We start from the raw sequence: 108,699 nt of genomic DNA, 5'->3' as shown, positions 1-108,699 counted from the left end.
ACTCTGATCTGTTCTTAGTTGCTTTTTGCCTGTCTTTGGTCAACAGCGTTGTGTCCCTGTTTCCCTCTTCACGAGTAATCACCACAAGCCCTTCACAAACTCGTCTCATTCGGATGGCTTCTGTCTTTAGACACACTGAACATGAGGAGTTGTCTCTATCCTTGCAGCAGAGTTGGGTTTCTGAGGCTGCACAGGCCTGTCCGTAGCCTACCTGTTAGTGCTGATGCATGCAGTGGAGTTTGTCCACACCAGAAATCATAGTTTTAGTAAAGTCACACTAAATTTTATTTCCCTCTGGGGACAGTCACTGGTGGGTCAAACAGTAGCACCAAATCCATCATGACACATCAGATAAGAAAATACACTGCATCTGACAGAAGACAGATCCAACAGCTACCAAGCATTAGGGCCATCTGCTACATTGTGTTAGATATTACAGGAAATACTTTATGATAACCACTATGCTATCAGAATGTAAGTAATAGCACGGCATGTATGAGTACCTAGTATAAGTAGTTTAGACTACTTCAGCTTCAGTTGTGCAAAGCAGAAGTTATAGGGTTAGAAAGTACCTGAGATACATGAAATATGAGTCAGAGCTTTCCATGATAAAAGGTTAGAATAAATATTTTGAGTGCCAAGTAGCCAATAAGCTTCATTTTCATGTTTTTCAGGTTGAGATAAGGTGCTGTGATCATATCCTGTTACCTTACATCTGGACACTTTGTACTACTCGTCAAGACAATGAAAGAAGGGCCTGGTACGCTGGTGTTCCATCCTTCAACCTGCCTTTTTTCTGGAGCTTCCCAGCTACAGACGTTCAAAGCATTCTTCAAATAGAGTTGCTGATTAGACTTCTGAACTGCCTGCCCTAGGGAAAAAAGAGCGCCCTGAAATAATCTTTACTCCTGAATGTACTAACCTGCTTGTCTTCCTTTTTATTTATATACAGTATCACGTGGTCACCACTTAGAATCATAGAATCATAGAATTGCTCAGGCTGGAAAAGATCTTGAAGATCATCAAGTCTCATTGCAACCTAACCATACTACCCTAACTCTAACAACCCTCTGCTAAATCATGTTCCTGAGCACCACATCCAAACAGTTTTTAAACATAGTAAGGGATGGTATTTCCAGCATATCACAGAAATTAGTTGTTGTTCTTTCTTTATTCTCCATGTTGCAGGAATAGATGGTGAAGTAAAGCCCTTGTTACCTGTAACTATGAAAACCTTAGTCCCTTTGGCTGTGTTCACTGAATACTCATTATTTTTCAGCTGAAGTCTAGTGGTCCACCTGTCTCCTTGCGCTCTGCTCCTACACCCAAGAGAAATAGTTCTTGTGCTGAAAAAATGATTAAAAGGGATGGTAACCTCTGTAGGCACCAGTATTTCAAAAAATCAAAGAAGATGAAATAGGAATTGTTGACAGACTTTTAGGAAAACTGTTTGTGCTCAGACAAATGTCTTTGGATCCTCAGGGCAACCCCTTTGCAAGTCATCTAATAACACGCTTGCAAATGCGACTGCTGCGTATGGACATGATTAGATAATAAGCAGTAAACAACGAAAGCTATGTAGTAACTGGAAGAACTATAGGCTATATGATCCTACAGTTTAATAAAGCAGTTTCTTTCCCTGGTGAAAGCGGTCTAAAAATCAATGCATTAATTAAAATCACAGTATTTTAGAATCAAAATTGTGTTGTGAATATCACATTGTGTGTTTGCAGGGAAACTGCAGCCCAGTTTTCTTAAGCCTCATTTCTTCTCTATAGAAATGAATTCCCTACTGCACACTGTAGAACTGGACTCTGGAATAGAACACAATGGCAGAGTTGAACTGGAGCGCAATGTATCGTTTCAGAAATAAAATACTTCTACCTCGTTCAGAATTTTTCACCAAATGTAGAACTTTTAAAATGGAGCCACACACTTTCATTTGAGTAGAACGTTTCTGTTGTTTTTAAATTGTTACTAATACCAGTCTCTTTTCAAAGACAAATTACAGACTCGATTAGTATTTTCAAGGTGATCCAGTAAGCTAAATGGATGTTTTATTTCATAAGACTAGAAGGTTACTGAACAAAAGCACTGAACTCTCTCACCCTTCTATCAAGGGTATGCACTTGGACTGGATTTAGAATCTTAAAATATTAGGAAAAAAACCATATTTTCTGCAAAATTTTATTTTTACAGCATAGCAATAGAACAAAACAGTGGTTATAAGAGTAGAACATCATGGGACTTGCATTTACACTGTATCAGAATTCCTCATCAAAATTTCTCCTATACAAAGTGGAAGTAACATGGGAGCACTGAGGATAACTTCAAATTCGTGAGATGTGTCACTTCACACAGAAATATATATTAAAAAAATACAAGGAATTCACCTACTACTTCAACCTCACTAGTGCAATGAAGAACCAAGTTTGATTCCATTACAGTAATATCAAGTGGGCTTGGTTTTTTTCCCCCACATTTTCCGAATTTTTCCTTCACCAGAAATTGAACAAAACATAGCTCTGTTAACTCATCACAAATCCAAAGAAATCAGTGTTGGTAGCCAAGCCTGTATACGTGAACCAAGACTGCTCTTTTGAAGATTCTAGGCTCAGGATTTTTAGTTCCCACAATGACATGGTGGTGCATCTTGTCAAAACTTCAGCATGAGCAACAATTGGCTGTGTCATCAGCTTGCTTCCAGAAACAGTACTGACTTGTCCTCTTCTACTCATAGATTGTTTTGGTAACAGAATTTGCACTTCAGGGTTGTGATAATAGAAAATACGTTAGATAAGGAACAACAACAAACTGAAGTTAGAGATAAAGAAACTGAAGTTCTGTGTTTTTTAGGAACTTCTCTCCTTCCTGTATCAGAACCTCAAGTTCTTTGTTGGAGAGGCTAGAGAGGCCACAACAGTCTGTAACAGTGAGTTTGGACTCATTTGAGCTATTTTAAATTGGAGTCTTGTATTAATAAAAAATATTTTCCTCAGAAATCTATTCTCTAAGTAGTGGTGTTGCCTTTATTTCCTGCTGCACACATTTCCTAGGACTACATTTTTATTCTTTGGCATGACTTCTCTTTATCTTTCTGTGCCAAGGACATGCAATTTTCTTGCCCTGCGGGCAGCGCCATGAAATGCACGCCACCAGCTGCAGTGGGGCTAACCACAGAAAGCACTTCAGGGCATTTCCCAAGTGGGCAGCAATGTCTCTTGAGCAGCCCACAATGGCACAGAGCTGACCATGCAGTTAGAAACCAGAGTAGTACAGAAATACTGTTTGTCACCAGCTCTATCACCAACATTGCTGATGTGAAAATTACAGGGTATAGCCCCAGAAAGGAAGTTGCACGTAGGTTAAAAAGCAAGGAGGTTGGCAGCTCTCTGTCACCTGTCCTGTTTATCTTCCTCACTGACCTATATTTCTTTCTTCCAGTTCCTGCCCTAATCTCTTAATACCTTGCTGTGTTTTATGTGCACCCACATTCCCACTGATAGGAATATGCATTCTCATTTAGGAGTGGAGGTCACAAGCATGACTCAAGGCACATTTAATACCCATAACAGGTTAGGTTTTCACCACCTACGTTGTCATGCAGACTGTCTGCTGTGGTACGCAGAAATCACCTCTGATCTAGGGTATTTCCTTGGTCCTCCTCCAAATACTGATTGATTGTAGGAGATAAAGAGACATCAGTCACACAGGTAGGCAGGCCTCCTCATCAGGTTGCACGTACCCATACTCCAGAAGTCTGTGTAGTATACTTTAATATTCATATACATATCATGCCAAAAGTAAACTTTCTGCTCTCCTGACTGAAGAAAGGCCTAGTTTCTGATGGTGTTTTGCAGGGAACAGGTAGTGGGGAAAGAAGACACAATAGGTGACCAATGCATAGTTGATGGTGTAGATGCCATGCTAGCGAGGACCCCAGGAGCCACACAGGGCACAGTGCCAAGCAGTGGGACCCATCTCCTGTGGTGGGCAGGTCACTGCAGCTGCGTCTGCTGGATCACAACCACCAGTTTGATGTCTGCATTGTGACAGAGGAGGTGATAGGGAAGAATACAGGCCAGGGCCTGTAAACATGCTTTTTTTTTTTTTTCCTGATACCTGTGACTGTCACCTGTGGTTCTGGTGAAGTTAATAAACTGTAGTACAGAATTTGCTAGCCTGACAACACGGAATGAGACCCAGGTTACTTAGTGCTACCCCACCAGCTTGGAGATCCCAGCTAACTCGTTTTACTGGGAGCTCTTGTATCTTCCATGCTACTTAAGAAGCTGCTAAGTGTCCCTGAGTGTAGGATCTTGATGGAGCCTCTGGTACAAACTGCTAACAATTCTGAAAGGCAAGCTCAGTTCAGCATGGCTTAAATCACATCATCTGTGTTGATACATGTGTTCAGGCCCTTTGTTCGATCAAGGCTTTAATGTTTCAGTCTTCACATTTTCATTAGCTGGAAAGAAACAGTTGAAAGGATGGCACTGTCTGTCATGTGCCTGCAAATGCATATCTTCCTTGATATTAAATTTCAGGTGCAGGTTTCCTGAGGGTGTGTTGTGCCAGGCAAATAATGCCAGGCTTTTCAAAGCATTCAGCCCATTGTGTCAGTGGTGAAACAGATTTCCCCAGTGGAAACATGTCATTAAGTGTAATTACACCTCCTAGCTTCAAAGAACAGGCCTTCATTTTAATGCAACAGGAGGCACATGCTCCACTCTAACTCACAGCCAAAAGCACTCTCAGCTACAGTAACCCGCTCAATCTTTGAGTGACAGTACTCATATTTTTGCTTGTTCCACACATATCTCAAACACATTCCTGTATGACAAGTATTTGTATCAGTCTCAGACATTCTTGTTGTGGTACCACCAGGCAAGTTACGTGCTTGTGCTTTGAAAAGCCTTTCTTTCCGTAGAGAATGTTGCATAAAAGTGCTCCTGGAATAGGCACAGGTGGCCCCTCCCTTCTAGGGTCATTTCTTTCTCATATGCCAAAGCCAAGCTGTTTGTCTCAGATGAGGAATTGGAAACACTTCTGGGGAAAAGGAGGGAGACCATTTCCTTTTTGAGCCTCTGCCCTAGACTGTTCTACTCTTGGGTAACTTCCCAAACTGATGGGTGTAGAAGCCAGAGATGCCCTCTTGGGGCTATGCAAAGGCCTGGATTGCCAAGTCTTCTCTTTGACAGCTGATCTGAAAACAAACAGAAACTTAAAATAGTATTTCTACCATTGCATTGGCTTCAAGTTTTCAGCCCTGAGTTGAACTGGACCAGGAAAAAGGGGCAGAATGAGCAGTACTAAAATGAGAGTTGTGCCTTCTTTGTCCTCCATTTTACTCCTTTGTCCACAGTTTCTATTTATTATTTCCTCTCATCTTCCTTTTGCCCCTTTCTTGACTTTTTTGCTCTGCCCTTCCTCTCATTGCATACTTGGGCTGGAGTTCTCTCAAGATGATGTTAACTTCCTTCTTGTGACCACTCGAATTGCCAGACAAGGATTGAGAGACTGGGAAAATAAAATGGGAAGAATAATGGAAAGGACCAAAAATGGTGTGCAAAATCAATACAGAGAGCATGCATTTTCAGAATCTCTCTGTGATCTCCCATCACTGCACTTCTACCAGCAGGTTTCTGCACACAGTCATACCTTTCTCCTTAACACCACCAGCAATAAAAGCTCTTCCCACACGCTCCAAATATTCCACACATGCCAAATATCACCCACCAACTCCAAGGCTGTCTTTACATTCTCTTCCACAGTGCTCTTTCTGCCACAACCATAAAAGCCCACTCTCACTATGCGCACGGTGGCTGCTATCGAACATGTAATTCTTTACATATGCAGTTACTGTTTTCTTAAAAAAAAAAAAAAAAAGAGAGAGAGAAAGAAAGAAAAGAAAAAGATAAGAAAAGAAAAATGCTGGCATTATTCAAGATAAAAGAACCTATTTTCAAGTGAGCCTGAGAAAAGAGCAGTCAGGCTCAGCTTGTTTTCCAAGTGTAGAAGGAAGGCTTAATGAATGTTTTCTGATGGGGGCATTGGGTAGACTCTAGTGAGGAATAGTTTCTGAGGTGATTGTGAGAGGATTTTCTTCAGTACTTACCAAAATCAAGTTCTCACCTAGCAGTGGTCAAGGGGACCACTTGGGATCCATGTCCTCACATACGCATGAACGGTTGTCTTTCTCTCTTCACAAGGCAACCTCAAACAAAACTGTGAGAAGACAGCTTATCTGGCCCTACCTGCATTGAAGCCTCCAGCAAAGCACCAGTCAGCTTGACTGGAAACGGGACCAGCCTGAAAATTGCTTACGTCTTGCCTTACATTTTTGTTCTGGATTATGAAGGACACTTCTTCCAGTTAGGAAATGATGTGGCACAACAGGCAGAATTTAAAGTGTCAGAGCATATTGCCCTAGATGACAAGATTGTATCACCTCTGATATAATCCTGTGCCTAGGCTGCAAACTGAGCTGACTGTCAGAGGAGCACTGTTTGGGGCAAGCTGAATGGGAAGAAAATCCTGACCACTTTTAGTATAATGGGCTTGGATATAGGATTTTTTAATGTAATCATAAGTTGGACTTTTGAAAGGAAGAGCTCTCTCCTGGTCCCGTGTTCCCAGTTAGTGATCTCACTCCAGTTTTAGTGAAAAGAAAAAAAAAAAAAAGAAAGAAAGAAATGAGTATATTTTCATTTTTGTCTGTTTCGGAGGGAACAGTTTCTGCTCTTGGGAATTCCAGATTTGAATGCTGTGTCTGTGGCACTGTTATTAATAAAGTCTGCTTATTTAATCTGTTCACGGGTATGTCTGGGACTTTCCATTCCTCTAAGATTGGTGAAGCGTTCAGTTTTCTATTTGTTTGATTTAATGCATCTTGTAAGAATTGTCTGAGGAAAAAAAGGGCCATCTCCTGGAGATTCCTGGAGACTGGAGCTGCCTTAAATATTTACAAAAGCAAATGTATGCCTTTGTGCCTGCAGCTCCCCTTCGTGGGAGCTGAAAGAGCACACAAGGCTTCTCATAGCCCTGCATCCCACCTCTGCAGGGACAGCAGGTGTGGGCACTGCCAGCACAAGATGGGAACTGCAGCAAATACCTCCTGTCTGACTTTGCTTACAAAAAGAAAATGATGTTGGTGATGTTGGTTTGCTTATTGCTTTTAAATAATGCAATCAAGCACTCAACTGTCTCTGAGTCTTTTTAATTAATTGAGAGTACAATTGAATGTATATAAGCAACCTAAAAGGGTTTTGCTATTTCTTTCAAAATTCAGAGATCAAATGCACCAAAATGAAACTCAAGATCTTTTTTTTCTTTTTTTTTTTCCCCCCCCAATTCTCATTTTTAGAGACTGATGGTAAGATTATATTTATATTTATATACTTTAAAAACTCCCATTGGCTTTTCCTGAGGGCTGCATGAATGCAGGTGGTAAGGCCATGCTTTGCCCTTACTGACAGGAGATTGCCCAGGAGGTGCTGGGAAAGGCAGTGCCCAGCATTTCCTCACAGCAGGCATATTGAGCCCCGCTGGCTGCTCTCAGGGGCAGTATGCGTTGTACAGGATATGACTGGCCGCACTTTTCAGCATGGCACCTCCTCACGTCTGGGCAGGAAGAAGGGCTTTCTTGCTTCCTGCTTCACGGGTCGGTGCTGAGCATTTCTCCTGTCTTTTCCATGCTGGAGACATGGAACATCCTCTCAGCCACTCCGACTTTGCAGAGCCTTTCTTCCTGGGGCCCAGGGAGGACTGTACCTTTCACTTGAGTGAATGAATCCATTTTTTTCCTTCCACAGCCACAGCATGTCATGCTGGCACCGCACTTCAAGCACACTACGCTTCCTTGTTTCTGCTGGCTTAGCCTTGTCTGTTATGGGACAGATCCCCCAGTCCAAAACAACCACCAGCAGAGCACCCAGCATGGTGACACAGCCCTCAGGACTGTGGATTCCTCCCAGCCAACTCCAATGCTCCTGGACACACACTACCATCATTTACTTTCTCAGAATCTGATGCAAGGACATGGCTGCGCCTCTTGGACAGGCACTGGCAGCAGGCCAAGACAGGTCCAAAGCACAGTCTTCATTTCCCTCACAGCTTTTGTCCTGTGAAGCTACCATTGCCTTCCTGTTGCTGTAGCTATGTCTGATTGAAGTGTGTGCTCTCCAGGTCAAGTAAGCTGATCCTTCAGGAGAAAACAGCAGGAGCAAGGGGCAAAGCCCAGGCTGGTCCCATGCAGGCGCTCTGCTGATGGAGGAAACATGAGCTTTCCCTGCATTTCTTTCTCTTTATCATCTCCAGAGAGGTCTGGGTGAAAGAGTCTCTTTACTTTGGAGCCTACCTAAAGAGCGAGTGTAAGTGAGATGTGCTAAGTCTGACTTATTGAAGAGCAAATAATGGAAAGGTTTCCTTCTGAAAGGGAAGATGTGGAAGGATCACACAGTGCACAGCCCCGTGTGTGTAAAGCAAAGTCCAACAGGGCAAACAGAAGAGAAGTGGCTGGAGGGAGGACGGTGCCTTTCTCGCTTCCCCAGTGCCTCTTGATGCTGTGTTAGTGCACAAGGTGAACAGGAGGGCTCTGGCATTGAAAGGCATTTGCAAAGCAAAGCAGAGACATCAACAGAAATTGTATTCATTCTCCATCAAGACTCAGTTCTGCTGACTTTTGTGAATATTTTCAGTTGCTACAATTAGCACCAAAGCGCACCAGAAATTTCCTTCTTTCAAGTAAATCTTTTTCTCTTTTCCTAAGGAAACAAATTTTACAATTTACTGGCACAAGCCAGTAACACAGTTGAGCTTACACAGATCTGCGAACTTCCCTCTCCCATTTTCTGTTGGATATTGAGAATAACTGAAATCAGCATACCATAACTGAATGATTCTGTGCTGCACACCCAGCTTGATCCTGGAGACAAATTACAGCAAAGATCAAAACTTACATGGAAAATGTAGTTCCTCATCCTGCAAAGTGCTGAATGGTATTGGCTGTTCTTACCATGAAAGCAATTAAGAGATGCTTAGTGCTTGGTAGAATGTTGGTTTTTTGTTTTTTGTTTTTTCAAAGTCTGTGTAAATATGAGCAAACTACACTAGACAGCAAAGAATGCAAAATCAGATGAGACCGTTATGTATTTATCCCTGGGTATATGTACATATTAAAATAATGCATTAATTATCATTTTAACACTGGTGACAAATCATTGTGCTTTATGGCTTTCTGTGCTCCATAAAACGACAAACTTTTGGATTACATAAACATGGCTGTAGAAAACTGTTGTGACTTTTCCTTTGATGGCAGTTATAATATTATCAGACTGGTTTTCATTAATAGTACATGGTAGCTGACTAAATGTGTGGCAGTATAGATAATTTGCTAGCATTTTCACATTTGCTGGGTTCTTATCACAAAAGAAGTGTTCTTTATTGTCTCAGGGCTGTGGGTTATTAATACCTATCCACAGAAGTAAGATCAGTAGGTCCACATCATACTTTTTTTTTAGTACTTATTTGTTTGCAAGCGCTGCTATTTAAATGGGAATATCTGCTGTGCGAATCAGCTCAGTACTGTCAGCCTGGGCATTTATGCAATTTGCAGAATTTTATTTCTAACCTTTGCAGCAGCCCTCTCTAATGAGTAGATTTTTCTCTGCAAGGAACTATTTTTACTTTCCCCCTTTCATGCTTGAGATGAGATCTTTGTAACCCAGCTGCAACAAGGAACTGGGAATCACTCAGTACAATATTTGTAACAGAATATGCAGAAGAGAATGCATATCAGCTTTAGCTCTGACGTGTTCAATAAACCTGTCTCTCCTTTGGTGAAGTGATTTAATTTACATAATATTCACAGACTGTATCTGTTCTCTTCCTAATGCATGGGACTCATAAGAAATTAATTTATTTACAGTCACTCTAAATTATAATACCTAGGAACCTAAAAATTATCTGGCATGTTTCCACTAGCTGCAGTAATGCAAACTGATGGCAGAATATTAATTCCCCTCCTGCTCACAGAAAAGAGCTGGTGTTTCAGAGAACATCACAACAGAGTCACTTAATCACATTGTACCTCATTAGCAGATGATTAGCAAAGCCTAACAAGATCAAATCCAATGCCTGGAAGACGGCACATTGTTTCTGAAGGCATATTTGCCATTTAGTGCTTCCCATGGCATGTTGGGATTAGGTGGTACTGTTATCATTCTCTGATTTCTTTGTTTCAAGATGAAGAGGAGGAGACCTACTGCTTTTCATTAAATCATAGAATCATACAATGGTCTGGGTTGAAAAGGACCACAGTGATCCTCTAGCTGCAACCCCCTGCAATGTGCAGAGTTGCCAACCACTAGGCCAGGCTGCCCAGAGCCACATCCAGCCTGACCTTGAATGCCTCCAGGGATGGGGCATCCACAAAACCTCCTTGGGCAACCTGTTCCAGTGCATCACCACCCTCTATGTGAAGAACTTCTCCTAATATCTAACCGGAACCTCCCCTGTCTCAGTTTAAATCCATTCCCCCTTGTCCTATCACTATCCACCCTCGTAAACAGCCGGTCCCCCTCCTGTTTATAATCTCCCTTCAAGTACTGGAAGGCTTTTGTCCTAATACTGTCCACCGAGTTTGTCATTCTTTCCAGCTGTCTTGTGCTATACAGGCTCACTCCAGTGGACCTGCAGTCACCTGTTCAGAAGAATTTCGCAGCTATCGCTACTCATTGCTAGGCGTAGTTTTCTTTCCACTGGGGACAACACCGGACAGTCTTCAATACAGAGCAATGTCTGCACACCCTGCTCCCACGTGGAGCCTCTCAGCCTGTGGGTGTGCTGCTTTCCTGATCACCAGTGGGATAAAGCACTTCACCAACTGAAGGTCTACCAAGCTCTGCTCTCTGAGGGCTCTGGGATAAGCAGTGCAACAGCTACCTCCTATTTTTACCCACTCCTCATGGTTCTCTCCAATCGGATCTTGTTCTCTGCAGCCCAAATGGACCTGCCACAACAGAGGCCCCAGATAAGGTTTTACATCACACATCATCGTCACCATCATGGCATTCCTCATCTTTGCCATGTCCATAAGACTCAAAAGCATTTTGGAATTTGGGACTTCTAAATCAGTGTTGTTCAGACTGGTTTACACTTCTGCCTTGTCCAACCCTATTAGCAGCATTGCAAATACTTTGGTCTGCCTCTGTGTGAGGGATGGAGTAGGTTGAGGTCTAGGAGCCAGTTCTGACAGCAGTACGGAGAGTCCTGAGAGATGAAGCAGAGACGGCCATTTGAGAACAGCAGCAGAGTCAGGACTGAGTGGGAAACCCAGGTCTTCAGGCACGAGGTGGGTGTGCATTTCTGACTTCTCAGGACTATAAAGACAGTGAGTCACTATGCAAGATTGTCTGGGAAAACTTCTGGAGCACGGAGCAAAGCGACGGCCTCGCTCCAGGGGCTGGGCAGTACAGTGGGAGCACCCACCAGCTGCATCTCCCAGGAAGGAGGCAAGGAGCAGCAGGAGGAGGACAGATCTCCAGCTGGGCTTGGGGAGGCCAAAGTGCAAAGCCCATCTTGGGCTGCAAAGTCTCTGAGGGTAACCATGGAAAAAAACACCTATGTGCTCTAACCAGAAAGACCTGTCCAAAAGCTGGACCACAGAAACTAAGCATAGTGCTAAAGGGTGGGAAGGACAGAGAGCAGCAGGAAAGAAGCCCTGCCCCTGGCTGCAGGCTGCCCACTCCTCTTGGGTGCTGTGCCAGCCCTCGGGCCTGTCTGCTCAAAGGGGCCTTGTGCTGGTGTGGCACCTTTTATCTGGTGCAGATCAGAGCTAAAAGCTGCCTATGGGACTAGGGAAGAGCTCCAGCTGCCTTTCTGTCCCCCATCGGCATGCTTTTCAGCTGTACTAATCATAGAATCATAGAATGGCTTGGGTTGGAGGGGTCCCCAAGTATCATAAAATTCCAACCTCTCTGCCACTGGCAGGGTTCTAACTGCTAGATCGAGTACTTGATCAGATTGCCCAGGGCCCCATCCAACCTGGCCTCAAACATGTCCAGGGATGAGGCATCCACAGCCTCTCTGGGCAACCTGTTCCAGCACCCTAGTATTCTTTCAGTAAAGCTTCCCGCTGACATCTAGCCTAAATCTCTCTTCCTTAGTTTAAAACCATTTCCCTTTGTCCTCTCACTATCTACCACTGTAAAAAGTTGATTTCCCTCATGTTTATTAACACCCTTTAAATACTGGAAGGCCACAGTGAGGTCCCACAGAATCACGGAATATCAGGGATTGGAATGGCCTCAACAGATCACCCAGTCCAGTCCCCCCTCTGGAACAGGAACACCTACATCAGGTCACACACAAACACGTCCAGGCAGGTTTTGAATGTCTTCAGAGAAAGAAACCCCACAACCTCTCCCTGTAGCCTTATCTTTTCCAGGCCGATCAAGCCCCAGCTCCTTCAGCCTATCTTCACAGGTGAGATGTTCCAGCCCTTGAATTATCTTTGTGGCCCTGCTCTGGACCCTCTCCAAAAGTTTCACGTATTTCCTGCGTGGGGGGATGTAACACTTGGATGCAGTACTCCAGCTGGGGCCTCGCGAGGGGCAGAGTAGAGAGGGACGATCACCTCCCTCACCCTGCTGGCCATCCCTCTTCTGATGGAGACCAGGATACCGTTAGCCTTCTGGCCATGATACACCCAGGATATTCATCAAACTATGAAGCATAAGCATCCCCACTCCATTGTGATGCCCCCAGATGCAGACACCCCTCACTGAGCCCCACACATATCCTGTGGCATCAATTCCCATGACCCAGCAGCCCCATTGGAGCAATGACATCAAGCAGCTCCATCCCACATCCCAGGGGACGGGTAAGTCTCAAGTGTTGTAGGCAGCTGTGGGAGCTTGTGAGTTTGCAAATCCTTTTCTTTATGTGGGAACAACTACCTCTGCTGAAGGTGTTTCAGGCACAGAACGAATCAGTTCTATCAGGTAAGCAAATGTTGCATGTCCAGTTATGCTGGCTGTGAGTAGTTTTTTAAACAATGGGAAATTATAGCCAGCATGACCTTTGGTAATCAAAAGCTTTTTTTTGGAGGCAAAGCAGAAATTTCTAGCAGTGTCTTTTACAGCAAATCTAGAACAAGCCACAGCTGCATCCGATCACTAGTGCCAAGTCTTCTGAAACAAATAAAATATTCTGCATTAGTTCCAAGTACAGAATGAAGAGTTAATGATGATTCTTCCACTGATTTCAATGCTTAGAAATTCAGATGAACCTCAGGTGTGTCAGTGGTATTACTATTTGGAATTGCCACTGAAACCACGAGCCACAAGTTTGCTTCTTCCATTTATGGCACAATAGATTGTTTTCTTTTTTGCATAATTGAAGACTATTTGGGAGTTGGGCTCTTTTTTTCATAAGCCCTGCTATCAGTACAAGCAGGGGGATCCAAGTATGGAGCACAGCCCTGCTGAAAAGGAACCAGGAGTACTGGTGGATGGCCATGAGCCAGCAATGTGCTCTTTCAGCCCAGAAAGCCAACCATAGCCTGGGCTGTATCAAAAGAAGCATGGCCAGCAGGTTGAGGGAGGTGATTCTGCCCACTGCTCTGCGTTGGTGAGACCTCATCTGGAGTACTGCATCCAGATATGGAGCTCTCGGTACAGGAGAGGTGTGGACCTGTAGGAGAACATCAAGAGGAGGGCCACAAAAATGATCCAAGGAATGGAACTTCTCCTCTCCTCTACATCTCTTCTGGGGCTCTTCAGCCTCAGAAGAGAAGGCTCTGGGGAGACCTGATGGTATTTCTTTTAATGTGAGAATGCTGAACTCCTCTGCTGCCAGACTTCCATTCTAGGAGTTTGGCAGCAGAAAATGCCCTGAGAGGATACCCAGTGGAACAGAGACATTAACTCAGAAAATAAAAGGTACCTAATCATGAACATTTAACAAAAAGGAAGCGTATCAAAAATCAAGTTGTTCTTAGAAACAGATAAATTCTGACCTGAAATGCTCCATTTGCAAGGTTAGATATTTATCAGAGATCTTTACAATTGTTTCACTGGCTGTTGAAATTCTTCTTTCCAGATTTACAAGCTAAAGTAAAACCTCCTAATGGTGCTGAGGTTCACAATAACTTCTATTAGGGACTTCGCTGTGGTTTCAGCACTGACTTCAGGAGGCAGCAGGTTTGATTTCTGAGCTGACAGCCCTTAGAGCAACTTGAGGTGCACCTCTTGAGTGCTGGAATGACAAGGCAGGTTGCATCACCTCAAATTAGTTTCATAAGGAAAAGTGCCTGCACTCCCTGTAGAAGGCATACAGGAATGTGCACCACAAGAATTACTTCCAATACTTCTAACTTTGGTTAGTAACAATTTCCTGGCCTAGAGAAAAAACGACAGCTGAGGTCAGAATGGCCATGTTGGCATGCTCAGGGAGATTGATCTAGAGCTACTCAGAAAAAATTGAAAATCATTTCCCACAGCTAAAATTTGCTGCTCTGATTTGTCAGTCTGGCCCCCAGCTAAACCGTTTCATGGGAATTGACTGCTAGTACATCTAACTGATGTCTTCAAAAGGCTCTGAGTGAGTGACCCTGGGTTATTACAGTCTGGCAACTTGTTTCTGAAAGTCCTCCCCCAAGGGAGATCAGAATATATTCAACCTGTCCACATTTCTTATGTATAAAAGCTGAATACAAATTTAGCTGACACGTAGTAGGAGTATCTAGTGGATCTACAGTGTTTTATGTTCTCCCAACTCTAATGCAGGAAAGCCAAGCCTTGATTTGCTACAATATTTTACTTCAGGAGGCATGTCTGTGCCTTGGAGGAGGGGAAAGCATTGTTGGACCTAAGGGCTCTTTCTCAAAAAGAGGTGAGAGAATCTCTGCTTTACTCAGAATTGAAGCTTGTTTCTGTAGAGGATGAACTGAGAGAGAAATCAGTAGTGCTAGGAGCTGATTTGCTGTTTGTCTGTGTGTCATTTGGAAAAGGAAGCAGGAGAAAGGAAGCCAAATTTAAAACAGCACGATCGATTTTTCGTTACTTAAAGTGCATGCTCTCTTAAAAACTGCAGGGCTTCTCAGAGGTAATGGCTTCTATAACATCACACTCCCTAGACTGTAAAGATGAAAAGCAAGAGGCTTTATCTCCCCCACATTTAAATAGCTAGCTGAAAGTGAGAACTTTCCCAAACCACACAGTTCAGAGCCTATGCTTTCCTTAATACAAGGGTATCTCTAGTGATGCTAAAAGACAAGAATGACAGAATAAACAGGGAGATGCTTGTGCTGTTATTTAAAGGAACGCTGTGACAGAAAACCCCACTACTGCAGGGGTTAAAAAAAAAAAGTCAGATCCGTTACTTGCCTGGCTGGGAGCTATCTTATGAAATGAGAGCTGCAAACCACATGTTCTGCTGAGATCAGGAACCACAGCTCTTTTCTCCAGCACATCAGCAGAGCAGCTAACCATTAGTAGCAGAGTGCCAAGCACACCGCAATACTGTCGTTGCTGTAAGGTCCTCCACAGCAATAAGCATTTCAGAGTAAGCTAAATGCAGATTCTATATATTATCTGACTACAGACACCGTTAAATTAGGTGCTGAGCAATGAAATCTAAAGACCATTATGTGGACATCACGGATCAGCAGGTTGTTTTTAAGAAGGAAAATTGTTTTAAAAAAAAAGTTCTTAAGCTTGCAGTCCCTGGGCTGACAAACACAGCAGCTGTATCAGAGCAACTGATCAACAATGCACCTTGTGGTATCTTTGGATAAAGGAGCACTCACATGCTGAGCACTAGAAGCAAATGCAAATCGATGCCAACTCACCTGACCTGTGTATATTCTACAAATTGGAAGTCAATAAATTCCCTTTAGCTGTGATTAGCTTCAGCTCTATCGCTGAAATACACGACTCTCACAGCACTGCAAGTCATTTTATATTCTCCATAATACTTCATGAGCCTCCAGAGTGGTTTCTGCCCGTTTCCAATTGGTAAACAGTGACATTTCCCCTGCTTTACAACTGCCGTTAAAAATAGTCTCGTTCATTTCATAACTTCCAGAACTTCAGCACAAAAGTGTTCTATGCAGCAGAGCAAGCACTGAGAACAAACTGGCTTATGAATAACTGCAAAGCACCACTAGAAAAATCCAAGTAAATCAGTCATAAAAGCACAATCTGCACCTCTGTGCTTTGAACAGATTACAAAGGAACACAAGCTGGACCCAATACATCCTCTTCAAAAACACTTTTCCACAAAGGCAATTACAAACACTATTCTTTTTGCTCATACTTTATTGAATGTAATGAAAATGAAACAAAACAAACATTAAAAAAAAAAGAAAAAGAAAAAGAAAAAAGGATCTGTTCCTCAGAGCTCATCTGAGAGAGTCATTTATGGTGAACGGGAAGGAGATGCTCCAAGCACAAAGGCCAACAGAGACCAAAGTGCCACAATACCAGAGACTCTAAAGGGGAAGAATGATAAAATACTGTTAATTTTGCTCTTGTTCAAAACTGACTCTTTTCCAGACTGTGTCAGGCCATAAATGCACCACTGACAAGCACTGCTGTCACTGCCTCTCCAGAGAGACATACTTTGAATCTAGAATTCTCTCCTACTACTGAGTTTTCAACTCTTCTGTAGAAAGAAACACAGCCATCCCACACTTGGAGACTCTGCCTCCTCCTCCCAGGCCTGGAGCTGGCACTGCAGCTTATCAAGGTCATCCTGTCTGTTACCATAGCACATAGTTTTGTGCTATCCGTGGGGAAATGTTCCTTAGTTAATGAAGATCAAGATCACTCCTGCTGCCCAGGAGTGAAAGTTCACAAGCACCAACCCACAGTCAGCACAGGAGCCTGCTTCTGGATCCCCTGTTCTCTGGGACATGGCCAGAGAACAGCACACTGCTCCTGTGACGGGGCCGAGGCACTGAAAGAAATGCCTTTCTTCCCTCCTCCCCATTCATGTGATTTCCGTAACTCACTTTAACAGGCAGTTCACATGAGGAGAGTGCCTCCAGTGGCGATAGACAGAGATCTGCAGCTTAGGGTGATTTTTGTAGTCACGCAGAACACGAATGACACTGTAAGGAGAAGAGATGTCATTAACCATGACTCCCAGGCTGCTCATGAAATCTCACACATCAGAGCAGGAATCTCTCTGTCTAAATAGAGTGATACAGGAGAGAGTGGGAGAGAACTTGGATGAGAGGATTAAGGTAACAGAAAGTTAGGATTTTCTGGTTACTTACTGCTTAAATCTATTGGAGAGCAAAATGAATTGATTCTCTGAAAGCCGTCTAATATCAAAGCGACAAAGAGGCTGCAACTCCTGGTAGATCTGCCTTTCATCCAGCCGTGGCCAACCTCGAACACAGACAACCAAGGGAGGGGGGTATTGGCAGGAAGCATCTTCCCCAGAAAAGTTCTGGAAAATGTGCAATACTGAGACATATCTGCACCCAGCAACACTGCAGAAATACCACTAACAGAAAACATGCAAAATGCAACACAAAAATAAGACAGTCCTCTGTACAATACAGCTGATGGTGTGAAGTTATGTTTCTTCTGCCCAAGGATTTTTTCTAAATGTGAGTCATAAAAGCAACCTCACAATTATCGTGTAGAAAAATAAAACAGAGAAACAGCAAGCTCTCTGCCAGGGCACAGCAAGTCAGCGCAGCATTAAGGGACTAATGCCATCTTACAGGATAACAACAGTAACAAACTCCGTAAGGCAGAACTTGAACTCAGTGACGTTTTGAAAGGTCATTTGTATCACCCGCACGGAGACAGCTTCTGCCAAGGTGGGCCCAGGCAAGGTGAATTGTTCTCTAATGAATGCATCAGCTGAGCTACGGACCTACATATCCCACCACCTGGTTACAGACCTGCAATTCATACGCACAATGCTTGAGACGCCACCTCGGATGACATTCACCTTGTTCAAATACTCTGCTAACATGGTGAGATATTGAGAGAAAGAAGAATTGGCCTTCGCTGCATCGCTATGTCAGAAAACAAAACGGAAGAATGTTTTGTGAGAAAATGGGTTTTTTTTGAACCTTAGCATCATCTACAGAAGCCAAAAAGCTGCAAGCAGAGGGAAAGGGTTTTTGAACAGTGGCTTAACTGAAGTCACCGAATCACGGAGATTTCAGAAGTGGAAACTAATGGAAAATGAACTGACCCTTAACCAAGTGAACTGACCCTGAGAGAGCTGATCCAAGGATAAAGGATTCACTGTGCCATTTCCCAACCTCTGAGCAATTTCATGGCCCCCAATTCCATTTTTCTAAATGTCAGCTTTGACATAAAGCTACTACTTTCAGATTTATAAGATAACAATCTAATTAGAACGGTGACATTTTCAATAACGCTCTTTTACCCAAAAGGAAGGCCTGACTACAAAACATCAGCCAGAACCAACTCATGACTTGTATTCCGTAAAATCCATCTACGTAACAATTCTTAATAAACCCTTAAGCTCCACTCACTCTGTCAAGCTGCACAACAGCAAATGAGCTGACTTCAGAAGAACTAGAAAGAGGAACAACGGGGTGCCATTAGAACAAAAACTGTAGAAACACAACTAATGGAAATTACTTTAAGCACAAAACTCACTGAAGTGCTAAGTTACTAACAGCAACATTATATAAACAAATGCTTCTTATCACTAAATAAACAGAGCCACAGAGCAGGGAAGGCATTGTCACATTCGAACAAAAAGAGATGAAGAAGCATTTTACCTGAACCACAGAGAAATGCATCATACGCTGCCTCATGAGGAGCCGCCTTCTCAGCTGAAGCGTCCAACAAAATCAAAAAGAAACAAACACCTCTAGCACACTGTGGAAAATGCTTGGCCACAGAACCTTAATGTCTGTAAGATCCATTCTGCTGTTTATTCCTCCACTGCTCAGCTGTTCCCTCCCTCCCCTTAAAGCCCTTACAACCTATGGCACATCTATGATTCTACCGAGCATTTTAAAATGACCCCAACAAAAAGGCAGCACTTATACCAATGTCTGAAGAGTTTAGTGAGATGCACATAAGAACAAAATTAACTTTCACGAAGACCTGAACCAAATTGTGTTTTACGCTACCGATGGCATGGGAACTGTGTACCAGCAGCTCGATGTAAAGTCAGCAGTCCTACTCACACTCACTGATGCTGTGCCTGTGGACATCCACAGAGTAAAACAAAACTCCCAACTTGGAAGGTGTGCTTAAAGACTGTACCGTATCGCACAGAGTCACTTGCAAGAGCAATCACTGGACACGATGGATCCATGGGATTTAAGTCGCTGCTGAAGACAAATGGACATGTAAGATTTTTGTCCTTCCTCGGTATGTTAGAGACAAAGTTACACGCCTGTTCTCTAGTAACCTGTGGCTTCATTTTAGAAAAAGCTACTGAACATGTTAGAAGCAACTTTTAAACTACTGCATGAGAAGGGTGAGGTACTTTGCTGAAAGTCTTCCAGTCTTTCTGAAAACTTAACTCCTAAATACTACTTCAGTCTCTTCTTCCATTCAAACCTGCAAAGGAGCATATTTGTTCTAACTGCACACAAAAATGTGAATTAAACTGAAAAACAACAGGCCAGATTAAATTGAAACCCATGGAATGGCTGAAACAAAGGAACAAAAAAAGCACAGGACCTCTGAGAACCTACAGTCTGAAACAGCTAAAAACAATAACAACACCCACCACAGAATAATGCTGTTTTTATAAGCTCTAATTTTGTATCTGATTTTTGGGAGTGAGGGTGAGGGGAAATTTTGATTTTCCTACCAAGTATTTACAACACACACAAGCAATTTATCCACAGAACAAGTGTAGAAAAGGTTAAGTGTTCTAACACACCATGGCTAAGCTGATGAAATACAGGATCTACTGATGCTCCATTAGATTACTGTACTTAGTTCCTGCTTTCAGCTAAGAGAAGCTTTTTCCTGAGAGCAGGTATTTCAAATCAGTGTTTTCACTGAGAATTTAAATTCACTCATTTCATCACATGCCACAAGCTGTGCAGCTGTGTATAAGGCTACTTGCAAGCAAACCTCGAGACCAATGAAATATAGGTGGAAAGCTGTTACAAAGCTATGAAGTCCTGTTGGTATTTTGGAATACAGGCATCTCTATAACCACATAACTAGAAGCATAGAATAGTTCAAGTTAGCAGGAGCCCACAAGGAACATCGAGTCCAGCCCCTGGCTCCACATAGAACCATACAGAATTCAAACCCTCTGTCTGAGAGCTGTGTCCAACCGCACCTTGAGTTCCAGCACTTGAGGCTATGCCCCCTGCCCTGGACAGCCTGAACCAGGCCCACCGCCCTGATACTCTGCAGTTACACAGTAGAAACTACAATACATCTCAACGTCTCATGGACTGTAGTCCCATTGTGCTAGATGAAAATTGACTTAAAAAAAAAAAATAAAATTTCACAATTACTTTATAACAAATACAAGCAAAGCTTTTGCTCTTAAATTTAGGAAGACAAGAAACAAGCTTGAAAACTTTTGGGAGGAGGAAAACTGTGAACAAACAAAATATTTTTCCCATGAAAACAAGATGGACTACAGAAGTTTTATAGCCCACCACTGACCTGCACAAAACCTCATACACCTCCAGAAGATTAGATACTCGAGGAAACTGATAGTTCTGTAAAACAAATCTAGGTTAGAAAACCACGTGAGTTCATTCACTGATCCTGCTGCCTCATTAAATGGAATCTGAAATCAGACCGTTTCAAGGCAACACTTAGAACTGATCACAGCTGTGTGACCATCACACGTTCTTTACTGGATGAAAGAGATGTACGTCCGCATAGAAAGATCTTTCCATCTCACCTTCCAGATGGATTTTGTTACAGTCTTGGTGTCTATGAGGACAGGAAACAGGTGGTGAATGTTCTTTTTAAATTCCTCATAGCTTTCTGAAAGCAAAGCACTCAAAGACATTACAAAAATGAGAAGCCAACGGTCTTTCAAACAATTAAGAAAAGGAAGTGTACTCAGAGGAATGATGCCCTGTTCCAGCAGGGCACAGTAGAGATAGGTGATCAGCACTGTTGCTTGCTCAGCTTTGTGGGTGGCTGGGGTGGTGAAGGGCCACCAGCTCTCACCCTCTCGCCCCTGCTGCAAGGACAGTTACTGAGGGCACAGATCCTGGGACAGCAGATATGCACAGCATTACCTGGCAGGGGGTTGTAGAACTTGTCATGGAGATGACAGAGGTCCATCAGCATGTTGTGTCCCACCAGAGGCTATTGGAAGAACAAACATAACAACAGCCTGTTGAAGCACAGTTTTGCAGAAGGACTCAGACGTAACCAACCTCAGGCCTGCTCAACAGCTGTAATGCTTTCCTCCCAAAAGTAATTCAGGTTGCATGAGTTATATCAAGACTAGTATTTTTAGGAAATCAGACTTATGGGCTCTCTGAAGAGGGTATTTTTCAGTAGAACTCTATTTTGAGTAGATTGAAGGAACTATGGGGCAGATTCCTGTTCAGCTGAGCAGTGATAGTATCTTCCAGTGATCAGATTTACAGTCCTACTCAGAAGGGGAAGGACATCACCTCCTTATCACCCATAAAGCCCTCTGAAGCTGAAATTCATTCAATAATCTGGATACAGAACACAAGAATTGTCATCTATAATCACAACAAAGGTGTGCATGATCCAAGAAACAGGTCTGCCACATGCTAGAAATCTTAACTTGTTCAAAACAAAAATCTGCTCAGCTTTCTTAGATGGTGATTCATGCTGTAACAAGGATTCAGCATTGCAGACTCTTGTGTTTACTCAAGTAGACAACTGACAACTGAACAGGATGATCACACTGAACGAGCTGAGTCATTTAACACAAGCTACTTTATCTCTTATCACACTTTTACATCCAGAACAGCAAGTTAAATAAAAGATTAAAAAATAAATAAATGAGAATAGTGACGGGTCATTTTACCTTTTTAGCTTTAACAATTATCTGGAAAAGGTTGGTAAAGCCCCGGGCAGATGTGAGAATGAGCTCCTTCTGGCAGGAGTCATGAGAAGAGCTTTCCAGAAGGCGACGATGCTGCGGACTCACTTTTTTCACCATTACCTGAAAAAAAAAAACAGTGGGTATCAGCCTTCCACATTACCTGTGTGTACTGAATGCTGAGGATTCAAGATCCACTTCTAGTATGAAAAATGAAGAAAAAAAGATGAGAGAATGTGCATCTCTGAGACCTCAGAACAGCCAGGCTCACTTTCCTTCCCTTTTGAGGTCAGTGCTCCACTAATACAAGACCTCTTCTGATGGTGCCTTATTAATGCTTTTCTTTTTAAGAGGATGGCTCCTATCACAGATAGTTTGGACCACAAATAAACATAATTAACTTTATGCCAATACTATAAGTTTATGGAACTGAAAAACAAACAAACAAAAGCATTGCACAGATTGAATCCCCACAGGCTGTGCTTCAGGTGAGCAGGCTGGGTAAGCCTGTCACTCTACTGATAATGGCTATCAAGCCAAAACAGAACTAAAGCAAGGAAAAAAAAATAAGAACAAAAAAACCCCCTCCATAATCCACTTCTAAGCAACTGACTGTTACCACTACTGTGCCATGTTCTAAAATGTCTGCAGCCATTGGTTTAATTCAGAAAATACTGCATCGAATGGAAAATACCAGCGTAAACAAAGGCATATCCCACTAAAGCAAGACATACAAAAGTGAAAATCTTCAAAGCAACTGTATGGCAAAAGACAGCAAAGAAAAAACACAAAAGGCTGACAACTGCTATTTCTTGCAAAGGTATTAAAGGAGAGATTTTTCAAAGGCAGCGGGAGAGTTTCTGCAGAACTGCCCCAAGGACAAGTGCTTCTCACTCAAGGTATTTTGTGGTCACAGGGGAAACAGTTCCACTTGGGAACTGTTCCAATAACCAAAGTTATTCAATTTTGTGAGATCCCAAGAAAAGGGATTCAGAATTGACACTTCTCTTTGTCACTGCTTTCTCCTCTTGGACTCATTATTAAAAGGCAACACTTCAGAATCACTGTGGGAATGTCAGTCCTACCTACCAAGGTGGAAACTCTCTTACAGCTCACCTCATCGGCTCCGAGAGGCTCTGTCCAAACGTTTGGGAGAGCTTGTCGCAGAACCAGTTGAACATCAAGCATCTGAGAATCTAAGACAGAAATGAATTAGTAAAAACTTTAGAGGTGCAAATAATTCTGTTTAGCCAAACACTTTTTTTCTAGACAGAGGGACTAACCAGATGGTTCTACTCCAGGGTACAAAAAACAGTCCTGAATGATACGATCTTAATACATTCCTGCACATGTGGTGACAGCAAAAAAAAGTCACATGGAGAATTTCAGTCAAATAAGCTTTTGGGAGGACACAAAGTAAAGGAAAAGACCAACTGAAAATGAGTGGAGAGAGAAAGACATTCCTGAGAGCTCTGGAGGGGAAAAAAAAAAGGCTGCATTTACAGAAGAGCAACATGGGTTGCAAGTGGGCTTCTATGCCTACTAGCATGAGGTGCCCCGTGGCTTGGTGGGCCTTTCCTGTTGCTGCACAAGGGTGGTAATATACTTTGGATGAAGTCCCATCTTCTTCTAAATCCCCCTGTACTGGAAACAAGCCCACTGCAGACAAATCCAAAGCTTTCCTGTTTCAGAGCAACTATGAATTTTCCAGCTGCTACTCTGAAGCACACAATGGAAACCAGCGACTGCAAAGCAAGCTCCTCTGGTCCAAGCACCCAGACATCCATCTCTGCCACGGGAAAACCCAATGCCACAACAACACAGAAAAGCAGAGCTCAGAGAGAAATTCCTGACAAGAACAGAGACATAGATAGAAGGAGGAAACAACAAGCAGCCCCAGATGTTGAGAAGTGACAAAGCCACTCAGAGCCCACAGGAAGGCACCCTGCTTCATACCACTCAGATCCTGCAGAATTATTGAGTCCCCTTCCTTGGCTGCTGCTATCCAACAGGTCACTTCATCAATAGCCTTCTTCACCACATTCATGTTCAGAGCACTAAAGCAGGATCAGGGATGAAGAAGGAATGGGGGAAATTGTTTTGTCTGTTTCCCTAGAGGGAGACTCACACCCCGCTCTGGGAATGCAGAATTTCCCAATTATCCAGCCAAATCCAGATTGCATTGTATGATTTTTTCCACCAAAGTATCAGGAAGCACTTCTTGACTGTGCAAGTGAAGAAGCACTGGAACAGGTTGCCCAGAGAGACTGTGTAAAGTTTTTCAAGCTCTCCCTTCCTCTTCGGAGATCTTTAAAAGCCACCTGGACATGGTCCTGAGCAAGTAGCTCTTGGTGTCCCTGCTTGAGCAGGGGTTGGAGCAGATTACTTCCAGAGGGCCCTGCTAGCCTCAGCAATTCTGTGATCTCAGTACTTCTCAGGACAAACCACAGTATGTGGAAAAGGTTGGCAGCAAGGCATTCAGATCAACAGGTTTTATAAAACATGATTTGAGAAAAGATAGCTGTCAGCAGTGACATTACAGGAGCCATCTCTCTAAGTAACACTCACCTGCAAACTTCCCAGCTACCCTGTAAGAGACGCTGGCTAAGGATCTTCTCCTGTAACTCATTCATGTACGGGATTCCATCTTTCAGGAACTGAGGGGGAAAAAATGCCAGATTGATTATTTGCCCCTGGACTTTCTTGCATCAGATGAGATAACAGCATGGCCAGATTCAAACCTGGCATGTATTAAGGAGATAAGGGTGTGTCTCATTTTAAAAACAGCCTCTTGGAAAATACCAACTGATGGTAATTCAAAATACATATTTACATAAAGGAGGACACATGTTTTTGCTGTGCTTTCACCTTTCCTTTAAGGAAATAAGATAATTCATGTGTCAAGATAAAAATCACACCATGTTACCTGCTTAGAATTGCTAAACAGTGCTCTTACGTAACAACATAGCCTCAGTTTTATTGGAAATCTGGCAATAGAAAAGATGCAGGTAAACTGAGAGCTTCCCACCATTACAGCTAACAAAGACACCCTCTGGAGTCTCTACTGACTTGTATGCTCACTAGAGATGCCTCTTGTTCTTCAGTGATGGGGAAATGTGCCAAAGGCACATAGACACATAGACAAAGACATGCTGACTGACTTTAAGGCACTTCAGAAAACCACTGTTCCTTCTCCCCGTTGATAATAAACCACACTATGTATTCATACATTAGCAAACAGCTTTTTACCCCAAGTGTGTGGACATTGACACTAAGTTCTCCTGTAATTGCACGGATTTCCTCTGTTCTAGATTCCCAGCACAAAGACTACCTACCTTATTATAGTCAAAGCCATAGTGAGACAGGAATTGAATGCTAGATGCAGAAAGGGTGAATTCAGCATCCATAACTCCCAAAGTTGACGGAAAGAGAAAGAAATTGTATGAATGCACCACATACCTACAACGAAAAGGAAAACTCCACTAGAAGATAACAACAAGATATTGCATAACCCTTCCCAAGAGATTTCTGCATAGCAGTACAACCACACTGCCTTCATTTTGAAAGGTAATTGCAAGGCCATGTGGAAAAGACACTTTTTACCTACTTGTTTGAATTTTCTTCTGAAAATATTGCTAGCCCTGCAAGAGAGATAAACGTTAATTGAAATGGTGATGTTGGGCTGATATCTACAAATGCTGTGACAATTAATAATGTGATGCAATGACCCTGAGGGAACGCACCTTTCTCATTCACTAACAACTTTAGACCAGTGAGAAGTATACGACCCACAAGACTTCAAGTTATTTACGTTAGAAAACTGATCCTATTAAACTTCAGAGAATCTCATGCAACCAACCAAAGCAAATCAATGGCCCAGTGCACAGAACACAAACACAACAATCTGCAGGGCTCAGCAGGGGGCTGGAAATCATAGAATGGCCTGGGTTGAAAAGGACCACAATAATCATCTAGTTTCAACCCTCCTGCTATGTGCAACCACCAGACCAGGCGGCCCAGAGCCTGGCCTTGAATGCCTCCAGGGATGGTGCATCCACAACCTCCTTGGGCAACCTGTTGTTCCAATACCATATAAATTGGTGATCACATTCTGGGAAGCTATTCTGAATTTTACCGTGTATGCTTGACAGACCACACAACTAGTCCTCATATTCTATAAAGATCAGTACCTATGGCTTGGCTCAGAGGAAGAAAACACCAATCCCCTGAAGGCTGCTTTCTGCCAGCATGGCACTCACCCAGCTGCGTGATGGTGAAGCGCTGCACACTCTGCCTGACCTTCTGGTACCGCTCAGCTGGGGAGTCAAACAAGCTGATAGATAACAAGGAGGGTGGGGAAAGGGATGTGGGTAAGAAGAGCTGCAATGCTCACTTCCACAACACCTGAGCAGCAGCTTTCCCCTGCATGTGAAGCCCAACAGCCTTACCTGGGCTGGTTATTTTGTGGGAAAACTGAATGTAAGCCAGTAAACTCCATGTCCAGGCCTGTTAAAGAGAAGGAACTCCAAAACAACAAATAAAAACACCGGATAATGGAAGCATGCATTTCACCAGCATCAGGGCAAGGACCTCTCCTCAAACCCACGAAGAGCAAGCTCCAAAAAAAATGGACTGACTGCTACAAAAGCGTGCCTGCATGAGGGCAGCTGCCACATGGGGAGCTGGCAGCAGAGCACAGTGCTGCTCTGAGCCAGAACTGATATGGTTCACAATATACTAGAGCAGCATCCTCTGCCCTCCTGTCTGCCATGGCGTCTTTATGGACAACAAGCTGCTGAAGCGCCTCTCGGTGCATTCCCTCATTTACACACAGCTTTACAAGGCTGAAGTTTCAGAGGCGCAGCACTCCGACCAGGAGCAGGCCCGAAGGCGGCGTGGCCGGCAGCGGCCACACAGCAGAGCCCACCCGAGCGCGCAGCGCTCACCCAGGAAAGCGGCGCGGCCGACGCGGTCCCGCAGGCTGGGCAGGCAGCGCGCGAATTCCGCCGCCCCCACGTCCATGGCTGCCGGCGGGCAGCAACCTTCGCGCAGGTGAGGCAGCGCCGCGCCCCGTCCCACCCCGCCCCGCCCCTCCCGCTCTGCCCGCGGGGCTGCCAGGCCGGGGCAGGCGCACGCAGGCCGCATGGCCGCGCAGCTGTGCTCCTCGGCCCGCGCAGAGCTGCAGCGGGATGCAAGAGGACTACAAGGCACGGTTGGGGGAACGTAAATTTTTCGGTTTTCTTTTTCACGAAGTACTGCACAAAACTAAATTACTGTTCTAAATTTTTTCTTGAGTCAGACGCGCAGGGACCGAAGTGATAAAGATGAATGTTTCATTCCAGTATAAAGAAAAGTGTTGGAAATTTCATAATCAGGAATTCAACGCTTCTATTTATTTATAAATATTTTATTATTAGATGCCATGTTCCAACTCCTTCCATTTCCAGTCCCTCGTTGTGGCTGGACCCACACCTCAGGAAGCGAGTGATGTTCCTTGGAAGTTGTCCCAGTGGTCTCCATTTTATTGGTAGATTCTCCGCGGCTCCCGCAGAACAACACCACCCTCCGTCATTGCTTTTTCAAATTCCTGGATCTTGTTGGAAAGACAGAGATGTGAATAGAGAGGAAGCAGTCAGCACCCAAACATCACTGTGGACACAGAGTGTGTAGCCTGTCAAGGTTACCCTTTGGACTGTTGCAAATAGAAACAGTCAAACCAGATAAGGAAACTACTGGTGCAAAAACACAAATCAATGTTTAGAAAGGGGAAAAAAAAAAAGAAAAGGCAAATCAAGTTTAAGGTACTTGCCGAATCACAACGACGTTCCCAAGGAATAACAGCTTTAAAGTTCACAAAGTTGATTCCCGCTTCCAAGCAGCGCTGTGCCATAACACGGCCAAGGTTTCTGCAGGCTGTAACGCCCTTAGGACTGTACAGGTGCCTCTTTATAGCCCACTCTCGAGTAGAGGCAGATAACACAACGTTGCCATTACTGCGCTCCACAAAGGCTTCTACGTAATGCTGTGTCCGCTCCAGCCGTAACCTGGGGAAGGGAAAAATGCAACATGGAGTATGATGTCTTTCCCAGATCTAAAGAGAGAACACACTGATATACAGTCAGTAACTGAAGTTATTTGCTTTATGAGATAACACTGAGTGCACTGGAACTATTAATATAATGATTTCTTCTTAATATTGCTTTTATTAATTTGGCAGACTTTATTTCTTACTTTATTTGGACATAAAATAGGACTCCTTTTACCAGTTAAAGAGACTGAAGTTCCAAGAGTGACTTTTCAGCAATCACGTGCCTGGCCCTATAGTGCCTATATATGCACTCACCCCAAAAACAAGCACTGTGCATCTGTACAATGATGTACTGCTGTCTGTGTGAGGGAACTGCTCTGACTGAAAAGCAACTCTAGGGTTGTCATACAGCCTCTTAAAGTCTTTTTCTCTACAGCTGAGAGCAACTGGTCAGGTTTGGCAAGTGGCCAAAGAGTATTGCTAAGACCTTATCAACTACAGTCTGTTAACAGCACAGTATTTCCTATTGCACTATCAGGAAGAAAAAAAAAAAATCAGATTTCCAGATTTGAATGAACTGTACATAGTTCTTCTCTCAAGAAGAAAATAATGATATTGATTCCCCAGCTTAAGATGTACTTGTTTTCCACAAGGCAAGCAATCAACGTTTTCTTACAAAATAAAAAAACCAATCAAGTACCTCAAGTAAGACAATATTGCATGGTCAGCACAAGACTATCAAAATCCTAAGTTAAACTGCAGTTGTTTAATCAATATTACTATCTTAAAGACAGAAAGATCTTAAACATATGCCGCCTTTCATGCAATGACAATCTATTACTCTCTGAACATAAAAGGTATCTGCCAATTAAGAATAGCTGAAGGGTTAACTGATTCAATAACCCAAAAAGTACATTTTATGGAAATTCCATATAGTATATATTTCTTAATTCTTATTTATTTTGGATTTTCACCTCCCCTAGTGGTCTTCTGACTCACCTGTGCCAGAATTCACGCTTTGGCCATGTTGTCTTCCAGCCACGCTCCTTCCTAGCAAGTGCCAACTGCTCAAGGTTCCGAGGGTTCCTGTTAGTGAACTCTGGGGAAACAACCTCATTCTCCCTCGTGTCTATTTCACTCTCAGATTTCAGGCTAGCTGTAGTTGAAGCATAACAGAAACCTTAAAGGAAAGCAGGAAAAAAAAAAAAAAAAAGAAAGGAAAACAAAATTAAAAAAAGGTTAGGAATTATATATAACACAAGCAGTAGATCAAATACAAAATAACGTATCAAATCTCAGCCTCTTTCTTCAACTTATGAGATAGAGCATAAGATATAAACTGAAAGTACGTGTAACTTCAACTATGTTTTAAGATGTGTGCATATAACACAAATTGAAGAATAATTACAAGATTTCTATAATCAGGGCTCTAGGAAATACTGACACTGAACTGCACAAGGAACCAAGAACTGCAGTACCAAATTAGTTAAAACCCATCTATCTATCTATCTATCTATCCCACCTACCTAATCACCAATCACGCTATCACACTTGCAAACTCACTCCGCTACGCTCTTTTTTACTTCCGGAACAGCAGCGGAAACCCCTCCACCGGGCTAAGGCTCAAGGCCCTGCTTGCCAGCCCCCAGCCAATCCTACAGCAGCCGTTACCGGCGGCAGCAGGGGCCCGCGCAGGACGGAGCAGCTGCACCGAGACAACCGATCTGGAAGCACAGGGGGCGCGACGCCTCCTACCGGACAAAGCTGGTTTGGAGTGTGACAGAGCAGTCGATCTTACCCGCTCGACGCGCCCGGAGCCGGCCAGCCACCAGCAACGTGCAGCCGCGACCGCCCAGCGCCATGGAGAGCCGGCGCCCGCCACGACCTCAGGCGACAGTCACCTCCCAGGCGCTCAGAGACCCCTGGGCGCCGCCATCTTGGGTGAGGCCGGCACCTCCCTCCGGAAGCTGGGGGGGGCACATCCGCCCAGGTGGTTGTGTCACGTGGGAGCAGTGGGCGGGCTGCTGCGCGCGCAGAGCACGTATTTTACGGATGGGCCGCGTGGCGGCTGCGCGGTAATGGAGGTTGTCCCGGGAGGCGGAGTGACTTTGAGTACTGGCCTTTCTCTATGGCCAGAAAAGAAAGTAGGGCCTGAGACAATAAAAATCTTGGTTTTACGACTAGGAGGATAATTAATTCCCTTAAAAAGTGGAGTAACACTTTATAATATGATAAGCAAAAGTGTGGAAATGCCACACCACAAAACTGGCGTTAGATTTGGGCTCTTTTCCAGCCACCATCCATGGAATAGTACCACAATGCAGCTACAGGCATCCCCAGCTCCTACAAGCTCCACCCTGCCTACTGACCGCCCGCCGACTCGCAGCAGGCAGTCAGCACGCATGCTCAAAGCAGCCGCGCGCCACCCCAGTTTCTAGAACCTCCTAGAAGCGCTGCCGCCTCTCATTCGGTTCAGTGGCTTTGTTCAACGCCAAGGACCAATCACGGTTCGAGACCGGGCTGCACCGCGCCCCCGGATTGGGCAGGCGGCCGTGGCTCCGCCCCTTCACCGCCCCGCCTTCCCGCGCCCGTCTCAGGCGGAGTTCCCGGCATTCCATAGCGGGCTGTTGGCCGTTCTGTGGCTCGGCTGTGTGTCTGCCTCTCGCGCCACGGCCCGGCGGGAAGATGGCGGCGATGGAGGGGCCCCTGGCTGTGTTCGGCGAGCGGACCAGCGGCGACACCATCCGCACGCAGAACGGTAACGGCCGCGTGCTGCTGGCGGAGCCCGCTAAGCGGGGAGGGAGCGCGGAGGAGGTAACATGGCGTAGCCATGTGCTTCCCCGCCCCGGGCCGGCCGCCGCCTCGGCTCGATCTTGTGGGCGGGCGGCTGCCGGCCACGATGGGTGGGGACCGCCCCCAACTTGTAGGGCCTGCAGGGTGCCGGGTGGGGAGGTGGCTGCTGGGGAAAGCGGCCCCGTCCGAATTACGTTTCTCACAAACGGCACGTGGGGAATTGCTGCGCATCCCGGGAGTATCTGCATTTCTGAGAAGGTGAACGAGAAAAGAAGCTGAGGAGTCGCCTTCTGGTGATTGTGAGGGTTGTACACTTCCGATGTACGCTTAAGATCCAGATTGCCTTAATTTGGCTGAGGTGTTCGGTAATGGCAGCTTCTTTCAAAAAGCTGCTCTAAGGGGCAGTAGTTACACCGTTGGAAACTCAGAGTGACGGCCTGCGTTGCAGTGCTTCCCATTATACTACCACTTTTTCAATCTCCAGAGGAAGTGGCTATGCTTGTGGGATAGAGGAAAAACTTGCCACGGTCTGAAGGAAAAGGTTGATTGTATCTTTTTCCTACATGAAGTTGGCAGAACATCACGTGGACAAGCTGCTACGTTAGATGCTCCATTATCATTTAAGTGCCTGGAGGCCCCTCACTTTGGATTTTCATGACTTTAAATATTTTGTGTTAGTTATAGACCTAATTGAGGCAAAAAGATATGCTATCAGTTGTTACACGTCCTATGTTACGTGGTTGTACCATGGGTCTGTATCCACCTTGGTACATGCTGCTTGTATTTTGTACTGCTTAATACCTGCAAACCAGACTGAAATGTCATCCTGAGTTAGTTTATCTAAAGTTTCTGAAGCACAGGTTTCTCGTGCTTTTTGGTTTTTAAAATCTTTTTTTGTTTTCGTTTATGTAGTTACTGCTGCATCCGCTATTGCCAACATCGTGAAAAGTTCCCTGGGGCCAGTTGGGCTGGATAAGATGTTGGTGGATGATATTGGGGTAAGTAGGCTTTATCTAAGTGGAAAATGCTAGGAAGTTTTTTATCGTTGTAGAAGTGCTTCCGCCTAGTGTGCTTCCTAGGTCTCATGTTCATGTACCTGATTTTGTGTTGTGTGGAGAGAGAGTGGGAGGAGGAGCATTTCAGTGAAACAGTATGTTCAGGTGGTTCATGCTGTATCACTTGCATCAATAGCTTCTGTATCACAGTTGATCTTTTTCTCTGTGTAAAAGTCATTACTTGAAAAAATTACTTGAACTCAAATGAGTAAAGTCAGACTAAATGCTAAAGTCAAGAATGATGTTGACTTGTATACCCTGATCTCTTCCCTTTGAAGAAAAGCAGTGTGAAAGTGATTTCAAGTAACTCTTAAAATTGTTAAGATCTGTATTTTGCATTTAAAATTATTTGAAATTTTCCTGGTATAAGACCATAATAAAATACTGTATTGGAGGTGATTCACTGCTGTGTTGTTAGCATGATACGTGCAAAACATTTTGTACCTAACAGGTGTTTCTGATGAAAATGAGGTACCAGCTGTCCCTGATAACTATGGGTCACTTGGTTACAAAGAAGCAATAAGAATTTTGTACAAATAGCCGTTTCATGAAAATTTACAAAGAAAAATTAATGTTCTGCTTCATGAACATTGCGGAACGTGACAGGAAAAACAACAGACATATATTTTGTACTGATATTCAATTTCTAAAAACTAGGATGTGACCATTACTAATGATGGTGCAACCATTCTGAAACTGCTGGAAGTTGAACATCCTGCTGCAAAAGTTCTTTGTGAGCTGGCGGACCTACAAGACAAAGAAGTTGGTGATGGAACAACCTCAGTGGTATGCAAAAAGTTTTATAGGCAGATGCAACAAATGTCAGTGTTTCCTGGTCTCAGTTGTTTTTTTTTTAAAGTGGGCTGCAGAAGAACGAAATCAGATTTGTGTGTTTGTGTTTCATAGATGCTTGTTTCTGTATGCAGTTGGTATGCTGGAATGGAATTCACTCACTGCTGTTTGTTCGCTATTTTTTCCTTTGTTGAAGTCAAGGATAGTTTCTGAATTGACATTCTTTCTAACCACTGGGAAAGTAAAAGGCTAAGGCTAATTGGTAAGAATGGTGAGTGTTGTAAAAAGTTTCAGGGGATTGAAAACTTCTTTTCTGTTTAAAATTGGATGGCTTTTCCTCCAAGGTCAGAAAGTATGGTTTAAGGTGTTGTTTCTGCTGGGCAGATAATGAACCATTGGGGATTCTATTTCTCTGCTGAATGGTAGGAAGAAGTTGTTTTGGTTATATGAAAAGGGTATATTTGGTGTTTGTATTTCAAACAGGTAATCATTGCTGCAGAACTTCTAAAAAATGCTGATGAGCTTGTCAAACAGAAAATCCATCCTACCTCCATTATTGGTGGATACCGACTTGCTTGCAAGTAAGAAACTGATACAGTTGAAGTATATTGCATTTTCCAGGTACAATAAGTGCATGCTTTTTGTTTATTTCTGGTTTTATAGCTGCATTAATGAAGATTTCCTTGTGCAAAATGGATACTCTGGTTTCATTGTAATTTTAATTCTGTATTTGTATATTGTCAGATAAAAATGTCGTTTTACTGTCTGAGAAGAATAATTGATTTAATTTCTGCGTAGCATTTAGCAGGGCTGAAGGCATGAGATTTTTGTCTTTTGTAAGGGTGGCATTCTTCATTGGTATTTTGTCTTTATTCTACAGGGAAGCAGTTCGCTACATCAATGAAAACCTTATTATTAACACAGACGAGTTAGGCAGGGAATGCCTGATTAATGCTGCTAAAACATCCATGTCCTCGAAAATTATAGGAATGTATCCTTTAACTTGTTTCAGTTATTTATATGTTCGGAGAGCTTAATCAGTTAGGCTAGTTTCCTTTACAGCAGTAGTGAAATGAAGTATTCTCCCATTCGTAACAAAGGTAGAGAAAACATTCCAGTGGTATTGTGATACTCAGTGATATCTGCCATGGGAAAGCATGTTCAGACCTTTCCCAAGAATTTGAACCTGGATAAGGACACCATAATAGATAGAACTGTATTAATTTTTTTTCTTACAGTGTGTGTCTATGTGAAAGAACTGCTTGAATGGAAAAAATGGAAGTTGGGTATCTAGGGGAGTGAAATAGCAGGAAAGAAAGCTGTGCTTTACTTGATAGTCACAGAAACGCCTGTATTCTCGATCTTTGTGCTAATAGGAGGATGCATGCTGTGATCATAGGGTAGATGTTTTGTTCTGTTAAAGAACAAAAAGGAGGGTCAAAACAAGCTTTGCAACAGTAGTTTTCATTTCAGTTTTAACCTTAACAGCATTTTAGTGATGGTGATTTCTTTGCAAATATGGTGGTGGATGCTGCAATGGCAGTTAAATACACAGACCAGAAGGGGCAGGCCCGGTATCCAATCAACTCTGTTAATGTTTTGAAGGCACATGGCCGCAGCCAAAAAGAGAGCATTCTTGTGAATGGTTACGCTCTGAACTGCGTGGTGGGCTCACAGGGTAAGAAAACACTGTTTTATAGAGCTTTTGTGTGAATTTGGTACTCTCATTCTTTGTGCATGGATCTTCCTACTGATTGCACTAGTTGTGGAACTTCTGGTTTTTCAGTTCAGTAGAATGATTAAATAAGAAAAAAAGCAAAAAAACTTAGCACTTCATCCTTGTTTGTAGACTAGGGTTTGAGAGGCCTAGTAGGGCACTCTGAATATTTGTAACTGCTTATTTTACTGGGTATTGACATGGTAACGCTGCAGGCTTTGAGAATACAAGTACCTCCCTTTTTGAGAGCCAGTGTCAGCTTTTACAGAGATGTTAAGTTTAACAGAGTTGTCTTGTGATTAAATAACTTAAAAGTATGTGAGAGTGATGGGTTGGTTCTTGTGGATGTTCACATATCCAGAATAGGGATCTGTTGAAAGGAAACAGAAGTTATACCAGGGACTTAAAAATGTATTTCTGTCACTGAAGTTTCTGTTAGTATTTTTCTGTTAGTATCTTGGGCAGGACTGGAGATTGAAAAAACAAGTTGAATAGATACCTGAAACGTAAAGCAGCATTATTTTCTAATGTAAACTTGAGGATCTGTTAAGTCAGTTTGACAGCAGCCTTTTTTCTTACTCCCTTCTCTATCCTCAGGTATGACGAAGAGAATAGTTAATGCAAAGATTGCGTGCCTTGACTTCAGCCTGCAGAAAGCCAAAATGAAGCTTGGTGTTCAGGTTGTTATCACAGACCCAGAGAAGCTGGACCAGATAAGGCAAAGGTGTGTGGAAGGTTGACGAACAGCCAGTGGGGTTGCAGTGGATGATTTGATCAATTCTGGTGGGCTTGATGTAATTTTGGCTGAATACAAGAGACAGAAGTGTTTAGAAAGCTGATGTCTCCCAACAAATAACAAATACTAATTGGGGGGGGGGGGGGGGGAAAAAATTATTTCCGAAGGTGGAACTTTAGTAGTAAGTCCACTTCAAAGAAATCCACGTACACTTGTGCAGTGGTTCCTTCTTGCAGAGCTCTGCATGATTTCAAGACATTGGTTAACGGAACTTAATTGCAAGCTTCTAATAGCGTCTGTAATTTTTTCGTTGTCCTTGTAGAGAATCAGATATTACAAAAGAAAGGATCCAGAAGATTTTGGCCACAGGTGCCAATGTTATTCTAACCACTGGAGGTATTGATGACATGTGTCTGAAATACTTTGTTGATGCTGGTGCCATGGCAGTACGAAGAGTTGTGAAGAAGGATCTTAAGCGGATTGCGAAGGCGTCGGGAGGTACGTGTGTATGAAGGTGCTTTTTCAAGTAGAAACTGGTGTAACTAATCTTCGGAGTATGGCTTCTTAGCATGTAGGCCATGCAAGGAGAGAGAGCATGAAGAAAGCTGAACCACTCTTGTTATGTTTTAATTTCACTGTTCTTTTTAAGCGAGCATTCTGTCAGAATAGATGGTTTGAAGGGATTGGCCGAGGAAGGTTTACAGTGTGAAAAAAATCAATGCTGCTTTATGCTGGGGAAAAGTACTCTGTATAGATAGTTGGCCCTGCTAGGCAGGGGGGTTGGAACTACATGATCCTTGAGGTCCCTTCCAACCCGGGTGATTCTGTGATTCTGTGATAGTTCAAGACAAATGAAGAATTGCTGCAGCATTTAATGAATACTTAACAACTAGAAAAAAATTCTGGCCCTGTCAGTTCATAAATGTTTAAGAAAGTATTTTCATTATGGTAAAGCAGGGGAACTTCTGGTTCTAAGAAAAACAAGTGCTGTAAAAATGGAGCAGAACTAGCAACTCTGATGACAAACTGCAGAAAATCTCATTGCTGTGTGAAAATTAATTAACTTTGCTACATTAGTGCTGTTAATTTAATTAAATTTTGCTCATTCTGCTTGTATTTATGTTTCTGATGTTCTTTCCATGTGCTGCTTCGGGAAGTTGGCAAAGAATGTATTGGAACTGAATGCTAATTTCACATCTTGTTTGTTTTTTAAAGCGACCATATGTTCAACCCTTGCAAACCTTGAAGGTGAGGAGAGCTTTGAGGCATTAATGCTGGGACAGGCAGAAGAGGTGATTCAAGAGAGAATCTGTGATGATGAACTGATCTTAATCAAGAAGTAAGGACCTGCTTTAGAGTGTTCTTTTTTGTGCATGGTTTTCTGTTGGATTTGAGATAAAATCCCATTTGTTTGCTTCCATGCTGTCTCAGTGGCATGAGTAGTTATACGCATGGGAAAGAGTATACAAGTCTGCTGCAAATGAGAGGTGAAATTAACAGTATTTCATCTTGTCTGTTGGGGCTGGACAACTCGTATATCAAACGTGGTGTATCAGTCAGATTGCTAGATAGGCTGTACTTAAAAACGTGGTTTGTCGTAGTTTCTTTAACAAGAACATACTTGACTATTCACTTCTGATCTCAGTATCAAACTTTTGTCTCTTTTTGTAGCTGTTTCTGAGGGAATCGAATATTCTCTTGACTGTGGCATTTAAGCAATTATGTGACTGCATTTATTGTACTGCTGGCAGTCATGATCTCACTTAATGGCTATGTAGAGGAGAGCTCTGCTTATTCCTGTATTCTCCCTCCAATTCCACAACTGTCCTGACACCAAAAACACTACGTTGGTTGAAGTGTCTGTTTTTTGTGTATCTTTCTCTGAAAGACTGCATCTCAATATAGGTTTCTTACCTACTGGAACTTAAACTAAATACCAACTTACTATGTCACAATATACATACCCTGCAGGGAAGCATAATAGTAGTAAGATAGAACTTCTAAATGCTGAAAAAAATGTGGCTCCACTGAGCTTGTTTCTGTAAGAAAAACATTTAGCAAGAGGAGTTGTAATTTGCATTTCTTTTTCAATTAAGCTGTCTTCTGCTTCCTTTATTCCACAGCACAAAGGCTCGTACTTCAGCATCCATCATTTTACGAGGAGCTAATGACTTCATGTGTGATGAAATGGAACGATCTATACATGATGCTCTCTGTGTTGTTAAAAGAGTATTGGAATCCAAGTCCGTTGTTCCAGGTGGTGGTGCTGTAGAGGCAGCGCTTTCGATATATCTTGAAAATTATGCTACAAGTATGGTGAGTCTTAACACAGATAAGTAACAGTGCACGTGTGCTTTGTTAGGACAGTATGAGTTTTCTTTATTCTCCCAGAAGTCAGCTCTGTGGTTCTTGAAAGCATAATCACTTTACACAATCATAAGATGCTTCTTCCAAACTGGAAACATGAATTACTTTTCCTGATAATTAAATGTGAAAGATGTTCTGTGTGGTTTGACCTGTTGTCTTAATTCTGGCTGTGCTTTTTTCTAATTCCTCCAACAACAGTAAGTTCTAAAACTTTTGTTCTCTTTTTAGGGATCACGTGAACAACTTGCAATAGCAGAATTTGCAAGATCCCTCTTAATAATTCCAAATACATTGGCAGTAAATGCTGCTCAAGATGCTACAGATCTTGTTGCAAAGTTAAGAGCATTCCATAATGAGGCTCAAGTTAACCCTGATCGCAAAAACCTGAAATGGCAAGTATCCCCAGGGCTGGGCGAGGCGGATGGGAAATTGTTCTGGCAGTTTAGGGAGCCAAAATTTGCCTGCAAGAAGGTGCAGGTTATTACTGAAATTCTTTTCCCTCTGATCTTCAGTTCTACGTATGTGTCACCAGGACCTTGTATTAATGAAATTATATACTCCCAGTTATTTCTACTTTTCCTGCCTCTCCAGCTGATGATAGTTGTTCTTTCCAGGATCGGTCTTGACTTGGTCAACGGAAAGCCTCGTGATAATAAGCAAGCTGGTGTCTTTGAACCAACCATGGTCAAAACTAAGAGCCTGAAGTTTGCCACAGAAGCTGCAATTACTATTCTTCGAATTGATGATCTTATCAAACTGCACCCTGAACCTAAAGAGGACAGAGGGTGCTATGAAGATGCAGTTCACTCTGGAGCACTTGAAGAATAATTAGGCTTTATTTATGTTTATCTAACGTACACTTCCCACTCTTGTAACCGAAATGTTAATAAAACAAGTGGTTGAATGCTGCTATTTCTTTGTGGAAAAATTTATTTTCAGAAGCAAAAATTATTGTGTAACTATTAATCTTAATTGACAAGGCAACAACAAAGGAGCACAAAGAGCATTGTAGTAAGCCTCTGTAATGGTAGGGGAAACAAAAACATGCATGATTAGAAGGTTGCTATTAAACTCTAAGGCAGTTATTCATCTCTCAATGCACATAGCTATTCCCATTCCTCCTCCTATGCAGAGAGCAGCAAGACCACGTTTTCCACCTGTTCTTTCCAGTGCGTGCAGCAGAGTCACAAGGATGCGGCAACCAGAGGCACCCAGAGGGTGGCCAAGAGCAATTGCTCCACCTTGGGTGTTGATCTGAGGGGGAGGAAAGAACATAAGGTCAGGTTCATCTGGCTTGCTGGAGTTTTGACAGTAATGACATCACTGGGTATAGTCTCCAAAAGTGACTAAGCTAATGTGCTACATACACTACAGGGAAAACTAGATCCTGTGTGTAGAAGCTGTTACAAATTAGCATTTCTTCCCCCAAGGAGCCCATCTAATCACTTTTATTTGCTACAGCTGTTAATGATGGTGTAGCTAGGGATGAATTTGAGGAGAGAGCAATAACTGAAATTCTTACCACTGCTGGAAAAAAACTGACATCTATTTCAGGCTTAGCTGCTTAGCTACACAACATAGAGTTGTGTACACATCTACCAGAAGAAAGCTGTAGCCTGGTCTAGTAGGAAACAATTTGTCTGCTAGCAAAGCAGGCCTACAGCTGAGTAGCTGAAGGAAATGCCTAATGTGGTATTGCCTATACCAATAGGGCTGCTTCACTTCAACTCTGAATACAATCCAAATAGAATCAAGGAAACGAGACTTGATACATTCATTACCTTTTCTGGATTTACTTTCAATTCTCTTGCTATCGCAATTGATAGTGATGCAAAGGCTTCATTAATTTCAAACAAGTCAACTTGGTCTAGAGTCCAGCTGGCTTTCTCAATCTGAGAGAAGAAAACAGAAACTTAATAGAAGCTTTTTTATGTTTTCCTCAGCACCTGAGGAAGCTGTTAATGAGACTCGTACCAGTGATATGAATTCACTATTAAAAAGCTGAAGGAAAAAAAAGTTTTTTTCATAGCTGTGGTTCTCTTGAGGACAACTGACATCATATCATGGTGCCAGCAAAAAAAAAAAAAATAAAAAGCCTCAACATGCTCACTGCTGGTATAACATCCAGGTTAATGTTTCACAGCTATTGGTGCAGTTAACAATTGCAGGGAGTCAAACTGCACATGGGGCCCATAGCAGAACAAATAACATAAATAACATTTTCAAATGTAGGTTTTAGCTGATTAAGTTTTTACAAACAAGCCTGATTTCAATAGAGATTTTGAATGCTTAACAGTTTTCGAGTACAGGTGTTTCATTCCCAAAATGTCCACTAGTGATGGGTGTCAGTGGTAACTGCTCCGCTCTCCTGCCTTTATTGAGAAGCTGCTACTCAAAGCTTCCACGGTGCCACTGTAGAAGACAGTTTGATTAATGCTTTCACACAAGAAACTTGTGGTGTAATTGTCTGTATAGGCTCAGGCATGTTCTCTGTATTTAAATATTTACTTCCACTGGCTGTTTGTAACAGCAATGCTTTATCAGCAGAATCATTTGCAACAATGATGTTTTGCAACCAGACTGACACATCTCTCCTGAGTCAAGGATGAGTGCCCCTTTGTACTAGATATACAGTGGGTAAGAGCCAACCTCCTGAGAAAGTGGTATCTGTAAGAATTACTACATTGCAGCACTAAAAAGCATGGCTTAGTCACTCTACAGAGAAACTGGTACTAAGAAGTTCTGAAGCAAACACATTGGGAGGGCGTGAAGTATTTGGTAACACAAAGTTCATATTAAGAAGTGCCCTTTTTCAGAGTACCTATAGGATTTTAGGTAGAGCTAAATACCTGTCTGTGGTTGTCTATCCTACAGTTTAAACTGTGTATCATGTGTACAATAGAAACAGCATTTATGGCACTGATTTAGAAGGATGGGTCAGAATAAAAAATGCTTCAGCTTTATGACCATAACTTTCCCATTAAAAGCCACAGAGGCTATGTGACCAGACTAGTCTTCTGCGTTACCAGGACATTTCAAAGACTAACAAAATAAGGTCTGCACAGCATAAATAAAACTAGGAAAGAATACTAAAGCAGAGATAGCCTTATCAGCTGTAGGAGAGCTCTCCTCATGCTTGACTTCAATAGCAGTTGGAGTAAATAATCAGCTAGGGTTGCCATGGGCTACATCTGTATTAGCAAGCAGCATGGTGCCGCAGGAGGTTCTCATAATAGAAGCAGTCAGAGGACTGGGCACAGGGTGCCTCAATGGAGGCAATACTGCCTCAAGCACATCAGATGTGGTTCTGGGAAGCACCTTCTTGATTAGTTTCATCTGAAAGGAAATTGAGCTTTCACAGAGCAGCACTTCGGCAGGGCAAACCAAAGCACAAAGGGCATAATCATATTCGTGAAAGCAGATGCACTCACTGCTCATCCTTCAGCACGTAGTACTGCAAACACAACTAGGCAATGGTATGAACATTAACCTGGCCAGACAAAGAATCAGAACTATGCTGTGGCAGAACCAATTCACTTCTGAATTAGGTCAGTATACACTTCCATTAAATCTGATCTTAACGCTCCTAGGTGATCAAGGAGGCCTATAAACTTGACTACATTACGTTCCAAATGCTACACTTACATCTATGAATTATTTTTCAGTGAGTAGGCATCTCTAGAAAATGAAAAGAGATTACAAGATATGGATAGACAGATAAGCAATTACTTACAGCTTTCCTTATTGCTGAAATGGGCCCTACTCCCATTATAGATGGATCTATGCCTGTCTGAGCCCAAGATACGATCCGGGCCATAGGCATAAGACCCCTCCTAGCAGCTTCAGATTTCTTCATTAGAATCACAGCTGCAGCTCCATCATTTAAACCTGTGGAATGACAAACAGGTGCTGTATGTTTGCTGGCTAACTGCAATCAAGCATTGCTATCATTGTCCAAATACTTGTGTTACTTCACAGAAAACAACCAAACAAAAGATATCTCAGGAAAGAAGTCCTTCTCCACAGTTACATTTGAGTTCTACGTATATTGTCAAACACTGCCACTTCCTTTAAAGCATATCTAATAGTGACCACACCGTAGCCACATTTCTTCCATGCCCTTCCTTGGGCTACACACAGCTATTACAGTTTTCCATTTCAGTTTTAGCCTGACTGACCTGAAGCATTAGCTGCTGTTACCGTCCCGGTTCCATCTGTCAGAAAACAGGGTTTTAACTTTGCCATTGCTTCCAAGTTGCTCCCATGTCGAGGGTATTCATCTGTTTTAACTTCTATAGGACCTGCAAAGCAGAGTGTTAGGCTCATAGGAGACCCTGGTCACACGTACACATACCTTAAACACAGAGCTGACAGAACCAACAGGATGATTAGGAATTTATGCCATATTCCTCTTTACCGACAAATCAGTGCACATTAAAGCTCTCTCCAGCTGCTTCTGGCAGGACAGGCAGCTGGGTTTCATGAAATGAATGCTAACAAGCAAAATACTGTCTAGCTGTGTAAAAGCATACATTGTTCTGGCTCTTCCTAATAGAGCCACTTCTCTTCCAAGGTGGCAGCAATTGTAGGAATATCATTGGAAAGGACAGTCAAGTAACATGAAGTAATATCTAAACTGGTTTCAAGAAAGTCCTGAAGGCCTAATGTCAGAACTTTTCTCACAGGAACTATTCAGTTGATTCATCATTTCTCCCTGAAAACTTCAGGTTTTGCATCCTCGTCACAAAAGGGCTGGGGGAATCATCCTATTAGACCTTTGGCTCGTGTGCCATAAGAGGTCTGCTTAAATCCTAAGCAAACCTAAAGAGAAACACACCTCATATCCATAACTGCACCTAGTTAATTAACTAGTATTTCTAACTACTGTTTACTGTATTTTACTAGATTGTCAAGACTTGCCATATCAACATGTCTGATTTAAGTTTTGTCTAATAACATGAAAATACTGATTTTAATACAGCATCCAAAGTCGAGAACCTGTGTTAAGCATGACGTGGCCCTGGACTGTAATTCCTTCTCCAATAAAATAGGTAGCAGTATTTGCATAGAGCTACATTTGGGTATTCCACATTTGCATTGTTTCTCTCTTATTTCAAAAAAAAAGGGCTGGAAACTGGAAAAGAGAGCAACAGGTTACAGACTTGTGGAACCACTTACATAACAGGCTGCATAACTGGAAAACAATTGATTAGAAGAGACAGAGTAGAACATGTTTTTTTCTTTAAAATTAACTGTAGTTATCCGTTTAACACCTACCTTTTTTGGAAGGTACAAGAACAGGAACAATTTCTTTTACAAAATAGCCAGCTTTCTGTGCTGCCTCTGTCCTGTTTTGTGACTGTAAAGCAAGTTGGTCTTGTTCCCCTCTGCTAACTTGCCACTGATTGGCCACATTCTCAGCTGAAATTAGAATAAAATGCAAATTACTGACAGTACCTCCCATAGCTGTAAGCTTTAAAGTTGAAAGCACACAGGTAGTCATTAATATTTGCTGTAGCGAGCAGCTAAACTCATTGAACCTTTTCACTCTGATTTCTTGTTTTGGTTGCTCATGATTCTCTGCTATGCTTCATTCTGTGGGTGTATATTTCTGTGCAGGATCTCCTCCCAGGTTGTAAATCTAACTAAATACAAATGCCAACAAGCTTTGCTAATTGCTTATCTGGATCAGATCAGATCTCTCAACAAGCAGTTAGCTAACTATGCCATCTAGGATGCAATAACCTAAGGTTGCAAAACTACATGCATCCACCGTACATTTCACCTAATTCCTCCCCACCGCAAATCTGTGCAGCTGAATACTTCAGTTAGGAAGTATTTGGACACTTATCCTGAAGTTAATTTAAATTGCTCAGAAGCAAAAGAGGTGCACTGAAATGTGGTACCCACAGGCGTAAGCCAGGGAGTCTGAATATATACTCTTCCAAGCCAACATTTTATTAGCTCCAATATAAAAAAAAGGGTGTTATATTTGCAAAGCAAAAAATGTCTTCAACACTTCTCAGTATTGGGGTTTTTCCCTTTTTCATGACTACAACTTAAGGAAAGCTTGGAATTTCTTCACTAACATAAATTTTTGAAATTTACTAAGAGTGAATTCTCCTCCCACCTTCCCATTTGAAGATGATCAGGGGACTGGAGCACTTCCCCTATGAAGAAAGGCTGAGGGAGCTGGGCTTGTTCAGCCTGGAGAAAAGAAGGCTGCAGGGTGACCTCAGTGCAGCCTTTCAATACCTAAAGGGAGCCTACAGACAGGAGGGGAGTCAACTCTTTGAAAGGGTTGATAACTGCAGGACAAAGGGAAATGGTTTTGAGGGAGGGGAGATTTAGGTTGGATGTCAGGGGGAAATTCTTTACAGAGAGAGTGGTGAGGTACTGGAACAGCTGCCCAGAGAGGCTGTGGATGCCCCATCCCTGGAGGTGTTCAAGGCCAGATTGGAAGGGGCCCTGGGCAGCCTGGTCTAGTATTAAATGGGCAGGTTGGTGGCCCTGCATGTGTCAAGGGTTTTGGAGATTCACAATCCTTGAGGTCCCTTCTGTGATTCTACTATTTGATTTTCAGAACTGTCACCACTTACCAGTTATACCCATATGATACTGATAAAAAGCATCTGTAAGGCCATCCCGGATTATAGTATCCTGCAAGGAAGCCTCTCCCATTTTCACCCCAGCTCGCATGTGAATTGCATGAGGAGCCTGCAGGAAGGTATTTCAGAAGGAGTTAGTTCTATCAGTGGTATGCAATGAAGCCAAAATAGCAGGACAGGCAGAGACAGATTCCCACCTTGGGACTACGGGTAGCAATCCCAGCTCACCTTTCCTTCTTACAGTCTCCCCTATACACATACCCCTCCTGCCCCTAAAACCACCCACTTTAAGTCTTTTTCTCACACTGCAGGATAGAATGAAAAATAAGGGGAAAATTAGGATTTTTGGCCAGTCAAAACACGGGGCTCCTCTGTCTCTCCTTCCAAGATCTGATAGCTGACATGGTGCTTGACCTGTGCATTTCCCAGGCAGCAGATCACCAACCAGTAAGTGTTTTCTCAGCACAGACAGAATCACACAGTATTGTGGGGCAAGACAGCCCATGTGTTCCTCTAAATGCTTCCCATCGTACTCTGCTACCATGAAGCACCAATATCACCCTCAGCACGAGGCAGCCAGTGGACCTTTGCATCAGATCACTTTCCAAGCACCAGTCCATGACACAGCCTCGGGCTGAGAACCTTAAAATGAAAGCATTTGCTTCCTTCCCAAGCTCAAATTACTTACTGACTGATTGGTCTGTAAGAGAATAACATTTCCAGTTATTCATTCTTTGAGCCTCTTGCAGCACAGAAATGCTCTCTCATTGCCAGCTATTGCAAGCAAATACATCACTACATCGCTAGATGGCAATTAAAATAGAATTTTAAATGCAGTGTGTGTTTGCATGGCAACTTTTCCGTAACTACAATATTATTAAATAAAAAAAAAGTTACCAAGTCCTTTTTTGTGTGTGCGTAACTTCACTTTCAAGTGCAGGAACTGCCTCCAAAGCATTAACCTTGGAACACCTGGTTTCAACATCACTTACTGCTGTCCTCAGTAAGCCAGAAAATGAGAGTGAAATCTCTTGCTTTACCTTGCTCATGCTTTCCATGCCTCCTGCGACCACAATACTGGAGTCTCCCGTCATTATGGACTGTGCCCCCAGACAGACAGCCTTCAGGCCAGACCCACAGATCATCTGACAGCTCCATGCCGGCACTGAGTATGGGATTCCTGCTCCAACACTCGCCTGCCGAGCTGGGTTCTGGCCAGCACCTGTAAGTACAGACAGGAGTTGTCCTCGCACACTGTTTAAATGAAACACGGGTCTTGCCACTTCTTATGATTGTACTCCAATTCCCCCCAAATAGCTGAGCTTGCTCCTACTATTAGTTGGTAGATAAAGCTTCTGGCAGCAATCTGCAGCTCAGTTATCTCTCATTTAATTGGCCATTTACTACTGATATTTTATATTTGCAAACTTGATTCTGACTGTGGGTGAGATGAAGCACCAATTATTCAACTCAAATCAGCACCAACCTGTTGTACATGTATAAGACATGCATTCACTTTAACTGCTGCTAGCAGAAAGGTTTCTTTCAGACGTCTTCTGCATGTTATGAATAGACAGCTTTTCCTATAAACTCCCTTGAAAACTGAAAGCACATTTATGCAAGGTCAGTCACAAAAGCTTCCATTCTTGCTTGCAACTTCGAGAACAGGAGCACTACATTGATCTATACATCCTCCAGGCCAAAGTGGCGCCAGCTCTTTTGCATGCAAAGGACTGGATAAAGAGAGCGCCCCGTGCAGTGTGCTAACAACATACAGAAATCCAAATCAGCTTTAAACGTGATGTTCAACTACCTATTTCTTTTATTCTCTTCCTCTTGTTTGAAGCACAACCTGCTCGGTGATCCTACCGCTTAAACATCACCCCACAAAGAGGCGACCACACCTAAACGACCAATTTCCTGCCTGCTGCAGTTCCACGAAATCAAGAGACCCATCCGCAAGCAAGCAGGGGATGCTGCAGGTGGGTCCCGGGCGGCCTTTGTCCCGCAGCGGCGGAGCCGTTGCCACCCACACCGTCACACCCACGACAAGCGACGCCCGAGGTGAGAGCGGGAGCCCTACCTGCGGTTAGCACCTGGCCCAGCACCACCTCCGACACCTCCTCGGGGCCCAGCTCGGCCCGCCGCAGCGCCTCGCGGATGACGGCGGCGCCCAACTCGTGCGCGGGCAGCGCAGACAGCGCGCCGTTGAAGGAACCTGGCGAGGAGAGAGGGGAAAGCCGTCACCGCCCGCAGCCCCAGCCACGCCGCGCCCACTGGACACCCGCGCCCTTGGGCACCCGGCCTCGGAGGAGCACCCGTAGCCCGGCCCCTCACCGATGGCCGTCCGGACGGCCGCGACGAACACAACGGGGTCGGCGCTCATGGCGGCGGCAAAGCGGAGACTGCGAGCGCCGGCCAGAGCCTGCACGGAGACGGGACCGGAGCCGCCCCTCGCGTGTTGCTGGCGCCGCCCCTCGCCTGCTGTCAGGCGGGCCGAGCAGCGAGCGGGAGGCGGTGGGGGCCGGGCCCCGCTGGAGCGAGCCGGGTTAGAATGGAGGGAGGAGCCGACATCGCCGCTCAGTGCAGGCAGCCGAGGTCTAAGAAAAAAAGGATGGGTGGGCTGAAAACAACGGCCTGTTTCACAGCTGAGCTCTCCAGTCCTTATTCCTTCCCATGCTGAGTCACGGCCGCTCCTTTGCAGAGCAGTTCCCAGCGCAAGGACACCGACCATAACTTCTGGTACAGGCACGAAGGGAGCTGACGAGGAACGTGTCCTTCTGGATTAGTTGCTTGTAAACAGGGAGGGTCCCGTGGGTGAAGAGGCTGTCGGCAGCCATCTTGGCCAAAGGGACCACCATCAAGTAGCCGAGTTGGAAGTTTTCGGTGATAGGAGAAGTCACCAGCATTTCACCTGGATGTGGGGAGAGCAGGCTTCAGGCTTCAGGGAACTGTTTGGCAAGGTGCCCTGGGAAACTGCTTTTGAAGGCTTTGGGATCCACCAGCGCCAGTAAGCTTTCAAGCAACACCTCCTAAGAGCACAGGAACAGGCAGTTCCAAAATGTTAGAGATCATGCAGGTGGAGCAGAAGGTTGGCTTGGTTGAGCAGGGATCTTCCAAGCTTAGGTAGAAAAATAAAATACATGGCCGCCTGATGCAAGATGGGGTGACACAGGAGGACAACAGCATGGGAAGACTACAGAGAGCTGCTCACCACTGTGGGGAGCAAATTTGTTTGGACGGGGCTCAGTTGAAGCTGGCCAGTAATGTGGAGGACAACAAAAAGGACTTTTAAAATACCCCACCTAATTAGAATAATTGAATCACAGAATATCCTGAGTTGGAAGGGACCCACAAGATCATCAAGTCCAACTCCTGGCTCCACACAGAAGCGCCCAAAATTCAAATGCTCTGAGGGTTATCCAAAAGCTCCTCGAACTCTGGCAGCTTGGGGCTGCAACCACTGCCTTGGGCAGTTCCAGGGCCCGACCACCTCTGGTGCAGAACTTGTTCCTACCACCCACCCCTCCCCTGACGCAGCTCCATGCCCTTCCCTTGGAACGCTGTCACAGGGAGCGGAGCTCAGCGCTGCCCCTCCGCTCCCTGTGAGGGGCTGCATCTGCCTTGAGGGCTCCCCTCAGCCCCTCTGCTCTGAGCTGTGCAAACCAAGGGACCTTGCCACTTCTCATATAGCTTGCCCTCTAGACTTTTCTCCGTCTTCATACCTATAACTAGATGGGTATCTTTATCATAAAAGGAGACTAAGATAATTAAAGTTAGTTGACCATAGGAAGCCAGCTGATGTAATCCTGTAGGATTTCAGCAAAGCTTTTGATACTATTTCTCATGGTATCCTTCTGGACAAAATGTCCAGCTTACAGCTAGGCAAAAACATAATGTGATGGGTAAATAATAGGCATTTAGTAGAGAGTGACTAATACTGGTGTACAAAGGCAGCACTAAGATCTTGTTTATCAGCTGTCCCATATGCCAATAACGTCATCATTCTTCATGCAATATTTGACTGATTACAATTTGAGGTCATCAGTGCAAACAAAAAATCAACAATGTAAAATGACACAGATTAACATTACATGTCAGCAGGTGTACAAAGTCCAAATACGCTAATACATCTAAAGTGAGCCTTACAGGATTCCTTTGCACTTAAAGCTTTGCAAGTATCAGCATAAATACTGAACAGAACATAAAATATAGATTCAGCTCCTTTTCTCCCCACATTTGATCTTTACCTGCTATTAGACAAAGGAGTTTGAATTTGGAGGCTGAGTGATCTCTTGACAGCTGATTTGCTTCAATTTTGTTCTCAACCACAAACAGCAGAACTGTTTTCCAACTCAGGAGGAGTGGGAGACAGGGCTGTAATAATGGGCCAACTTGAAATCAGTAAGTGATATCCTGTCTTTTGTTTGTTTGTTTTCCTGTTTGTCTTCCACCATCCTATTTATCTCTGCTTGGACATAGTATCCAGGATTGAGATTCAAATGCATTAAAGGAATGCTTAAAGGAAACAAACCAACAGAACAGAAACCCCAACAACACTGCAATTGCACAAATAATACAGACCATAATCTGTATGGTACAGACAAAAGTTATTTAAACAATAACAGAAAAGATGACTAACCATTAACAAGCAGCTGTGCTTTGAATTCAGTGTAGTTAATGAGCAGCATAATATCCAATAACAACCTATTGCCCAATATTGGTACATTTTCACATTTCTTGGAAATCTAGGCTCTGTGAAATTCAGTCAGTAAGAATTGGGACATCACCTCAGAATAGTGAATTTACTAGCTATCATTCAAGAAGCAAGGCTATGTTGTGCAAAGTTTATCTTCCTGTGAACACAATGAAATGGACTTGTGCTTCGTGTGAAACACTGAAAATAATCAAAGTTGGCAGTTCCTTTTGGTTTTGGGTACTTCAGTCTTATTAGGAATAGGTTAAAAGGTGAAAGATTTCAGTGTTCACTAATTTACTCTGCCAAAAAATGCTCTCTAAATTTAGCCTATGCAGATATAATTGTTACCAAATAACACTTTTTACTATATTTATATAATATCCCCAACTATATTTATGTTGGGGATATGAGTTTGACAAAAACTAAGTTCCATTTTCTGTAGGCCAAAAAGGAAAAAGAATAAAAAAAAAAAAAATAAGTGCAAGCAACTGTGAATTTAAATTTCAAAACTGGGATAGATAATTCTATAAATCTCAAAACAACTCTTCATTTTATAACTTTAACACAAAGATTTCTAGCACTTAATATCTCCTACCAAATGGTACAGATCTGTATTTTATGAAAATGTATCTTTGCAGTGGTGTATGATGTTTGTGGTATTTAAATTTGAGATAAAATAACTGGCCTACATTTGGGGCTTCTGTTACTAACAATGATCATGCTATCCTGCTTTTCTGTTTTGTTTTTTTTTTTAATTTTTCTTTCCCAGCAGCATGAGACACATTTGACTATTTTAGTACAATGCGCATTAAAACAAGCATCTTCAAAGGTAAGAGTCAAACACTGCTCAGGTTTGCCACAATAATTATATAGCACTTCATAATACTTGATACTTGTAAGGCCCTTAGCTATCATATGAGTAAAGAGGCATATACTCTGCACTTGATCTGTATTTGAAATTACTTTTATTCCTGCTAGGGAGCAGGAATTGTTCTTTGGTTGGTTTCAGCAAAAAGGCAGTTTTTTACAGACAAAAAGACAGCAGTGTCATGTTTTTTTCCTTCTTATACAATACATCAGCAACCAAAACAAGTTCGCATGACAACTATCGCTATTTCATGAAAATCAGATTTTCCCAAATCTTTCTGTGATTTGGGAAGACCTGAGAAAGCTTTTTCCTCTCTCCACATACTTTGGCATTGTGCTGGGATAATACAGGACATTCAGACTTGCTGAGCACCTTTAGTATCTTGAGGTCCTTTCTGAGGTCTAGAAAGAATATTCTCTTTCTAGGTTTTCTCATTAGAGAACTGACATTGTTTATGGATAGGTCCAGCATATAAGTTATACTTCAAAGAAGAGACTGAAAATTCAATTTACATTTTCTAACACGCCTAAACCTCAAATTCCAATATGATTAGTTAGGTCCTTGGAAGTCAAGATTCTGATAAGCAAAACATGCTTTTGGCTGTGTTAAGAACAATCTGTTCTCCTCTCTTCTTTTTTGTCAGGAAAAGATCAATCTAATCAGTATTTACTAAAAAATACCGTCTTCCCCTCAGAGAGAAACAATGTTGTGATATTAAAACCATAATGACTTTAAAATGGGTGTAGTCAATATCCAGCTTTATATCCTTAGTTAACTACCTAAATACACATCTGTACTTCAAATGCAAGCATTACAATGTCTAGTCATCCCAAACCGGAGCTTAACTGAGTCACCATTTGGCGGTAACTGTAGCTTAATTGATTGATTGCTGTTTAGATGATGTCTTGAGGAAACCCTCTGCAACTTACAGGTGAATATATTCCTGACCACTGTATTGCATCCAGCAACTCACAGGTGTGCATTGGTATCACAAGTATTGCAGTCAAGCATTAAATCAGCTCCACAGACAGTAGAGTTATAAAATCATATGTAGAATATTAACATTGCTGTTGTGCTGTCCAAACGTTACTTTTTCACTGCTGTTTGCAGAGCTTTGTATGCTTGCTTACGTTAGGACTAGCAGTGCTGCTGGGAGTTACCACAGTACCTAGGAAACAAGGAAAAAGCTACTGCAGCTACTGTGAACACAACTTGGCGTGACTATTAGCATGCTTATAACAGGAGCATGAAACAAAGCCCCAAAATGCATTACATGCATTGTTAGCATTGTAGTGTTTAAATTTGTGCATGAAGAAATTGGGTCAGTTTGGTTAAGGTCCATAGTTAAGGCCTGTTCCAGTATTTAACACCTGTGACCGCTTCATCTGTTCATCTTCAGCATTTAAAGCAAACACCTGCAAAGGATTTCTGGAGGAAGTGGGGCAGGAAATCCCAAAGCAATCACAGTCCCTGTTTTCTAGTTGAGAACTAAGATTAGGCTTTAGAAAAACTCAAGCCTTCTGCTGCTGGCGTCAACATTCACACCAAACTTGCTTCGTGTAAGCACACAAAATTTCTGTATGCATGCCTTGGCCTTCAGGATCTTTTGGTTGCTAACTTAGAAGCATTTGTTTCCCTATACAAATACAGACGTAGGGAGTACGTATGCTGGAATTCCTCCTACAACGTTTTGCTACCATGAGCACAGCCACGAGGCTGGATTTCTATCACACCTTCAGCAGGCAGTCAGCGAGGCGCACAGAACCCGCTTTAGCGGGGGACTGACGACTTCCAGAAGCCCCTTCCAGCCCTTGCAGTTCTATGATTCTGTGACGCTAACGAGCACAACCAGCGAAAGCTTTCCCTCCCAGACCTGGCAGCGGGAGAGAATCCCGAGCTCGCAGCGCGCAGCGCTCATCCCGCCAGGCGTCCGATGGAGCACGGCAGCTCAGAACCGGTAAGGCGGCACGTGAAGGCGCAGCGCCCTCACAGGGCGACCCTCCAGCCCGCGGTATCCTTCCGCCCGCCCCATGATGCCCCGCGCGCCCCACCCCTCCGCCCGTTTAACTGACAGCTTTTAAACCCACGTTTCGACAACCAAGGCAACGGCTGCAGCAACACAGCGAGCCCAGCCCGCCACCGCCTTCTACGAGAGAGGCGAGTTCCTAGAGGAGCCCCTACAGCACTCGGGTCGGACCCGCAAGGGGCCGTGTCGCCGACGTGGGCGGCGTTGCTGTAGCCGTCACTGCGGTGGCTCCCGCCGCGCCGCGCGGGTTGCGCGCGCAGCCGCCGCCCTGTGGCGTGGGGCGGGCGCTGGGCGGGGCGGCCGGACGCTCATTTCCTCCTTGGGCGCCATTTTGTAGCGCAGAGAATCCGCAAATAAAGAGCGGGCGGGAGCGGCGCGCGGGGACGCGGTGGCTGGGGGGGACGCGGCGGCGACCCCGGCTGCGGAGCGGCAGGGCACGGCTGCGGGCGCGGGCGGCGGCGTTCGGCCCTCCATGTGACGGGTGCGGCCCAGGCAATCGAGCGCGCTGCCGAGAGAGCGGGCCTCCGCACCGCCGGCGGGAGGTAAGTGGACGAGCGAGGGCCGCTCGCCGCGTCCGGCGGCGGGGTCCGGCGAACGGCGGGCACCCGGCGGTCTGCCCCTCATCTCGGGCGGCACGGGAGCGGAAGCGCGCAGAGCCATTTTGTGCGAGGGCCGGCGCCCCGCGGGGAGCCTCCTACCCCGCCCTCGGCAGCGCCGCGCCCCGGCGCCGTCCGCCTCGGGGAAGGCGGGAGGGGGCGGGCAGGACCGCAGCGGGGTCTGCGGCTGCGGCGGGCCTGGGCCGCGGGGCTCCGCGCAGGAGGCGGGGCTTGGCCGTGGGGAGGGGAGGGGCGGGCGCCGAGGCGGTGTGAAATCATCCCGCGGCAGAGCGTGAAGCGTACGTAAGTGCGTGTGTGTGGGGTTGTGTAGGGGGGATGCTTTTTTTCCCCACCCCCCTTCTCGCGGAAGCCCAGAAGCTTCGCAGGGGTTTCCCCACAGCATTCATTTACATATCATTAAAGTAACTGGCAGTTACTTGAAGTGTAATTAGGAAAGCAGCAGCTTGCTCGCATCTGATGCTTAACTAGTTAGCTTTTTGACTTCTTTTTCCTGTCTAAATCCTCAACTGATAAAAGTTTTCAGTAAAAGCTGTGCAAGCTACCAGGGCTTCCAAAAGCAAGGTGTGCTTTCTCCATTTTGGGCTTCTTGTGTTTAAACTTCCATAAAAACCCTGATGAAATCCTATAAAGCCTCTGTCGGTGGCCATGTTCTCATTAAGTACAGGGTGTAACTTTATATTGAGAAGATGCAGAGAGAATGAGATGTAACAGCTGACATTGCCCAAACAATTGTGGAAGTGCTTAGCTGGGATACTGTGGTTAAGCTGTTCATCATGTAAATGAACTTTAAAAGAAGGTTATATGGAAACGTTGTTTTCATTGTTTTTTTTCATTATAGAAAATTACACTTACTGTGTTCTTGAAAAACATTTCAGAACTGTGTGGCAGAGATCAGCTCTTTTTCAGAGGGCAGGTGAGCGATGAAGAGTGCCTTACTGTGCAGCACTTGGAAAGCCACTGAGTTGAGTTTAGAGTGAAAGTTTCAGCTGTCATGTTACTGACAGTAGTGCATAAATGTATGTCTAAGAAAGATAAGATAAATTGCTGTGACAACTGAGTGTTATAATCAGCCTGATGCTCATAGTGCTTCTGGAAAACACTGGGACTGATGGTACAGGTTCAGTCTATGCCAAAAATAAATTCCTGATCTCTTTTTCGAGTCACTTTAGATCCCCAAGTTTACATGGGAATTGGGGGTTGAAATTCACACATGCAGGAAGAGCACTGTTATCTATCTGTATATGTAGTCAGCCTACGTTTTCCGAGATAACTTGTTGAATGCTGTTAGTAAACTTTTTTGTGGTGGTATTTTTATATCTATCACTGCAAATGATAACATGTGATAGTAAAACTACCTTCTGTAATGCAGTGGCCTGTAACATCCAGCTTCCTCACTGTTGCTGAAGGATCTTCAATAGGTGGCAAGAGATAGTTTTGTTGTAAATATTGGAGTAGAGGTGTGCTGCTGATGTAGAGAGCTGAGTATTGGGATCTTGTGCTTACCCTGGACATGCAAGGTAGCCCAGGCTTAGACAGAACATCAAACTTACATTTTCTCCACACTTGTTGCAGCACTCAAGTGTTTGTAAGTTACATGCTCCTGAGCATTCATGAGCCAAGTATTTGGGCAAACTCAGCTTTTTTTTTGGCATTTGCATGCTTCTGTTACTTTTTGGAGGAACATGCAATTAAATAATTGCATCGTCTGCGCATGATTTAATTGGTGCTAGTTGTAGTTGTAGCTTTCTTGAACATAGGAAATGGTGCTTCTCTCTGACAAGGGCTCAGAATTACAGAATTGCTCAGATGGGAAGGCTTTAGTGATCATCAAGTCCAACCATGACCTAACCATACTGCCTAGCAATCTTCTGTTAAATCGTGTCCTTGAGTACCACATTCAAATAGTTTTTAAACACATCCAGGGATGGCAACTCAACCACCCCCCTGGAGAACTTATTCCAGTGCTTAACAACCCTTTCTGTAAAGGATGCACTTGAATGGTGCTCATGTTTTCAAGGCTGGTACTTCCAAATACAGAAGCAGTGAAAGATTCCTAAACGTTTTTAGGAAAATTGCAATTGAAGTAGTAGGCGACTTAAATACAGGGGTCACTGGCATTCTTCTTCCAATTCTAAGTTACTCTGTATTGGATTGAATGAGTGAGTTGAGCACCATTGAGTTCATATTCAGCCTCTTGAATATATTCAAGGTACGCATTAAGTGAAGCAGGAGCTGTGCCAGAAGTTAAAGCACTGGGGAGTGGGGAGGAGAGGCCTTTCTATCTTGGGGAAGTGCTTCAATGCCTGTCATGAAGGCTAGGAACAGGAAGCTGCCATTCGTCAGTGAGATGCTTCTTCTGCATGTTTTTAGAGCCATTCCCATGGATTCTGATGTCAGTTTCTATTTTATGAAGGGCTTAGAATCTGTTTCTTCTGTGTGCTCTGCTTGCTGTCTTAAGGAGACTGTTTTTGTTGTGTTTTTTTTTTTTAAATTTTATTTGAAGGGAGTTCTGTATATTTATCAGTGGTTAGTAGGTTTGTGTAAGGTGAAGTGATGGTGCTTCATGTGGCATGTCTTTGTGTTATTGATGGTAATGGCTCTCTTAGGATTTGTAGAAGTTAAATTAGTTCACTGGGTGCCTTTGTGAATATACTTTGTGAATATGCTTTGTGTGAGTCTTTTTGAGAACAGTTTTTTGAATTGAAGTGCATTGTTTTCATGAAGTTGTGCTCGTGACCAAGGAATTGGCCGTGTACTTTTTCTAGTATATATGAGTAGCAGCAGCTTTACAAACCTGTCCAATCTCAATGCTATTTGCAGCTTTCTATTGGAAGGCACATTGCAAAGATGCATGCCTTTAAAGAAGTTCAACTTCCTTGTTAAATATGCTTTAATGCTGTACGTTTGAGAGTTTTTGTGGGCTTGGTTTTTAATGTTATTACTCGTTAAAAAAAAAATCTGTTTGCAGGTGAGGAAGCATGTGCAGTAACTCAAGGAAGTGTGAATATTTAACTTAGCACAAATACAATCCAATTGTGGTACAAACACACAAGGCAAATTAAATTTGATAGTGTACGCAAGCCATTAACTGACATGCTACCTTCCCTAAAAATAACTGAGGGCTTTTAAGTAACTGCTTAATATTTATTTATCACTATCTTAAAGGTAGTGTAAGAGTTGAAAGCACATAATGTAACCCAAACTTTACAGATAATGTTCCCAAATCATTTGCTTTATTCTAAAATGGTACTGAAGTAGTAGTATTAATTGCTTTTGTAGTTGATGTTATCCCCTTCCTTGGGAAACATTGCATTGAATAGTTTTGGACATACAAGAAATGTCACTTTGCCTTTAAATTTTTATTTAAATTGATAAAGTCTGATGTTTTGTTCTTAGTGAAGTTGAAAAGTATTGCTAGTAGCATTTTTAGATGCTAAAGAAAGCTTTGGCTCACTTCTAGGAAGTAGTCCACTGACTTTTTATCTCGATGACAACAGTAAACTTGTCATAGTTGTAATCTGGCTATATGTTGTATGGAGCCAACATGTCAGTAATTTAGTATCAGGAATAGAGAAATGAAGAGCAGAAGTACAGGTGTCTAATGACTATTTCATACGCAATAGTAACTAAACTAACACTCCTTCTCCCCCCTTCAGAGTTCACAATGACGAATGAAGAACCTCTCCCAAAGAAGGTATGTTTAAAAATATTTGTGGCCCCCCTGCTCCCCCCGCCCCAGATAGTCATGATAACTTGGTAAGTTGTGCTTCTCCTTTTGCTCCACAGGTTCGTCTTAGTGAAGCAGATTTTAAAGTTTTGCCTAGAGATGAACTTATCCTAAGGTAAAGCATCAGTTTTGTTCCTTTCCTATGGCAACACTTTATTGAATTCTTTACAGAAGATGTAATGTACCCTTCTCTTGCTTTTTAGCACTCTTGTTCTGAAAACCTATAGCATTTTCACAGTGCGTCTTTTTTTAATGCTTTCATACTGGAAATATTTTTATATGTAGTTTGTGTCCTTCAGGAAAAAGTGTTTCCCCTCAGAGTCCTGGAAAGTGTTTTCTAATCCATAAGTAGGAGTTGTTTTTTCTTCACTTGCAGCTTTAGAAGTCAAGGTTGCATACATTCCTTGCTAGATAGCAAGTTATTTTTAAACATCACAAAAAGTAAACTACTTACTGCTGCAGGACTCTCCTAGTCCACACAGTTGTCTTCTCAGCACATTCAGGTATTAACAGTAAAATGTCAAATTTTACTGATAGCACTCAAAACTTGCATATAGAAAAGCCCGGTTATGTTTTTCACCTTACAGAAAATTAAGGGTTGCCATGGAAAACACATCAATGATTCTGTCACACAGACCACTTGGTTAAAGAAACAGACCAAGGCACAGGTATATAGAGCCTGTGTATCTGAATTTTCTGATTGATAAACAAGGGACTAAATGAATCTGTGGGTCATTTATTTATCTGGTAGAGTAGTTTGTACATTTTGAAAAGCTTTAGCTCTTGACTTTTTGTGCATTGTGAGTTATTTGCATTGAGGTGGTTAAATGTTAGCATTTCACAGGTGAGTTTAAAGGACTAAATTGTGTAGGAATGTAAGAACACGGGTCCAACGCAGCTGGTACTACCTCTGCTAGCCACTGCTGGAGTGACATTTATTCCATTGGGGATCAGCATCATCCTTCGTATGTTTCAAACTGGTCTCTGGCTTCATCTCCTCAATACCTATTCTTTTGGAGTGAAGAGGAAGGTGTATACACAGAAAAATGCTGCTTTTGGGTGGTTTAGTTCTTGGGAATCTCTAACAGAAATTTTCATACTCAAGAATATCTCTGGGGATGTTCTTGATTGCTTTTTGCCTTAGAAGTTGATACCTGTTTATTAAAAGGAGAATACAGTGGAATCTGCCCAAGGAGCTGAAGTGTGTCAGCAGATAAACTGAGTTGGTGAAGAGACAGAAGGCAATGGACTGATGACAGCTGTGTTGTTATTGTCTTCCTCTTAATGTGAATGAAGCAACTTCTGTACTCAGAAAGGCCTTATTGCTTTAAGGAGAGTAACTGTCCTTATTTGGTGCCATACTGGCCATGTCCATTTTGTTTGCGTTCAGCAGTTCTGCAAACACTCTTCAAAATTTCATCTATGTATGTAAAGGATTTACACTAATCTTGATTTTGTTCATGGCTTCATATGAAGCTGGCAATTACTGCACTTACTGCTAACTTCATTTGTAAGTTGGAATAAAATGTTATGCCATTATGCAAGTATCATTTTAATTAAAGGCATCTCCACTGCTTTCAGGCATAGAAAAATGTGCTGACCCCTACCACATCATCTTAAAATAAGATGGAGAGTGTTTGTGGGTTTTTCCCCCACGCTGATATGGGGCATATGCTTTTAAAATAATGGTGTGTCATCTATGGTTTGTTCTTATAGCTGATGTGTTATCTCTGTGCGAGTTAAGCTGCTAAAATGCATGTGTGGAAAATACTAATGCTTTCTGTCACTTCCTCTGTGTTGTGTTGAATCTTCACTAATATTTTCCACAAAGCTTGTACTTGAGGTTTGCTGTTGCTCCCACTGACTGAAAGTGAGCAGGAGCAACAGGATTTGTCTGGCCTGTGGGGCATTTCCTTGTCTTGTTGCAGCTGTGGTATCACCTGTTCATCTTCTCCTCCTCTGCAGTAGGATAGCTCCTGTCAGTCTGTGAACGAGGAAGAGCCAGGAACATGATAGCAAAGCACTCTGTAGATGGTAGCTTTAAAAAAACTTCTTATCTGAATTCCCTGGGCTGTTCAGCTTAGTGGTCAGTATGCTGAAGTGCCTGTATTTACTCAAGCGGTGGGTGAAATACAGTGCCTTCACTGACTTCTACTCAGTGTGTCACACAGCCTGTCAGTTTTGGAATGGCTTAAGCTCAGCGCTGTTTCTTCCTTCAGGTTGGCTTCAGAAATGTTCTCAAAATGTTTTGTTGATACGGTCTGTAAATGTTTTGACTTTAAGAAAAAATCTTGATAATTACTGCGACGTGTCAGGTATTTTTGTAGTTAAAGAGCTGCAACTGCAAATTGAGTTGAAAAGGGTGGGCCAATGAACTGCTTTGTTTCATGCTGATAATTTTAAACTTCTGTTATTTCATTTTCTGTTTGGATGCTGTTAGCTTAGTAGGTTGTTTTAATGGTTTAAAAGAGGTCTGATTGTATGAAATGAACCTGCTTTGGATTTTTGCCTTTGTAATTGCTAGCTTTTTGGTTTGCCCGAAGGGAGGTAAAAGTTTCATCCCTGGAACAGAGATTGAGATCTGTAGTTGTACCAGAATTACTGAGACCGTGTTCATGTACAACATTGAAGCTGCTTTAGTAGAAAGCCTCTGATTTTTGAACTTGATTGCCGGAGTTTTCTCTGTCAGTGAGGTGATCACAGGTTTATTCTGTACAGTTTCTTAAACATACTTTCAGAGGAACTGCTGCAATATTTGCCAGGTTTTGTCTGTTCTGACAGAGCATAGGTCATTTTGTCTTGAAGGTCATTTTTCTGGAGGAGCTGGGAGTCACGCGACTTGGAAAGTCCATGACATGTTCTAATACAGTCTCTGTTCTTTTCCAGGAATTGAGTTCTTGCTTAAATGCTGGGACTTACTGAGAGGTGATCTAGAGATGGTAGCTCTGACTTGTGTGGTGACCACAAGCCGTGTGTTTTCTTTCTGATGGTAGTCTGTTACATCTGCCTGTCTTGTGTTTCAGGGCTTTGTTTTGCTCACTTTGTATAGCTCCTGTTACTGATCAACAGATCTCAGTTTTGACAGAGCTGTTGTTTTCAGGCTGTGAGAGAACTCTGCCAAGTAATGCTGCATTTAAAGACTTGCTTTTTTATTCTTTCATGTAATCGATTCATGCAAAATACAGGTTTTTTCTGTATTTGCTATTTAGTAGACTATTTCAGTTTCCCTTTTTGAGGGCTGTCATTCTGACTGAATGCTGTACTTCCAGTGGTCAAACTATGAAACCTTTGTTTGTAACCAGAGGTGTTTTTTTAAAAGCAGCTAAAACAATAAGTTTAAGGGTTTGGTGGGAGTGCTGCTACTCTCCTGCAGATCTTAAATGTGCTCATTGCTGATTCACCTAAAGATACATATATATATTTACTGCTAGAAGGAATCTTCTGCATGCTTTTGTGTTGCTCAGTGATGTGATGATATCACATGCTGATATAGATCAGGTGCTTCACAGGCCATTTATAGACTGCTTGTTTATGAAACCATTCAGATCTTATAGTTTAGAGGTAAGAATATTGTAGGTTGGGAAGTAGTTATGATGGGTCTGGCATAAAATGGTGGGGAGGAAAAGGGCAAATTGGGAGGGAGGGAAGAGAAACTGTCCATTTCTCTAGTGGTAATGTTTGTTAGGTGAGCTTATTTAACCTTGTGGAATGGTAATGATGTGAAAAAGACATGCAGTCAGTAGTACTCCTGTGCTTGCCCCCCTAAATTAAACAAACAAAAAACCGCAACCTAAACGAACCCAATGGCAACAGCCAAACAGAAAGGACCAAAACAAAAGCAGCAACAACAAAAAGCAGCAGTGCACCATGCTTGTTGATGAGTCATGGTAAACTTTACTGTAGACTTTATTTGCTATTGATGATTTCTATCAAATGCAATGCTGTTTCTCAGTGTGAAGTTTTCTGAATCCGGATGCATCACATTAACAGCATAACTTCAAAGAGTCATTTAATTGGTTGGCTGTTCAGTAAATACGACCAGTATGGTCTTGCTTTAAATGAGCTGTAATAACTGCTTAACCTGGACTGCAGGCTGTAGTGTACCACTGGTAGATCATTCTACTTGCTCTGCTGTTCACTTGCTAACAGATGTGTATTACCCTTGTGTTACAACTTCTGTTACAGAGTTCTGTTTGCCTGATTCCGCTTTGACAGTGAGAGGCTTCTTGGGTACTTAGCACAGATAACTAAGTAATAAGTCTGATTTGATTCTAGTGTTTGTCAAAAATGTTAGAAGTAGTTTTTAAGAGGTAAATTTTGAGTGAAAACAAAGAACTGTCTTTTATTGCGTGATTATCTCTTGATGTTTTCTGATTTTTATAGTAAACATATAAGCTAAAAGTTCAGGAATTAGATGCTTTGATTTTAATAAATAAATATTTTTCTTTCTGCAATAGGTGGAAACAGTATGAAGCGTACGTGCAAGCTTTGGAGGGCAAGTACACAGACCTTAATTGTAAGTTAGCAAAGTTTCAAAATTGTGTGAGTTGCCTCAATGTTTTAAATGTTTGTGTAAAGCAGAGTGGTCAAACAATGTCGTGTTAGTGTTAAAAATAATAAATATTCATAATAAGTGCAATGTCATATTATTATTTTTTTCTAAGCAGAGTCCTTGTTTTTCCCAGTAGGAGTTTTCAGACTTTCCCAGTTTTTGAAGCAACTTCTTTTTCTTTGCCAATCTGAAATGACTTCTCAGAATTCTGTTTTTGCATTTGTGGACCATCAGTACATGAACTGTTAGGCGAAAGCACAACCCCACAATTACCTCTATTTTCAGAATTCTTGCAGTGGTGGAAAGTTTTCCTCTATCAAAATACTGTGAATGTTTGTGCTTTCTGTAATCTTACACAATTGTAAATCACATGGGAGGGAGAACAGTTTCTAAAGATCTAAAATGAATATCCTGCTGATTCTTTATCTGACTGGGTAATTTGAATTAACAATTTGAATGTCAATGTTATGTAATCTTTAAACTTTGGGCTGTACTTCAGTCTTTTGAAAGTGAGACTACTGGATAATTTCATCTTACTCTCAATTGAGAAGGTCTAAATGCCTTTGGGAAGTGTCTGATTTACCAAGTCTGAAGTCAGTTTTGAAAAGTTATGTGAGCAGCTTGGGCCTCTTCCTAAGTTTTCTGTTCACCTTATCAGCCTCAATACCCAAAATCTTGGAAGCAGTAATTTTGAAGGGATTTCTTGTCAGTCCACGGATGTTCCCTCTTAACTCTGTTGTTACATCTCATCTATTGCCATATATGCAACAACAGCAAATTAGAAATAACAGTTCTGAAGCAAGTTGTGATGTTTATACTTAAAGCAGGTCTAGTACTTGTCTACAAAAAAAAAAAAGAAAAACATTTGAAAAACCTGCGACCTTAATTATTCCAGCTTTCAATCATTATATATTTGAAGGTAGCAGGGTAAATGTATTCTGTTTGTATCAGGCTGCTTGCACATGTTCCAGTTTTTGGATAACTTGGAACTGTGGCTTTCTTCCATATTTTGTATATTAATTTTTATGAATCTTAATGGATCAGAAGACATCCTTGTGTCTGATCTGTCATGTCTGAGGTTCTCCACTGACTTACTGTCACACTTAAAGTGTTGAAATCACTTTGAGAACTGATCACACGTGACACCACTTAAGACGTGGAATTTGTTACAAATGTCAGGAGAGTTTCAGCTTCCCCAGTTTCACGGTGCAAGCAATAGTGGTGAAGGATGGAGCAATTGTTTAATTAATCAAAATTTTATTCCTGTATAAAGCATGGGAGCACTTCCAAATTTAGTAGTAAGGAAGGATAGCTGTATTTAAAATAGAACTTGTCAAGCTTTTTCAAGCACTTAACGATACTTTGAGCTCTTTGTTACTCATGCTTATAGTTGTGGTTAATTTAACTCTTTTGCTGCCAATGAATTTGACTGTCAGCTTTTTTTTTTTTTTTTTTTTTTTTTTTTTTCAAGCTGTCTTGGAAGAGTGTTTGGGAAAGGATGCTTTAAAACCTGTGCTTTTTGTTGTATTAATTTTATCAGCTAATGATGTGACGGGATTGAGAGAATCTGAAGAGAAACTGAAACAGCAACAGCAAGAATCTGCCCGAAGAGAAAATATTCTGGTCATGAGGCTGGCAACTAAAGAACAGGAGATGCAAGAGTGTACTGTAAGTATTTAGAAATAGGTGTTTTAGGCTGTTCCAGGAGTTAATGGAGAGTACTTATGCTATGTGTTTCATGTATCTGTAGCATTATAGTTTCTGTAATTAAAAAAAGACAGGGTACTTAAGCTTTCACTAAGTTAGTAACTAACATTCTGTGAAGTGTTTCGTGTTGTTTTTGTTTGTTTAAAGATTGGTTATTTTGATTGATTTTCAGCAGCAGTTCTGCTTGGAAGAGCATTGCAGTGCTCACTGTACATATTGACCATAAATGTTACTTATGACTCTTTGAATGCAGGAAGAAATTGAAACCTGAGGATAAGATTCAGCATATTGGATTTTATTTAGAATTTTTCATGCTGAAGTTTATGTTGTATTCGGATAACTGTCTTCTGCATCCATTTGGCTGGTTAGAGAGTGCTTTTGAAATGTATCAGACCTGCTTCTTGGATTTCTAATGTTCTTTGTACTGATGCCTTTGTTGTTGCTGTTGTTCTATTTTCTCTCTCCTGTATTTCTGTTGGTCTTCTGTGTTTTGTTTTGGCTTCTTGAAACAACCTTTTGCCAGTTTGGGACTTCTCATGGTTTTGGATTATCTTAACTTCATTTGCATCTGCTTCTTTAACTGGCGGTTCCTGAGAGAGGATTGTAAAAAGCTTCTTAATGGTAGTTTTTGTAACATACTGAGAGCTTCTTTTAGGCAGAATATAAGCTCTCTGAAAAACCAGTAACTAGTTTTGTCACTTTTTTTTTTCCTTCTTTTTATCCTTCCTTTCTTTTTTTCCTGTAGGAGTCCTGAGCTGTCAGGTATTGCAATTAGTGTAAGATTTAGCCCTGTATGCTTTACTATCCTAAGACTGTAAGATGACAGACATTAGTCTGTACTGAGTATTTGTACGGAAAACAACAGAGTAAAAATTATTTTGCAGTGGTTAATAAATATATCAATGGAATTGAAGGGCACTTGTGGAGATTGTCTAGTCCAATCTACCTACTTAGAGCAGGGTCAGCTGGAGCAGGTTACTAAGAGCTAAGTCAGATTTTCAGTGCCTTCTGGAACGGAGACTCTACAATCTTTCTGGACACCCTGTGCAAAGCATTTTCTTATAGTTTAAATGGAATTTCTTGTATTTCATTTTGTGCCCATTGCCTTCTGTCCTTTCAGTGGGCATCAATGAGAAGAGCCTGGCTTCGCCTTCTTTACTCCCCCCACCAGGTATTTATGCACATTGGTAAGATCCCCCCTCAGCCCTTTTTTTTCCTCCAGGCTGAACAGTCCCAGCTCTCAGCCTCTGCTTGTGTGTCAGATGCTTCGAGCTCTTCGTTTTGTCCTTTATATAACCCTTCATTGGCTTCACCCTAGTATGCCCAATGTCTCTTACTGGGAAGCCCAGAACTGACAGTGCTCCAATTGTCTCACCAGTGCTGAGTAGAGAGAAAGAACGGCCTCCTTCAACCTGCTGGCAGTGTTCCGCCTAATATAGCCTGAGGTGAACATGCATATAGTTCAAAGAAGCATTGGAAGATTTCTTGGCTTATGTTATCTGATGTTTTCCCTGTAAAGTGATAGTAGCAAAATAAATTGTTAAATGTCAGCTGTAAAGCTAAGCTGTAAGTTGCTAACTCATTTAATAGATGGACAAAAACTAGTCACCGTATCATAAATGAATGTGTCAAGTAACATATCCATAAAGTAACTTCCTTCATTTGTAGCGGTTAACTGTCTTAAGATTCATATATATGCAGAATATTCCTGTGGCACTGAATTATTTGTATGCAAACCTTTTCTGTCACATCTTCAGTGTCTGTGTTGTCAGGTTTCTTAAAAATTGCAGGTAATTATTTGCTGTATAATACCTGGTGACCATATTATTCTTAACGTATTTGGTGGGATAGCCTTTATTTGCACAAACTTAGCACATTTGAGTCTTGCAAATTTAAATGGAGAAAATTTAAAATACTGTACTGTACCGTATTCAAAAGTAGTAGTTTACAGATGTGACTTTGCTGATTACCAAGGTGTAAACATTTTGCCACTTAAAATTCACTGGTCCTGTTTTAAATAGGATGTGATAGACTCTGTCTTGGTTCTCTTTTTAATTTTTACCCTTTTTTCATTAGTGACAAAACACAGCAAAATCTCATCAGCTTATAAAAGTCACCAGTGTTTGCGAAGCTTTGCGGGCACGTGTGTCAGAGAAGCAATACTTGATTATAATAATAATTGTTATGATTGTGGTATTAAAGGAGCGTGATGGTAGTTGAGTGCATACTTCCTTTCTCTGTTTTGCTCTGTTCCCTGTTCGGTTGCAGAGTATATGGATTTCTTTTGAGGTAGGAGCTTACAGAGTCTGGTGTTGCAAACCTACTTTGTGTAGTTCAGATTGACTGCTTAAAGGACTGCTTTGTGGTTTATGGATTTGATATTTCAAATATCCCATCGTTCACAGCCACTCTTTTTTACCCACCTCCCACCCCTTTAAAAAAAAAAAAAAAAGGCTGCTTATAGTAGGTAGGAAAGGACAGGTCAGGTATTGACTGCTGTCCCTGCATAGAGCTTTACTTTTAGCAGAGATGGTGATTGTTACTTCAGGGAAACGCTTTAATCCTCTCCTAAGATACTGCATAGCTGCTGGAGTAGACAGGCATTAGGAAGTGCTTGCTACTCAACAGCTTTTTGTGAAACAAAGAGCAGTAATGAACGTAAACTAGTAGATGTGGATGGATTTGTAGTACTGTGAAAGTAGTTATTATTAATTTTCTTGTGTTTTAGATTACAAATTTGTTATTTTTTTCTTCATTATCGCATTCCCTCTTTCTGCTTCTTCCGTACACAAAGTATTTATATTCATGCTTACTCAGATGGCTTGTGCTTCTTGTCAAGCACTTGATTTCTGTTTAAGTACTTCATGTCAGAGTGTCTGTTCTTTGTGGATGTCTTCGGGCAGCCTTGCTGAGGGGCTTCAGCTGTTCTCTAGAATGTGAGAAGCAGAGTCTTAACTGGAAAAAAAAAAAAAAAAAGAGCCTACCCCAACTAAAATGCATGTAGCTTAGTGGAATACTTCAGCATTTTCTTGCCTTGAGTTTGAGCAAACAAGATTATACTGTAGTTATTGATTCTGTTTGTGAAAATTCATCCTTATTTGTTCACCTTACAGACTTTTCAGAAGTACTATCAGTGCTTCAGGAATGTGAACAGTCAAGAGGTATTTTTAGGTGTTTGAGTAGACGTGACTACTTCTGTGCATTCAGCTCTAGCCTGTAATTGAGCTTTTGGACATGAATACAGGCAAACCTTTCCACCTCTTGCTCAAGAATATAGAAAGGAAGAGAGGCATGCTGGGGAGTGTTTGAAGGGGGCAAGAATGGGAGACTTGGTTTGGCAAAGCGGGAAGGTAAATGGAATAAGGAAGTAGGCAGGATTAGTAGGTATGGGCTTGTTTTGGAACTATGATGATCTGGAAAGAGTTGCTAGATCTGGGTAGATGAAAAGTCAGAACTCTGGGGTTACATAACTAAAGACGACAATTGTGGAGGTATAGAGAAAACTGGAGGAATAAATTTAAGTTTGGGGAAGGAATAGATGAGTTGGTCAGCTCAGGCAGATTTCTCCTGTGCTGCTGTTTCAGAAATGACAATTGAGGCACTATGTTGAGCCCACGCAAACTCTTCCTGTTTGGCCTAGTCATGTGAGCTAGAGGTAAACAAATTATGTGCTTTGAATAGTTCGCATTCGACAGAATCATCCGGGTCATATTGAGCTTTTCAGTTCTGACAGCAGGTTTTTCACACTAGTGATCCAGGGAATCAGGCATTACAAGAGGTGAGGAGCTAGGGTAAGGCAAAGAAAATTTTTTTTCTCAGCGATGCCTTTCTAGAAATGGATTGCAAACCATGTTACTGTGGGGATAATGTTGCCAGCTGGGGGTTTGTCACTGTCTGCAGAGTTCTGTTAAGAAAGTGGTTTCACTTTCTGCTAGTGCTGGCTCTCAGAAGGACAGGTTGTTGATATACTTACATTAGCGGAAATATCAGAAATGTTAGTGGGTATATATAGGGCCACTTAAATGATCAGAGGGCTGGAGAACCTCTCCTATAAAGAAAGGTTGAAGGAACTGGACTTCTTTAGCTGGGATAAGAGAAGGCTCTACAGGGACCTCAGGTACCTTCCAATACTTGAAGGTAGCATATTGGAGGGGGAACATGAAGGGGAACGGCTGTTTGCAAGGGTAGATAGTGATAGGACAAAGGGGAAAGGTTTTAAACTGAAACAAGGGAGGTTTAGGTTAGATATTAGGCGGAAGTTTTTCACACAGAGGGTGGTGATGCACTGGAACAGGTTGCCCAAGTAGGTTGTGGATGCCCCATCCCTGGAGGGCATTCAAGGCTAGGCTGGATGTGGCACTGGGCAGCCTGGTCTGGTGGTTGGCAACCTTGGACATAGCAGGGGGATTGAAACTGGATGATCATTATGGTCCTTTTCAACCCAGGCCATTCTATGATTCTGTGATAACAGTAAGTTAAATAGCTTAATAAATGAGCAAGACTTTGAGCATACAGTGAGATTCAGTGAGGTGAAATCTCGGGGGGGAGGATGCAATCTATACAAGAAATATTAGGATAATCTGAATTTGGGCTTCCTTTTTATAAGTAATGTTTATATGAATGGGTTCTTGACTACGTATTTCTTGAAAGTATTTTTTGACTCCCTTTCTGTTTCTGAATACATAGAAATTTATCTATTTAATCAAACTTTTTAAAAACAATTTTATTTCAAATATTTTTTTTCTCGAGTAGATAAATATACATTGATTGTATCAAATGAAGTTAGTTTGAAGTATTTCATCCATTTCACTGGCTTTAGAATTACATATATATGAAAAAGAATCCAAATGTCAGTGCTATTTATACATAAATTAAACATCTTCCTAAATCAGTAAGTGACTCTGAGGTCACTACTACACGTTTTTTAGGAGTTGAACAGTATCTTTATACTTTCTTTTCACTGTTGCTGCATGGAAGCTTTTCATGGAAGTGGTTAAACTGACTGCTACTGACTGTGCTGTGCTGTAAGCAAAGCGAAGAGTAGGGAGCAGCTTAACTCTTCCCCTTGATTTGCTGGTAATGGCTTGTACTGTTCATTTTAACTGCTGCTGTCAACCTGGTTGGAAGATTTGTGTGCAGCAGAAGGCAAAACCCCTGACTTTGAATTAATGTTTCTCGTTCAATCTGTAAAGTCAGTGTGTAAATGTACCTCTAGGTGACCAAGAAATGTGTAATAGGAGGAGCATCATAAATTGCACTTAAGAATGGTTTCTTTGCAGGCCAAAATAATTTTACTTACTAGCTGGAAGAAGATTTAAGAAACTTTCAAAAAATATATTAATCCAATATAAGTACAGTGAAGTTTTGATCAATAAGTGCACTATATTTAAAATAAATTGTTATAAGAATTCCAGGTGTAAATATAAGACTGTTTCTAGGGTTTTGCTTACTGCAAGAGGATCAAATCAGTCTAAACTTAATTGATTTGAGTGGCTCTAAATGATTTTTTTCAAGAAGAAAAAGATGGCAACTTGCTGCATAGTTACCATGCTCACAAAAACACGTAGGTATTTAGAAACACCTTTCAGCAGATATGTGAAGATACTACCAACAGTAACCTCCATGTGTTCTAGAATAACTTTAATTGAAGTTGTATGGAAGTCAGTCATTCTAAGCAGGCAGCTCTTCATACAAATATTTTTCTTGGAAGTATGCAAGCAGTTTTAAAAGTAAAGGGAGAACTATAATGTTCCAGTAGATCAGGCACATGTTAACTGGTGTATAGAAAACAGCTTGAAACAAAAGAAAAAGATCAAGCTTGAAAGTAGTTTTGAAGGCCTTGGCAGGATTGGGATTGGGAGACTGGGTGAATATGCTTATTGATAAGGACACAGGTGGGCAGAAGTTGTTTTCATTCTGTCCTTAACAGGTTAGAACGTTGTAAGAAGGCAAGTTTCCTTGATGTCGTCTTTGGAGTGGCTATTTTTAATCCTATCTGTGTGATCATAAGCGTATTGAATTATGTATAAATAAATCTCTTTTCTTATTTTGTGCAGAATCAGATTCAGTACCTCAAGCAAGTCCAGCAGCCTAGTGTTGCCCAACTGCGATCAACAATGGTGGACCCAGCCATCAACTTGTTTTTCCTAAAAATGAAAGGTGAACTGGAACAGACTAAAGACAAACTGGAACAAGCCCAAAATGAACTGAGTGCCTGGAAATTTACGCCTGATAGGTAAACAAAACAAATACTCCCCAGTCAAGACTTCCCTGACAGTCCCACTACGAGAATGCTATGGTGGGACAGCCAAGTACTCGTTTCCACACCAAGACTCAGACGTTTTGAGGCAAAAGCCACATTCTTATACTGTCCAGCTTGTAATGCTTAATGTAAAACTTACCAGATGAACCTTGTGTTTCAGCTTTTTTCTCCCCCTTTGCTTCAGAGGCCTGACGGCGTCGGACTATTCTGAAGAAATTGCCATCTCCGAAAAAAAAATATTTTCTAGAACACGTAGACATTTGCAAAATTGTTCTATTTGAAGAAAATAGAGGGAAAAACAGAAGTCTTAAGTCTGTGGCACACTGTGTCTACAGACAGTTTGGAGGAAAGAACCTAGAGATTATAAATCATGAATTGAACATGCAAAATTCCCGTAAAATGTAGAAGTGGAATATGCTTCGCTCTTAACCTTGAGCCTAGTGACTTAGAGACACTAAGTCAGTTTTCCAATAAGACTGTGGACTTCCTGCTTGTTCACTGAACTGCTGGGTCAAAACTCGATGAGGTGAATTTTGCATTAAAGAGTTTACTTGCTAACCACTTTTGAATAGCCACGAGAGTGCTATTTGATATCACGTCAGTGGTAGTGTACACATTTGACTGTTAAGCATTCGGGCTCTGTAACACCTGACGGAGCCTTAAGTCAATGTTGCTAAATAATGAACTGTTCTGGATGGTTGGTAATGCTGTGGACGCCTCAAAATTAGGACTGTACAAGAGCGTACATTCAATCTAATTGCAAGCTTAAAGTTGTCGGAAGCACTATATATTTGATCACAACTAGCATGTATAAGAAAAACTAGTTGTGATAAGTATTCCGCTGCATGTTTTCATGCAGAAGTGAGATTTTTTTGATCTTCTATATTAACTGATCTCAAATGCTCTATGCGGAAGGCACACAATGACAGCTGTCTTCAGTGTTGGTGGGGTGTTTTTATTCCTTTGTACACCTGTTTTTTTTGTATTGCACTTCTATATAAAATGTGCCTTGAAATAGTTGTAATATATAGTTCAAGGAACACTATTGGTTATATTGTTGTACTGTGAAACTCCTGGGATGAACGAGAATCAAACAGGTTGTTGTTTCTGCATTGTCTCGTTCTCTGAATTTAAAAAAAAAAAAAATAATTAACAAAGCACAAGAAGTTAAATGCATGCATTTTCCTTGGTGGAATCAGTGAAGGAACCTTTGCTACTCTATTGATGCCTCTGTTCTGTTGTCCCCAAGCAACAAGGGACAGCTGGGAGTGCAGATCTGAGGTGTGTAAACTGAAATGCAGATTTGATGCAGCATTTGTATATTTATTTTTTATCTTGGCAAACTGAGCTCTAGTACAGTAAGTTTTTGATTTTTCAAATCAATTGGGTGACACTTTATGACTGTCTGATTCTAGTAAATGCAGTTTTAAGTTAAAAAGAGATTCAGCTGTCACAGAAGGTGATGTATTCTCTTTCAATGATTTTAACTAAGGTAATGTTACATATTTTTAACTTAAAAGTATCACCTGTGCTTTAGATGGATTAATATGGGATTGAAGATTAGTGTACTTATGCAGATTTATTTTTTTGCATGAGTAATGATTTAACAGCAAAGAAAAACATCTAGAAAAACTTTTAAGTGATTCATCTGGGATTATTTTGCTATAGCAGAGTCTAAGATTTTAATGATCTAGCATCAAAACAGAGGTAAGACTTGCATTAATAAACTGTTAATGTGTTGCCAAGGCATTTGTAAAGCTTACTATGTGTTGATAGAGACATGCCGTGTAGATTGCTTGTTTTATGTGGAGTTCAGAAATGATTTAAATGCCGTTAAGCACAGGTTGGTTGGTTTCCTCTAGTTCTCAGACTCTTAAATGAGACACCAGTAACTATTACCAGTTTCCTTCAAGCAAAAGTATCAAATTTTTGTCACTTCTGTAGCTACGTTGTGCTTTAATGTGCATCATCCAATTTTAAATCACAGTGGTGTGAATGTGCATACTTAAATAAGCAGTAGTTGGAGTAGAGAAGATTTAGATTTATTTCCTGGTATAGAATTGAAGCTATTTTCATAACTGCTCATAATTTTTTAAGAAATATTTCTGAAAGGGCAAAGAAATGGTTAATCATGTAAACCATTCATAGAATTTTTAATTCTTTGCCCTTCTTCCCCCTCTTGGTTTTAATTGCCCTTCCTTGTACGCAACCACTTATTTCATGATATCTGACCTAGTATCTGAAAGAGCTGATGCTTCTATTCACATCACCAGCTTTGTGTGTTCTTGAAGTAATATGTTGATTGCAACATTAAGCAGTATTAGTTCTGGACCTTAACCAAAGATAAGAGGTGCACAGTGTAATCCTTACTAATGCCTAGAGAGAGAAATAGAAGGGCATATAATTGAGGGGATGGCTTTGTTAAGCTGTTTGAACCATCATTATGCATACAATGTACATTTGAATTAAAAATCAGTAATATCAATTGCAAGAAGCTTAATACTACAAACACTAGTTTTCTGAAACTTAACCACTTAATTCTTCCAGGTTTTGTTGCATGTATGTTCAAGTGGATTTGTGAAAACAATGCCAAGTTTAGTTTTAAAGCTATTAGGAATTACATTTTATAGTTACTGCATTTGATATTCTTGCATGTGTTGTCTTCTGTGTAAATTGCAAGGGAAGGCTACTTGGTGCCACGCTAACTCAAAACATCTGGAAAAAACTTGATGGAAAGAAATAGCATTATAGGTAACTATGCAAATTTCTATACAGGTAATAAATATTTTACATCTTGGCAGGAATTACATGAAGGAATTAATGAGATTTTTAGTACTGTCCCGATGTCCAGCTACCTGGTACTTCTAATTCTGCAGGTGACATTGTTTTGTGGAGAGAAAAAACAGTAATGACTTCAGCACTGTGAACTCCTTAAACTTGCAGTGAATGATGAATACAGTAACAAGGATTTGCAAATGCCTAAAAATCAATACACATCTGCCTAAAAGCTTTTGGGGGTACATCACATTGGTCATCTCCAAAGCAGTCCTCCTTCTTTGCACTGAATGAACATCTCTAAGAAAACTTGCATCTTGTGTTACATGGATTGTATTAGCTCAACACAGTTTAAGCTTCAAGGACCCGACATTGGACATCACATCAAGAAAGAAAACAGGTTGCTGCCTTTAGCAGAGTTGCAGGCTTCCAGGACTTTATGCAGCCAGATTCCTTCTGGAGCAGCCCATCTGAAAGATTTGGGAGAATCAGTTGGAAAATGTTCAGTGAGGCAGAGTTTGCAGAGTTTAAAATTGTTTAAGGCTTGAATGTTTAAAAGGTAGTTGATAAGAAAATTACTATTTTAAATTCTTTTTTGTTGGTTGTATTGGTTACAGGAGAGAAAGAACTATGGCTGTGAATCACAGTAGTGGAAGTTTCCTATTCTTTTTTTTTAATCCTCAAAATTTCTTTCTTTATCACTTAAAACTTAAATGACCTTCTTGCTCTTGGAAAGTAGTACAAATCCTGCCCTTGAATTCACAACAAACCTGTTCATGGCTTATATTTTTTATTTTTTTTATATATTTTTTGCTACAGAGCTTATGCTTCTGTAGAAAGAGATATTCATTGTGTTGCTGAGTCTTGTGAAAGAACTGATTGTCATCACTGTTCTGATTTTGGCAGACAGTTTTGAAGGACTTGAACTCTTTTACGGAGTCAGCCGTATTGCCTATATATTAATTTGCATACTGCTTCCTATAATGCTTCACAGTACAATTCTATTCGTGAAGATTAAAGATGTGATGTTACCAATTTAGCAGAGAATATCTTGAAAGTTCAGAGTACCTTTTTCTGCCCATGTCTCGAAGAAACTGGATATTCTAAAACATTTATGATCTGAACCTGTCATTCTAAATGAGTGTTACGGCTTCTTTAATTTCCTGCCAACTTTTAACTGCATTTTACTTTCTCTTCATTGTGTAAGATGTGCTTAGCAAAAGCTGAGTATGGGAAGCATGAAACACTGTACACTGCTCTACACTGTACAACTGCAGATTGAGTTGAAAACTAGACATGCAACTCTTCTAAACATTCAGAGGAATGTCTTAGCCTCTCAGAAAAAAAAAAAACTGATGTTGCTTTAAACATAATGCTCATTTTTTTTTTATATTTTTCCCCAACTTTGTTCCTAGTTTTACTTGTATGATAAAAGAAGAATCTGTTGATAGTTCAGTTTACACACTTTTTTAATGCAGTGTTTAATCTTTAAAATTGCAAGGCACATCTTTAATCACTTAACTCAGTTGAGAATTAGCACATGCAAGATTGTGCGGACTGATAATCCAGATTTTGGTATCGAAAAAGAGCAATGCTTGTTCACATTTACAGTAATAAAACTTGCCTTCCGCTTTATGGGACACGGACAGAAGATCAACTGACGCTGGAACAGCACGTGGTAATATAGGGAGATTTTCTGCTATGACAATTATGTTGAGACATAATGTTATGTGAATTGCAACATGCAGAAATTGTATCTCCTTTTTGTCTGTAATTGTGATTGAGGAAGATTGCAGAGGGTTTTGTATTCACTTTGTGATAGATTGGTTCTTTCCTTTGCAGCCAAACAGGCAAAAAGTTAATGGCGAAGTGTCGAATGCTTATCCAGGAGAATCAAGAGCTTGGAAGGCAGCTGTCCCAAGGACGTATTGCACAGCTTGAGGCAGAGTTGGCTTTACAGAAGAAATATAGTGAGGAACTTAAAAGCAGTCAGGATGGTAAGGGATTTTATTAAGAAAATGGAAGTTGCCTTGCACTTCTGCTAGCTTAATTTTCTGATGATATGGATACTGTAGAATCTTTGCCAGAATTAAAGGGCAGCATCAAGTAAAATGTGACTGTTGTAAGTCTCTATTGGTGGTCTTAATTTAAAAAAAAAAAAAAAAAAAAAAAAAAGAAAAAAAAAAAAAGAAAAAAAAAAGCCACCAAAAACTAGAATAGAGAAACTTCAGAGTACTTGTGGGATTTGCAGCTCCCCGTAATGCGAGATTTGAACATGAAACTACTAGACTTTGTAGGTCTTGCTATTTAACATGGGATATTAAGGTAAGCATGCACTGAAAACAGAAAGCTTCTTGTTAAATGACTCATTTTGTAATTACTTGAAGGGGAAAAAATGTGTAAGAAGAACAAAAGTGCAGTTTTTGATTAAGTAACTCAGATTAATTAAAATGTTCTGTTATTGTATTTGTAGTCCAAATTTTACAGCATTGTAAGCCTAAATTGGAATTAGCTGTAATCTCTGGCCTCTTATATATTTTAAATGGTGGGGAATGCAAACTTTAAAAATCTTCAGCAGAGAGTTCAGCCTAGATTGTGTTCTTTGAGGTGCTTGATGAAAGTACTCGAAGTTTGGCAGATGACACAATAGATGATCTGATTATTACACTTAATCTTGAGACAAGCTAATTAATTAAATCCAGGCATCTTTGTTTCATACCTGGCATCTGTAAGATGATAGCATGGGCATATTTTGGCATTTGTCTAATATATCCTGTATTCTTTAAAGATTTCTGCTCGGGTGCAGTATACTAAAGTAAGCTGCAGAACTGTGATGTTCTTAGGCCCTGGCTTCTACCTCATATGAACAATGACGATGATAATCCTGACATTTTCCTAGTGCTTTTTTTTCATAGTAGTGGGCATTTAATTTTGATTCTTACAGCAGTAGGCAGTTTGCATGTTATTTCCTTAGTCCTGTGAATGTGCAGTTGAATTTGGGCTGCAACGTTTATCTTTCAGGTCAAATTCTTTCTGGGCCAAAATGCAGTCCCAGTTGTAAAGGATTTTTTTTTCTTTGTACATAAGTACTTTGTGGAATTAACAACTTCTGTTGGTTATAAATTCAACAAAAGTTTACCCTTTTTCTTTGTCACGCTACATGAGATTAAATGTATCAAAAGCAGTCAGAGCTGACATTTCCTTGAAATGTGACTAAAATTTTTTTTGTCACTGAGTAAATTTTTGTGAACTTTTTCAGAACTATCAAATGCAGATAAGCTTTATGGTCACTCTTAGAGTATTTCAGCAATTCCCTGCGCTTCAGTAAAAGTAGATATGTTAGAATCTCCTTGCAAAATAGTAATTACTGGAATTGAGCTGCTTTCCATATATCTTCTTGTCCAGAAATGAATTTCTTCTCGTATATCCGAAGTCATAAATATAACAAGTGTAGTTGGCAGTTTAACATTTCCTTCAGAGTATCAAAATGGTGTGCATATCTAATGATTGAACGAGCTGGTTGAATAACTTCAGCATAAGATACTGCTACAAGATTTAAATTTTCTTGTCTGACATGTGAGCTATATGTGGGTTATTAAGTATTTGCAACACGTGTGTTTTCTTTATTTAGAATTGAATGACTTCATCATCCAGCTTGATGAGGAGGTAGAGGGTATGCAGAGTACCATTCTAGTGCTTCAGCAGCAGTTGAAGGAGACTCGCCAGCAGTTGGCGCAGTACCAGCAGCAGCAGTCCCAGGTCTCCAACCCAGGTACCAGCAGGACTCCATCTTCTGAGCCTACAGACCAGGGAGAGGCTGTGGGTAAAGACTGCAGCCGTCTGGCTAACGGACCAAGCAATGGTAGCTCCTCCCATCAGCGGACGTCTGGGCCTGGATTTTATAGGGAGGGTAGCAGCACAGAAGATGACTTCCCGGCTTCTCCAGGGAATGGTAATAAGCTGTCCAACCACTCTGAAGATAGAACTGGTAGAGGAGGTGGTAGCTACATAAACCAACTCAGTACTGGGTATGAAAGTGTAGACTCTCCCACTGGCAGTGAAAACTCTCTCACTCACCATTCAAATGACACAGACTCCAATCATGATCCTCAAGAGGAGAAAACAGTAAGCATGAAAGGTAACAGAACTGCGGGTTCTCGGCATGTCCAGAATGGTTTGGACTCCAATGTAAATGTGCAGGGTTCAGTTTTGTAACATTTTTCTGCAGCATTTTTATACAGTGTCATTTAAATTGGGAGAGGATACTGTTCAGAAGCTGTTATTAAATTAGTGCATACTTGTCACAATTTTTGCCTTTTTGTGGATTTCTTTTTGCTTCAATACCTCTGCCACTTTGGGAATTTTAACAGTTAATTACGTTGAATGTTGCTAAAAGGACATTTGTGTAGCTCAAGTTATTTTTATATGAGTTAATGTGAAGTTGAAATGGAAATTCTTTCCATAAAGTATAACATAAATGATGTCTGTACAAATCTGTGTATATCTAGAACCTGTGCTGTGTAAGGGCATTCTTACTCATACTGTTATACTTAACACCACCTTTGAGATTTGTCATAATAGCTGTGGGTTTATGACTGCCAAGTTTGCCCAGTACAGTAGTTTTATCACTAAAAGATGGACTTGCTGAAGGAGTCCTTTAGTAGTTTCAGTGTTAATTACAGTTTTTCCCACCATACATCTGTGCATTTTCTCCTTAGGTGACCGAATGTTTATGAATTGTGTGCATAGTTACTCAGTTTTTAAGAACTGTTGTATCCTGTTTATGCATATTGCTCTGTGACTCCAATATTATCTTACCTGTACTGACCAAACCTAAATAAAAACTTTTAATAATGTAATTTCCTCATTGTTCTCCATTGGCTTACACGGCTTACTTGTATGGGCTGTTATACTTCTTAAATTGAATTTGTTTCTGTGCCAGTCCTGTCTAATACAGCTTATGCCAAGTACCTGTGCTTATAACGATCATGTTGATTTCAGGCCAGCCTTTTAGTATTTATTCTACGGAGATTTTTTTTCCTTATTGATAGATTTAAAAAAAAAAAAAAAAAGTCAACTAATAAAAGCAAGCTTCATAGTTAGAACCTGGCTCTTACTAAAACTTGGGAAGTATCCTGGAGGTAAATGTACAAACTAAATTATGACACTTCAAAGAGGTTGAATTACTTAAGATGATACAATTTTTAATTAGTCTTCATGAGGGGAAGCTTAGTGAACTGACTTTTCAGGTGTTGCAAGTGGAGGGTAGGGGGGCAGCACACTTACACTAAACAAAAGCAAGTTAGGAATTTCTCAGACCTGAATTTCTGGTGGTTTTTGTTCACTGGTTTGTGGTGGTAGCAATATGCAAGGTAATGAAAAGGATATTGACTTCAGTAAGTGCTGTCCAAAGGGCAAAAATGAAAGCATTTAACTACTTTCAGGTAGACTTAAATCTGGTTTCAGCATTTTCCTAACACAATCCTGCAATTACCAGGCAGCTAATGCAATTCTCTCACATGCAAATTCACTTTGGGAATGCTGAAACTGTTGCTTGAAAGCAGTATTTCTCTAAAGTTAGGAAATACTTGGGTGTAACTGCAGTTTAGTCAATAAAATCATAGATTATAGAGGAGTTTCCAGGGTATTAAATGAGAACTAGCACCTGTAGTATTACTATCCACAAAAAAATGTAATTAGTTGCAACTGTTAGCGTTTGTGTATGCTGGAAACATACTAGTCTATGTACTAATGCTACTTTAATTTTGTAGAGCTTAGATATTTAAAACAACTTGGCAGTCACTGGAGGCATTAATTCCATTGGCAATAACCTCATGGGGTTTTTTGTTTTTTTTTTTTTTGGAATGTTACTTCAGCCCTTATTACCTGAAAAATAGCTGTTAATGGACAGTTGAGCATATAGAAATTAAGTGACATAAAAAAAAAAAAAAAAAAAGTACTGGCATCTAAAGTAATTTCTGGTGTACAAAAAATCCCCTGATTTTAATGTGTATATTGCACTTCAGTTAGTTTGTGGCTATTATAAGTCTCAAAGGATAGTAATAATAAAATGATAGTAATAGACAGTTCCAATGACTTGATAATATACATGGTACAAAGCCTTGCAAGAATGGTGGTGGTTAAAATCTATCTGAAATATGGAAGAAATTCATTGAGAAGATGGCATCTAGGATAAGGAATTAGATAAGAATTATTTTTGGAGTTGAAGTAACAGCTATTGTGCTGTAAGGTAGGGGCAACTTTTCACTTAAATTTATCACTTATTATGGGAAATCAGGTCTTAAGTTTGTGAAGATTTGAATTTTCTCAAGAGTGTGTGGTGCTTTTAATAGTTAAAAGAAAACAAAACCATACAACTTAGCTAAATAGCTGAAAAGTTAGAAATGCAAATGATAACTGCATACTAAGCATTGGCTTAACTTAGAAAATAAATGCAGGGCAAGAAAAGCCATTCCATTTGTCATTCTCTGCTTAGAAGTTACCTCCTAAATAAGCAGGCTGGGATGTTACATTTTTTTATTAATAATTTTTATTTTAAATGAAAGCATAATTTAAAACCATCATGTAATTGGCTTGCTTTTTTGCAATGCTTGCTGTAAAGCAGTAGTGAAATGCAGTATAATAATACACAGATAAATTTAAAATCAATTAATGTTCACGTTCTGGCTGTCCATACATGCAGCGTATGCTATGGTTGTTAATAATCCTGGAGATGACTGTCGATACATTATTTTCAGTTTTCAGGAAAATCCTGTTTTCAGATTGATTTTGGTTAAGATTATTCATCGTGTGTTCATTAGATTTCTAGAGTACAGCTGGCTGATAACTAAACATTAAGTTTGCATGGTGTTCTAGGGCCCTTTAAAGGGCCATTGAAGGAAGAACAACCATTCTGTACATCTGTGCATTACAATGCACTTTGATTCCTTTTGTGGATCTCTCCATGCGGATTTGCTGGTAAATTCCAAGATGAGGTAAGTTATTCCAAACACAGTCATTCAGACTTCACCCCTTCCATTGTTTTTTGTTTGTTTATTTGGTCCTATAAAAGATCTCTGAACATAAGTGCTTATTTAAATAAGATTAAAAAACAGAAATAGTTGTTTGTGTTAGCAAAGATGTTTTCCCCGATAATTTGAATTAAACTTCATCTAGCGTTAGTCTTGATTTTACAAAATGCTACATAACTTTGAGGGAAGGATTCTCTTCTCTGGCCCTATGGGAGAACTAATTTTCCATGGTTTTTTGAACTCTTTTGCGCTTACTATTCAATACTGATTGTTTTAGCTGATGGAATTAAGGTGCACGAAGCATTCTCACGAGCATTAATGGCCGTGCATGATGGGAGAAAATGGATATTGGAAAAGGAAATACGCAGAGAAGTGAGGAAGAGAACTGAAATGGAACAAAAGTAAGTAGATCAAATTGATAAAAAGGTGTTTGTAAGTGCCTCGTTCCCAGCAATTGAAGTGGATAACTCCTCATGGCAACGGACCTTTGGAGGGCAGCACCAGGCTGCTTGCAAGCCCCGGTACAAGCTGCTGCCTGCCTCTGCTTCCAGTACTGACACTCAGGGGTTTCCAGTGCCTCTGCTGTATGCCCAGGCATAACAGGATGAAGTGACAGGTGAAGTCAAAAGACCTCTGTATTCACTTTCTGCTTAAAAATGTCTGTCTAAGAAATTGACTTGTTGCTTCACACTGTGGTACACTGAAAATGGTGAAATGTGAAGCATTCTACATGCCTGCTCCACAAATCATTGCATTTAAAGTCAAGGGATGGCTACGTTTGATATGTCTATAATAATAAAAAACAGAGGAGAACATGTAAACTGCCTGTTTAACAGTTCTTTCTGTAGCCCACCACTACTGTATTATGAAGCCCTGAGAACATCCCATTCTGCATGCGTCAAATTCTGACAGATTCTTGCAGCTTACGGCTCATACAAAATATGATCATAAATGGGAAAAATATGGACTCCTGAGGGCAAAGGGAACTGCTGTGGTGTATTTGGTGGGCTGCTATCAGGCCAGCTGCCAAGCCTTGCTGCAGCAGGCTCTCAGGGCTGAGCTGCCTGCTTCTGGCAGCACTGCTCATGCACAAGTAAGAGCTGGACAGCAACGTGCAGGCGTCTTTTTGAGAGAGCTTTCCCTCGCTCTCTTTGCTTACCTTGTGGACCTTTTTTTCTCTCTGTTCTGGAGCTATCACAGGGAGCATTGTGCTCTCGCCAGTGTTGCTTAGAAAAATGAGCTTTCCTATTTCTGCTTGATTTTAACCTCTGGAACATCTAGGGGCTGATCTAAGCAACCTTTTTTTTTCTGTAAATTGGATTGAGCATGCTGTACATAACTTTTTTTTCACGCGTCATTTCAAAGTCTTAATGCATTGCAACTGATCCTCACAAGCGGTGTACCTCCTTTTTCCTATCCACTTAGTGTTGCCTGTTGACTTCTTTGTATTCCCAAGGTCATGGCTTCTACTAGGACCGTTGGCTCGGGACCTGACCCAAACGGGATGGAACCCCGTTAGCCATGGCTCTATCGGTGAGCTGATGTTCACTGCTCCGTTGTACCACTGGTCTGGTAAGTGAGACAGCGGCTTCACCTTCTACCTCGTGCTGTACAGGGCACTAACGGCGCACGTCTTTCAAACACAAACAGCGGTCAGTGACTCCAGCTCTTGAAACCACAGCTACCGATCCTCTCTCAGACGCCCGCCCCTCCCCGTCCCGCCGGGAGGCCCCGCCCCAGCAGTGCGGGCGCAGGCGCGGAGTGCCGTCGGTGCGGTGCCCGCAGAGAGGTGGCCGCCATGTTGTGCCGCCTGGCCTCGGCGGGCAGGTGAGAGTCGCGCCGCGCCGCCGCTGGGAGGGAGGAGAGGTGGGGGCGCCTTGCTCGCCGCCGCCCTGCAGCGTGAGGGGCGGCCGGGCCCTGGGCTTCCGTGTCTGGGCCGCGGGACGGGGTGGAGGAAAGGGCAGCCCCCGTTGTGCCCTCCATTTCGGGAAGAGGGGGTGGCGGGGCCAGCGATGGTCCCGCGAGGTGCAGCCGAGCCGGGCAGCGCGGCCGAGATCGGCCTCTTGAGGGCTGTGGGATTTCGACCCTTTTTCGTATCAAGGTCACCTGTGCAATGGCCCTCGGGGCTGGCCTTCCTCCCAGCTCAGAGCGCTTCCTGTCGTTACGAAGCAAGAACGTGGGTTAGGAGGTGGCAGCTCTGCATCGAGAAGCCCCTGTATCGGTATCGGTGTCCTTCACGTGGGCAGCTGGCCGTAGCAGGCCAGTGTTTCACTCTGCTGAAGTGGTGAAGCACACCTTTTCTCGTTTCTCATCTAGAAGCAGGGCTGCGTTGGTAGCACCCTTAGGGTGCTCGGTCGCAAGGCAAAAGCACACTCTTCCTGACCTGCCCTACGACTATGGCGCGCTGGAGCCCCACATCAGTGCAGAGATCATGCAGCTGCACCACAACAAACACCACGCCACCTACGTGAACAACCTGAACGTTACGGAGGAGAAATACAAAGAGGCGCTGGCAAAAGGTGCGTATGGCCATCGTCTGCAGGTGAGGAGAGACAGTGTGAGCTGTTGTGGATTTACGCTAGTGACTGGGACCAAAGGCAGAGTCAGTAGGAAGTTGCCCCTGAGAAATACAAGTGATTTGCTTGAATACAGAATGTTAGTTACATGTGAAAGCTTAGAGGTGTTCAGATGGCCTTGTAAGCCTAATAATAATAACTTGTGCAGTTTGAGTTAATGAATGAATGAGGTCTGATGAAGATGCAAGCAAACAAAATTGACTGTTGCTTTGTCATGCTAATGGTGGAGCCAGGAAAGCTGTATTCCAGGGATTAATTAGTGAGGAAGGAAAGTAAAATATAGGAAAGCAGCATATCTGCTACAGATGTCGTTACGGCTGTGTAATGACTAAGGATTCAGCCCCCAATGGAGGCAGAATTTCTGGCTAGCAGAAACATTGCATTTTTTGGACCCTTGGAGGTATTTAAAAGAAAAACAAAAGCCCCCTATCCTTTGGTAGGCTCTCACTGCTTGCTGTTGTTAGTAGTGTTTCTGGAGGTAGAACTTAATATTTCATAAGGATTTTGCTGGAATTACTCTGCAGCGCATTGGTGATGGTCACACATCAAAGCAGGCAAATATTTGCTTGCGGCATTTTTGTGTGTGTTTTGGGTTGGCTTATTGAGTGATATTCTCGTATAGAACATGTAGTATTTGACCCTTATTAGAAAGACTAAGGCCAGGTTTTAGGAAAGGGTAAAGTCTGAACTGCTCCTCTTTTTGTCAGTATTGTCATTCTCTTCCCACACTTGAAAACTGAGCCTGGCCAAAACTACTGCACAACAGTTTGGTTATACTGCAGATCTCATGACTGTTTAATATCTTCTCTGGATAACAGAACCTTGAAACTGACTTTTCAGCAATAGTAAGTAGTTTTCAGATTATCTTTAACGTTTTCTTAAGCTATCTGTGTCTGCTCAAATAACTCAGAAGCTGTCTTGACTTGAATCCATTGTCTCCTGTTACCAGTTCTTCTGAAAATGAGTCTGCTTATCTGTGATAAGGTCCTGCTCAGCAACTAATAAGCTTGTTCCAGAAAACTTTCAGCATAAGCTGGTTCTGATTACTTCTTCATCAGCATGTTCTGTATGATGCCAGTTAAAGGTTATAGTCATAAAACTTATTTTCATTGAAGACTTATGCCTTTGAGCTGTGGTGCTTTACTGTGCTCTGAGAATGGAAAGGAATCATTTAGTCAACTGAGAAACTGAGCTTACAGGTCTCTTGAGCATCTCTTCTGAGCTGAACCTGTCCAGCGTGACTGTATTAAGGAGTGTGGTAAGCTGGAGCAAAGGCCAGGGGCTCTACATACAAGTAGATTCGAGGATACTTTGTGGTATCTTAAGGACAAGTTACCTTTCTCCATCCTCATTTCCAGAGCCAACTTCAGCAGGACTGACTTGACAGTGCCACAAATACTGTGCTTTAAGACAGTGACCAAATGCCATCTCTACCTTGTAGTGGTCTTGGGGAGTAGGTTCCTCTACAGCATGGTGGGATAAACACTAATGAAGACATTACCAATGTCCTGAGTTATTTTTGGATTCCTGGCTCGTAGGATGATGTGGATGAGTTTAGTGTCTTAAAGGCATGTAAAATTCAAGGAGAGTTTCCTGAAAATTCTTTTGAACTGGGCGTGAGAGATATGTCATATCCTCAGCTTGATACCTAAATGCAGCAGGTAGTATCGGTGCTAAAGCAAAGCATTGCATGCTTTGTTCCAGTCCTGTTCCTGTAGGTTTTGTTGCATTGAGTATGATTATGGCTGGAAATGCAGCAGCTAGATATTAGTTACTGGCTTGTTTCTAACTTACAGATATTTTTCTGAATGATACAAGTTAAACTGTCTTGCACCTGAAAATGGATTTTTGCTGGAACAAAATTATTCTTAAGAAAATATTATAGAAAACTGGAGTTTTTTTGTGTCAAGGAAATTCTTAACAATGACAGTGATCACTTCCAGCAAAAAGAGCCAAGGGTTGTGTGATTGAGCACTACTGTGATTTATTTTAACAGAGAATGTTTATTGGGAATGTATATTCTGTATATTGGGAGACCTGTGAGTCGTAGTGGAACTTAACAGCTTCCTCCAGATATTTTATTTCTGTGAGACTTGCAAAGACCATTGTGGTTTCTTAAGGATATGAGGAAATGCTGAGAACTTGTAATTCTATAAACAAAAACAAAACAAAAAAAGCTTTATTAACAGATGCTTCATGTCTGTCCTGAGATGGCTCATTCCTTCCCATGGGAAGACTGCCCTCACTCATTCCTGAAAGAACAGGGGGAGCAGCTGCTGCACTGATTCCATATTTGAGAATGTATTGGAAAAAGTCTCAAACAATTGCAGTGTTCCAATTCTTTAAAAAATAAAAATAACATTCAAAATGCTTGTGTCAAGGTGGTGTAACACCTGTCATAGGGCACAAATGAGTTCTTTAAGGAATATGACATGTTTTGCTTGCAGTTCAGGGCCCTCTGATCTTGAGTGGTACGAGAGTTAGGTTGTATGCAGGGCAGTAAGCAAGGATTGGGATTGTGTGTAAGCTAATCGGATATGCTATGGATGTTTCTTGATGAACCTTGATTTTCTCTTGAAGTCAAGGCCTACCTGGACTGAAAAACTGTGGGGAGTTCACCAATATGAAGCAGTGGTATTTAGGTGCAGAGTTCTCTAGTGTTGAGGAAAATGATCTGGGTCGTTATCTCTTCCTGCAAGTATCTCCCTCCAAAAAAAAACCTCACCCAACCAAACAAAACAATTTTCCTCCCCAAAGTAAATGAAAAAATGTAAGGATAAGAACATCTTGTTTGTGTATTTTCCTGTTGTGCTTGTCAACTCTTTCTGGAGCACACTCTGTTTACCCTCTTTAAGATGTTTAAAAAATTTAAAAATTCTTAGTTTGAAAATCAGCAACAGTGTTCTTGTCTAATAATAGTAATACTGAACAGTTTTCTAGTGCTAGATCCTTATTTCATTCTGGTACTGCTGTTTGTTTTGTTTAGCTGTGGAATGGCAGTAGATACTTCACTACTGTAGATGTAACATGAATTGCCTGATAGGTGGAGTATTGGCACATCACATGCAGTTACAGAGCAAGAAAAGGCCAACGATAAAGAAATCTTTAATGCAGTTTGTCAGTGACTATCTAATGTGTGAGTAACAGTCATAAAACCTGCCTTTTCCATAGGCATGTTGCAGGCTAGTAAGACTTGAAAGATGTGGGGTATTGGTGGAGGCCTAGTAACAACTTAATGACTGCTGTGGTGGTTGTGTTATTATTTATCTATTTATGTTCTGTATCCTCAGGTGATGTTACAGCTCAGGTGTCGCTTCAGCCTGCACTGAAATTCAATGGTGGGGGTCATATCAATCATACCATCTTCTGGACAAATCTTTCTCCCAATGGAGGAGGAGAGCCTAAAGGTTAGTGCTTGTTATGAGTGTTCATTGAGTCAGTCTTAATTGACCAGCAGAACTGATGATCTTTTCTCTCTTTGAAAGAGTTGAAGTCTTTATTTTCTTTATTTTTCTGAGTTTATTTGCCTTTCTATATGACAGCTGCCATAGTTCTGAGGAATTCAGGGTGTTGTTCATGCAAGTGAAAAATATGAAAAGATAACTGTGCTAATTATATTTTCAAAGTTGATTGTCTGGATGATGCAGAATAGTTGACTGTTGCTGTATATTGTCCTTTTCATCTTTATAAGATAAAACACTTATCTATAACCGTGCTAATTGAGATTGCATTCACTTACTCAGTTCACAGGAAGGAAGGAAATGTGCTGCAGACTACCCAGCCTAGTGATTGGATATATGCTCCATTTTCAGTTAGGGATGGCTTAGCAGTTAAAACCCAAAGGATGAAGTCCCCTTTGGGAGGATAGAGAAATGTAATCTACAAGTGATCTGCAATTAAAGGCAGTGGTCTTATAATACAGATCTCACAAGGGCTGCTGTGATACATGCGAGGGTTTTAAATTGAGATGTGTTTCAGATGGCATTCTTGGGGAAGATCATAGAATCAGAGAGGTTGAAAAAGGCCGCTGAGATCATCTAGTCCAACCATTAGCCCATCACTGCGTGCCTATTAAACCGTGTCCCTCAGTACCATACCACATTGCCATGTTTCTCCACCACTTCCTTGGGCTGCTTGTTCCAGTGCTTGACCACTCTTTCAGGGAAGAAGTTTTTCCTAATATCTGACCTGGAAAGATGTGTTAAAGCCTTACCTTTGTCTGTGAAGTTTCTGTGAAAGGTGGTAAGCTTAAAATGTCATCTTTCAGTTCCAGTTGGATGGTTCAAGTCTTCTGTAGGAAGCCTGATGAAACCTGTCTGAAGATGCACCTTCAGCTATCACCAAGAAATTTTTAGATCTGAGGGCAGAAGGAATGAAGAATGCAGAATTTTCCAGCATTGCACTGTACTATTGATAGCACCATGACTGTCTTTGATAACAGCATGTTTGACTACTGTTCTGATTTATTTCTTGACTGCTGTCTGGAGCAGGTTGGGACAAAATTGTTAATGATGCATCTGTACTGTCTAGACAGTTCCTTCAGAGCGCAAATGCGTCCGCATCTCTCTTCTGTTTCCAGGTGATGTCTGGGAATTGAAATATCACTGAACAGGAGGTATTTAACATGTTTCTGTGCTTTTTTTTTAAAGGAGAATTGATGGAAGCCATCAAACGTGACTTTGGTTCTTTCGCAAATTTCAAGGAGAAACTAACAGCTGTATCAGTTGGTGTTCAAGGATCAGGCTGGGGGTGGCTTGGCTATAATAAGGAGCAGGGACGTCTGCAGATAGCAGCCTGTGCGAATCAAGATCCTTTGCAAGGAACAACAGGTCAGATTTCTTTCTTCCTCTTCCACCTTTTGCTAATATCAGAGGCAAATGTATGAGATGTGAGAATATGAGGAAGCATCTGGAAAAGTGAGTATCATTTCCAGCAGAAGCAGAAACAGTTTTTAAAACAGCATTTGTAATGCAGGACTTAGAAATTTTGTGGAGAGTAATAGGTTTTGCTTGCAGACTGTCTAATCAAAAGGGAAATAGATGGGGCATATTGTGAAAGAGCATTGGGCATTAAATTTAGGTTAGGCTCCTCTGGACTGTTTCTGAGTAACAGCAGTAGCTTGCCTGTCAGAGCATTGGGAAGATAAGTGTCTTAGCTTTAGATTGTTTTCTCTTATGAGGATATATTTACAGACCTGATGGTGTAGGCCAGACACCTACACCAGGAGAGGGGAAGATGTGTATAATATTTCTTGTTATGAAACAGGCTAAGCACTTAGAACGTGCTTTTCTACTGTTGATAGTGATGAATGTCAATTAAACAAGGGTTGGATGGGGACAACTCTTAGGGCTAGACAAGCAGCTGAGATCACTTCTAAAGGTATGTTTGTTTGCTTAGAGAGACATAGCAGTGAAGACGACAGCTTGGACACGCTCCACAGAGGAAAGACCTGATCCCCAGTGAGAATCCTGCTGTGATGGCTGTTGTCCAAATCCAGTCACAGATGTCTTTAAAACATGTTCTGTGAAATTCATAGAGAATGATAGGGAATATCATGTGTTTTCCATGTTTACTTTGAACTTCTGCAGTGGTCTGTGCCCTGCTTATCAGTGAGGAAAAAGGAGAAAAAGAACAGTTTTAATGTTGAGACGTAGTATAATGAGTAAATTTCACCCTCTCCCACACACTGAAAACTCCCTACTAAAAATTCAACTAGAAAGATGTTTTAGCACAAAAGCGAGGAAAGCAGTGAAACAGTAACTTACAGTTGAAGTATTGGAAGCAAATACTCATGTCAGGAGACTTCTTTGTGGTGTCCTTGGTCCAGGAAAATACTCGTGTTACTGTGTGTGGAAGATGCAAACTTTTCAAAAATGTCTTCAACTGCTTTCAATTGTGTCTTCAATGAAGTTCTAGGGTATTCATAGGTGTATGTTCTAATAATTTAGTTTATACAGTGTGTGTGGAGAACAGACAGGTCTGTAAAACATTGTAATGAGCACCTGTGTTCTGGAGAGCTCTCTGTTTCTACAGTTGAAGAAATTTGGTAATTACAAAATAAGACTTTGCAGTGGAGCATTTCTTCACAGGCTTAAAAAACTGTTATCCTCCTTTTTTACAGGTCTCATTCCATTGCTGGGAATCGATGTATGGGAGCATGCTTATTATCTTCAGTATAAAAATGTTCGACCTGATTATTTGAAAGCTATCTGGAATGTGATCAACTGGGAGAATGTATCTTCAAGATATGCATCTTGCAAAAAATAAAGTGGAATTCTTGCACAGACTACTACAATGGCACCACTTCTACTTTGGTTTCACTCTTGTAATAGTTTCTGTGGCATACAAATGAATTGCTATAATACAGAAAACACCTAGCTCATCCCGCAAAAGCATTTCATAATCAAGCAACGTCTGCTTGTCTAATCCTATGGAAAGTGTTTGCTTAGGTTTTTGAAGCTTTAAACTCTTGTGCAACAAAGGGAAGAAGACACTTTAAGTGATCTGTTCCATTGCATATAGAAACATAGTTCACTTTGTTGAAGCTTAATGTGATAATGAGTTTCTTTGTTGCACTTAAATGCCTAAGTGGAAACGCACACTTTGTGTTACTATGAACAAATAAAACTCAAAAGAAGAATCTTATGTAACCATCTAACAGACTCGTCTTTGGTAGCAGATGATCTGGTTACTAGATTTGAACAGGGCTGGGGAAGAGTGGTGTTGCAATTTGCTGTTTTACAGGCAATGGAATTTTCTTAGAAACCAAGAAGATAAGAAGCAGAAAATAGACATTGTGGTGCTTGCCTGACTTCTGACAATCTTCAGTCATCCCTACCCTTTTCTGGGTCTCTTGTATGAGATCTTCATGTGGTGTAGCCGCATATTAGCTTTTGAAATGTTGTCTTGGACAAGAGGTTACAGTACTGATCAGAATAAATTGTTTCTACAGGAACTGAATAACAGCATGTGCTACCTGTTTCATGCTACTTGTTTGAATATATCCTGAAACTACTTTTAGCTTTAGAGACCGATTGCATGGATCTGCAGGTATATACTGTCTTTCTATAGCACTGGTCCTGAAGCAGTATTTACAGGTTAAACTTAACACTTGAGGCAGGAATGAAGTACAGTCTGGTATTACAGAAGCATTCTGAAAAGGTCATCAGAAATACATGGGGAGGTTGATGTGTTAGGGTTGCTTTGTTAAATCTGTTGCAGGTAGTTCAGACGCAGTGCTACCGAACATATCTAGTAGCTTGTGCATAACTTTTCTTTGAGCATTTCTGGAATGCTCCCTTAAATTAAGGGTGGATTATCAGAGAAACGAGGAATGTGTTTGCATTACCAGACTGGTAGGCTCCTGTTGTGAAGTATCATGTAAGATTAAAGGTGGAGATGTTAATGAAAATAGGAATGCATTTAATCAGCTGGTGCAGGGAGAGAAACTGCTACCACCATAGGAACAATCTTTAGTCTCTAACCAAAACTTTGAATGTTCATTGTAAATTAAAGTGTGTTGCACAAGGTGGCGTATTTTGCATTTAAAATGTTTGAGGGTTTTGTGTTCTGCTGTGTGATCTTGAGCTGCTTAAGTCTGGATTACCTTACATATTGTTTAAAACATATATTTGTCATAGCTTTCATATCTTTGTTTTCTTCTGGTAGTGAGCGGTGATAAAGTACCTCTACTGGTAATCAGTCTGGCAGCTTTGACTTAGATTAAAAAAAAAAAAAAAAAAAAAAAAAAAAAGAAAGCAAAACCAAAAATCCCAACAAAAGGAACAAAAAAGACAGGCTGTTGAAGGGTCCGTGCCTTTACTGTCCACTTCCACTATAATTCTGGAGGGCTGTTGTGGAAGTCTTTATCATGAATTATGAATCACTGTTCTTCTTAGGAAGCCATGGTCTCCATGGGTAAAGTCTAGCATCACGCTTCTCCTCTGGTGGAAACTTCCATGCAGAAAAAATCACACTTTTAGAGTCACTTTTATGAAATGAATCTAAATATTTGCTTTAATTATTTACTGGGATAAAGAGTTTATTCCTTACTTAGTGTTTGGAGCTGCTGTCTTTCTTCTATGTACTTCAGAATGCTTAAAGTAATTCAAATTGTCATCTGTCCTATGATTTTCCTGATAGATTACTACTAGGCAAATCCTTTTTAAGAATTTAATATTAGTTACAGAAATGCCTAATATTGCTGACAGCTTCTAGGGGAGTAAAGAAACAGTATTTACCATAGCTCGTAGATTGTAGTCCTAGGGATTAGTCACTAGCTACCTGTAGATGTAAAGCTTGATTTAAGCAAGTTTATTGCTGAATGTATATAAAACTTACATTAAAACACATTTGTGTTTTGGGGTTTTTTTTGGTTTTTTTTTCTGCTGTTGGGTTGGCATTTGCATTAGTAAAAGCTGATGCTTAGGTAGTTAGTCTTCAGCTTACTGAGGTCCTGCAGAGAAGCTGGGTTGAGTGGGGTGTAGAGAGAGATGCAGTGGAATTTTTCTAGATGAAGAACAGGAATTTCTGATGAGAGGACAATCTTTTATCTCTTACTTCCAGAGGAAGTACCTTCAAAGTATGGACAAGGCATGTTGTGTTTACCATGGAATCTACCCAGTCAAAGGAAACAGGTGGGTTGTTTTTTTTTCTTTCCTATTGGGACTACATAATGTGAAATACCACATAGCCAAGAGATACGACAGTCTTCCCTAAAAATAAGCAAATGCTGAGGCAACACTTTGTTAACAAATGCCATAATGCAGGTACTAGCAGGTATCAGGTTGGTACTGTGTGCTCTTAGAGCAAAGATGAATGTGCCTGAGTGCTGATGGTCTAAGAGAGAATGTTTAAGCTGTGCAGGAAGCCTGCATTATCTTCAGGCCAAGAGGGTACAAACCACGGAGATCTCAGGCAGCACCAGCTCTTGTTGGAGCTCTGAAGCTCAGCACATGCTGGTGAGGCTCAGTCTGTGCTGTGTTCCTGCTTAAAAACAGACTTCTGCTTACAGTCAGCTGGTGAGCCTGTCCCGATGTCTGCTCATAGCAAGTTAAAAGCTGTATACAAACAGGAATGTTTGTGGAACATGGAGGAAATTTAGTAAATGTTGAAGGCATACACTAAGAAACAGTGAAGCAATGAAAATATTCAGTGCCTGTTCCACTTAACAATTACAAAGGACTGGTGCCGTGTGTGTCTTGTGAAGGAAGGGCTTGGTAAGCTAATTTAACTCCAGTCTTCTGTGAAATCTTGAAGAAGTGTTTCTTAAGACATTTGACCTGGAGTACATTATAGCAAAATAAATTTAAAGTGCTGCTATGTATTTCTGCTAACGTTTTAACAGTCCTATTGCAGTGCCTTGCAGTAATTGGTCAATGTGACTTACAGTGGAAAAGACTTCTGTTTGCACTCACATCTAATGCTGAGCAGGTAATATACTGTTAATAGGCGTAACGTGCCTTTTTATTGAAGTGCCTTCCGCTTAACCATTAAAAATGATGCCCTTAAATTTCACCTAGCTGCTATTACCTCTTTGATTTAAAGTGTGACGCTTCCAGACAGGTTCCTGGTAGGTGTGTGTGTGCGGCTGCAGAGTTGGAACCGCTCCTGTCGCGGAGAACCAGAGCTGTGCACTCACCGCTAAGTGGGGCTGTGTACCTACTTTGTGAGTAGGGTTTCTCAGCAGTGTTTCCAAGGGGCAGATGGATAAAGTAGCACGGGAAGGGAGCTGCTTGGGCTGCTGCTTCCACTTTGTAAATAGGGCGACTCTTGTTACTGAGGAGGTAGCATGTGGGAAGGAGACAGTACTGCTGTAGAGAAGACAATAAATGTAGGCAAGTATGGGTCTTCCTGTAACTGGAGGCAGGCATGCAGAGCCTAGAGATACTACTAGTTAAAATAAAGATGTTTCTAGGATTTCCACCTGGTTGCCTCATTATGGTCTAGCTTTGTCTACATGGGGATGTGCATTGTCTGTGACATCCTGAGCAGTCTTTCAAACACAGAGATTTAACAGCAGGGTGTGAAGTCTCTTGCATTGCTGCTGTTAAGACAAGTTTGCAAAGAACTCAGGCTACTTGAGGCACTGAGGTTTTACAGTTACAGTTGTGCTGCCTTGCAGAGAGGTTGCTACTCCGCAAAAACTCCTGTTTTTCACTGGGTCTTCTCACCTGAAGAGATGAGTACAGCAGCAAATCAGCAAACCTCCTGCTCTGAGTCTTCCCTGGGACAGAGCTAGTTTCCAGCTTATCCTTACAGTACTACAGAAACTGAACTCGAGCGGACCTGTCCCAATGGGTTTTTAAGCATCTCTCTGGATTGATGGTAGTCCCTGGAACACAGAGAACTTGCTGCAATGAATGGAAGGTCTGTCCAGGTCTGTCTTCAGTTGGACTACAATTCCTTTATCTTCTTCCTAACTTTTTTGTTCCAGAGAGGAGCCAAGTCAACCTCGTTGGACTTTTCCCTGGCTGAGCTAAAGTACCGTTTTTAGGACTGCCTTCAGAGCAAGCTCTGCAGTGCTTTTGTACTTGGCAGCTGTGTCCATTCCCATCCGCTGCTTCATACTGCGTGCGTCTCAGAGGCTTGTCCCTTAGGCCACTGGATGTAATTATAAAACCTTCTGATCTAGGAATGAGTAGCATAGTGATTCAGGTACTGTTATCAATAAGTTTTGCAGTGCTGTCAGTATTAGAAGACAATATTGCACAGGAATTCCATTTTTTCCTTTATTTATTCTTTTTTCGTAAAAGTTTTCATGCTGTTATTGTAGAGATTTTTTTTGTCACAGTGGAACTCGAATGTGTTGGAGGTCTGGAAACCAGAAGATACATAGAAAGAACATCTGTTAATGTAAGAGTCTGGATTTGAAGGTTATCCTGCAATTCTGAGAAAAGCTAATTCATACTATTACAGAGTTTGGCTTCAGCAAGAATGTTAATGTTGCCATTTCTGTTATGACTCTAGAAATTCTGACCTGAAGTAACTAAAAGAAAGGGCTCCTGGTTTGCAGCAGTTTTGAAATTTGGCTATGGTGAATACTGGCGAGAATAAAATAAGTCTGTCTGTATTTCCAGGAATCCAGTAGCTCACCAGGCCCTACAGCTGCCAGTGAAGTCTGATGTTCCTGTCTGTCCCAACAGCTGTCATGGGCTTTGAGCCTCTGACTTCTCCAAAGATCTTTCAAACAGAGCTGTTTCAAAGAAAGTTTTGGGACTCACCAAGGTAGCATTTAGGAAAGTTCTCTCCACCATCTCTGATACCTGTATTTTGAATAATTTTCACTTGGCTATTTCTAGCCACTCTCATCCCTTAAGCAGAATACTGTTGAGAAAGATGTGGGAGGAGGGGAAATGCAAGGTTTCAGAGGATGCATTGTGGAACTATTTTTGTCTTCTCCCTCCCATAAAAGATGCACACAGACCTGACTAACAAGGCACTCTGGCTGAAGAGAGCTTGACACTTAGGTCCTTGGTATGTTGTAGTTTATTTCCCCAGCTGATGAAACAAACTTCTAATGTTTGGTTACCCCACCTCCACTCAAGATTTCAGACTATTTCAAAAGACCTTGGATTTGATTACAATAACTTGTATGGATGTTTTCAAGGTAGAAATGCTCATGAGTTTTTACCTATTCATGCTTCTTACAAAAGAACAAGGATCACAAAACCAAAATTTTCACTCAGGTTTTCGGGGAAGGATGGAGGACTGTTATTTCCCAGAGCTAAGTGTGGGCTTGATGCCTGTTTGCATAACTAAATAAGACAGGAACAATAAACTGGAATTAGCCTGTCTGAAGGTCAAAAGCTCCAGAGGGAGTTCTTCCCTTGTCTACATGGGATCCAGGTCAGTTAAAAGCAGTTTAAAGCCAGAACTGCTGCTTTTTCTACGTTATCTAGCTGGGAATTGGAGTTGTTCCTGGATTTTGTTTTATCATAAGCATAAATTGTAGTACTTAAGTGGTTGTTGTTGTCCATCTGTTGATACTCATTGCTGTTCCAGTTGCATTCTCTGCAGCTGTTTTAGAACTGTGCAATGCACGTTGTGTGTGACATGGAAAGCCATGCTTTTCATAGGTGAAAGCACAGGATATTAATTGGAATGGAATGTTGTTGTTCCAAATGTGTTTGTCTGGCATAGGCATTGGGATGGATACAGGTGTGAGCTGGTGAGCTTCAGTCTTGAATGTGATCCTTAAAAAGTAACATCTGCTGCTTCTGAGTCTGGGCCTAATTTACCCAGATTTTTCTCCAGTGAGCTCTGATTTCAGCTTCACTAAAAGGAATTGTGCTTCTGTGGCCTCAAGTGAAGTATCCCAGGATGTATCTCATGTTGGGGTGCAGGACTGTGCCATCAAAGCTTTCCTTTGCCTGAGCTGTTTGCATCAGCAGCTAGAATGTCTCAATGGTGCTATGATCTTCCCACTGTGTTTATTACTCCAAATCACGTGGAGCTCACTGCAAGTTTTGCATGGGCAACAAAAGCAAAGCTTTCCTTTGCCAGCTGGCAATCTGATGCCAAATGCTGCACCCAGGAGTGTTTTTGGGGCCAGCTGCAGGGGGATGATGTAGGCTGGGTCTCTGGGCAGGTCCCAGTGTGGAGGCAATGATGCAGGAAAGTCCTCATCTGACTGCTGCTCACTTGGAACTTCTTGCAGATGCTGAGCTGGGCCTGACATCTGAAAATCCTAGCTGTGCTGCCCAGTTATGGATCTTTGAAGATTATAGATTTGAAGGGGCTGATGTGTATGTGCTTGAACATGTCGTCATAAGCTTATATGTCTGTGTTGTTCTGTTTACCACTACTGGGTGCTTACAGAAAAGATGGCAGAAAAAACAGCTGATCGCAACTTACTCTTGCAATCCAACATCTGCCTGCCAGACTCAAGAGCAGTGTAATCCCTGCTCGTGTGGTTTTCATACTTAGATTTCCCACTAAGAGCGAGTGCTGGAGAGGATCTCACCCCCTGTGGCAGAGGGCAAGCTGACAATGTATTGGCAGGATAGAAGGTATCTACCATTGGACCTTGTTTACAAGCCAGCATTACCAGATTAATCAGAGTGGCAGTATATGTGTATTGTTCTTGTACTGCCTTGTTACTGAAGCCTTGGCCTAAGAAAGCTATTGATTGGGCTGGAATTGCTTTTGTGGTTACCAAGGCAGGTCGTAGAGGTGAAATAGTGGTTCTGTGCATTCATGAGTCACAAAAAATGAAGGCCAGTGGGTGTATTACAGGTCAGGTCAGGCAGGATCTCCACCCTTCACTGCAGTAATTTCCAGATGGGGCTCTGATAATGAACAGTTTTCCTGTTAGCCACTGAACTGATTTCAGAGAAATAAAAGAAATGTTGTTTTCTTCCCCCTGCAGTGAGATGAGACCTTGTACCTTCTCTTGAGTTATTTCTGGATGACAGCACCATTCATTGGAAAAGCTTCAAGGTGGGTGCTGTAGCTTCACCTCTGCTGTCTGGGTGGTAGTCTGTTAGGATGTTCCTTAAAAATGCAGAAGAAAACCAGTGAATTCTTTTGTGCTTATGCAGACCTAATGTGCATCTGCCACCAGAATGCTCTTTCTGGCCATCCAAGTAGCATTCTGGAGATGATGAAATCTGAGTTCCTGCAGACAAAATTTTGGAAATGTTTGGTAGCATTCAGACAGATATGACCCTCTCCGGCCCATGCCTGAGCTACTCACCTAAAATGAGGTGGTGGTTTTGGAAATAAATAAGTAAATACTGCAAACAGTATACTCAGTGCGCAAGGGAAGCTGTGTGCTCACACCATGGTCTCATTCCTCATTCCACGCCACTTAGCCTCATGTCCTCTTTCTGGCTCCAACTGCTTGATGTCTTCAGACGAATTGGCAAGACATTTTGAATCAGTCAACATCTGACATTCAGTAAATAAGTTATGTGCTTCCTCAAGTCTTGCCCAGGGCATTTTCCAGCTCTTTTCTGTTGGTTTGAAAGGGGAACAGAAATGGAGTACATTTTTTAACTCAGTCATAGAATGCTTAATGGCAGCTAAACAAGAACTCTGATTTAGTGGTTTTCAACAGAATCAAATTTAGACTTCATGTCTACAGATATGTAGACGGCAGAGTCGGTGTTGCTGGTTTTCATTTTTTTCCTTCCCCAAAATAATATACAATGAATTAGTTCATCTCATGTTAGTGTGGCCATCGTGGAGGCAGCTGGCAGTGACGTTTGGGTTATACTAGCTTGAGTGCAAAATTAAATATAGTGTCAAGTAGGAATCAGCAACATGAAAAACAAAGGGAAAAAAAGAGGAAGAAACTTCATGGAAAATTGCAGGTCAAAATGAGAGAGCTGTTGGAAAGTTACATCACTGGTATTTTATGTTAACATTTTTCAAGTTAAAACAGAGACTACAGGCTGAAAATTAGCATAATTTTCAGGGGGAATAAAAGCAACACAATGTCCTGGATGAGGGAATGAACTCCATCCTCAGCTAGACTGCTGGTGATACAAAGCTGAGAGGAGCTGCTGACACACTGGAAGGCTGTGCTGCAATTCAGTGAGAGCTGAACAGACTGGAGAGTTGGGCAGTGAGCAACCTGATGAGGTTGAACAAGAGAAGTGTAGAGTCTTACACCTAGGGAGGAATAACTGCGTGCAGCAGTAGAGGTTAGGAAAGGAGCTCTACAAAGAAGAATCTGGGTGTCTCTAGGTCAGCAGGTTGGCCATGAACCAGCAGTGTGCCTTTGTGGCCAAGGACAATGGTGAGGTGCGTTAAAAAAAGTGTGGCCAGCAGATTGAAGAAGGTGATCCTACCCCTCTACTTTGCCCTTGTGAGGCCACAGGATGTACTGTGTCCAGTTCTGGGCTCCTCAGTTCAAGAAAGACAGGAAACTTCTGAAGAGAGTCCAGAGGAGGGCCACAAAGATGATGAGGGGCCTGGAGCATCTCCCTTACGAGGAAAGGCTGAGACATCTGGGTCTGTTCAGTGTGGGGAAGACTAAGAGGAGATTTTATCAATGCTTATAAATACCTCGTGGGTAGGAGTCAAGTGGACAGGGTCTGGCCTGGACCTTTTTGATGGTGCTCAGTGACAGGACAAGGGGCAAAGGGCACAAACTAGAACACATAAGGAAAAATTTTGCTTTGTGGGTGACAGAGCACTGGAAGAAGCTGCCCAGAGGGGTTGTGGAGTCTCCTTCTCTGGATATACTCAAAACCCACCTGGATGCTTTCCTGTATCACCTATTCTAGGAACCTGCTTTAGCGGAGTGTTGCACTAGATCCCCAGAGATCCCTTCCAACCCTTGTGATTCTGTGAATGCAATCTCAACCTCTCATGGAGAAATGATTGGAAGAGACAAAGAAGAGATCCTCTGTTTTGTCTTTTGTACCTATATAATAGTTCAGTTGGAGAGGACCTTCAAAGGTCACTGAGTCCAACTACCTGGTCACTTCAGATCTAACAGGAAGTTAAAGGATATTATTGAAGACACTGTCTGAATATCTCTTGACAACAGCCTCCAGCAGTGTTAGTACAAAGGAAATTATTTAATCTTCTATAATAACTTCATGACGGAAGATTTGAAGCTGTTCACAGAAGTCAGTATGACGAATGTCTACCCAAAACTACCCATCCATCTACTTCGACCTTATCAGTCAAGGAGCAGAAACCAGAAAAAATTTGCTGTTCCTGCTAAATCACGTCTGATTCGCGTGCAGTTAGAGAAAGCACGGATACCTTGAGTAATGTTTTATATATTTGAATTGGGAATCGAAAGAGACCTTAGGGGCTCCATCCAAAACGGCGCCAGTCTATGAATGTCTGATTGATAATGCTGGATTAGAACAGCTATGAGCAGATGGGCTGTGAACTCTTCTTCCATTGCAATTTAACAAATTAGTGTTAAGAAAGTTAATTTGGCAAAAAGTTCTGCTTAAACAATTACTGCTGGGTCTGCAGTATTGTCTAGAAGGTCATTCCCTGAATCGTTGGCCTGAGATGAAATTTATATTAAAAGAAGAATCTTTGCAAGTAGGGCCCAGAGACCATTAATTGGCTTTGTGTAGGACAGATGATGCTGTCTGCTTGCTTTCCCTAAGGCACAGCCATAAATATTGCTGTAGTAATGTGAGATCATAGAAAAATCTGACGTAGTTTTAGCTCTGTGAGGGACATTGTTTCAGAAGAAGCTTGAATAGCAGTATGTGTTCTCTAATAAGGAGATCTGGTTCATCTTATCAAGATTACCTAGTTAATATATTGGCTACAGCTGAAGTATTTTTGCACATATGGACAAAAGTTCACATCCACTGTCTAGAAGAGGGTATATAAATATGCTCCTGTAAGATGAATGGGTGATGCTGGCAAAATACTGCTATGTTGCACACAAGTACTCATATTCTGAAGATACCTGCCACATAATTACCGTGTGTTTGAACATAATCAATCATGTCATGGTTTAGTTTATGCAAGGATTCATATGAAATGGATGATCACAGTGTCTCTTTGTGTTTTAAAACTTAATTTTCAGATATTTTTCATTTATTTCTCTATTTCCACCTCATTAGCTTTATACGTTATCTTTCTCCTGTATAAGAAGTTTAGGGCTCTGATCCAATCTTTGCCTCCCTCTTATTAATTTGCATGATCCTGCAGATTATCCCGGGATGCCTGTGGCTCTTCTGAGCCTCTGTGCTGAAGTGAATGGAACCACTGAATATTCCAAGGTCAACTTAATCCCATAGGATACATGAATTCCTCACAAACAGACATGATCTCTGCTCTCAAAACAGCAACTAATTCCCTAATTCCCAATTAAATCATGCTGATGTAATATAACTTTTTTTTTTTTTTTTTTTTTTTTTTTCCAGTAGACTAAGTAGTGTGGATAGGAAACTCTCATGAGAAAACTAAAAAACTGTAGTACTAATGTGGACAGAGGATTCATATAGCTATGAAGTTGAATTATTTGTAGTGAACAGTGGGGTTTTCTCTAAACAAACAAATAAGAAAAATACCCAGCATCTAATTAATGTCTTCACAAGCCAGTTTCAACTCTCACTGACTGTATGGACATGAGCACCACCCAAGGGTGAGATTTTTCTTGATGCTACTCTATGAGCCTGCTTTAATTCTCCTCTCCTTTGTGATAATAATATTGGTGCTCTCAAACCTCCTTGTCATGCCTTCACCAGTACCAGTGATGCTTAATTCTCTCGTTTACCCACCAAAGCATCCCATGAGCTCTGCAAAGAATCTCAGGATGTTGTTTTCTGTAGAAAGGAAGCTAAGAGAAGTGGTGTCCTAGAGAGAGCTCAGAAATAGTTCTTGGTGATCATGTTGCAGCTTCAGAAAAGGCTGAAGTGAAAAGCCTTCTGTCAGAAGCAGACGCTCTAAAACCACAAATGCAATGCCTAACAAAAGCTCCATGGCTATGGAGGGACAGCTGGCTGGCACGTTTTTTCTTCTCTACGCAGAGTAAGTGTATTGCTGCTCAGAGAGGAAGTGTACTCCATCAAAACACAGCTTTTCTTCCACTGCAGCACATGGAATTTGCTCTACAAAGAATTAGAGTGGAGCACTTCTCATGCCTTTCACAGATTTTATGCTAAACAATTCTTCTGGGTCCACGGAGAAGCCAAAGGCACTGATCTTTTGGCTAATGACTACACAGAAGTCTGCGGAGAAGTATCCTGCTGTTGTGCAAGGTGGGCTCCACCCTGAGAGCTGCCTTCTGTAAATCTGGGATAGCGTTGTTGCAGCAGGTGACTTCTCTTGTTGGTTCCTGGGAACAAGCCTGCTCTGTCACATGTGACCATGCCACCTCTCTTGGAGCCTTTCAGGCTGCTTTCCTTCCCAGCTTCTGTTTTGCTGGTAGGCGTTAAATCAGAGTGGCAGTTGGCCAGCTATGCTCTTTAAGAATAGTACTTAGTGTAACGTTACCTTTTTGGCCAATATTTTTTAAAATGTACTACACTTCTTTTCTATAATAGCCATAACTGTTGGAAGAAAAATGCAAAAATGAAGCAAACTGGAAAGCTAGGAAGTATAAACGTAAATTTGTAGCCTATGTGAAGTTATTCAGTGGTGTGATTTTTCAGTAACAATCCTTGTGTGAAGGGCTGATTTATTTTTTTTTTCAGTAGTAAGAAAGTCATTTGACAAATCCAAACTGAAAAGAGAAGAAAATTACACTCCCTTATGAATTGCCAAGTGAGTACATAATAGCTGTACTTATTTTATTAGCCTTCTGACCTTTCCTTTCTCTGATGAGGTTTCTTTTTCCTATTAGCTCTACTAGGATGTCTACTGAGATGGCAACAAAACAAACACTGTTTTTGTTGGCTAATTCATTTTTTTCTCTGTGTGGGGATCACAGACATGGAGGCCATGAGCCGGTGCCTGCTTTGCAGCATGCATGACAGCCACCCTGTGCCATTGGGTACTGGGAAGGACACTGCTGTGTTGAGGGCAGCGCATCTATTCTCGCGCAGCAATTTAGGTCATGCTTGACTTGGAGCCTGCAAGCAGTTTCCTTGCCTCCAATGGAGGAGTGTCATTTTGTTTGACACCGTTCATGTATTTTTGCCCTGTCCCTGGAGGTGTTCAAGGCCAGATTGGATGGGGCCCTTGGCAGCCTGGTCTAATATTAAATTTGGAGGTTGGTGGCCCTGCATGTGGCAGAGGGGTTGGAGATTCGTGATCCTTGAGGTCCCCTCCAACCCTGGCCATTCTGTGATTCTGTGATATGGCATTTCTTCGCTTTTTTTTAGCAGCTGCTCCACAACATCTCTTTTTCTGGAAATTATTAGTGCCAGACTGTGTGGGAAGGGCTTGGTACTTCTTGTCCCTGCTGTTTCTGGAGAAGACTGTTTTGCTGTGAAGTGCTACTGGAGAGAAATGGGTGAGATAACTGTGGCAGCGTTTGCCCAAAGTCCTGGGTTTGGCGTCCTTAATTTACCGATCAGTGTAACCAACTGCTCAGCATCAGCGGAACCAACTGTTTCAACATTTTCTACTGAAGCAGTAAGGGTTGGCTCTCATGCTGCCATAGAGCAGGACTATGGAATTTTTGGACTTATATGGAAATCTGAGGAAACTTCAGAAATAATTCTGGAATATGCCCAGCAGACTGCATGGTAACAGAGGAGCTGGCTGAAGAATTTATAGCTGTGGAGAGAGAATAATAATCTTTTACTAAAGAAATGTTGATCCAAGGAAGGGAAAAAACAACTCAGAAAGCTAATGGAGAATCTATCAATTATTTTTTCTCTGGTGGGTGACTTATGTGGGACCTATACCCATAAATCACAGAAATAACACAAACAGCTGAAATTAACCAGAATTTGGGATGAGGATCTCACCAGCTTTGTATAATGCCAAGATTGCAGTGCTGTGTTGTTCTAATGTCAGTCACTTCTAGCAGATAAGGTTGCATGTAAACCACAACCCATCTGCAATTTCAGAAGGGCCAAACCAACCGGTTTAGGAATGGCTAAATTGCTACTTCTCAAGTTTAAGTGGCAGCTTGATAAATGGGACCTATTTGATGTTAACTCCAGGCAAGTTAGCCAATTTTTCTTTAGTTTAGCCTAAGGGAAAAAGCATATTAAATCTTTGCATGTTGACATTTAAAGTCTTTTCAGAACAATATCACACCATTTTAGAATTTAAGGTTGAATCAGTTGCTGTTATACATTTACTCTGTGGAATTACTTTGTTCTATTAATTTATTCCCAGATTCTTTTACTACTCAGGAACCTTAGTTACTTGCCATGATCCATAGTACTAGACACTTTCAAACACAGTGCCAGTTAAAAAAAGGAAAAAAAGAAAAAAGAAAAAAAGAAAATTCACCTTGCTCTCTTTCTGTGTCCAATAGATAACTGGAAAAAAAAATGTGCAGCAGCTGCATATGTTGTTGCATGCCAGGTATCTTTCAATTATTGTGTCAAGGTCTTGCCTGCAGCCCTAGCAGCCATGTTCACCTCTTTGTGATTTAATGTTTGATCTCACCTCCCCATATTTTTGAGCATTCTGTAATGATGCTGGTCATGGGCAGAACAGCAGAGACCACATTTCCTCTAGGCCTGTGGCACTAAGAGTTAAGCCAGCATGAAGCTGATGTGGACTATTTCAGTGTTGGTGTTGAGAGGAACTTTAGGAATTGCCTTTTAGGAGCTGTTGCCCAGAAGGCCCCAGTAGTTGAAAGAATGGTTAAGAATGTCTTCAGCTGTTTTTCCTTTCTGTTTCATACATCTGATGCAGGCTTGTTATTGGAGTTCCCATGGAGCACCTCACCACAACAATACTGGTGTGAACAAGTAACTATCCTGTTCTATGTTAGCCTCCTAAGTGCTGTTCTTACAAGGCAAGGAGCTCTGCTTTTCTGTGCACAGATGTTCTGCGAAATACCAGTTAGAAGACAGTGAAGATTACAATTGCTCATTTGTGTCCAAAGTGTAGGGTAGACCCAAGCAATGGCTTTAGTTACACTGATTTGACTGATTGCATTGTTGGAGTATGTCAAGAATGTGTGTTACCATTACACACTGAAAATGTATATGCTCCATAGACTCTGAAGCCTTGATTGGCTCAGCTAGAGATATTTCTGAGTGAATGTTGCAAAACATTGTGTTTTCAAAGTGGTTGTTGGTCTCTTGCTATTTTTTGAGCAGTCAGGAGAATAAGAGTCAAAGAAGTTCCACCTCAATGGATTCATAGCATTGCATTTTAATGACACTGAAGCAAATAGTGTGCATTACCCTAATGATCCCTTCCATTTTAATAGCTGGACTACCTCTGTATTTCTCAAATAACTGAGGCTGTAAAGTTTTCTGCTGCTTAACTAGATTGTTTTTGGTGTCAGCTAATGTCATGTTTTATTGAGTCAATGTGCTGGTTTCCCGCCAGCCATATTTTATGTTTTACAGACAAGTCATCTCTATAGGGTACTGTTAGAAAATATTTTATAATGTCTCATGTCTATTTGCAAACCACAAACAGTCTCTCTGGTAAAACAAAATGCATTCAATTATATTAATTTTTACTAATTTCACTTTTCTCTGGAAAGTCCCTTCTGATGTGGAGAGTGCAGCTGTGGAGCAGGAAGCCAAGAGCAGCCCGGAGAGAAAACATCGGTGTTGGCTGAGTGGTGGGAGCTGTGGCAGGGCAGGAGGAGAGCAGGGCTGACAGCTCAGGGAGGGCTCTGTGTTCCAGCTGGGACTCTCACATCTCCACCAGTTCCTGCAGGACTGAGGCAGTCAGCCTGGGGAGGGTGAGGCTGTTTCACTTGCAGGTGACAAGGGCACAGATGGAAGTACCAGACCTTGCTGATAGCTTTGGAGTGGGCTCATGTGATGACTCTGCAGCAGCCTCCTTGCAATTGCTAAAGAGCAGCGAATACTGAGGAGTGAGGTAAGCAAAGTGATGCCAACAAAAACCATGCTGCTGTTCCACTTTCTCTTCTGTAGAGATGCGGGCTGGCACAGCCCTACTCTTTGGGATCTGCCCAGAAGGCTTTTATTGCTTTCCTTTCTTGAGGAAAAGTGTGGAACAAGCAGTCTGACCCAGGAAAGCTGATCATCTTGCCTTTGGGGTCTGTATGGCTTGTAATGTTGGCAGGTTAGTTAATATCAAACTAGGTGAATGGAAGGAATTGTCTTCACCTTGGAGCTCCATTTGGGATACCAAAGGTCTTTACCAACCTCTTCAGCACTCTTTAATAGAAGGCACTGCTCCGAATACCGTATTTTGAAGGTTCAAAATTATTATGGTTCTTTGCAATATGTTTTCCACATGATTTTGTTTAAAATTCTGCCTGTGGCCCTGTGGCCAAGAGACTTACTCATCTCTGCAAGCATGTGGATGTAAAATAAACCCTGCAAGGTAAAAGCTCTGAATCATGTGAGAAGTTAAATCATTCTGTTGGAAGCAGGGACTAACAAGTGGAAAGAATAATTCTGAGCACATTCTGTCACTGCAAGGTGTGAAGTATGCATTGAATATAATTCCTATTTATACTTGTATTCTAAAACTGTTAAACATCCTAGCTTAAGATTGCTCTCCTTCACACAGTGGAGCAAAGCACTCATTCTACTTGGGCTTGGATGCCTTGAAGGCTTCCTCTTCCTCCAAGCAGCCTTTCCAGGGAAGAGACAACTCTACCTCCTCAAAGGTGGCAATTTACCTATTACTGTCAGGAGCAAGCCAGCATTGAATTGGGGATTTTTATTTTTATTTTTTTGTTAATAATTGCCAGTTAAAATAGATTTGGATAGTTTATTAACAAGAACAAAATTTAAAAAACATACTCCACTTCACCTCCCTTTGTTCCCTCAGGCTCAATCAGTCCTTAATTTCTTGTTCCTCTGTCTCTGCTGCAATGAACTGTGAAGTGTTTGTTCCTTGGGTAATGGCTATGCTTAATGATCAATGGCCCGTGATGCTGGGAGATCCCCTGAGTCTGGAGAGCAACCTGTTTGTCCGTTACACCTCACTTCCCTCTCCTTTCAGGTGTTGGAGTGATTTTGTGCAACCTGAGCTTGTTAGCTTGGTCAATGTGTTTTCCTGTAAGTGAATGCTGCTTTACATACAGAAGACACACAGATGATTAAAAAAGAAGAAAAGAAGAAAAAAGCAGTGAGTGGTAAGACAACAAATTGATAAATAACAAATAACTCCATTGACCAAACTTGCTACAAAATGAATCTACAAGAATATAAGAGCTACCAAGCGGATCAGGACAGAAATTCATCCCTCTGGGATAGCTTTGCCCTGCCATTGCTGATACTGGATGCAAAGGGATGCTTCTCATTCTCCAGTAGCTTCTGTCTGAGCCAGAAAGGAGTGCATTTTTTGTATTTGTATTAGCTCTTGGTGTGTTTATGGTTTACAAACTTACAGAGTTACGTCTTGAACCCAAACAGACTTTTATACCTGCAGTATCTTGTGTCCAGCAATTGAGGTGGAAAATGCTGGGTTCCTCATGACATGAACAGAATTAGATGTTTTCTCTGCTCTTTTACTACAGTCAGCAGTGAGACCTGGAGAACTACCCAGTCTTCTTGCATACTTTTTTTAAATTTTTTAATTTTCTTATTTTTTTGTAATAAGATGAGGCAAATGACCTGAGTTAAACATTTAGTAATTACAGATATAATATATGACAGGCTTTTGATACACCTGGTCTGCAGCTATGTCTGCCTCCTGAGGTCCCCATGTACCCAAAGAGCCAGTACTCCTATTGCAGTGTTTCACACCGTATTTCTGTGTGGTTATTTTCCCATCTGGCATCCTTCATTCACAGCAGCTGCTCCTCTCTTCCAAGATCCAAGAGAGGAGAGGATCTTGGATACTCAAGAACCTTGGATACAAGAAAACTACCACCGTTTTATTTTATTTTTTGAAGGGATCTTTTGAAGCATTATGACATTTCACAGCTGCTATAAGAAAGTGTAATCTGAAGGGGGAGGGGGGTACTAAAATCCAAAACAGAGTGTGTACCCACACTTGGGCACAATTTTTGCCTCTCCAAGTGAAGGCTCTCTGCCAACTCCCATCATTGCTTTAGGAGCGTGGTATGGATAGTTCTCTGGAATATCTTCTCTGGATAGGGTGTATGTAACCACCTACAGGAAATCCACTGCCTTTGGATTGAGGGTGTCATGATATCTCTAGACCGAAGCTGGAGGAACTCTTCGAATGTCACCTACTCCCTCCCCACTATTGACATGGCACAAAGGCTAAGTGAAATCTGCAGTGTAACTGTGTACAGTTGTCTGCTTTTATATCACCTGGCACCAGTGGGATCAGCTTTACTACTTTCATAGCCTTCAGCTTTTAGCCAGGTAGCTGATGTGTTCTGTTGCACAGCCAGCACCCGCAACCACCTGGTGGTAGGAGATGTGATGCTGGAGTGCTGACAGGGGCAAGCAGCCACCTCAATTTGTCACTCTCCCCACTGTTAGGACAGGTGACCTAACGGCTCGGAGCAGATGTCTAAATTGCAGACAGTAAAACTGGGTGAAATGACACTCATGCTTGGTCCGACTTTTCTAACCACGTGTGTTAGACTCATGGGGCTTTTATACAAAATGAAAGTTGAGATCTTCATCTAATCCAGATGCCTGCAGGAGTGGGGACTTCATTCAATACTTAGTATCATCAACTCATGATACAATTGCAGTTGGCAGTGCTGAATTTCTGTTTGCCAGCATTTTTAGAAGCCAGATTGTGCAGTGAACAGTGGTGAGAACTGCAATTTTCACCTCCATTTTAGAAATGGTTGTAACTCTCTGTAATATCTCTGGGACCCACCTGCTGACATTCTTTGGTAACATTTTCTGACTGATTGCTTTATACAAGCACTTAACAGCTCTCACCGGGTAAGTTCTAGTTTACTAATGACAAATTCAGAGTAGAAAGCAGATATCACTGCCCACAGAAGAAAAACAAAGGCCAAATTGTATGTAATTCACAATAAGATGATGTATTTAGCTCTGTTTAACCTGTTAGTGATGACGGCAGTGGTGTTAGGTTTAACTGAATAGGGAAAAATGATGAGGGTTTGTCCTGCTGGAATTAATGCCGGTAAATCTCCAGGAAGATTCACAAGTATTTTAATAGATTGGAGACAAATGGGGGGAGAGGGACAGAAGAAAGAAAGAAAAAGAAAGCCTGATTTCTTATTTTTATCATACAGATTTCATTTTCAGCCTCCTGTGGCCTTCTAGGATGCTGCACTGAAACAGCATCTGCTCCTGTGATGGTAAAAGTAGCTGCACAGATGGCTCCAGCTTTGTTCAACCATGAGCTGAGGATCCCAGAGGCAGAACTTTCATTAAAGTCGAGCTAGAAGGACAGCAAGATAGCTCTCATAAGTTATTTTCCTCCAAGAATCCCTCTTGGAGGTAGGTATAGATGTATGTTCTCCTGGGGGGTAGATGATGTATTTACAGATGTATGCAACCTGCAGTTACACCCTCAAGGCTGCTGTGAACTGATGTGAGCTGCCCAGAACCAACAGCAGTGCAAGGCGGATTGCCACCCAGTGCATATATGTGGTCCCGTGTCTGCAGAATTAGCCAAAATGCCCTGTGCAATGGCTACAGCAGCTCTGTGCTGTATGCAAAATCAAACAGATGGTCCCTGCCCCAAGAAGATGAGCAGCACAAAATCTAGTACTGATCATTACTTCCTTCCAGCTTGGTATCATCTGCAAACTTACCGAGGATGCACTCAATCCCTTTGTCCAGATCATCAGCAAAGATGTTGAACAGGGCTGGCCTCAATACAGACCCCAAGGGAACACCGTTCCTGTCAAAGATTCTCTTCATGTTCAAAGCCATGATTGGCAATCAGTAGAAAGCTGCTTAACCTGAAGGAGAGAAATAAAATCAATTACAAAATAATTTTTGAGTATATATATTGCATTATCAGCATGCTGGCTTGAATTACTACCTCTGTGTCAAGTACCAGAGGCAGTTCACCTTTACTTACAACTACTTCAGTTCTGCTTTCCACTCAGCTGGATCTGACAATATACAAATTTCTGTTGCTCAGACTCTTATTTGAAACCCAAATTATTTTTCAAATAATCTGCTTGGAAGCAAAAAACCGTCCCTATTGTCAGGGCTCTATGATCCCCATGGAATATCCCTTCCAGCTTGGGATATTCTATGATCCTATGGAAAACAAAACTAAACTAAACAATGCCTTTACCGTCGGGCAATCATATTTCTCATCCATATGAGAAAACCTGAAATGACATTTTTGTTTAAGGAATGCTGGATATCAAGGCAGATATAAGGAAAGGGAGCTGTAAGGGAGCATTAAGAAAATCAAATAAAATGTCATCAGTGTCGGAGTCTCTGGCAGAAATAGAGATTTCTCTGGAGATGTGTCACACAGAAGGGGAAAGAAATCTTAAGAATCTTGTGAAGGCTTTAGGGAGCAAAGGCATGTTGAGAATCTGGATTGGAAAAGGCAGTAGAGGAAGAGGAACTTATTATTGCTGAAAAAGTACACTCTTGGCTTTGAAAATAAAGCTGAAAAAAAAGCAGAATAAATGGAGACAGCATGCAAGAAGGTTTCACTCAAAAGAGCAGCAAAAAGTGTGTGCTATGTACCTAGCAGAAAAGAAATTAAAGAAGGAAGCAAGCTGACCAAGTAGAGGAACAACCAGTGGAAGTCCAGGGGCAGCTTTATGTGGGTGTTTGCTGCCAATGGGCTTTAGCACAGAGGGTAAAATGATTTGTTAGGCTGCAAGAACCTAATGATTGTAATCCCGAAGCTGGGCTGGTGCAGGGAGATACAGGGCAGGGGTCTGCTTTCTGACACTGTACACATGTCAAGAAACAGAGGGCCTTCAGCAGTCCGAAGAGGCATCTCTTCTAAAGCACAGAGGTGCTTCTGTGCTATAGACTGAGCAAGCCACTTGACCATAACATAACACAGAATGCTGTAATACACAAAGCAAACAAATGAACATCCCTCCCCAATTTTCTTGCTAAGAAATGGGAGGTCACTGAGGGGCCAGGCACTGGTGATGGGATCAAGGAAGAGATTTTAAGAAAGAGCAGATGGTGACATATTTTAAAGAGGTTATAAAAAGGGGAATCCTCAGGGCAGATGTTTTCTCAAAGACATCGGAACAAAGCACTGCAACGACTAAGAAATATGTGGAAAATATGTGGCTGTTAGAAGATGGCAGCAGGCACACGGTTCAGATTAACGGCAATCACTGCAAAGACAAAGTGCAGCTGCAGGTGAGTCAAGCCGCAGCAGAGCTGCAGCTGTGCAACAGGTCCTGAGTCCCCCATTCACTTAACAATGATGGAAACATCTGGAAAGGTGACTTCAGACCTCACACTCTTCATCTTAAAAGTTAAATTCTACAGCAACCTCTTCTTTAAGCCTTTATTTCATTTTTCCTTTTTTTTTTTTTTTTTTTTATTTTTTTAAAGTTTCTTTTTTATTTGAAGGGATAAGAAGACCTGGAAAGACAATAATCAAGCAAAGAAAGTGGCTGAAAAATGTACATGAGGAATTTTGGAAATAAAAGAGTATGAGCCTATGAATGTATAAATGTGGTGTTCTACAGGCACTAACTGCATGATGGGGGCAGCCCCAGCTCCTATGATAGAAAAGCCAATGGTTCTGGCTACCATCTGAAAGGATGGAGCCACAGGGGATCACCAGGCTATCAGTATAAGCACTAAGGGTTTCGGCAAGCCTATCACTGCTCTATGGTTTGGGCAACAGGAGCTGAAGTAGGGCAGGTTCCTGAAGAGTGTTAGACTCATTTAGCTTGGCTCCTGCTCAGCAAGATCTGTTTTACTAGTTTTCCTCTTGGTACAGTACAATTTTATGCTTCATTTTAACTGTATAGGAATTATGCACACATTTGGGATAGAATGCTTGCCAAAAAAAAATTATTTCTGTTGCTTCAAAGCATAAGAGTCTCAAAAAAGCCTATGAGGTTTCTTAGACCTAGTGCTGAAAACGTGGCACTTGTGCACAGATGATGTCCTCTCCAGAGACACAGTGGCAATGGGATGTCAAAAAGCAACAGACTTCCAGGGCTTTCTCCTTGCAACGTAGTGAACAGGACCTGCTTTTTCCTGAAATGTTCTCCATTAACAGAATACATTTCATCATTAACATTTGGCCAATAACATTTTTTATTGGGCTGTCTGAAGCCTGGCTAGAAGTTTAGGCAGGCACTGAACTTATGAATGTGGTTAAGATTTTTATTA

The 108,699-nt window shown here is 41.7% G+C and overlaps 6 protein-coding genes, 1 long non-coding RNA gene and 1 other non-coding gene across 15 annotated transcripts in view; 4 read left to right on the top strand and 4 right to left on the bottom strand.

Annotated features, from left to right (window-relative positions):
• Positions 1-16,304: 16,304 nt before the first annotated feature.
• PNLDC1 (PARN like ribonuclease domain containing exonuclease 1) lies at positions 16,305-27,090 on the bottom strand. Of its 6 annotated transcripts, none has more exons than XM_052686593.1 (19): positions 26,970-27,090; positions 26,472-26,529; positions 26,283-26,356; positions 25,631-25,664; positions 25,359-25,482; positions 24,592-24,680; positions 23,968-24,080; positions 23,140-23,219; positions 22,009-22,146; positions 21,239-21,308; positions 20,893-20,978; positions 20,649-20,704; positions 19,275-19,342; positions 18,782-18,835; positions 18,530-18,572; positions 17,924-18,040; positions 17,285-17,460; positions 17,018-17,116; positions 16,305-16,495 (listed from the first exon to the last, which is right to left on the bottom strand). In XM_052686593.1, exons 1-18 carry the CDS (start codon positions 27,043-27,045, stop codon positions 17,031-17,033), a joined length of 1,542 nt encoding a protein of 513 aa, XP_052542553.1. In that variant the 5' UTR covers positions 27,046-27,090; the 3' UTR covers positions 16,305-16,495; positions 17,018-17,030. The 6 variants fall into 6 exon arrangements, with proteins under 6 accessions (XP_052542553.1, XP_052542511.1, XP_052542519.1 ...); XM_052686551.1 differs by having other exon boundaries at positions 17,941-18,040; XM_052686559.1 differs by having other exon boundaries at positions 17,941-18,040; positions 19,275-19,339.
• Positions 27,091-27,386: 296 nt separating this feature from the next.
• Positions 27,387-30,023, bottom strand: MRPL18 (mitochondrial ribosomal protein L18). Its single transcript, XM_052674396.1, has 4 exons — positions 29,850-30,023; positions 29,051-29,231; positions 27,833-28,067; positions 27,387-27,616 (listed from the first exon to the last, which is right to left on the bottom strand). The coding sequence occupies exons 1-4, from the start codon at positions 29,911-29,913 to the stop codon at positions 27,545-27,547; spliced, it is 552 nt and encodes a 183-aa protein (XP_052530356.1). The 5' UTR covers positions 29,914-30,023; the 3' UTR covers positions 27,387-27,544.
• A 630-nt stretch (positions 30,024-30,653) lies between these two features.
• Positions 30,654-38,423, top strand: TCP1 (t-complex 1). The gene is made up of 12 exons (XM_052674374.1): positions 30,654-30,809; positions 31,757-31,842; positions 32,557-32,685; positions 33,175-33,272; positions 33,572-33,682; positions 34,188-34,369; positions 35,006-35,132; positions 35,467-35,642; positions 36,360-36,483; positions 37,268-37,460; positions 37,740-37,903; positions 38,126-38,423. Exons 1-12 carry the CDS (start codon positions 30,737-30,739, stop codon positions 38,337-38,339), a joined length of 1,677 nt encoding a protein of 558 aa, XP_052530334.1. The 5' UTR covers positions 30,654-30,736; the 3' UTR covers positions 38,340-38,423.
• LOC128090266 (small nucleolar RNA SNORA29) lies at positions 31,295-31,431 on the top strand. The gene has a single exon (XR_008210886.1). It is a non-coding gene; the product is annotated as a small nucleolar RNA SNORA29 (small nucleolar RNA).
• Positions 38,424-46,584, bottom strand: ACAT2 (acetyl-CoA acetyltransferase 2). The gene is made up of 9 exons (XM_052674380.1): positions 46,457-46,584; positions 46,203-46,337; positions 45,160-45,341; positions 44,111-44,228; positions 42,789-42,932; positions 41,690-41,812; positions 41,245-41,399; positions 39,293-39,403; positions 38,424-38,765 (listed from the first exon to the last, which is right to left on the bottom strand). The coding sequence occupies exons 1-9, from the start codon at positions 46,503-46,505 to the stop codon at positions 38,598-38,600; spliced, it is 1,185 nt and encodes a 394-aa protein (XP_052530340.1). The 5' UTR covers positions 46,506-46,584; the 3' UTR covers positions 38,424-38,597.
• A 5,557-nt stretch (positions 46,585-52,141) lies between these two features.
• Positions 52,142-76,211, top strand: WTAP (WT1 associated protein). Of its 3 annotated transcripts, XM_052675764.1 has the most exons (9): positions 52,143-52,254; positions 55,986-56,023; positions 56,116-56,171; positions 60,514-60,572; positions 62,149-62,276; positions 63,436-63,486; positions 68,372-68,550; positions 73,195-73,349; positions 74,984-76,211. In XM_052675764.1, the coding sequence occupies exons 2-9, from the start codon at positions 55,994-55,996 to the stop codon at positions 75,565-75,567; spliced, it is 1,242 nt and encodes a 413-aa protein (XP_052531724.1). In that variant the 5' UTR covers positions 52,143-52,254; positions 55,986-55,993; the 3' UTR covers positions 75,568-76,211. The 3 variants fall into 3 exon arrangements, with proteins under 3 accessions (XP_052531738.1, XP_052531724.1, XP_052531729.1); XM_052675769.1 differs by lacking the exon at positions 63,436-63,486 and having other exon boundaries at positions 52,145-52,254; XM_052675778.1 differs by lacking the exons at positions 63,436-63,486; positions 73,195-73,349; positions 74,984-76,211 and adding an exon at positions 68,738-71,062 and having other exon boundaries at positions 52,142-52,254.
• Positions 76,212-80,077: 3,866 nt separating this feature from the next.
• Positions 80,078-87,604, top strand: SOD2 (superoxide dismutase 2). The gene is made up of 5 exons (XM_052681438.1): positions 80,078-80,210; positions 80,700-80,902; positions 84,250-84,366; positions 85,609-85,788; positions 87,081-87,604. Exons 1-5 carry the CDS (start codon positions 80,182-80,184, stop codon positions 87,224-87,226), a joined length of 675 nt encoding a protein of 224 aa, XP_052537398.1. The 5' UTR covers positions 80,078-80,181; the 3' UTR covers positions 87,227-87,604.
• Positions 87,605-105,669: 18,065 nt separating this feature from the next.
• LOC128083759 (uncharacterized) overlaps positions 105,670-108,699 on the bottom strand; it is a 9,667-nt gene continuing 6,637 nt past the window's right edge. Inside the window, exons 3-4 of the long non-coding RNA XR_008208181.1 lie at positions 106,170-106,319; positions 105,670-105,793 (exon numbers count right to left, since the gene is read on the bottom strand). This is a non-coding gene — a long non-coding RNA (uncharacterized LOC128083759). The remainder of the gene's footprint in view (positions 105,794-106,169; positions 106,320-108,699) is intronic.

Source organism: Tympanuchus pallidicinctus, unplaced genomic scaffold (assembly GCF_026119805.1).
Source record: "Tympanuchus pallidicinctus isolate F22 unplaced genomic scaffold, pur_lepc_1.0 scaffold1, whole genome shotgun sequence".
NCBI lineage: Eukaryota > Metazoa > Chordata > Aves > Galliformes > Phasianidae > Tympanuchus > Tympanuchus pallidicinctus.
Note: the sequence above shows the minus strand (reverse complement) of the source record. Positions and strands in the feature narration are given on the sequence as shown.

Bases quoted from the DNA above. Each gene is read 5' to 3' on its own strand.
- WTAP (XM_052675764.1), top strand. From the start codon at position 55,994: ATGACGAATGAAGAACCTCTCCCAAAGAAG. The intron at 56,024-56,115 runs GTATGTTTAAAA...TTTGCTCCACAG, and splicing joins AAGAACCTCTCCCAAAGAAG to GTTCGTCTTAGTGAAGCAGA. The intron at 63,487-68,371 runs GTATTTATGCAC...TATTTTGTGCAG, and splicing joins TTCTTTACTCCCCCCACCAG to AATCAGATTCAGTACCTCAA.
- ACAT2 (XM_052674380.1), bottom strand. From the start codon at position 46,505: ATGAGCGCCGACCCCGTTGTGTTCGTCGCGGCCGTCCGGACGGCCATC. The intron at 44,229-45,159 runs GTAAAGCAAGAG...ACCTTCCTGCAG, and splicing joins GCATGGAAAGCATGAGCAAG to GCTCCTCATGCAATTCACAT. The intron at 38,766-39,292 runs GTAATGAATGTA...CCTCCCCCTCAG, and splicing joins TGAAAGTAAATCCAGAAAAG to ATCAACACCCAAGGTGGAGC.
- SOD2 (XM_052681438.1), top strand. From the start codon at position 80,182: ATGTTGTGCCGCCTGGCCTCGGCGGGCAG. The intron at 80,211-80,699 runs GTGAGAGTCGCG...TTTCTCATCTAG, and splicing joins CGCCTGGCCTCGGCGGGCAG to AAGCAGGGCTGCGTTGGTAG. The intron at 80,903-84,249 runs GTGCGTATGGCC...CTGTATCCTCAG, and splicing joins CAAAGAGGCGCTGGCAAAAG to GTGATGTTACAGCTCAGGTG.
- TCP1 (XM_052674374.1), top strand. From the start codon at position 30,737: ATGGCGGCGATGGAGGGGCCCCTGGCTGTGTTCGGCGAGCGGACCAGC. The intron at 30,810-31,756 runs GTAACGGCCGCG...TCGTTTATGTAG, and splicing joins CACCATCCGCACGCAGAACG to TTACTGCTGCATCCGCTATT. The intron at 35,133-35,466 runs GTGTGTGGAAGG...TTGTCCTTGTAG, and splicing joins CTGGACCAGATAAGGCAAAG to AGAATCAGATATTACAAAAG.
- PNLDC1 (XM_052686551.1), bottom strand. From the start codon at position 27,045: ATGGACGTGGGGGCGGCGGAATTCGCGCGCTGCCTGCCCAGCCTGCGG. The intron at 18,041-18,529 runs GTGAGTGGAGCT...TTTCTGACATAG, and splicing joins CTGTTGTGCAGCTTGACAGA to CGATGCAGCGAAGGCCAATT. The intron at 16,496-17,017 runs GTGAGTTACGGA...CTTCCCCTTTAG, and splicing joins CATGTGAACTGCCTGTTAAA to AGTCTCTGGTATTGTGGCAC.
- MRPL18 (XM_052674396.1), bottom strand. From the start codon at position 29,913: ATGGCGCTGGGCGGTCGCGGCTGCACGTTGCTGGTGGCTGGCCGGCTC. The intron at 28,068-29,050 runs GTGAGTCAGAAG...TCCCTTCCCCAG, and splicing joins AAGCGTGAATTCTGGCACAG to GTTACGGCTGGAGCGGACAC. The intron at 27,617-27,832 runs GCAAGTACCTTA...CTTTCCAACAAG, and splicing joins GGGAACGTCGTTGTGATTCG to ATCCAGGAATTTGAAAAAGC.